This window comes from Notamacropus eugenii, chromosome 5 (genome assembly GCF_028372415.1).
Source record: "Notamacropus eugenii isolate mMacEug1 chromosome 5, mMacEug1.pri_v2, whole genome shotgun sequence".
NCBI classification, from domain to species: domain Eukaryota; kingdom Metazoa; phylum Chordata; class Mammalia; order Diprotodontia; family Macropodidae; genus Notamacropus; species Notamacropus eugenii.
This window is the reverse complement of record NC_092876.1, coordinates 429,047,444-429,191,622: the sequence shown is the minus strand read 5'-3', so window position 1 is coordinate 429,191,622 and position 144,179 is coordinate 429,047,444. Positions and strand designations below refer to the sequence as shown.

The following is a 144,179-nucleotide window of genomic DNA, read 5'->3' as shown; positions in this document are numbered from 1 at the left end:
TGGTAGCAAATGGTAAATATGTTATTTGTTCTTGTTTTAGAAATAATTTGAATTTCCTAATGGGCTCTTGGTGGCCTAATCTTGAAGATCTTTATGAAGCAAATGTCCCAGTATATAGATTCATTCAGCGACCTGGAGATTTGGTCTGGATAAATGCAGGCACTGTCCACTGGGTTCAGGCTATTGGATGGTGCAACAACATTGCTTGGAATGTTGGCCCCCTTACAGGTATTTTAAAGAGTATGCCTAATGTGCTAAAATATTTAAGATAATAACTCACTAAAATTCTTGATATTTTTTTTTACTTGTTTCTTTTCCAGAAAGAATAATCTCTCATAGGCATAGTCCTTGGCCTCTGTTGGAAAATAACTTATTAAAAATCTGTAGAAGAAACTGCCAGCCAGGTTGCTTAAAATCTTAATTTGCAGATTAAGAAATTGGAGTCTAGCTATCCAGTTTTAATTAGACATGGCTAAATTTTAGCAAACCACAAATTTTTTACAGACAGTAAATGATTTTAATTATTAATGTGATTTTTTTTTTTAAAGCTAGTTGAAAGCAAATCTGTTAACTTTTTATAGCCTTCGGAACATACATGATAACCTACTGTGGTCAAATAGAAGCTTGAGTGGTCCCATGCTTCACTGTGAAACATATAAAATAATCTTACAGTGTTCTGTTAGATTATATTATGTTTTTTAAATTAGTGTTTCATATATTAGTAAGGTGGTTATATAGCTTACTCATATTTTTAATGTTGTATTGCTTTAAAACCAGTTACTTATTTGGGGGGTTTTCCTTCACTTTTAGCCTGCCAGTATAAATTGGCAGTGGAACGGTACGAGTGGAACAAATTACAGAGTGTGAAATCAATAGTGCCCATGATTCATCTATCTTGGAATATGGCGCGAAATATCAAGGTTTCCGATCCAAAGCTTTTTGAAATGATCAAGTAAGTGCTTTGTGAAACTATTAAGATTTCTCCTTTGATATGAAAGAGGGGAAGAATATGAAGTTACTTCTTTTTCCTGGGTACAGTGTTAATGTCAAAGGAAGAAATTGGTCTGGACTGAGGAAGCACTGGAAAAGAGCACGAAGTTCATGTTATCCAACTTCTTCATTAGAAGAAAGGATAAGGGACCATTTTGACACAGATAATAAATGAGAGAGCCAGGATTCAAACTCAGTGTCTCTGAATACTCCCAGAACCCAACACTCTCTTTTTCCACTCTACCACATTATCGCTCATATTTTGTTTTTGTTTTTTTAAAGTTCCATCCTTACTTGGCTATATATGCAGAAAATGAAAAAAAATGGTATGGGTAATGCTAAAACTTTCTGATTTACATCCCCCTTTTTCTTTTTCTGTTCCCATCCTTCTCCAAGCTAGAAACAAGGAAGCCTAACTTGAATTGGGTACCCAGCCCAACTTGAGTGTCAGGGCAGTTGTCCTAAATTTGATATAGAGCTAGTAGGTGCAGCCTCAGAACAAATGATCATGTAGATTAGAAATAAAGTAAATAAGCATGTAAATCATTGAGAATTGAGTATATGGCATTGTTTTGTTTTAATTGAACAAAATTTGTGATATTATACAATTTCATGTATATGTAAATTAGAACTATTGACTTTTTAATATTAGTGACATAACTTAAATGTATTTTTATCTACATGCCTTTCACATTTATTAGAAGTTGATTTTGTAAGTGTTTTGTGAGTTAGCTAATGATTTTAAACCAATTTTAAGATAATATTGTTAAATTGAATAAAAATCAAACGTAATCTCCAGTACTTCAGGGAATCTAACTGATGTCTTACAATGTACCACTTTTTAATCAGGTGTTACTTGAAAATGATAATATTTTGTTACTTTGTATAGAAAATAAAAATGCTAGCAAGTAATGTAAATACTTTGTAGTGTGGGGGTTTGTCCTACAAAACAAAATATTTGGTTTTTCTGTTAGGTTTTACCTTTTACTGTGTTCCATTCATTCCAGAGATACTGTATTCCATGTACATAAAATGAAACTACTTATATGAATATATTTCAAAGAGTAGGTACAATCATATGTTAAAAACAAGTTAGGTAGAAAATGCTGATCATTCAACATACTTAATAGGATTCATTAATATTGGTGGAACCAAGAATTTTGATAGATTTTACTTTATAGGGCAGGTGCAAATAGAGGTCCCAGTGTAAAGCATTTATCTTTAGATATTCTTCTGGGTTTCAGTTACTCTTTATAAAAATAAATCATTCATAACAAGAAAAAAATTTTGAGTGTCATAAAATCATAGAACACAGTAGAGATCATCTGGTTGAGCTTCCCACCTAATATAGGAACTCTATCTAAATCATCTTCATCATAATACAGCTTTTCCTTAAAGATTTCTGTGTCCGAATTTCAGTACATCTGAACGAAGCCTATTCCTTTGTTATAAACCTCTTCTAATTGTTAACAGGTTCTTCATTCTTGGATTCATATATGATCTCAGGGCTTTGGATATTAGAATAATAGTAATACCTTAACAGTGTCATTGTAGCTCTTGGTCTGTCCATCTTTTATCTCTCATCCTAGGTATGTGACAAATATATCTCCTCCAGTTATACATGCATCTCTTACTTCTTATATAAGGAAGGCACATGATAGCTTCCTTACTGGGCGGAAATCTACCTCTTGTAACTTCCATTTGGATCCTGTTTTTTGTTTCTTTTGGCATCACAGAAAAAAATTGACTGTCTTTCACTTTAAATATTTGAAATTGCTGTCTTGTCCTCCTTTAGTTGGTCTTCTCTTATATAGACTAAACATGCTTTCTGTGTCTTGATTCAGTTCTTGAAGCCAAATGACAGTAATGTGGTATACCATTAAAGATTTCCTTTCAGTCTGATTCTGATGCTTAGTGAACTCTCTAGATACCATTGTTTAACTATCACAGTATATGGCTTATTAATCTTATCAAGCATGAATAGAAATTTATTATGTTTAAAAATTTGTAGATAAAAGCATGCTTTTATACACTGTGAATAAAATTATCAGTGCTAGAACAAACCAGAATCAGAAAGTTTAGGAACCAATGAGGGCTTATTGAGTTTGCCAGTAAGGGATCCCCACCCATGCAAGCAGAGGTCCCCAAAGGAGCAGGAGGTAAACTGGTTACTGAACACCTCTTGATTGGATAGGGCTAAGGCTCTTCTTTTGATTAGTTGTTTCTTATAACTATAACCCGGTCTTATCCATTAGAGTACTTGATGTTTCAGCAGAAGGGAAGGTTAAAGACAGGGCAGGGGCTGCAGGACTGGGGCAAGGACAAAACAGAGGAACTACAGATCAAGTGGAGTTGCTTTAGTTTTCTTGGCTACTTATGACCAAAGTATTTTAAGCACTATGTTAATATGGGGGGTGGGGGAATACAAAGACAAAAACAATTATCATCTGCTTGGAGGAAACAAGATATAAAAATAAATAAATTTTAAGGGTGGATGTGGGGAATGCATTTCATGACCAGGCTTATTGTTGACTAGTATAGAGATCACCCAGTGTAGGTACTCTTGCAAATTAGCTGTTCATCTGAAACTTAGAATCTTTCAGACTAGTCCACTGAGTAGTAAATGATTATCTTTGGTCACACAGCTGTATCAGACATGAGTCTTGATCTGAGATTTTCTTTGGACTCTTAAGGCCAGCTTTCTGACTTTAGAACACAGTGACTTTCAGTCAGTCCATGTGTTAAGCACCTACTATTTACCAAGCATCATGCTGAGTGCTAGGGCTCCAAAGAAAGGGAAAAGGCAGTCCCTGCTCTCAAAGAACATGCCACCAACCAGGTGCAAGCAAGCTCAGTATGGGATGAACTATCAGAGACGTAAATAAAAGAAATTCACATAGTAAATTGCACAGAGAATTAGTGTCTGTAATCAGCTGATTTCCAGACATGCCTTCTCCTAATTCTACATTTTGTTTTTTATAAAAGTTTAATATTTTTGTTGTAAGATATTAAATATATTATTGCCACGTTTTCTGTTCAATCATTGAGTATTGATTAAATATCAATTATGCTAAGTGCTGGGGATACAAAGGTGAAAATAAGACTGCCCGTTCAAAAAGTTTACACTCTATCAGCGAGGTAATATGAACATAAGTAAGAGTATACTAGAGGATGAGACACTAACATTTGGGAACATATAAAAGGTTTCACATAGGTGATGCTTGATTTTTTTTTCCTCCCATTTAAAAATTCTGAACTTAAACATAAACTAAAACAAGCGTCCATATACACCACAGAACAGTGTTGTACATCATGCTGGGACTCTCCATTAGTACAGCTTACTTTACTTTTAAAATATAAAATTCAGTATGTTGCTTTGAGAGCTTCCCTCTTTGCTGTGTTTTCTTCTGTTTTCTAGAACGTTGTATTTGAGCTGAGTCTTAAAAGGAAATAAGGCATTTTATGAGACAGGAGCAAAATTGGAGTGCTTTCTAGGTATGGTAGAGAACCAGTACAAAGGCACATAGAAAAGAGGGAGAGTGCTACTTGTGAGGAAAAGTGAGAAGGCCAGTTTGGCTGGACTGTGGAGTGCAGAAGGGAGGAGATTGTTGTTAAATGAGGCTAGGTTTCTACAAGATTGCTCAAAAATCATTAATTAAGTAGCTGTTATGCACAATGCATTGTGCTACGCGCTAGAGACACAGATACAAAAATGAAACAAAAGCTCCTGTACCTGAACTTAGATTAATGAAGGTGATGATGATACAAACCAGATTCAAGGTAAATGGTAGCTTGTAGAAAATGGTGCTTGGACTAGCTATGTGTTCGAAGGAAACCAAGGGTTCCAAGAAATAGAAATGAGAGCGGGGAATACATTCCAAGCATGGAGGAAGGTGGTTAATAATGGCTCGATCAAAGAGTGCCTTAGGGGGACAGGTAGGTATGTAGTGTGTCTGAAAAGGGAGGATGAACCCAGATCTTGAAGAGTTTTAAAAGCCATACAGAGGAGTTTATGTTTGCTCTTAAATGTAACGCTGGAGTTTGTTGAAAGCAGTGATAATAGTCAAAGACACTTTGGGAAAATCACTTTAGTTGTATGAAGGATGAATTGGTACTTTAGGAAAATCACTTTAGCTGTATGAAGGATGAATTGGAATGGAGAAAGACAAGCTAGAGAGAACAATTTGGAGATTATTTCAGTAGTCTAAACAGAAGGAGAAATGTGAGGATGAGAGAGAGCGCAGCCCATACACGTCTACGTGGCCTATTTTTGTGCCTTCCTTCCCTTTTAGTCCTCTACATAAGTCTATTCCAACCTCTGAAAGCGGTTTGGGCTTTTCTACTGCTACTCATTGTTCCTTTTCCCTCTATCTAGAGTGATTTTGCTTTTCTTTGACTATTAAAATCTTACCCATCTTTTAAGACCCAGGTTATCTTTTGCTTTTTGCATGATCATTTCAGCTACCCATATCTCTCCAACCTCTGAAATTGTTACAAAATGTTAGAATTTTTATAACATTTAATGCTTTCCACGTGCTGAATTGTATTCTTATTTTTATATGTGTCTTATCTTTTCCACGTACATTGTGAGACCTTTGAGGAACAGGGAACATGTCTTTTATTTCTTTTTAATCTATCATATTCCCCAACAGCACTTAAGGCAATATGCTATCAGAGAAACAATATCGTCAAAAAACTTCTGTTTAAATGAGGATGTTATACTAGATAATCTCATATCCTTTATAAAAATTCATTTACTGATCCACTGGACGTGTTGATTCAATTATTAATCCATCATACAATCATAAATTTAGAGCCCTAAGTGACTTTGAGGTTATCTAGTCTAGTTTCTTTCTTCTGCACATGTAGAAACTGAGACCTAGAGAGGTAATTAAGTGGCTTGCTAGATGTCACACTGCTAATGAGGTTGGAGGCAGAATTTGAACCTAGTTGTCTAAGAACCAATCAAATGCCCTCTCTTTTTTCCCCTTCCTACTTGGTTTGGAGTCCATTCATTTTTACTTCTTATGACCTTCAGTAAGCTAATCAACTTCAACCTTGTGGATGCAGCTGCCTGGTATTTAACCTCATAACTAAATCATAGACAGGTTGCAATCTCATTGATGGGGGAGAGTTCTCATACCAGAAAACTCTAGGGTGGTTAAATCATAGGTTTTCCTTATCTTAGTGTAATTTTTATTTAATTATTTTAATTCTTGATCCGCTAATTGCCAGAAGTGATTTGCTTCCAGATCAGATTGATACAAAGTACTGTGATTTGTTAAATATCTTGAAAGAATATTTTTGAACTTTGAAATTCCTGTTGAAGTAGAATTTTTTTTTTTTAGCCAAGTTTTAAAACTTCGTCATTCCATCATTTTTCTCAAAGGATATCACCCTGCATGCATGGTCTTGTAAGCTTGTTTCAAAACAAAGTTTCTTGATCCTTTTGGTGTCATGGATTTCATTAACAGTCTATTTAAGGCTCTAGACCCCTTTTCACAATGTTTTTTAAAAATTCATATTGGAAATTATGCATTTCACTAAGAGGTTAGTGAAAATAGGTATGTAAGTTTTTCTTCATGGTCATGAACTCTTAAATATTTTTCTAAGTCTCCTTGGCTGTGCATGTAAGAACTGTTGATTTAGAGGGTTCTTTTCATGTATGCTTGGTTCTTTATTCCGTTGATGTATATTTTTGTATAATACAGAAATTTGTGTATTTAATGTTTGTATCAAGGGTGTGTTTCTATAGGTACCTTCTTCTTACATGGGTACACGTAGAATGTCCATCTATTATTTTCCCTCTTGCAGTATCATTGGCCCCATCCCCTTTTCCTGCTCTTTTATCACTTTAAATAGCTATAAATTGGTCTGAACCTGCTTGTTCTTTCTCTCTCTCGATCTCTATCCCTCCCTCCCTTCCTCTCCATACACACACGTGTGTGTATGTGTGTGTATACATATAGATATATGTATATATAATTTATGGTAAAAACTTGCACATGCACATATTGTGTGAGTATATTGGTTTACACTGGTTTTTTCCAATTTTTTGCTTATGTGGTAGAACCTTACTATTTAAGGTCAGATAAGGAGAGGGATAAATTCCAATTTTAAAAAGTCTTATTTATAGAATATTTAAAGAGAAATGTTTTCACTTTGAAATTAAGTAAGGTGGAGAAATAGGAAATAGAATGGCTTTGGCATATATAAGACTTAAATTTATGCCTTTGCAACTGGATTTTAAATGGCATTTAATTTTTTTTTTTTTTTTGGAAGCCTTTTTACCTCCCAACTGGTATACCTTTTGGAAGGTATAAGAAGCATTTCCACCATCTGTCTTCATGAATTCAAACTCTTCAGTAGTCTTTAGAACTCCAAGTCTTCTATAAGGTCTGTTACTTTCTCTGAGCCCAGAAGTTTCCATCTATGCCTCTTAGTTTAATTCATTAATTATTTGCAAGGGATTGGTTCCAATCATCAGGGATTTTAGAATTGTACTAGGAAACTAAGATATTTGTACCTATGCAGAAATCATAATGTTGGGAGATACCCAAGAAGGCCCCAGCATTTTGTGTAGACTTTCTGTGGCAAACTTTGGGAAGCATCATAATAAAAGTTACACAGGAGAGACATGCATAAATGTTTTTATCTGAATCAATAGAGGAAACTCCTTAGAAGGCATAGGAATAAATAGAGCTTTTCTTAAAATTATAGTAGTATCTATCTAAAACCAGGAGGAAGCATTATCTATTATCTTGATAAACTAGAAGCCTTTATGGTAATATCAGGGGATGATTCAAGGAAGTTTGTTATTCCCATTATTATTCCATTTTGTGCTGTAAACGTTAGCTATAGCAATAAGAGCAGGAAAAGAAATTGAAGGAGTAAGCATAGACAGTGAGGAAACAAAACTGTCACTTCTTAGAGATGACATGACAGTGTATTTAGAAAACCAGTCAACATTAAAATAGTTAAAACAATTAACAACTTTAGCAAAGTTGCAGATTATAAAGTAAACCCACACAAATCATTTCTATATATTACTGACAAAACCCAGCAGGAAGAGATAAAAAAAAGAAATTCCATTTAAAACAACAACGATAATATAAAATACTTGGAACTTGCCAAGACACCTAGAGGAATTGTATGTATACAGTTACACAGTACTTCACAGAAATAAAAATAGGTCTAAGTAATTGGGAAAATATTAATTGTGCACGGGTAGTCTTAAGTCAGTGTAATAAAAATGACAGTACTACCTAAGTTTTGATTATATAATATTTAAAAGTTTCTACACAGACAACCCAGTGCAGCCAAAATTAGAAGAAAGAAATGGGGTGGGGATAGGGTGGGAATCTTTCAAGCAAGTTTCTCTGTGAAAGCTCTCATTTCTTAAACATGTAGGAAGCTAATTCCAGTTTATAAGAGTTAAAAGCCTAGTTAATAAATGGTCAAAGGATATGAAAGAGCAGTTTTTAGTGGGGAAAAAAATCAAAGCTATCAATAGCCATATGAAAAAAATGCTTTAAGTCACTAGTAGTTTGCGAAATGCTTATTAAGACTACTTTTGGATACTACCTCACACCCATCTGATTGGCTAAGATGACAGAAAAGGAAAATGATAGATGCTAGAGGGAATGTTGGGAAAAACAGAAACATGCATGCATCATCAGTGGATTTAGGAACTAATACAGCCATTCTTGAAAACAGTTTGGAACTTTTTCAGCAAACCTAGAAAACTATGCATACCCTTTGAACACAACAATACCACTACTGGCAGTTGTAGTTATATTACAGCAATATTGTTTTTGGGTCTGTATCCCAAAGAAATCAGAGAAAAAGGAAAAGAAACCCACATATACAGAAGTGTAGCAACTATTTTTGTGGTGGCAAAAAACTGGAAAATGAGGGGGTGCCCATCAATCGGGGATCAAGTTGTGATGGAATACTCTTGTACTGTAAGCAGTTATGATGAGAGGGATGGTTTCAGGAAAGCATGGGAAGACGACTGGTATGAAATGATAAAGAGTGAGGTGAGCAAAACCAGGATTACAGAATATATAGTAATAACAATATTGTAAAGATAGTAATAATGAAAGATTGGTAACTGACAATTCCAAAATTTCAATGGACTTATGACGAAAAAGGCTATCCACTTCCATATAGAAAATTCATAAACCCAGAGTGCTGACTGAAGCATTTTTTCCCTTGGAAGATGGCTAATGTAGAAATATGTTTTGCATGACTTAATGTATGTGATAGGTATTGTATTTGTTGCCTTTTCAATTGATGGGAGAAGATCAGAGGGAAGGAAGAAAAGGATTTGGAACTAAAAAGTAAAATTGAATTTAAAAAAAAAAAAATGAAACAGGGAAGTCCTGAATCAGTCCTGTAACAGATCCATTTGAATACAAAAATAGCTATAGAATATAGAACAAGATAAATGCCACAACTGAATGACAGTTAAGTCCCTCAGGATTATAAGAGAAGGAAAAATTACATCTAATCTTGGTTCCTAATTGGAAGATTTCAGGGAAGACATGGCATTTGACATGGAACTTGATGAGATGAAGTAGGAAGAAGAAATACTCTAAGGTTTGGGCACGACAGAATTGGTGTGCCTCTCATTTTGATAGGAAAACCTATCTCATAATACAGGAGAGTGGGGGACAGGGGCACAAGCAGGGTGGGGGGGGAGGATGGAGGGGAGGGAATGGGGAGGAGAATGCAATACGAGGTCGACACTCATGGGGAGGGAAAGGACCATAAGAAAATAGAAGTAAAGGGGGACAGGATAGGATGGAGGGAAATATAGTTAGTCCTGTACAACACAACTAGTATGGAAATCATTTGCAAAACTAAACAGATATGGCCTATATTGAATTGCCTGTCTATCAAGGGGAAGGGGTGGAGAGGGAGGGAGCTAAGGAGGTTGGAACTCAAAGTGTTAGGACCAAATGTAATGTTCTAACCACTGGGTTACAAGAAATAACAGGTTAAGGGGTCAAGAAAGCTATCTGGTCCTACAGGACAAAAGAGAAGACGGAGACAAGGGCAGGGAGGGAGGATAGAGGAGAGAGCAGATAGGTCACAGGGGCAATTAGAAAGCTCGGGTTTGGGGGGGGGAGGGGAGAAAAGGGGAGAAAATTTGTAACCCAAAATTGTGTGAAAATAAATGTTAAAAATTAATAAAAAAAAAAAAAAGAATTGGTGTGCCTTTTCTTAAGAGGGAAGGGATTGATTAGGCATTTGAAAATGGCAAAGTAGTGAATGTTTGAGGTGTTCTTGAAAACTGTAGACAACAGTATTGTTTTTGAAGTGTACATAATGGAAAATGTTTTCCAAATACATCTAATGAAAGAAATTTACCAAAGAGAGAGTGAAGATTATTTAAAACTACTACTGCACTAGCTCGCATTGCACAGTGGCTAAGCGTGCCACTGAATTTGGGAAGATCTGAATTCAAATCGTGCATCAGACCCTGACTGCCTGCCTCTGTTTCCTTAACTATGATAGGGATAATTATAACTACTTTGTCATTTTCAAATGACATAATATTTGTGAAACTACTTGGCATGGTGCTTGACAGAAAGGTACACACTTAAGAAAGTCCTTCTTCCTCCCCCTCTTTTTTCCTTCCTTCCTTGTTGAATTGTGGGGGATTTTTTAACTTTTATAAATTTTTTAAATAAAGTGAGTTTGGCCCAATTTGATATCTGCTCTTTCCTCACATGTCAGAGTGAACTCGTAGTCCTCTTCACCTTGATCCTCACCCAGTCAATTATGAATAATAGCTCATTTCCAAAATGTCCCCCAACTTGCTAATCAACCCTCTTTCATCTGTTCAGTTGCTCGTCATCCCCTCTTCTAATAGCTGCCTAACTTAACCATTAGGAACCCCATTATGTGATGGAGTCCTTTATCTCCCTCTTAATCAAACCCAGGTCATAGGCCATTTTTCCTAAGAAGCATTCCTAACTAGTTAAAGATAGCCTGTCTGATTAATCTCTTACATACCATCACTTTTTAACTAGGTTTGAATCATGAACTTAAACTGAACTAGGAAATTGAAAACTAGAATATAAAATTTAACTAGAAACCCTTGAACCAAAATTTAAGCTCCTAAAAGCGAAGAGATTATTTAATTTTCTCTTTGTATTCTCAGTACCTAGCACAGTGGCTGGATACATTGGTACTCAATAAATGGTTGCTAATTGATTAATTTCATACTTTATTTCAGAACAAACATGAAATAGCAGCATTGTTTTCATATATATAAAAAACAGGAAAGAGCACCTCCCAAACAAAAGTTAACATGAGAATATACAAGAGATATTCCATCTTATTGCTGAAGCTAGGCTTATTGATAATTTTGTTTTTCATACTAAGAGAGATTTGACTTGACTATTCAATTTTCTGAAAAGCTCTTGTTTGATAATTATGTCTGTCATTTTTCATTCAGTGAGTGTGATAATTATTACTGGTATTCATAAATTCATTGTTCTTTCTGCTCAACTTAAACAGTACACTGGGGAAAAATGGGGTACTTTTCATTCTTTAATCCTGGACACTGGAGATGTCCATAAAATAACTGCCCGTCCAAGGATCAGGAAAAAAAATGGAATATAGCAAAGAAGGATAAATTGAAGTGAAGAATTAAGCTAATAGGGGTCAGTTGTTATCAGCCAAGTTCCTAGATCCAATATAGTTAATTCTTTGTTTCTGCCATATTTGTTGAAGAGAATTCACCACCATTATTTACAGTATGCTAGGTACTATTTACAAGGCCATACGTGATTGGTGTTCAATAATTTTTTATTTTTTTTTAAAAAGCAGTTGTTTGCTAAGATATTGCTTCTATTTTAAAGTTAATTAAAATGTGTAAAATACAAGCTCTGAATAAATTAGTTCCTCGGCAAATTGCTCTAGACCTGGAAACTTGAGACCCAGGGAAGTTAAATGATTTTCTCTAAGTCATTTAAATGTCAGAGGAAGTATTTTGAACTTGGGTTCTTCTACTCTACATAGTCAGTGTTTTTGCCGCTATCCTCCACCATTAAGGATTATTCTTCCTTCTTTAACTTGGGTATAAACTCAGGACATTAATCAGAGCATTTAGCTTGAGCAGCTCTAGTTAGTGCAGATAGAATGCCAAGCTTGAAGTCAGGAAGACCTGAGTTCAAATCTAGCCTCAGACACTTAGTAGCTATGTGACTCAGGGCAGATCATATATAACCTCTGTTTGTCTTATTTTCCTCAGCTATAAAATGGAAATAATAATGGCACCTATCTCCTAAGATTGTTGTGAGAATCACATGAGATAATACCTGTAAAGTGCTTAGCACAGTGGAAATCACAATTCTAGTTCAAAAACAACATCAAAATTCATTGCAGCTAATGTTGGTGAGATTACTTTGGGAAGCCATACCAATTGCTGAGTACTTGGATCTTTTAGGGACACTCATAAACTGTTACGGCAGGAAGATCTTAGAGATCATTTAATGCAAACCCCTTCTGAACAAAATGAGTCCTTTTGGAAAGACTCACAACAAAGGTTGGGATTATTTACCACAATTTTGAGAAATTAATGTAAACTAAAGGTGTCAAAACATGCAGCCCCCTGTTGCCTTCAACACAGAACCAGAATAAAAGGTAAATGGGAAACACTTATTCAAATAAATTAAAGTAGACAATAGATAGTGTTAGTTTGTGATTTTCTGAGTCAAGATGCAGCCCATGTCCTGTGTTCAGTTGTAGTGGCCCTATTTTTATTTTGAGTTTGACACTGCTGTTGTAAACCCCTACGTGTGTAATAGAAATTATAGGAATGAAGTACTTAATATGCATAGGAAATATAGTGCAGGAAAGGAAAATAGAAAATTGTCATAAATTAAAAGGTTTCATAATATTTTATTTGCTTTCAAAAAAAAAGAAATTTAAGCACTTTTTTTCCCAGTTTTAGAATTAAGTAGTATAACCGGAAATGATAGAGCTTGCTTTTTGCCCTTACAGACCAAAATGAACATCCAGTCTTGTTGATTTTCTTTAACTGAAGAAGAATCCCTACTACAGCCTTCACAAACAAGTAGTGAGTCACCTTTTGCTTGGAGATCTCAAGTAAAGGGGGACCCACTACTCCTCTTGTAGCTTCATCAATTTTTGGAGAACTCTGGTAGGAAGTTCTTTCTCATAGCAAGCCTAAATTTGATTCTTCCCAATTCAGCAAAGTAATAGTCAAGTCTTTTTCCAAAATAAAAGAGAATGAAAGTTAATTTTGGCCAAAAATCAGTGTATTTTTGTGTTCAGACTCATGTGTTGGCAATTTACTGTAGCCTCTTACAATTATATCCCTGTTGTGTGTATTGTACATAAATGATAAAACTTATCAAGTCATAGATGTTGAGTTAGCGAAATCAGAAATATAACCAAAACTTATCTCTGAGTCCTTTAATCTAAGCCTTTTAATGTAAACTAACATTCATCATTACTAAAATACTTTTAATATTCAGTTACTGGTCATGCATTTTATCTTGCTCTGCCCTTTATCCAATAGGTATTGTCTGTTGAGAACTTTGAAGCAGTGTCAGACGCTGAGGGAAGCTCTCCTTGCTGCTGGAAAGGAGATTGTGTGGCATGGACGCTCAAAAGAAGAACCAGCTCATTACTGTAGCATCTGTGAGGTCAGTTCCTATGCTTTCTGTGGCTGGTTGGTTGTTTTGAATTCACCGGTTTTCCACTTTAGTTCTTGAGTAATTGTTTGATTGATTGTTCTATTAGCTCTGCTTGATTTAAAAGGCAAACCAACAAATAATACAAAAATACATTGTGAAATCCACTTTATGATAAATTTGAAAATCATGAAATTTTTAAAGATGGATTACAGAGGATGTTCTTTTCTCTGGTATGAAGAAATAAGTTGTTTTTCCCTGTCTTGGGTTTTTACCCAGGTGACCTGTCTTGAGTCTGAAAACTTTGTGCTAGAGTCTAAAGTGTAAAATCACTAATCTTTTCTAATACATCCCAGACTTTTGAAGTCTTAATTTAAATAGGTAAGTGCCTTAGGAAAGTGTTAACATGTTTAATGCCATGCTTTTCCAGCTACTAGGGATCCTTTAACTATTTCTTCTTCTCGAAGTGATTAGGGAGGATTCAGTCTGTAGGTGCGTTATCTTTAACTAAAGGCAATGCTGATTTGTTTAAATCAGGCCTGCACTAACCTGCAGCCTGTGGGCCGTGAAAAATGTAAAGGATATAAATGCAGGCCTGGCTGTTTGCAGCCTTCGAATGGATTTCAAGCTGCCCACAATAATGGAAAGGATGTAAAACAAACCTGCACAACATACTAGGCAGCCCACAGGTCATATGTCATGCAGGCCTGGTTTAAATGGTTCTAGCAAATAACCTCAAATAAATGGGAGGGAGGACACTTTCCCTTATACAGAACACACTTATCCCTCTTCTGAATGTCTTTCCTCTATTTTCCTGGCTTTGTCCCACTAATGTAGTAGCATCTACAAGTAATTGAGCCAGGGACAAATAATTTTTTATATTTGTTTCATAAAGAAAGTTACCCCCATTTCTTTTTCCCTGTCACTTCTAATTCAGAATAGGAAAAGATGAAACTAGAACAAAACACTTGAATTCTCAGAGATTGTGGCTATTTACTCTATACAGAGAATTACTGGTGCTTGTGCTTAGGTAAATCTTTCTTTTGCACTAGAACAGACCTTTAGGAGGAAATTGAGGACAAGTGGACTAACGCCTTTCAGCCATTTACCCACTTGAAAAATGAGAGATGAACCTTTTCTGCTAGGTTTGGAAAGGCGTCTTCAGTTTTTTTACATCTTCTACTCCCCTGACATCACTCCCAATTACTCTTACAGGATTTTTGCCTCTTTCTAGTCAAATATACAAGAGTTGGGCCTGAAGTTATAATAAAAAATACAATTTTAGGGAATTGTTATGATTGCTTACTTGAAGTGATTCTCCAAAGTCCTAATGCCATTGAATAAGAATACTGATAAGTTGGTTCTTGACGTTTCACAAGGAGTCTTATATGCATGTTTTGATTTTGTTCTTTCATTGAACTTTCTCTTTAAAATATTTTTAGTTACATGGTTTCAGCATTCTCTTGGATGTTTTATATCTTAAATCCTTAACTAAATGTAAAATATTCATCTTAACTGCATGTACACCCCAAATGTCAAATATGGTGTCATTTATCCTCTGGTTGTTGACTACTGGTAGCACAAATATTCTATGCTTTAAAATTAGGAATTACCCTAAATTATAAAAATACTCTTTTTTCTCTTTAATATGCATTGAATGGAACACTCAAATGCCTGGAGAAAATATTTTTTCCACCTTCTTTCAGCTATGGTTGAGCCCTTGCAACCTTAGAAGGAAAGAGTAAAATCAGTTCTAATCAACTCTCACCAGCAGGAAACAGAATATCTATAAATGGTCTAGGCCTGTAAAATGGGATGCTGAAACATATGCCTTACCTTGCCTTATTTTAATTTCCTAAATAATAATGCTCAAGTTTTATTGGCTTACAGTGCTGATGTCCCTTGTAATGACATGTTTGCCTGCACCCTTTTTTGGCCAACTGAGAATTTTCTTATAATTGTATAGCATATAAAATACACAAGAAGCTCTGCACCCAGAGACAGTAGGACACATAATTATTTTCCAGGCTTATGTGCCCTTTTTTGTATGCATTAGAATTTTCATTTTAATCTTGTTTGGTATTAATATATTGCCATTTTTGTATGTGAACTAAGTGTTTCCTCCCCGTTGGTAGAACTCTTATTAGTTGGGAGGAATCAAAAATTTTAAACATTGCCAGTAAGATCTTTGTTAGTGGAGATTGTTTCATTCTCTGTATAGCATCCAGCAACAGTGCCTCACAAATAGTAGTTATTTAATAAATTGATAGTTGATTGATTGATACAGTTTATCCTACCATAGTAGGATATGTTTGTTTGGACAACAAATTACTAGTGGTTGGTACCTGACCAATCAAGCATGATTTAAAGGATGGGTAAAATGCCCGAGTTGACTTACTCTGTTGGCCAAATTTAATGGTTGAATGTTACAAGAACCACAACAATAGACATATAATTCGCAATAAGTGTATGTATTATTTTATGCAGCTACTAATAATTAATATTATTGAATTTGTATCATTATCTTGGTAACTAGAGAGAAAAAGGTTACAATGAGATGAGAGTAGCTCAGGCTGAAGCATGAAGTGGCCAGAGGTGAAGTTAAGAGAGTGTCAGGTATTAATAAAGAAGGCAGAAGCCTGAGAGGAGGAGAGAGGCTAGTGCCAGTCCGCTCTTCTGAGGGGCTGGTACCTTATATCATTTCTCCCTTGGAACAAGCTTCAGTTGGATTCCTCTTTTCCACAATAGCAAATTTAAACTTTGTTAGGGGATGGAAGGTAAAATGTTTGATAACTTTCAATACCTAAGAAAATTTGTGCTCTCTGATCTGAATTCCTGTCTACTTATATTTACATATGCTTATAATCTAATTTATATTTTATTCGCATACATCTCATCTTCTACTAAACTGTAAGCTCTTTAAATGCAAAAGTAGTTTCTTATTTACCTTTGTATATGTTTTCAGTGCTGTTGGTGAATTTATCTTAATCCATCCCCTTCTCTTTTAACAAGCTCCTAAGTGGCATGTTGCACAGGTACTTTAAACCCATTTAAGAGTTAAACCTACAGCCTTAATGCTATTTTAGCACCTGTCCCTAACCATTGCATACTGACCACACATGCCTTGAAAAATAATTTCCTCCTTTTCCATATTTAGCAATTTTTAGTATCTGTACTTTTTTTTTCTGTGAAATAGGTAGAAGTCTTTGACCTGCTTTTCATCACTAATGAGAGCAATTCTCGAAAGACCTACATAGTACATTGCCAAGACTGTGCACGAAAAACAAATGGGAACCTGGAAAATTTTGTGGTGCTAGAACAGTACAGAATGGAGGACTTGATGCAAGTCTATGACCAATTTACATTAGTAAGTGAAATCAACATGTGAGTACATAATTAACTGGGTTAAGAAGCAGCAGAGTTTTTCATTTCCACTCAGTAAATAGGAGGTAATAAAATACTGGTAATTAAATGTTTTCCTTATTTTTCATATTGTCCCTGTGAAACGTGTGTGTGTGTGTGTATGTAAAAGAGAGAGAGAGAATTTTTTTCCACCTTTACTTCTGGGTAAGTACTGCCATAGTTATGATACCACCTAAACCTTACAGCTCTACTTCTGTGGCCTTTTCAAAACACTTGTATTTATTATGCAGTGATCTCCTTTGACAAAATGTGTTATGACCATAGCAGGGAAGAAAAACTGACAGATTCACTTCGTTTTTTTTACTTGCATGCACACACCGCACACAGGAATATAGATAGATTTCTCTAGGTTAATTATATGTGAGGTATTCAACCAAAAGTGTTATCACAGGAAAACATTTGGCAAAGCTAACTTAATAGTGTGATATATGAAATTTGTGAAATTCAAGTGTCTGTTGAAACATAAAATCATTAGTAATATAAATGGAATTGTAAGCAGAAACAAAAAGAATTTTCTAGGATTTTTAATCTTCCCACCTGTCTAGTACATGAGCACACATTAGGCACATGATTTTACTCTAACATACTCAGAGTTTTCACAACTTTGGAAATTTTATTCATTGTGTTTTTATATGAGTGAGGTCTTCACAGATTTCTCTAGATAAAACTTAGGCAATACTTGAAAAAATGCTAGAGAGCATTTTTAGTCAGTGACATGTATATACGCAAAAAGGAATACAGTCACATAGCTGTATCCTAAACTAATAACTGGTGAAGATTTAGTGATATTATCAAATTACTTTCCCTTCTCTCCTATAACACGCTTTGATTTCTAAAAGTATGATCAGCCACAAATTTCTAAAAGTTGTTATCTGGAAATTAGGCCTGTTATGCATCTTTTAAGAGAAAGTAAAATGGACAAGTAGAAGAAAGCGATAATGGTGTGCTCTTAGACAGGCTGGCCATATCTGAGATGCCATTATACTTACTGATGATAGTTATTGAACTTTTCCTGAGATTTATTGCATCCTCTGAAACTTTCTTTAGAAGCTGGCAAGGAAATTAAGATACCACTGTTTATATTTGCTCAAAAGTAATTTACCTTGCGTTTTTTCCCCCCAGGCTCCTCCATTACCATCCTCCTCATCTTGACATTGTTCCATGGACATTAAATGAAAACTTTTCTGATATTCAGGAAGTGACCCAGTTCTGCACCACTGGTTTTTGTAGCTATCCTATAAGGCTGCTGGCTGAAAGCTGTGTCTATGCAACCTTCCAAGTGCGGAGTGTCAACCAACTGGACAGGAGAGAGCACTGCTCCTACTCCAGAACTCAAAATAAAGCTGAACCAGCTATACTTCAAAACAAAAATTTCCACGTTTTGTATATATCTGACAAAACTGGCAACATTATACAGACTACTGACTTGAAGACCACCTCTTTTATATTTCTCTGTTTCTGGGCTGATGACTTGGTTTCATCCATTTCCTTACTCCTTTATCCTTTACCACCTCCAGAATTTTCCCTGGAAAAAGTACTAGCCTAGCTGGTCATTTCTTTGTAAGGTAGTTAGAAATTTTAAGTCTTTCTTTGGGCAACATTTTTTTTTTAATGTGAAAAGTTAGGTGATAAAATTTTTTTTACTTCTTTTATGTTTTTCTGTCTTGTTTTAAAACCATGACGGTTATACTTTTTGTTTCTAAATAAAACTTTAAAAAAATTAACAGCCAAGTCACAAAGATAATGGGTTGCACATAGACTAAGGAATAAACTTCAGATTTGTGATTTTTGTTTCTAATCTTGATGTAAATTTACACTATTTATAAATACATATTTATTGCTTGAAAATATTTGTGAATGGAATGCTGTTATTTTTTCCAGATTACCTGCCATTGAAATTTTAAGGAGTTCTGTCATTTCAAACACTACTCCTATTACATTTTCTATATGTAAATAAAACTGCTTAGCATTGTACAGAAACTTTTATTAAAATTGTTTAATGTTTAAAGAGTTTTTCTATTGTTTGAGTTTTAAAAAAAGCCTTGATGTACAGTGCCCAGTTTCTGTTCATTTTTCAAATCTGATTATATATATTTTATATATACTTCTGTATGTATATATAATATATATAGAAATCTGAATATGAAATATATGTATAAAGATTTAGAACTTAAATTTTTCTCATTTTAAGTTTCACATCTATGGTAGATTTGAGGTGTCTACTGTAAAGTATTGCTTACAAAAGTATGATTATTTTTAAAGAAATATATATGGTATGTATCCTCAAGACTGGTTTATTGTTAAATTGCAATTACTGCAATAACACCAATAAACAATTACTGCCAAAAAAAAGTACAGTAGTAGAAAACAAGTAGTTACTGAACTTAAGATTTTAAAGGGAATGTTCTGTCGGGTTGATTTCTCTTGATTCAGCTGGAGATGGGGGGGAAAAGAAAGATTACCTCTAGATACATAGCCCTGATTTTAGAATGCAGCTTTAAGAGATTTATGTTTAAAAACAGACAGATGTTTGTATGATTTCCTAATAACACTAAAGCCCAAAAAAAGCCATGATTTAGGGATAAAATTTAAGCTTTACTTTAATCAGAATTTTTTTAAAAAAACTTTCACTGGTTAAATTCACTTTGAAAATATTCTTTAGAATGTAATATTTTACTTTTTAAAACTTTTACTTGATGATAGCACTTTATTTTATAGTCATTACCACTTGTATTTGTGTGGCACTTCTAATTTTCCAAAGTACTTCTTCTCATTTTATTGCATCATTCATCTCAAGAAGTTCTGGAAGCATATCAAGTTAGACTTTCAGAAGATGTAATATTCTCCAGTGGAGCCATGCTGGTGGCAGTCATGAAGTGCCTTTTTTCAAACAGCTCTTAAATATCTTATCTGCTCAGAAGATTAAAAAAGCATGGAAGTGTTTTATTAAGTTAGTTAATAAATATTGAGCATTAACTACTGGTAGCAATTGGTACCACTTCATTTATAGTAGCAAAAGGAAACAATTACAGTACTGTCTTAATCTAAGAGGGATAGTGCTTAGCTAAGTGAGTGCTCTTCTGTTAAGCAGTTAGTATTTTTATACATTATTTTTCCCTAATTTCCATGAGTGATAAAAGAATGTAAAACATCCTTTTTTACCTACAAAATCCTAAATGCGATTGGGAAACAAAGATTTAATATCATGAGTGATAGAACGAAGTGATAAAAAATGTATAGTTATTGGAAAAAACCAGAATAATGCTGTCTTCAAATGGCGAAGAATTTTATAAATTGAAATAACCTATGAATTCCCATTTTTCAATTCTTTATACTTTAGCATAAAAGACCTTGTTATTTTATTTCTATTAAATTAGCATACTGATTTACAGTTTCAATCTAAAAATGTTAAGATTCTTGGTGATAAATTCTCAAGTATTTGATCCTCACCATCCTCTACATCTTTTTATAACTTTTGCAGTATGAGATTGAGTACTTTTATAATCATAACGTGGAAACATAAATAATAGATTGTTCACTGGTAATACTTTTACTTTCAAAAGAAAAATACGATTCAACTGAAGATTTCAGGGGAAGAAGGATTTTGGTGTAGCATTGTTCTTTCAGCCCTAACATGCACATATGCTGGATTCCTTATACACAAACTTTTCTCCAAATTTTACATATAGAAAGTGACTCATCCAGTCAAAGTACATGCAGGCATTTTATAAATCTCAACAAAGGTATAAATATGAAAATGGGATTTATTACACTTCAGTTCAACCCAAAGATGAAATATAGATAATGTAAACCTCTAAGGAAATTTATTGCTAGTGTTTTGTTTACCTTTTATCCACCTTTTACTTAGTAAATTTTTAGATGTTAATACTTCGGGACATGCACATTTTCTAATTAATTACTATTCACATTATTACAGAGGACTACCAAAGAAGAAATCTTATAATTAAAGGACAGCAAAAAGTTTTGAAGGAAAACAGTGAGATGGAAAAAGAGAAACATCAGAAGACTTTAAGATCTAAGTGAATAAGGGGAATTAGTAACTAACAGCTAAATTTCAGGAGGAGAAATCAGAGACTACAAAGTCAATTAGGAAACATTGAAAATTTGGAGTTGTAGCTTTATAAAAAGAACACAAGGTAACTTGTAGTTTTTAATGGTTTTCCATGAAAAGGGGAAATAGTCCTAGAATCAGGAATGGAGAAATCTTTGACCTAATTCTCCATAATTCTTTATGATCCTCAGAATGGTATTGCTCTGTCTACTGTACGGTAGAGTTAGATCAAGTAAGTTGTGAGCTTGGGTTAATCAACTAGTTAATCGTAATTACCCCACTTTGTCTTTACTTTTAGCTATGTCTATCTTGTATCTCTATTGTCTTTTCTCCCCCCCCCCCCCCAATCTGTTACCTTTGTCACCATTTCCACCTTTCTTCTCTGCCCTTTGTAGCTCACTTTGCTCTTAAGATCGTTTGAAATATGTATACAGTTTATCTTTAAGCAGATAGACATAGTCTTTCCAAAAATTTAAGTGAATTGTATCTTAAGAGGAGTAACTAATGAAGCAGTTCTTGGAGTACACTAAAAATTAGTCTCACTTTTTTGTCGAATTGAGTATTTCAAAAGGAAATTAAGTTGAGTTTTACTGCCACATCCCAAAATGACACTTAATTAAAATAAATTTCATCAAGGCCATAAAATGTAACCCCCTCATTTTACAGATGAGGAAAATAGGCCCAGTCAGGTTAAGTAACTTTCAGTGTCCAAGGCAGGTTCAAATAGACTTTTCTGACTTGCAAGCCCAGCATATTAGCTGCTGCCTAACTTCCTACTACCCTTTGGGATTTTCTTAGAATCTCAGAAGTGGAAGAGACATCAGAGATGAGTTGTTCCAACTATCACCCAAATAGGAGTCCAAACATCATTCATTACTCTGCTTCCAAGGGTTCAGTCGTATTATATTGCATAACCCCAAATTGCAATCAAGTCATGGTTGTGAGTTAAAAAATATTGAAGTGTTTTTTCAAGTTTATGCTTAAAGACCACTAGTTATCAGTTATTTTGCCTTTCAGCAGTGCTTTACTAGCTTTTCAGATAACAAGTCCCTCCTGCATTAACAGTGAAACTAACTGTTCTGGAACTCTCAGTATCAAGATTTTGTAAACTGAAAAAACTGAAGGAAACAAAAGCACCTTGCCTTTCTGTGCAGTTCCTACTGTCCATATAGCAAGGGTCTGAAGGAATAAGTCAGGATAACTCTCTGGCCAAAGGAATGAAGTATGGTGACCTTCCCAACAATTTGTGAATATATAGATTCAGGAGAGAGATGAATGAAAGGGCCAGCACTATCAGTCTACCTGCTGTAGAGTATGGTAAAAGCATACCATACCTTGAGAAACCTTGCTTCTCAAGGCTGGCTAAGAGATAACAATAGTAAGTTTCAAGACTTGGCCTGTGGATTGCACGAAGATTTTAAAATGACCCCAGAAGTTGAGCCATTTGAGCATAGCAGTGATTATGAAAAATACATTTAAATGTCTGAACAAAGTAAACTTCCAAGGAAAAAGATTCCAGGATAAATATGTTTCCTAAGCCATCTTCCTGAGTGGCATGAAAATCATTCTCAGGGCAAAGTTAACACTCAGACTTCATTACCCAATCCAGATAAACTATTACATTCTATAAATCATGTAAATTTCCCAGGATTACTGACCTCTACTTTGACTGTGAGAGAGCAGACCTGGGGTCATAGATTTAGAGCGAGAAGAAATCTTGGAGATCATCTAGTTTAGGACTTGTTGAGCTTATTTCCACTTGCGGGGTGGTGGCAGAGGTTGCATGGTCTGAGAGCATGGGCAATGTGAAGTGGTCATGCTTTATATCTAAAACCAAGGCTGCAATGAAGTTCCCCAGTGCAGCCTGGGCAAGTGCAAGTGCAGCCAGAAACACCTCTGATTTTGTTACATGTTTGATTTTGGATTGATTTTTGGTTGTTGGGTGTCCAGAAACCTTTTACTTTTGCCAAATCTTTTGTGACCCCATTGGGGGTTTCTAGTCCAACTCTTTAATAGTTTAAAAAAATGGACCTGAATACGTTATGTTTTGCCCAGGAAACCCTAATTTAATTTCCTATTGTGTGCTAGGTACTTGAAGAGAAAAATGCAATCATTAATGTGATACAGGACAGTTTAATGTAGGCATCAGACAAAAATATTTTCTTAAAACCCTGAGGATAGTATTCTTTAAAAAGCCTTTCTGGAAGTAGGAATAGGCAGTAAGGGTTCCCAATGAGAGCATAGTCACATAGCTAAACTGACATGGGCAAAGATCAGGCAGAGCACAGACTAGAGCTTTAAACTACCGGGACAGCTAGTTGGAATTTTGCTGAAAGGCAAAAGAATAAATATATTTGTCTGATTCCTGACAACCTTCATTTTAGTCTTCGAGAAGTGAAGTATTTAAATAGAACTGCTCTTCTGAACCTGCCCAGTCAAGTGAAGCCATGAGAACTTTGGAGTAAAGTTGACATTTAAGATTTAGAGTATAAGATAAAACTAGGAAGGGAAAGTTAGGTGTCATTTCTTGCATACTGGGATTCCAAGGCTGTTAAATATCCTTCATGATGATGGTAAGCACCTTTGATTAGCATGTCTCCTGATTTCATTCCTCAACATGAAAATTTCACCTATCACCAAAAGCATCTCTTAAACTTTTAAAATAATTGTGATGGGAAAATACTGATTCTGTTAAAATCCAAAGGAAGGTAGTACAAAAGTCACTTGCCCTTTTCAGGCTTTTCTACCCAGCCCCTGTAATTTGAATAGACTATGATTGCTTCATGGGAGTGGAAATATAGAAGGCATTTTCTCATTGTAAATCATATAATAATTTAATCTGATTATAAACAGCATTGAGAGAAGAGCAATTTAAAATACATAGCTAAAATTTCCAAGAGCTTCTCTACCTAAACGGGAGTATATTGCAGGCAAGAGAAAAAGTCCTAAAGAAGTGGTAGACCCCTTTCTCCATATAGGGAAGAATCCTCATCGCAGCTGAAGACCAGCAAAGGACAATGGCAATTTAGTGGCGATACCCAGAGAACAGCAGGACATCACCAGGGGACATTGGTGGCTTGGCGGTATCAGGTATGAATTGCCCCTCCATGCATGTACCCAGTGTGTTCCCTTCTCCACTAGTGATAATGTGACGTAGGGTGAATAATTAATTCCCTGTGTGGATGAAGGGGAAGAAGGAGGTTTTCTTGTCACCTCTTGTTCTATTTGGTTCAATGTTTATTGCTTTAAACTAGTTGTCAAAAGCATACTAGTTTTGGAGTCAGAGGATCTGAATCTAGCTCTGTCATTTACTATGTGACATCAGACAAGTCACTAAAACTCTGAGCCTCAGTTTTTTCATCCATTAAAGAAATTTTGAGGATGCATATGTTCACCAAATATCTTTTGGAAATATCTCTTCATTTGGCATGTGTGAGAGACATTCTTCGTGATGGTGGCAAACTAGTTTTATGTCTCCGCACTTGATATCAATAATTCAATGATCAGTTATCTCTGATGGCTTTCAAGAAATTTTGTGTGGGTGAGACTGGTTCTATTGCTGGAAGAAATATTGATCAAAAGGGAAGTAGTACAAATGTCACTAATCCTTTTCAGTCTTTTCCACCGAGCCCCTGTGATTTGAATAGAATTCATTTCATTGCTGGAATGGAATGAAGTTGAAATTAATTTTCTCACTAAGTCATATGAGCTTACTTTGAAAGGCAACAAGCATCACTGAGAAAGCAGTTCATAATGCACAGGTGAAAATACCTAAGGCAGAGTGTTCTTAACCTGGATTTCTTGAACTTATTTTTAAATATTTTGAAAATTTCAGTATAATTGGTTTCCTTTATAATCCTGTACATTTTATTTTTAGCATTTTAAAATATTCTGAGAATAGGATCCACAGGTTTTACCAAACTATCAAAGGAGTCCACAACACAAAGAAAAGTTAACAGCCTCTAGCTTAAGGAATTCTCTAGCTGGTTAGATTGGGTTTTTATCCCCAAAAAGAAAGTAGTGCCTAGGGCTATAAGCTAAAGAACTCATTTTTGTGGTTGTTCAGTCAGCCATATCTGACTCTTCGTGACCCTGTGAACCATAACATGCCAGGTCCTTCTAGCCTCCATGACTTCTCCAAGTTTATGTTTGTTTGTTTTTTTGTGACACTATCCATCATCTTATCCTCTGCCATCCCCTTTCCTGTTTGCCTTCAATCTTTCCCAACATCACGATCTTTTCCAATGAGACCCATCCTCTCGTGTAGTCAGAGTATTTAGACTTCAGCTTCGGTATTTGGCCTGGCAGTGAATAACCTGAATTAATTCCTTTAAGTGTTAACTGATTTGATTTCCTTTCTGTCCAAGGGATTCTCAAAAGTTTTCTCCAGCGGCACAATTCAAGTGTCAGTTCTGCAGTGCTTAACTGATAGCCATACATTGCTGTTGGAAAAACCATATTTTTGACCATACAGACCTTTATTGGCAAGATGATGTCTGTTTTTTAGTATGTTGTCCAGATTTGCCATAGCTTTCCTGCCAAGGAGCAAGCATCTTAATTTCATGGCTCCAGGAGCCATCTGCAGTGAGCTTTCAGCCTAATATAAAATCTGACACTGCGTCTATTTCTCCTCCCTGTCAGGAAGTGAAGGGATATTAGTTGTTTGGTTTGGTTTTGATGTTAAGTTTCAAGTTAGTTTTTTACACTCTCTTTCACCCTCATCAAAAGGCTTCTTAATTCCTCTTATCTGCATATCTGAGACTGAGAGCAAAAAAATGAAATGCTTTTCTGATGATGCCTTACAAATAGCTGAGGAGATAAGGAAAGATATCCAACTGAATACAGAATTCCAGAAAATGGCAAGGAGAGATACGAAGTTTTATTAAATGAGCAATGCAAGGAAACAGAGGACAACAATAGACTTTTAAAGACAAAGAAAAGTATTCAAGGAAATAAGAAATACTGAGAGAAAGTTTCAGGCAAAAATGGGCATGATAAAAGAACTGGTAGATAGTATGTATGAGATAACCTTTAAAATCATGTCTAGCTCTAAATCTGCAATCCTATACTCTATCTAATGGTTCATCTAGCAACAGAATTTACATGGATAAGAGTTCCTATGCTATAGTCTGGAGTAGTGGCTATTCAGCCACAGAGTAAAACACACCTAGGACAACTTGGGGTACTCACATGTGAGGAGCCCTGGGTGCTATATCTGTGGGGCCTCAGTTGGAATCTGTTTTTGGATGCCCTAATGTTACAACAATGTGTTGAGGATTTTTATAAACACACACAGGGTGTGTGTGTATGTGTGAGTGTATTTTTTCCCTAGGCATAATTTCACACCATAGTTTTGCAGTAAGACTTTTATTGACCAAGTGAGTTATTATACAATTATTCATAGTGTTGTCTGTCAAGATGCCATTGACATTATTTATGAACAGTTTTTGCTATTTTATCAATGATTGAGTTGTAGAGTAACTACCATTTCTATTCAGCTTTTGGAAAATCCCTCCATGACAGTGTGTCATTGAATCCTCACCGAATACTGTTGATTCTGGAGATATTCAGAAATGATGAGTATACTATTATTATTCAGGCAGTAAGCCATACTATGGATAGTTTGAGAGAAATTTCTAAATGGACCTGTGATCTTTAAAGATCATACTATTTGAAAAATTAGTAAAAGATGACATACTTATCATAGCTATAAGCAGGAGAATACTCTTAATATAGTTCCAATTGCTCTCCCAAATGGTTGAATCAGTTTACAACTCCAAAAACAGTACATCAGTGTCTCAGTTTTCCCACATCCTTTTCAATATTTATCATTTTCCTTTTTTGTTGTATTAGTCAATGTGATAGATGTGAGATGGTGCCTTGAGTTGTTATAATTTGTATTTTTCTAATCAATGGTGATTTAGAGCATTTTTTCATATGACTATATAGCTTTGATTTCTTTGTCTAGAAATTACCTGTTCATATCCTTTGGCCATTTATGAATTGGGAAATGACTTGTATTTTTATAAATTTGACTCGGTTCTCTATATATTTGAGATATGAGGCGTTTTTCAGAGATATTTGTTGCAAATTTTTTCCCCCATTTTCTGCTTTCCTTTTAATTTTGGTTCCATTGATTTTATTTGTGCAAAAACTTAAATTTTATATAAAATTTACATTTTATAATGCTCTATATTTTCTTTTTTCTTATATTCTTCCATTATCCATAGACCTGACAAATAAATGCTCTCCTAATTTGCTTATTGTGTCACTCTTTATGTGTAAATCATGTACCCATTTTGACCTTATCTTGATATAAAATGTAAAATACTAGTTTATACCTAGTTTCTGCCATTCTGTTTTCCAGTTTTCCCAGCAGTTTTTTGTCAAATAATGACTTTTTGTTCCAAAAGCTTGGATCTTTGAATTCATCATATACAAAATTACTTTGGACGCTTACTAAAATGTAATTTGTACTTTATCTATTCTACTTATTCACCATTCTGTTTCTTAGCTGGTACCAGATTATTTTGATAATTGCTGCTTTGTAATAGAGTTTGAGATCTGTTATGACTAGACCACCTTCCTTCACATTTTTTCATTGATTCCCTTGATATCCTTGACTTTTTGTTAGGAGATATAGTCTTAATCAGATAAAGCACATAAGCAAAACAAATGATAAAATAGAAAATTTTGATTACATGAAACTAAAAAAATTCTGCAAAATAAATTAACACACCTTGGAAAAGAAAGGAAGAAATGGAATAAAGAGATATCTTTTTATCAAATTTTCCTGATATCCAAGTATCCAAGATATATAAACACTTCAAATATGTGTGTGTGTGTGTGTGTATACATATATATATATATATATATATGTATATATATATATATGCCATTCTCCAATAGCTAGGGGCTCAAATGAAACAAGCAATTCTCAAAAGAAGAATTACAAAGCATTAACAACCACATGAAAGTGCTCCAAATCACTAATAATAGAACAACCCTGTGGTTTCACCTTATATTCTGCAAATTGGCAAAGATGATGAAAGATGGCTGTCAGTGTTGAAAGAACTTTGGGAAGATATGCACACTGATTCCTTTTTGGTGGTGCTATGAAACAATACAACCGTTTTAGAAAACAATTTGTAGTTATGCAAATAAAGGGACTAAAATGCCCATACTCTGACCCAGATATTTAATCACTGGGTTTTGCTCCAAGAAGCCATTGATAAGATCTGTGTGTACATGTATGTATTATATATTTGCATATATACTAAAATATTTATAGCAGCACTTACTGTGATAACAAAGAATTGGAAACAAAACAGATACCCATTCTTGGGAAATGGCAAAGCAAACTGGCATGTCAATGAAGTGGAATATTACTGTGCTGTAAGAAATGATGGATGTGATATGGACCGAGAAACATGGAAAGATCTACATGAACTGATACAAAGCAAAGTAAGCAGAGTCAAAAAAAAAAAAATAATAATGTGACTGCAACAGTGTAAATGGTAAAAACAATCTTCCAAAAAAATGAAAAGTAAATATTGCCAAATTATATCATGATTGGTGACAACATCGATCAGAGTATCAAAGTTTTTCATAATTGTTATTGTGGACATCATGTAAATTGTTCTTTTGGTTCTTATTATTCCATTCCTTATTGGGCCATACAGATATTCTGAGGATACTTTAATATTTGTGTGTATGTATACATACACACATATACACACATTTTCTAAATATTGTATGGCTGAAGAGGAGTGTGATCAGTGCTAAAGGTCGCTGAGTGGAGTGGCTTACTTGTTTTTTCTCATTTCTAATCTCTTTTTTCTCCTCAGATACTGATGACTGGTTCTTATCTTTTTTTAATTTTCCCATCATGATCCATCCTCTAAAATTAAAGTTTGTCACTATTGTGGGAGGATGGGTCAAGGGAGAGAGTGGAATAAATGGAGAGCAGGACAGGACAGAGGGAGATGTGGTCAGTCTTTCACAACATGATGGCTATGGAAGTGCTTTGCACTGTTACACATGTATGACCTATACTGAATTGCTTGTTTTCTCAATGAGGGTAGGTGGGGAAGGGGGAGGAAAGAGAATGTGGAACTCAAGGCTTTAATAATGAGTGTTAAAAGTTGTTTTTGCTTGCAACTGGGAAATAAGATGTACAGGCAGTGGGGTACAGAAATCTATTTTGCCCTACAGGAAGATAGAGGGGAGAGGGGTGGTAAAGGGGGGCTTAATAGAAGGGAGGACAGACTGCAGGAAGAGGTGGATGGGGTGCATGCTGTCCTGGGGTGGGGAGTGGGGAGAGATGGAGAAAATTTTGAATTCGAATTCTTGTGCAAGTGAATGTTGAAAACTGAAAAATAAATTATGTATTTTAAAAAATAAATAAATTAGAGTTTATTTTACTAGTGGCTATTCCTCCCATGATACTGTTCTTCCTCTTAAATTCCCTGTCTCTATCTATATTCCTGTTGAATGTATTTTTATGCCAAATTCAGTATGTCAAGTGTGAAGGTTGTGTATGTTCAACCCTTCTCTTCCTAACCCATATAAAAGCAAGAATCAAGTGGTATCTACTTCCCCAATTCTTTTGTCTTCTTATTTCACACTGCACCCAATTAGGAGAACCAGTAAGTTCCTACCCCTTTTGCTTTCTTCCCTAATATATTTCTTTTCCCCTCTCTTTTCTTTCCTCTTATGACCATCAAAACAGAATAGATCCACCTCCTTGTCTTATCTTATTTTACTCCCTCTATGACCCTTGAAAGCATTAGTATTCTGATGAGACACTTTATTCTTCTCTTACTAAAATATAAGCCCTTCAATACTGTATAGCTTTTTCCATTTCCTATAATGTATTTATCTTTCTAGGTTTCCTGTGTTTGATTTTAAAATTTTAAAACTCAGCTCTGATCTTTTCATCAGGAATGCTTGAAAGCTGTCTGTTTTACTAAAGGTTCATTTTCCTCTGGTAGGGTTAGTATTCAGTTTTGCAAGTTATTCTTTGTATTTGTGGTAAGCTTTTATTTTTTGCCTTTTGCTATACTGTCTTCCAAGATCTCTCCTTTAGAGTAGTAGCTGCCAAGTCATATTAAACTGACTAATTCATTGGAATTTGAACTCTTATTCTGTCTACTTATAGAATTTTTTTCCCACTCTGAAAATTCTGGATTTTGCCTTATTAGTGAGTTTTCATTTTGGGGTTTCAGGAAGTGATTGGTGGATTCTATTCCCTCTGGTGCTAGTAAATTGAGTTGTTTTTACTTATGATTTCTTGAAACACATTATATTGGTGGACTGTAGGGCTTTCTTTTGTTTTTGTCGTGGTTTTCAGTTTTTTAATGATTTTCATATTATTTCTCCTCAACTTTTTTTCCAGCTCATTTGTTTTAATAGTTTTACATATATTCCTCTATCCTTTCGATCTTTTAATTTTGTTCTAATTTTCTCATCTCGTGGAGGCATTGGAATCTGTTTGGTCCATTCTGATTTTCAAGGAGTCTTGATAAATGTTTGTAATTGCTACACTAAGCTGCTCATTCTCCTTTTGCTTCTTTCCTCCATGGCTTTCCTTTAATTTATAATCGCTTGCCTCATTACTTCTAGGTATTCTTGGAGTCCTTGGGGCTAAGCAGTTTTCTGAAACTTTGAGTATAGTTGTGGTGTTCTTTTCTACTGGATTTTCCTCTTGGACTATTTTTTTTTTTTTAACATTTATGTACTTTGGGGGGGAGTTCTACACTTACATTCTTATTAAACTCATTTTCACATTAGTCATGTTGCATAGAAGAATTAAACCAAATGGGAGAAACCATGAGAAAAAACAAATCAAACCAAAACATAATACAAGAGAAAATATTCTGCTTCTTTCTGCGTTATGATTCCGTAGTTCTTTCTCTGGATGTGGATGGCATTTTCCCTCAAGAGTCCTTTGGGAGTGTTTTAGGTCCTTGCATTGCTGTGAAGGGCTCAGTCTACCAGAAAAATGCCTCACACACTGTGGCTGTTACTGTGCACAATGTTCTCCTCGTTCTGCTCACTTCACTCAGCATCAGTTCATGGAAGTCTTTCCAGGGTTTTTCTGAAGTCTTCCTGTTCATCATTTCTTACAGCACAGTAGTGTTCCATTACATTCATATATTTGTTCAGACATTCCCCAATGGATGGGGATGTTGACATGCAAGAGAAATCCTTTGTTGAATGACGGTGCCTTAAGGCAGCATTTTGCTCTACTGAATCAAAGGATACTTGATAGTTGACAGACAATAAGCACAATGAAATCTTACATTCTCTTCATTTTTCAGTCAACTATGTATCTAAAAATAACGTCTGCTCTAGCAGATCATTGGTGAAGGCCTGTCTGCTCCTCTCTCAAAGCTTCGTCAGGAATGCCTTTGATGCCTGTCCAAATTGTCCTTATAAAGATTTTGCAGAGATGAGAAATGTTGGTCAGTAGTTGCTAATATTTTCTTTATTGCCTTTGGCATTAATAAATGTTTTATATTTTCCCCCTTCAGATATTTTGAGAATTTATTCCTTGAGAACTGATGTTCAAAATTGTTTTGCTTCCAACACAGATGTCCCCTGTGTATACTTGGTCTAGTTCAGCTCCTCTTCCCATCGTTGTTTTCCTAAAACCATTCTTCTTTCCTGCAGCAGATTTGGGGCCGTGATTTTAGACTCTGTTTGGGGTGGCTCCTCTGTCACTGATAAAGATTGTGTCGTAGAAATCTTGACACATCTTTTCAATTTTTTTTAGGCCATTTGTTATATTTCTTCCAGCTTCGTCTTAAAAGCCCTCAAGCTGACTTTGCTTAGTTGGATCTCTTGCCAAGCTTTTTGTAGGCTTGATCTTTCTATTTTGTAAATATATTCTGCTTAAAATCTCCTACCTTCCAGGAAAAGTATGATGTAATGCAGAGGTGTCAAATCTGAGGTCTGAAATCCCAAATTCACTGGAGTCAGATTTAAAATGCAATTGGGAAATGTTTGACAAAATATATTAAAAATACAACAATATAGATGATGATAATTTGTGGTTTTCTGAGTCAGCATACAGTGGCAGGGATCTATTTCTATTTGATATTGATACTGCTGGTATGGGTGGAACAAGTTTTGGGCTTGGAGTGCAGAAGAACAGTTTAAATCCCAGTTCAGAACCTTGCAAGTTCTGTGACTCTGGGCAGGTCACTTAAGCTTTCTGAGCTTTAGTGTCATTATCTGTAAAATATACCTACCTCCCAGCATTATTGTGAAACAAAGCTGGTATAACATAACATAAAGTAAACCTTAAAGGGCTACAGAATGGCAATTAACATTACTCTTCTCTTTGAAATTTAAAAATTAGTTTTCCACTGGCTGCCAGACCAAGTATTTACAGATTGAGGTGGGTTCTAGGCTCTTTTGTTTTCCTTCTTGTGGCAACTTATTGATATTGATGAAATTTCCTTAGGAAATGGTGATATTCTCTCTTGATGGCTCTTATCTATTTCCTATTTTTTGTTTTGAAGTCAACAAGCACTTATTTAATTGCCTAATATATATATTTGCTAATCATTAGGAATCGTGCTCGTCCTTCGTTGCCGAAGAAGACCGTGCCATCAGAGAAATGATGACATGACTTGCACTTGACTTTGTTTTGAGTGAAGGAGGGCTATGCAGGTCACCAGCCTCACTTCTCCTCCAGAGTCATCTGAATCCAGTGACCAGATATTCATCAGGATGACTGGAGATGACCCAGGATGCACTGGGAGACCTTCGGCCCTTTAGGCCAAGGTCTTTGCAGGTACTCACTTAGGGTGAGGCAACGCCCATTCATTGAATAGGCCTGTTTAAGAAACATCCAGGGTATGGCCCCTTTAATGTGGTCAAGAAAAACACATCAGGCTGGGTGGGATACAGATACAAACAAAGAAAGGAAGTCCCTGTACTCAAGGAGCTTATTTTCTAATGGGGAAAGATACCACATTAAAGGAAACCAAAAAGGGAAAGTTGGGTGGGGGAGAAAGTGCCCACTTGGGAACATGGTAGAGAAAACACAGAGAGTGAGGACTGGAGCCTGGAGGGGAATCAATGAACTTGTTTGAATAGGCCTAGTTGGAGTTGTCTCATCTCAATACTATGTTTTCTCATTTTTATCTTTTCTTCTAATTTGAGTTTAATATTCTAACAAGTCAGTGTACACAGTTCATTTGAAAATTATTTTCACATTGGTAATCACTCATTAAAATATAATAATCTGTTAAATTTTAATCAATTTTATTTTTTTGTGATATGTTTGGTACATATTTTTTGCCTATCCAGCAAGCCCTCTTAAAGAAAGTATTCATCATGATGATGGCTCTCTCTCTCTCTCTCTCTCTCTCTCTCTCTCTCTCTCTCTCTCTCTCTGTATGTATGTATATATCTGTCTCTATACCTAACTGTCCATATAAATATGGCTTTAGTATGGTCTACACACCTTTGACTATTATTTATAACCTGATGTTTTTTCACGATTATCCTTTGTGTGTACCATTAAAATCATTGAAGTAGATGTTGATGTAGTTCAGAGGTCTCATACAAGTTCTTCATATAATTGTTGTCATCTCATCATCTGCAATATTTGTTGGCACATAGCTGTAACTCCTGGTTTTCTTTTTGCAGATGCTTATTGTGCAAACACCAGAATAGCAGATGACCAGGTGTGCCATGAAAGGATGTTTCTTGTGGTCTTTGGAAACTGGATAAATCAATTCTATCCCCTGCTTCATTTGCCTTAGCAGTATCTTCATTTTATCTCCTTTCATTTGTCATGAGAACACCAAGATTGATATGATTTATTTTCTCTAATAGTATGTCTCCTTGTTAGTCACTAGACAAGGATTAGTTGTACGCCTGTGAAACTTGGACAATCTATCAGCACCATGTTAGAATACTGAAACCACTTCTGCTCGGATTGTCTCAGAAAGATCCTAAGATTATTTGGCAAGATAAGCTACCAGACACTGAGGTCCTCTCTAGAGCTAAATTGCCAAGCGTTCAAAATCTGTTGCAGAGATTGCAACTCCAATGGCCTGGCCCCATAGTTCAAGTGTCAAACGCATGCTTACTGAAAAGACTTTTACCAAAAACCCTCACAAAGTAAGCACTCACACAGTGGTCAGAAGAAGTGGTATAGAGATCCTCTTAAGTATCTCTGAAGAACTTTAGTGTTGATTATGAGACATGGAAAACATTGGCACTATGTGCATTTGTGAGTGCATGTGTATTACATGTGTAGAACATACATTGTGTGCTTATGTAAAGGTATATACACACATGGCTGGATTTTTTTTCTCTCCCACTGTGCAGGTGGAGAAAAGAAAATATATTTTTGTTAAATTAAGTTTTAAAAAAATATGAATGGAGTAGAAGTAGAACAATACTGAAAGGGGGAAGTATAAAATTAGAGAACTGATGAGGGAATGATTATTGACACAGTGACCAAGGTATGATTAGAACATTTCAAGTTGAGCAGGTTGTTTCCATTGTCCTGCCTAGATCAGGACAATGTATCTTGTCCCATTCTTTCCCATTGGAATAAATTTCCCCCAAAGTTTCTTCATGATCACAATAATAACAATGCTATTTGCAGACCTTTGTGTGATATTGATCTGTCTAGAGGTAGTATTCTGGACCTTTATGGCAGTCTGGTGAAACCTATGCCTTCGTAGAATAACATCCTTAAAGAAAAAAGGAGGGAGGGAACAGAGAAGGAATGAAGGGGGGAAGAAGAAAACAAGCATTTACTAAGTGCCTTTGATGTTCCAGGCAATATTCTCTCATTTGATCCTCCCAACAATGCTGGGAGTAGGGGCTGTTATTATCTGCATTTTATAATTGAAAAAACTAAGGCAGGCAAAGGTGAAGTGACTTACCCAGGGTCACACAGCTAGTCAGTGCTTGTGGCCAAATTTAAACTTAGGTCTTCTTGGCTCTAGTCCCAGCACTTTATCCATTATACCACCTAGCTACATTCAAGGAACCCATCATACTGAATTACAGTTATCAAAGTATTTTTAAGGGCAAAATACAACCCAGGCTAAGAACCCCTACTCTAAGGCACAAAGTCCTGACTCCACAGTTGTACAGGTATTATTCATATTTTACAGATGTTTTCGCCACATGGGTTCCCTGTACATCTACATTATTCTTGAGCATTTCCTACCCATGAATATTTTCTGGCCATGTGAATTCTTTATGGGCAGTCCCACTGGTATATTCAACATCTGTGGGAGAGTATACGCCTGCATGTATCGGGGAAATTGTATCATTTAGTTTGCTATACTGTTTAATTTTGAACTGATATATCTTTTGGTTGGTCTGGTAAAAGAAACAGTAGAGGGGGCTTTTAAGTTCTGATTTTGACTACATACTGACCCAAAGAGCACCCTGAATCTGGAGTAGTGTTCAAGAAACTCAAAGTTAGGGGAAGAAACTGAACATGGTGAATGGGGAGGAAGCATTGAAAAGTGCTTATTGTGAAATATGAATGATACATGTATAAACATCATTATTGAAGCTCTCCATAAGGTATAAGGCCCAACTAACTTTTTCTTGGTGGGGGGTTTGGAGGGAAGTGGGGGGTTCTACAGTTGTCTTAACCCTCCCTTCCCTTCCTGTACCAAATCCAGGAAAATTTCCTGACTGGATTTCCTAGGTAGTTGGGACTAACTCCCAGTGGCAAATACAGTTGTCCCTGGTCTATCAAAAGAAAAGGTTATTAAAAGAGTCATGTGCCAGGCCTAGAGGCCTGTGGGCTACCCAAGTCTTCTTACCTCACCTCCCGAGGTCTTCGGCTGGCCAAGCCGGATGCTCGTATGAGAGAAAGGACGTTCCAGAGTTGAACAAGGGTTGAGCTTTATTCAGGGTTCTGGTTACAAGTGCAGGGGAATTCTTCCTTAGGAGGGAGCGAAGAATCTCCCAAGGAGGCAAAGATCTTACAATAAGAGATTGGAAGTAGAAGTGTAAGTGGGGAGAGAGGGGGAGGGGAGAGAGGAGAGAGGAAAAGCGGAGCCTTCTGTCCTCACACGTGGCCCCTCTGCCCAAGAGAGCTTTCAGGCTTTCCTGACCCTACTTAAGCTCTCCCGTCGCGTAGTTTGCACGTCAATACCGAGCCTGTTAGGTAACAACAGGTGTGCTCTAATCCGGAGCAATCTCGAGGGCGGGGAGAGCTCTCTTCCATCACGTTTCTCACGGGAAGAGGTGGAAATACACGAGATAGCTCGGTTCACCTCGATTCCCAGTCGTTTCCTGGGGGGCCTCGTGAGAACTCTAAGATTTAGAAGTTCCCACCTTTACCCGCCCGAGACCGCCCACACGGAATTGAGCTTCTGATCCCAGCAGTCATGAACGTTGTGAAGCCTTAGCATTCTGCATTTTCCCACCCCACCCCCAACTCGGTATTTGCACTGATGACTTGGGCCCCTTCACCAGGGGAAGAGGTGTGTGTTGTTGTTCAGTCATGTTAGACTCTTCATGACCCCAAGGACCACAGCACACCGGTGTTGTCTATGGGGTTTTCTTGGCCAAGATACCAGAGTGGTTTGCCATTTCCTTTCTTAGTGGATTAAGGCAAATAGAAATTAAGTGATTTGCCCAGGGTCACACAGCTAGTAAGTGTCTGAAGTCAAATTTGAACTCAGGTCTTCCTAACTCCCAGCCCAACACTCCAGATCACCTAACTGCCTCCATCCCTGTGGATACTACTCTTAAAACTACATCTCATGAGCCCTTTTCAGTATTTCTCCATAACAGTCTTCCAGTAGACATAATTAACTCTTAGCAAAGGCATTTACTAAAATGGCATAATAAAAATAGTTGCTACAAAATATTCTCTTCCGTAAACCTAGGTGCATCCTACACAGTCTGTGGAAAGTCCATGTCTCATTACCTGGAAAATATGTCTCTGATCCTTCAGCAACTCTAAACTTTCTGGAAATGGCTCTCCAACTGCTGAATGGAATATATTCCTTCTGGATAAATATCTCCCATTTTAAGTAACATGTTGGATCAGGGTAGAAAGGAGGAAGAAATTCTCTTTCCTTCCCTTCATAGTTTATACTCCACAAAGCCCTATAACCCCTATTCCCCAGACTCCAGGCTTAATTATTTAAAGCCCTGCAAGGGGGTGGATGTATTTTTAGCCAGCCAGTTTACGAAGATCATCCCTTCCCAAGTCACTTATATCCCACAAAGTCCTACACTGAGTTTTACCCAGTGTCATTTATAGAACCAGTGTAAGGAATTTTTTCATACTGATTGTCCAGCTCCCTTCCATTGTTAAGAGCTATAGTTACTTGGTCCTCCCTATTCTTCGTAACCGTCACTGTTGTGTTGACTTCTGTTGCCCTCTTTGACGATGGCCCCTCCTCTCTTTTGTTCTTTCTACTTTCTTCAACTATGTAACTGCCTGCTATTTCCAGTTGCCTTTCAGCAAGTTAATATCTCTTCCCTTGTTTCTCCCTCTTTCTCTCCCTCTATCTGTCTCTGACTCTTTCTCCCTTCTTTATCACATCTGTGTGTCTGTCCGTCTGTCGCTGTCTCTTCTCTGTGCCTCTGTCACTGTCTCTCTGTCTGTCTTTCTATCTCTGTCTCTTGTGTGGAATTTCATCTATCCCTGGTAGAGTTCATAGGCCTAGTACAGGGTGCAGAATTCCCTCTTGTCAAGGATTAGCAAGTCCCTAAAAGGACTCATCCAAACATAGAAACCTATTTCTATTGGATCTTCACTCCAGAGAACAGTTCACTACCACTACCAGTTTGACTAACATAGCATTTAGAGAACGTAGCATTTTAAGGTTTGAATTGCCCTTTACACGTGTTGCCTCATCTGATCTTCACAACAGTCCTGTGGGGTAGATGTTATTATCATCCCCATGTTACAGATGGAGAAACTACGGTTGAGAAGTTAAGTAACTTACACAGGCTCATACAGCTAAGAAGTGTGCCTTCTACTTAGCTGCCCAGCCAAGTGGATACATGGGATGTCGAAAAGAAAGGGACCTTAAATATGAACTAACTCGAATCTCTTCTTTTCCATATGAGAAAGCTAGAATTATCAGTTACAGCTAAGGCAGTTTAATCTATTTCTTAAGCCATCTTCTATTGATGACACAGGTAATAATTAGAAGAGGCAAGATTTGGATTCAGATCTTCATGAAACTCCCTGGAAAAAACTCCATGTTAAGGTACGACAGCCAAAACTTTAATCCACCTTATGTTCATCAGTACTAGGGTCAGACATCTCTTGCCCAAGGGAATAGTTTCAACTAGTCCAGGAGCTAATTACACACCCCAGTTCACTCTACGCACCCAAGATACTCCATTCCTCCGCTTTTGTTCCAGCTCTTTATTTCTTTCATTTGATAGTCTTTCTTCCTTTGAGGTAGGCTTAATAAAAAAATTGCCCCCATTCCAAATTATGTTTGCTGTACTATAGTGATCTCCATGTCATTATCTATCCTTTTCAAAGAAGTTTCACGCCTGGCTTGCCATCTGCCTCCTCTTCCCAACCTCTGTTCTTATAATAGGGTAATTTAATATCTGTTTAGATGCTTCCCCAGTCTGCCTTACTTCCTAGTTCCTCAGCCTCCTTAAATCCCATGAGCTGTTTCTTCATTTTACTTGACCCACACATAGATCTCACCCATTGGATTTCACCATTATCTACAAGGGTTGGCAGCCCTCCCATAATGATTTTCCTTTCTCTGACCCATAACATCCTATACTGCCTCTCTATAGACCTAACCTCTTTTTAACCTACATTGTGCCCTTAAGAAGACCGCCCTTCAATCCTTCTGCCCTTCGACCCTTTCTCAGGCCATTACTTCTGATCTGACTTCCTTTTCTGATCTTGACTTATTCTGTTTTCTGCTCTTGAATTCCTTGCCCTCGTGTTCTGTTGCCACTCGTCTCTTGCCAAATCTCCATCCTCATTACTCTTCATGTTTTGTCTCCTCCAATACTATTTAGGAGAAGCTGAACCCAGATGGGGGAAATCTCACAACAGCAACGATTGGATAAATTGCAAATTCAGTGCTTTTATTCCTTGCTAATTGATGCCCTGTCTTGTTCACCACAGAAGCTGTTTTAGACCATCTCTTTCTTCTTCAGCCCTCCCATAGTGTCCCCTTAACCCTGTCTTCTGCTCTGTCTTCTTTGACGAAAAAATCGAGCTCATTAAATATGAATTTTTTCTTTCCCCAATCTCTCTTTTTTGTTCTATTGATATATTTTATTTTATGTTATATTTGTTTTATTTTCTACTATATTTACTTATTCTACTTCATGAGAAGTCTCTTGTAAGAATGTAAAAACAATAAGTTAAAACTAATAATAGAGTGAATGCATCTGAAAGGGTGTGCAACATTTCATGTCTTGTTGCATCCACCATCTCTCTATTAAAAAAAAAAATTATTTTCTCTCCTTCCACCCTATATCCTATTAGAAAAAGAAAAAAAAAGAAAAAGAAATTTCTTGTAATAAATATGCATAATGAAGCAAAATAAAACACTTCAATTGTCATATATAAGATTTTATATACATTTATATGTGTATGTATATAATTATATAGATATGTACATATGTGTATGTATACTTATGTGTAATTATGTGTGCACTTATGGATATATGTCACAATGGACATGAAACCAAGAAGTCCTTGATTGAAATCCTGCCTCACATAGCTGTGTGACCCTTGGTAAATTGCTTAAATATTCTCTGAACCTCAGTTTCATCTTTTGTAGATTAGGGATGATAATAACATTTATGTCACAGGTTGTATGTGAATCAGCTGGGTGGGGCAGTGAATGGAGCATCATGCCTGAAGTCGGGAAGACCCACCTTCCTGAGTTCAATTCCAACTTCAGACACTTACTAGCTGTATGACTCTGGGCAGATCACTCAACCATCTTTGCCTCAGTTTCCTCATCTATAGGATGAGCTGAAGAGGGAAATGGTAAACCACTCCAGGGTCTTTGCCAAATGGGGTCATAAAGAGTCAGACCTGACTTAACAACAACATAGAAAACACTGAGCTAGGTTTGCAAAACTCTGTTTTGCATCCAAGCCTCCCAGGTACCCTGTGAAATGGGTACTACATATACTGTTATCATCCTGTTTCGTAGATGAAGAAACTGAGACTGAAAGGTTAACTAGACTTTCACTGCTATTAAGTGTCTGAGGCAGGATTTGAACCTAGGCCTGGTCTTCCTGACTCCAAGTCCAACACTCTATGGAGCACACCTTGGGTAACAATTTCAATCCACTGGGAGGGAATGAGGGAATCGACTGTTAGGTTTCCTGTAGTTCATCTGCAGGCTCTTTCTCTTCAAAGGTAGCAGTCCCTGGCATGGATTCCTCCCTTCAGATGGTGGGAATTATATAATCTGTATTTTTATTTACGTCTGATGCTTTCCCAAGAGACAAATACTGAAGAAATGCGAGGGGGCCAGGAAGCAAAGACAGCATACTGAGAAACTGATGTGAAGTCGTGGCTCAAGAAAGGCAGAGGAAGGAAGACAGCTGCAAAACGTTGACCCTTTGGGAAGCCCAGGCTTTTCAGTCACTAAGACTGCAGCCAAGTGGCCTGTCTTTGTTATCTCTACACTGGGAGTTGTACCATGTTTGGATAAGGCACAGTCTATTGAACTGAATTCTGAGGCTCCTTCCAGAAGAGCAGCAGGGAGATTCCAGAACAGACTATGGGGGTCCCAGGCTTCAGAAATGGGTCATTATAAACAACTTTTAGGCAGAGTGGGGGCTTTTCCTTATTAAATTATTTTTTAAAAGCAACTTTTTGCCAGTTACAGATTGGTCTCATAACCTTTTGGCAACTGACTCAGGAATACCACAGACCAGTGGTGACGGCTTAGACAAGGAGTGAGAGTAGGCATTTGTCCCAAGATTCATTGCCAAGAAGAAGGAAAACTGGCAACTTCAAAAACAAACAAACAAACGAAAAACAAAGAAGTAGCACTTGGAGATGAGAGATTGAGTTAAGGACAAGCATTGCTCCCCAAGCCACAAATGAACTTTGTGCTTGCCACAACATCTTTTTGTTCTCAGAGGAGTTAGAATTTTGGAATCTCTCTAAACCACAGTTAAAGAAAAACTTACTCTGAAGATCCCTGGCCTCCCCATATTCTTTTCATCCTTGTTCTTTCACTTTTGTTCCTCCTTTTGTCCTCTTTCTTTGACTTCTGATTTTTTCTCCTCCCTCTCTCTTTTCCAGTCCCTATTTCTCTTTCTCCTCCACTGTCTTCCTTCTCTATTTTTTTTTTGTATCTTTCTTCTCCCTTCTTTGGCATAAGTTGATTTTTTTGAACGTTAACTTAGATTGAACCAACCAAAGACAGATTTCCAGGTGCTATTCCTCTCCCCTTTCTATCTTAACTTGAAATTATCCTTAATTCCTATTCTGAAAGTGTTTGATTTCTACTGTCCAACACAATTCATTGTTATTCTGGCTCTCGTTTTCTTTGTAGATTTCATTCAATCATTTGTAAGCTGTGGCCCACTCAAATAGGTTACATTTTGGATTGACCCCTAAAATTATATCTCTTTGCTCAAATCCAGAATTTCCTCTTTGAATCTCACGTCTAGGTCTTCCAATGATATATGGGTAAAAGAGATCTAGCTCCAGTACAAGTCCCCAACCTAACAATGCGTACTGATTATAGGACAGCCTTCATTCCCACAGAAAATACAGAAAAGGCATCTCTGGGAATGGATGGCATTTTTCATCATAAGTCCTTCAGAGTTGTATTGATCATTGTATTGCTGAGAATAGCTAAGTCATTTACAGCTGATTATCTCACAATATTGCTGTTACTTTGTGCACAGTACATTTCACTTTGCATCAGCCCATTCAAGTCTTTAAGGTTTTTCTGAGAGCATCCTGCACATCATTTCTTATAGTACAATAATATGGAATTGCCTTTTAAAAGAATGAACTTGAGGTTGATAGACAACCTCTGACGTGTTGGTGAGTCCCTTCCTCACTCCAGGACTCATAAAGATCACTGGCCTCATGGCATTTCCCTAAGGGTTTGTCATCCTCCTGAAAGGAAGTAAACTTGGAGCTGATAAAGAAGCAATCTCCTTTATTCTGAATCTGCATTATATGAAGCAAAAGGCAAAGTCCAACTTGGATTTTTCCTTCTTCTGTATTGTGGCTTAATCCCTTATTTCTTCTTTTGTTCTGGGGCCTTATACTAGGCAGCCAATGCAGAAACTCTTGAGACCCTTTCAAAAGACTGGGGTTCAAGAACCTCAGTCCCTCAGCAACTTGATTCTCCTTTCCATGGCTGCCATCTGTCAAGTTGAAGGTTATACCTCTGCTTCTCTAAAGTTGAATCAAAGAACTTCTCTCCGACTTCTGATGCCATGTTGGCAAGAAAAGATGAAATTGGAATGTGCCTTAACTCCCACAAATGGCATTAGGGACTCCCAAAGGGAAGGGGGAGGGCAGTTGCAAAGTTTCATAGGCTTCTTAATCACGGGAACCTCGGCCCATTTTTAGGTCTCTGAATTCTATTCTTTGTCTAGCAGCTCTCCAAAAAGAGATAATATACAAAAGGAAGCTGAAAGGGGAAGGGAACTCACCTGTAATGATGTTCCTGGGGCCAAAACTAAACAGAGCTGCTTGGCTGGCTCCCTCTTATAAGCCAAACACAGAGGGGTAGCTCTGACCCACAATAGTTCAATCCAACCAATTTATCCCTAAAAGTTATCACTTAATCACTTGTCTTCAATAAGGTGTTAATGAGCATATCTCCAAGCTTCTCAATTAAGTTGTGAATTGGCATGTCCACACCCTCTATAGGCTGACACAGTTTTAAGGATGGGGGTCCTTTGAGTCTGAAGTTCATTCCAACCATAACTGAAGTAACTAACCAGGTATTCTGAGCTGATCAATATCTTTATCAGATGAGAATACTCATTTTGTAATTATAATTAATTTTGTAATTAAAAACAGAGTGAAAAAAGTTCTTGAACAATTTGGAAATATAAGTCATTGGAAGAAATGGAATGACACTGCATGAGCATATTGGTATTGGCTGGAGATAATCATGTCCTATAGATTTTGGATAAAATAGCTAATCAGTTCTGAGCTCAGCATCCCAGTGCCTGGCTAGCAGAGAGGAGAAAGCTAAGCCCCAGAGAGGGAATTACTTAAGGGGAAAGGGGAGAGATGGAGAAAAACTTCTGACTTTTTCTACTCCCTTCTTCCCCTCTCTACCCTGTTGCCTCCACCTTGTCCAGAGGACTTACTTGTGGAGTAGTGTGTTCCTGGCTTTGGAGGATTTTATAAAATCAACTGTTCTTGCTGTGCTCTCATAGTAAATACTCATTTCTAAAAGCTTATGACGTCTGACTGTCCAGTTGTTGTCAACTGATAATTAATGGGAATACACACTGGTAGGGGCTCATGAGCAATACCCCAACCTCTCAGAGTTCCTCCTAGAATTCTAAGGAGAGAAGTAGCAGCTGTTTCTTGGAAACCCAACCTGCTGGTACTAGTTGGGGTTGGGGGAGTGAGCCTCAAAGTAAACAACAATTTGTCTACTTAGAACCACATGAAAGTTAATCAGGTTCCCCAGATCGAATCATACATATTCACTCCACAAAAGTTCAATAAATATTTATTGAGCAATTTATTCTTTGTGACACAGAACAGACCTCCAGCCTCACCTTTGCTTCTAGGCCTGGAAGTATTTATTTTGTAGTTCTCCTCCTTAGTTTTCTGTCTTTTCCATGATAGTAAGATTCCTCTACTATCACCCTATTAAAGAATATCCTGAGTGCTTCCTCCTGCCATAAGTGGTCAGCCAATGCCCCCCTTGCATTGTTATCTCTCTGCTGGGGTGGCATCCAAGAATAACTTACCCAGGGAATGAAAAAAAAATGGACATTTGACAAACTGGAAGACTCACATATTTGTAATAAAAAGGCCACAACTCAATGGAAAATTTGATATAAAAAACACAGAAGAAATATAAGGAAAACAGTAAGGACTGAAATTATAAAATACTCATTTAGGTAAAATGGTTTACTTATTACATATATGAAAATATTAGTATTCTTAAAACTCATTACTAATGTAGTTTGAGAAAAAAAGTGGGGCTAAGTTGTACATAGTGGAATGATTCTGAAAAAATGGGGTAAGAAAAGCAAAAGGAAGCAATTGTATTATAAAAATGGGGCGTGAAAGAAAGAACTAATACAGAGGAAGTGGGTGAGGTGTAGGGCTGTTAATGTTGGAAACAACATGTACATCTGGAGGGGCATACACGTCTTCTGAACATGCAGAGACGTGAGAAAACCAAGGGACAAGGTGAGGGAGGGACTTTTAGAGAGGTGAGTGAATTGGGAGGATGGGGGGCACTTTGGGAGAGGTGTGTGGATTGAGATTAGGGGGGTGGGAGGGATTGGGGAAAACTCTTGGAGAGGTAGAAGAAGTGGGCATGGGAGAGTGGAAAGATTAGGTAATAGTGATAGAATAAAAAGAAGCGGCAAAAGAAAACAGTAAAAATAAGAGGGAGGGAAATTCACAAGTAGTAACTATTACTTTGAATGTAAATGGGATGTTTATGGCAGCTCCTTTTGTGGTGGCAAAGAACTGAAAATTGCAGGAATCTCCATCCATCAGGGAATGCCTGAACAAGTTGTAGTATATGGTTGTGATGGAATACTACAATACTATAAGAAATGATGAGCTCATTGAAGAACGAGGTCACCAGAATCAAAAGAGCATCGTGTACAGTGGCAGCAATACTGCTTTAAGAACAAGGTTGAGCACCTAAGTCATTTTGTCTACTGTAAACATACAAATTTTAAAAAAGGACGTATGAAGAAAGATACTGTCTGCATCCAGAGAAAAGAATGACAAAGAGAAATATGTATAGAATGGTTTTAATTATACATACATAGATTATATATAATTTCATGCTATATATAATCTATGTATATGTGTATGTATACACACACACACACACACACACTTATTTGTATCTAATGGTAGCCATGTCTAGGGTGGAAAGGAGAAAAAAAGAAATGTACATGTAACTGTTGAATATTTAGAGGGAATAGCAAATAGTATATGGTAGATTTATAGTTTCATATACAGTCATCTTTTTTTAATGTACTATGTTATGGAAATGCTTTTTTTCCCTACAAATTGAAAATTTTAAAAAAACAAATAATTTTTAAAGGTTAAAAAAAAGAAAAGAAAAAAAGATGAAGAAACAGGATACTTTTTTCTGGTCTTTCTAATGTGTTTATTGATTGGTTTCCCGAATGGAAAGTCCTGTGTAGTAGGGACAGAGCTATGACAAAAGCACCAATGTTGCAAAATTTAGTGGGAAGAAATAATTATGATTTCCTCTAGATTCTTAATATAGCCACAGTAGTAATATAGAACTATTCATATTTGTTATCATTTTCCATTTGTAATATTACAAATGCATTTTCTCTAATACTATAAATGTTTCTATATGAAAAATCAACTCAACTTCCCCAGAAATTGAGACAGGAGTGGAATTAGCTGATTTATCAAGCCTGTCACATCAGCTCTACCCCTCTTCTTGGTCCCCAAATCCTGTTTGCTGTAGAAATGTTTCACAGAATCATAAAATTTTAGGGCTTGAAGGGACTTTGGTAGCAATTTAGTACAATACATACTTGAAAAAGAATCCCCTCAATAACACACCTTACAAGTGGTTATCATGATGACTTGGTAATTTGTTATTGTTGTTCAGTCATGTCCAACTCTTCATGACTCCATTTGGGTCCTTTCTTGGTAAAGATACTAGAGTGGTTTGCCATTTCCTTCTCGATCCCATTTTAGAGATGAGAAAACAGAGACAAAGAGGGTTAAGTGACTTGTCCAGGGTCACACAGCTAGTAAATGTCTGAGGCCAGATTTGAACTCAGGAAGATAAGACTTCCGAACTGCAGGTCCCACATGTTATCCACTGCAACACCTATTAAATAAATGGGTGTTGATGAGATCACCAAGTGAAGTAGTACAGAGGAAGAAGAGAGAGGGTCCAGGACAGAATCCTGTGGGACACCTATGGTTAGAGGAAGAGGAACTAGAAGAGATTGAGGAAGACTGATCTGATAGGTTCGAGGAGAACTAGGATAGAGTGGTGTTCCCAAAATTTAAGGAGAATATCAAGGAGAAGAGGGCAATCAACAGTGTCAGAAGCTGCAGAGAGGATAAGGAGAATGAAGATAAAGAAAAGCCATTGGATTTGGCAATTAAAAAAATCATTGTAACTTTGGAGAAGGACGTGTCGGTGGAACGAGGAGGTCAGAAACCATAGTGTAGCAACAGGTCAGGGAGAAAGTGGAGGCACCTGGTAAAGATGACTTTTTCAAGGATTTTAGCCACAAAGGAAAGAAGAGATACAGGATCATAGTGGAGATGGAAGGAGCAAGTGAAGGGTGGGTTTTTTGCTTTGGGTGGTTTGTTTCTTCTTTTCAGATGAGGGAGATCTAGGCATGCTGTTGGCAGAAGGGAAGGAGTCAGTAGACAAAGAGAGATTGAAGAAAAAATGATAGAGTAGGAATAGCAGAGGGGACAATCTGTTGGAGGAGATGGAATGAGATGAGACTGCTTGTGCAAAGAGAGGAGTCAGCCTTGGCAAGGAGGAGTTTTTTCATGAGACTGGGATGAAGGAGTTAGTGGCAGGTTTCTTAGGGATATAAGATGAGGAAGAGGAAAAGGTGATGAGTATCAGCTGAGAGAGCATGTATAGGGGAGCCATGGGAGGGATTAGAAAGTTTTTAAAGCTCCTGGGGAGAGTGGGAGAGTGAGGTGATAAGGGAGGGATAGTAGGATTGTCTATCACCGTGAGGGTCCAGTTGAAATTGTAACATATTTGCAGCGGAACCAATCAGAACGGCTGTGTGATTTTCTTCCCCTTTGTTGATGTTTGTTTGCACATGTGTAGAAGCCAAAATAGTGTGTGGTGGGAGTGAGCAAAGGCTGAGGTTTAACAATTAAAAATTAATGCAAGATATCATAAAGACTGAGGACTCAAGAGATGAGGGTAGTGTAGTGTTGGACTGGTTCATGAAGGGGTCATGGTAAAGAGGAGAGGAGAGAGTGGCTAGTGCAGGATGGATGACCTAGGAGAGAACTGAAGGGTCTAGGAATTGGAGGTCAGGGCAGAGTAGGGTTTGGTAAGGATAATTTTGGTTTTGTAATGGTTATTTGTTAATGATTCTACCTTTCATATCTATATAATCTACACATTTGAAGTTTTTCTTGATATATAGTGATGTGTTAGTCTAAACCCAATTCCTTCCAGACTGTAACCAGTTTTCCCAACAGTTATTTGTCAGTGAGTCCTTACCACAGTTCTTGGGGTCTTTGATTATACAATTCTGGCTATGAAATTTATTTTGCTTCTTTATACTCTGTAGTTCTCCCTTTCCAGAGGGTCATCTCGTACAAAAAATGTTTTTTTTAAAAAAAAAAGATGATGAGAAAATTGGAAAAATCTGATCAATACATCAAAAAAGTCTGAAAGATATATAGACCTCCCAGTTCTGCAAAGGTGTGAGCTGGAGGTGTCTTCTCATTTATCTGTTCTTTAAAATTTTGCCATATTCTCTTTGGATGATTTTTGTGGTGGTTCTTTCCATTTGCTTTGTGTGTACTGTTCTCTTGGCTCTGTTTGCTTCACTTCATCAGATTTTCCTGTATTTATCATATGCATTATTTCTTATGACAAAATGATATTCAATTAATTTCATGCAGCATACTTTGTCTAGCTATTCTCCAACTGATGTGTCTACTCTGCTTCCAATTCTTTGCTGCCACAAAAATTCTCACCATAAAAATTTTGGAGGAGCTTTCTTATCAGTGACTTTCTTGGGTTATAAGCCTAGCAATGGAATCTCTAGGTCAAAGAGTTTGAACATTTTAGTTATTTTATTTGCATAATTCCAAATTGCTTTCCAAAATGGTTGTACAAACTCACAACTCCACTAACAATGCATTAATAAGCCTATCTTCCCACAGCCCCTCCAACATTGACTAGTTGAATCTTTTGTAATCTTTGCCAATTTGCTTTATGTGAGGTAAAACCTCAAGGTTGTTTTGATTTGTATTTCTCTGTTGTTAGTCATTTGGAGCATTCTTTCATATGGCTGTTAACAGCTAGCAATTCCTTTTTTGAAAATTGTTTTCTCATAATCTTTAACCAATTAACTATTGGGGAATTGCTTTTTTATGTATGAACATCTGTTAAAAATTCAACACTAAGATTTGTTTCCAATTCTATCACTTCTCTTTTTATCCCAGATGCATTAATTTTGCCTACATAGGAACTTTTCAACTTTATGTAATCAGAGTTATATATTTTATCTTTTGTAATTATATCTATTCCTTGTTTCATTAAGAATTCATCATGGATTCATAGCTATTAAAAGTGCAATATCTTTTTTCTGAATTTATGGCATGATTTTTAATGTTAAGATTGCATGTCTATTTTAAATGTTTGTGGAATTTGGAGTATAATATGTATATTACTCCATACTCCAACAAATGATTTTGATGACTACTGCTTTATAACAGGCTGAAGTCTAGAAGTTTTATTCCTCCTTCATCCTGATCATTTTTCATTATTTCCCTTAATATTCTAAATTGTGTCTGCTAATAAATTTTGTTGCTATGTTATCCAGTTCTATAATGCCATCCCTTTGATAGTCTAATAGGTAAAGCATTAAAACTGCAAACTTTGGTAGTATTTTTATTGTATTGGCTTGCCTCGACCATAAGCAATGACCATTACTCCAACTATTTTAATTTTTCATTATTACGTTAAGGACCACTTTGTGATTTAATATAGATAAATATTTTGTGTTTTAGTAGATGGTCCCCAAAAACTTTTTGTATTTTGTAGGAATTTTGAATGAGATTTCCCTTTTTATAATTGCCCCTTGGATGTTATTATCATTATGCCTTGAATTTCTTTGTCTTTCTTATTCCTATTGCTAGCATTTTCTTGAACAATATCAAATAATAATGAGGAGAGTAAGCATCCTTTATTGGCTTATTTCTTTATTGATCGGGAGAGCATTCTGATTTCTTTGTTTGCTTTTGGTTTTAGATAGATACTTTTATGACATTAAAAGAGGTCCTATTATACTCATATTTTGCAGGACAGGGGTTATTTTATTTTTTATTTTTTGCAAAATGAGTATTGTACTTTGTGAAAGACTTTCTGTAAGATAATCATGATTTTGGATGTTTTTGTTTTTAACATATTTATTTTAGTTTTAGTGTTTTAACATTTAATAACTTAATATATTTAAAAGCATTTGATAATGCATAATATTTAATAATTTAGAAATTTTAATACATTTGTTTTAATCACATTGATTGTTTTCTTAATGTTGAAGCCTCCTTGTATTCCTGGTATAAATTGAACTTAGTCATAATGAATAATTTCTTGAATGAATTGTTGTAGCCTGTTTGATTTAATATTATATAAATATTTTGAATCAATACTCATTAACTGTATTCATCTAAAATTCTCCTTTGCTTTATCCTTCCTTGGTTTAGGTATTAATTATATTTGTCTCAGAAAAGTTTGGTAGCATAATTTTTTCTCAGTTATTCTCAAGAATTGAGAAAATACTTTACCAAACTTTTGAGAACAATTTGAATAGTACTGGATAGTACTGATCTCTAAAAGTTTGATAGGATTTTCCTGTAAAATCCATCAAGACTAGGACGTTTTTGTCCCTCTTTGGTATTTCCTTTCCAGTTAATTCTATTTCTTTTTTTGGGGATTCAGTTATTTAAAATCTCTTCTGTCTTCTGTTAGTTTGTATATCTTATATTTTTTGACATATTCCTCTATTTCTTTTGTGCTCTTAGTTTTGTTAGCATATAATTATGAATATTCTGACTTTATTGTGATTTCACTTGTTCATTTTCTATTTGATTGGTTTGATTTTCTGTCCTCTTTTTTTTTGATCAGGTTGGCCAATGGTTTAACAATTGTGTTAATCTTTCAAAAAAGAACCAGTTTTTCATTTGGTTTCTCATTTCTATAGTATTTTAGGTTTATAGTTTATTTCTAATCTAATCTTTAATACCTCCTCTTTTGTTATTATTTTGGTTTTGCTTATATATTGACTTTCTGGTTTTAAAAAATGCATATTCAATTCAATAACATTCTCCTTTTTGTATTTTGTTAACATGTGTTTCTAAGGACATAATTTTTCCTCTATGGATTGCTTTAGCTGCATAACAGAAGTGTTGGCGTGTTAGATTTTTTTCAGCAACAGCAATCTAAGATTTCATTGCTAAGTCCCCATTTGGAACTGTCTTTTGTCTGCTCCTCGTTAACTGATTACTTATTGTTTTTACTACTCCTGCCTTTTAACATTCATTTTCAACATCTTTGTACCCTATGATCAGTCTTTGTAGAAGTTCCACATGTTGCTAAGGATTGCATCCATTCTTTGTCAGCTCCATTTAGAAGGTTCACCATTTAGAAAACATGTCTTTTAACTCTAGATTCTCCAGCAATTTGTGGAGTTTTTTGTTTCCCTGATTGTTTATCTTTCTGTTAGACTTGCCCTAAACTGAGAAACATTAAAGTCTCCTGCTATGATTGTTATTACTACTTTTTATTATTTTAATTTTATTATAATATTATACATTAATATATCATATATGATAATATATGATATATTAACGTATTGTATAATATATTATCACTTTTTGTGATTCTTGTAATTTTGTTTTAGTAATTTTATAGTAAGGCATTTGTAGCATATAAATTAATATTAAGATTAGATTCCTGTTTATGGTTCCTTTCAGCATGATGTAGTTTCCTGATTTATCTCTTTTTATGTTGTGAATTTTTGCTTTTGCTCTGTCTGATAGTAGGATTGCCACTCTTGCTTTAAAACAACTTTTTTAACCTAATATATAGCAAACTTTGTTCCAGCTCCTCCTTTTTATTCTGTGTATGTCCCTGCTTTATAAGTGTATTTCTAGCAAGCAACATATTGTGGAGTTTTGCTTTCTTATTCAATCTGTCACTCTCACTTTATTAGATTTTTAAAATGCTTTGATATTTAAAGTTATGAGACTTAAAGTGATATTTTACTTGGTTTGGCCGTAATTTTTTTCTCAATTAGAATTTATTCCACTGTTCCTCTTTAAAGACGGCACTTTGTTTCTTTAGTAGTTTTTGCTTACCTGCTTTAAGGTAACCCTGTTCTGCAAGGCTCTTATCCTCTCCCTCTTAACCCCCTTCTCCCCATTTGTTATCTCTTTCCTTAATTTTGGAATATTAATTATTAATTCCTTTTACTTAGTTTTCTAATTATTCCTCCCCCCTTTCCCTCTCTCAAGTAGCCAATTTCTTCTGTTTTTTCCTTTTTTATTTTCTTTATCTTTTTTTAAATTATTTTTATTACCTTTACTGTTTTTCTAAAAAAGGATTTCTTTCCCTTGTTCTCAAGATTGATTCTTTTCCCTTCCTGTGTATTTTAGCCTTTAATTCTTTGACTTATGGTCCTTATAATTATTTATTCCTCCTTTAGTCTCTGCATCTCCTTAATGGAATTAAAGCTCCTGAAGTATCTATTTGGAGTTTTCTCTACTAATCAGATTCTTTGTTGCTGTCTTGAGATTCTTACTACATCTGTCCGCATCTTAAGGCTCAAAGAAATTATGTAGTAATTCTCCTTCTCACGACACAGAAGTCCTTTGCCAATCCTTTGTTGTTGCTGAGTTGTTTTTTCAGTCTGTCTGACTCTTTGTGACCCCAGGTGGGGTATTCTTGGCAATGGAATGGTTTTCCATTTCCTTCCCCGGCTCATTTTATAGATGAGGAAACTGAGGCAGAGTTAAGTGACTTGCCCAGGATCCCACAGATAGTAAGCTTCTGAGGCCAGTCTTGAACTCATGAAGATGGGTCTTCCTGACTCCAGGCTCAGCACTCTGTTCACTTCATCACATATAGACCCCTTCATATGCACATTGTCTGCTCTAAATCTAGTAACTTCTGAAAAGTCTCAAAGCCAGAAAGCCCACTCTTATATTTCATTGTTTCCATCTGCTGTCCCTTATAGGTTGTAACTTCATCTAGATTAGGAGGACTCAGTTTATCAGAGATTCTCTAATCAACCTCCTGAAACACGAAAAAGGAAAAGAAAAAAAAATAGTTCAGAAAAATTATTTAATCCCTCAATCTAGTCTGACAATAAATTCAGTGTTCCACATCAATAATCCCACACCTCTACAAAGAAGGGATATCTCTCTTTTCCAGAATCAAACTTGGTCATTATAATTACACTTCCACCTTGACAGTTGTCTCTCCTGAAAACCAGATAATGCTAGCCTAGGACCTTGAATCTAAGAACCTTGAAAATAGCTGTACCCTTTACACTACTGGTCCTGATTCCAACCTGAGCCCTACCACCATCATTGAATGGAGAAGTCTCTGTGGAATAGTCCTGGTTATCACCAACTGCCACTGTCAAGTAGATGATGCCAAGATTCCTGAGGCTAGCAATACCCTTAGACTCCCAGCTTCCAGTCACTGTCATGGGAAGCAACCCCCAAGTACTGCAACCCCCCTCCAGAAAACCGAGAAATGAAAGTCCTCGGAACTGTCAAATGGTTCAACGTCAAAGGCATATAATTTTATCAGTGGTTATGATGTTAAAAGACGATGCACTGCCATCTGCTTTGCTACTATAGGGCCAAGGACCACATGATCCTTCCATCTGACTTGTAGCTAAAACCTTTTCTATATGGTGTCTCCTCTATTAGAATGTGACCTTCTGGAGGTCAGGGACTGTTTTCCTTACTGTCTTAACTATTTTTATCCCCACTGCTTGACACAGGGCTTTCCACAGAGTAACCACTTAATAAATGCCTTTTCATTTATTCATTCACAACAATATTTTGTGATTTGTTATTGTTGTTCCTTCAATTTAAATTATTGTTAAGTATTGTGTAGTTTCCCTGGTTTTGCTTACATCGCTTGGCATCAGTTGCTGTATTACACTGTGCCTCTGTTTTCCCTATTTATTATTTCTTTTGATGCAGCAATATTTCATCACATTTCTGGATGTGCCAAATGTGTTGTCATTCACTGATCAGTAGCCTTCTACTTTGTTTCTATATTTTTGCTAGTATAAAAAGTATACTTTCACATGTTATCAGATGAACACAGTATGCTGCTTTTGAAAGGGCACAGTGCAGTGTTAGTCAGAAGGCCGGGGTTCAGATTCTGTCGTTTACTACCTGTGTCACCTTGGCCTCATTTTTCTCATCTGCAGTATGGGAGAGTTGGACTAGTTTAGTTGTTCTACTTTGAAGATCTCTTCTTCCACTTATCAATACAAGGTCGTATCATCAGGATTGTATTAACTTTTGATTCTGTGGGGAGTGGCAGGAACTAAGTGCCGCATAAGGAAAATAAGGCAGCAAATCTGGGGTTGTAACAAATAAATGAGGCAGTAGATTGAGAGACAATTTCCATTATGCCCTCCCATTCACAGTCTTGGAAGTTTTCTTTCTAGTGTAACTTGTCTTTTAGGCTGATGGAAGCTTGACTATGAAGTGGAGAGGAGTCAGTGGAGTATGAGGGAGAGAGGAAACCTGTCCTGCTGTATGGACAGTCTTTCCTAGGTTCCCAAAGGCTTTAGATTTGATCTGGGACAAACTACATAAAGTGGAGCAGCTAGGTGACACAGAAGATAGAGCACCAGGTCTGGAGTCAGGAAGACCTGAGTTCAAATCTGGTCTCAGATACTTACTAGCTGTGGAATCCTGGGCAAGTTTCTTAACCCTGTTTGACTCAGTTTCCTCATCTATAAAATGAGCTGGAGAAGAAAATGGCAAATCACTCTAGTATCTTTGCCAAGAAAACCCCAAATTGGGTGATAAAAAGTCAGACACAACTGAAATGATTGAACAAAAACACAGAGTATCCTGGATCTTGAACTTGGAGGGACTTATTGGGGGAAGGAGGAGGAGGAAGTCACAACAAGGAAGAAAGCATTACCAGTCAGCAGGAGGAGGAAGCATCCAGGTTCTAGAGGCTCCTGCCTGCAAATAGTGCCAGTCTGGAGCCTAGGACAATGTGGATGGTCTGAGATTGAATCCCAGAAAGCAAGTATTATTCAATGATCACATATGAGCCGGAAGGAGAGAGAGTGAAGGCCTCTTCCTCTCCTCTGTCTCTCTCCAGTGCACAACAATACTCCATGACAATCATATACCACAGCTTGCTTAGTCATTCCCCAATGGAGGGGTATCTTTTCAATTTCCACTTCATTATTTTTCTCCAGATTTATTAATTTATTTGTTTTTAGTTTTCAACATTAACTTCCATAAGTTTTAAATTTTCTCCCTCTCCCTCTCCCTTCCCTCCCCAAGACAGCATGCAATCATATATGGACTCTAAACATACATTCCCATTAAACATATTTTCACATTAGTCATGTTCAATTTCCACTTCTTAGATACCACAAAAAGCACTGCTATAGATATTTTTGTACAAATAGGTCTTTTTCCCTTTTTTGGATATTTTTGGGATATAGACCTAGCAGTGGTATTGCTGGATCAAAGGGTATGCACTGTTTGGTTGCCCTTTTGGGCATAGTTCCAAATTGTTTTCCTGAATGGTTGGATCAGTTCACAACTCCACCAACAGTGCATTAGTATCCTAGTTTTCCCACATTCCCTCCAACATCCAGCATTTTCCTTTTCTGTCATATTAACCACTGATAGATTTTGCCCTCTAGAGGGTTTTCCTTCTACAGTTATAGGGGACAAAGGCAAGAGAGTCATATTTTTCTAGGGACTTTCCCTCTAAAAAGGAGTAAATGTTACAACAAAGCAAGACATCCTTTTGCAGTGGGGGATTCTCCTTTCCTCCAATGAGCTCTTTACAATAGTAGAACTTCCCTCCAATCATTTAGCTCCCACCTCAATAGCAACTCTCTTTGTCAGTCGTGCTCCAGGTCTCAGTTCCTAGGTCTCCCAGATCCACAGGCCAAAGTGTTCTATCTTCTGATGTCTGGGCTTCTCTAAGCAGCATTTCTCATCTCTCTCTTGTGTTCTTTGGTTACTGACTCCTGATCAGTTCTGTTCTTCTATTTACTGTTTCAAAGAAGAGACTCCCAGTTTGGAGTGACCCTTCTCTATCCCACAACCACAGTTCTATCAGGCAGAATACATATTGTTATTATACACCAGTCCTCAAACTATTCTCTGATACAGAGCTTCCCATCAATAAATTAGGAAGTCCTGAAAAGAGTCACATTAAAATTAGTTGTTGGGAAGCAATGTACTACAGCCATCTTTACTTCAGTCAGTGCTCTTGCTTCTGAGCTATTTGCAAAGAAGTCTTTTCCGTGCATTTATTTGAGGGGCTGCTTTCCTCTCAGGTCCTCAGAATAGTCTCAAGTTGCTTTTTTCATACAAATGCCCATTGAATACCCTTTTCAGTAAATAAAGCATCCAGATAAGAACACAGGAATACCTTTCAGACACATTCAAACTGCCAGAGAGGCTATGGCAGAAAAGGTAAGGATCTGCTGATTGTCACATAAGGTATAAAACAGGACAACCCTCTGACCTAAGGTATTTGCCAGTGTCATAGAGGATATCTTGTGGAAAGTCAAATCAAAAGGTTCTCCAAACATTCTCATTCACAAATAACCTCACTTTCAGCTTCTGTGGGAGAAGGTTTTGAGAATGGGAGAAAGAGAAATGATGTCAAAGAGCCGGGAGAAAGAAATTGAATAGATTATTTGGAGGGGTTTTAGACCTGTGAAAATGGCAAGAGATTGAATGTGGTAGAAACTTTGGAGAAATTGAGGGATATTCAAAGGAAATAAGCCTACAGATTCTCCTTCAGGCTTTTGTGAGAGAAATGTGAAAAAGAAAGAGGGGTTCAGGAGGATTCAGGAGCAGGGACCAGAAGAAAAGGATCAAAGAAGAAATGAAAGGGAAGATGGCAGTCAAGTCAAGACTAATACAACAAGTATGCTTGGACTCATGAGCCCAGAGTCAGGCTGACCACTTCCTCAGCACTTCAAGGGCACCCTAGGAGTTTGAGGGTTGTCTTCTCTAATGTCATCCGTTTAAGCCTCTACTTGTTGTGTTTCTCCCCTTCCCATGAACTATCAGTGAGTAACTAGCTCCCCAGTTCCATTTAACCATTTAACATCAATTAACTGTTACAAAGGGATATTTACTGCAAAGATAAACAGGAATAACAAAATTATAAACATGCCCCAGCACCTTGGATGCACATTCTTCCCAGCTCACCTTGGTTTCTGGGAGTATCGAGCTCCCCCTCAACAGTCTCTACATAGCATTAGTTCCACAAAAGTTCATATCTAGTAAGGTCATGTCTAGATGCAATGTCCTTGATGGATGAGTCCTCAAGGTCAGTCCTTGCTCCTCAGGCATTGACACTGAGTTGGCTACAAAATTCAGATGCCCAAAAACTTGTTGTCCTGACCTGTCATAACCCACAAGGTCATAGGTGCCAATCTCTTCTTCTTAGAAAACAAACGTAGTGTGGTCCCATCTTGTGGGACCACATATGAATCTTAGTAGGGACAGCTCACAGCTTCTCCCCTTGCAGCTGAATATTATCACTGAAAGAGTCCAACTAAGAGTAACTGAAAGTAATGGCTGAGGGTTGATCACTAGTGCTCCTTGAAGGCACTTTTGTTCTAACTAAACAGTCCAAAAGTCTTCTCTTAATGGTGTGGTTAGTAGGCAGGAATCTGTGATAGAATATCTCCCCATGCTTGTCTGTCCAAGGCCAAAGGTAAAAGTGAGGTTCTAGTGGAAAGAAATGGATTTGAAGTTGAGGAGGGGAAACGCAAGAAGAAGAAAGGAGAGGAAAGAACATACATACACTTGGAATAAAAAACCAAATTTGAGGCTCTTCTGGAGGGCTGGCAGCTGTGTGCTCCAAGGAGAAAGCAGCTGCTTGTCCTCCAAATACTGATATGGTAGAACCACAGAAACAAGTAGTCTGTAAACATTTATTGGTTGTTGTTGTTTGTGCTTGGAGAGGCCCAAAGTGATAGCAGTGTGTCAAGGTAAAGGTATAGCCTATCCAACTACGACTATTAGACCAATGAGATCTTGGAAGGCTCTGCCACAGATCAGGCACAAATAGTCCATGGGAACATTTGGAGTGGAAATGTCTCTAAATTTGTGCATTGAAAATTGTACATTTGAGATGCTAGCATTCTGGTTTGCTCATGGAGCATAGTACCTACTTTGATGTAGGCATGCCATGCTGAGCAGTCCTCTGCCAGTGTCTCTCACATCTCATAATTCCAGAGTTCTTCAGAGAGACCTTCAGAGTATTCTTGTATTGCTTTTTTCCTGACCTCCGTGTGAATGTTTGACTTGTGTGAATTTTCTGTAAAATAGTCTTTTAGGCAAATGGTACTGGAGAAGACTTCTGAGAGTCCCTTGGATGACAAGGAGATCAAATTAGTCAATACTTTAAAAAGCTGAATTTAGGTTATTTATTTGAAGGTAAAATACTGAAGCTAAAGCTTAAATACTTTGGCCATATAATGAAAAGATGATACTCACTGGAAAAGACCCTGATGTTTAGAAAGACTGAAGGTAAAAGGAAAAGGGAATGGCAGAGGGTGAGATGGATAAATAGTGACACAGAAACAATGAAAATGAACTTGGACGGATTTTGAGAGATAGCTGAAGATAGAAGGTCCTGGTGTTCTATGGTCTATAGGGTCATGAAGAGCTGGATACAACTCAATGACTGAACAACAAAACATTTGACATTCAAACAACATGGCCAGCCCGTGGACTTGTCTTCTCTGCAGTACAGTTTGAATGTTTTAGTTGGAGAAAGGACCTCAGTGTCTGATACTTTATCTTGCCAGGTGATCTTCAGAATCTTCCTAAGACAATTCAAATGAAAGTGATTGAGTTTCCTGGCCTGGTGTTGGTACAATGAGGTCAATACAACAGCTCTGTGGACCTTCAGTATTGTAGGCAGCCTAATACTTCTCTCCCATACTTCCTTTGGAGCCTCCCAAACATTGAGCTAGCTCTGGCAATGTGTACATCAACCTCATCATCTATGTAGACATCCCTGGAAAGTATACTGCCAAATGAACTCATCCACAGCATTCAAAATTTCTCCATTTGCTATAACCAATGGTTCCACATATAGATGGTGTGGTGCCAGCTGGAGGAGAGCCTCTGTTTTCTTGATCTTAATTGTCAGGCCAAAATTAGCATAAGCTACAGAGAATCTGTCCATACTCTGTTGCATCTCAGCTTCAGAGGCTGCACTGAGTACACAATCATCTATGAACAAAAAGTTGCACACCAACTCTCTTTCCACTTCAGTCTTGGCTTGTAGCCTTTTCAAATTAAATAATTTACTGTTAGCATGATAGCTGACCTTGATGCCATTTTTGTTCTTGTTGAAGACAATATTGCTGAAAACATCATACTAAGAGGTATGTTAGCAAGCACAGAAATACCCTGCTTCACTCCATTGGTGACTGGGAAATCATGAGAGCATCATCTATTATCCAGAACCCATGCAAGCTTGCCATTATGGAACTGATGTACAATACTGATAAACTTCTCCAGGCCTGTTGTGTGCTAGGTTCTGTGCTAAATGCTGCAGATAAAAAAACATTCCCTGACCTCAAGGAGTTTACAGTCAAAGACAACACACAAAGGAACCTGAAAAGTGGAGAAGGGGAGTTAGGGGGTGGGGAATGGTAAAGTCAGAGTAAGAAATGAGGAGCTGTGTGAACTGAGCTCCCTGCTTAAATGGAGGTTTTAGAGTTCATCTCCCCACCTTCTGAGGGAAATTATTGTCAAATAATCAAATATTGGAGAAAGCTAGGGTTTTTCCCCTTAATTAGTATATCTGGTCAAAGCTTAGTTCTCTGAAGGGCAAGGCAGATAATGAGATGAAATTTTGGAGTTGTTGCCACCTCCCTCCCGCACCCCCAACTAGAGAATCTTACAAAGAATTTAATGTGGGGGCGGAGCCAAGATGGCGGAGTAGAAACACACAAATACGCTAGCTCTGAACCAACAGCCCATGAAATATCTGTAGTAAAGAGCTGCCAATAAATTCAGGAGCAGGAGAAGCCACATAACAGCGGAGCAGATAAGATTTCTGTTCTAGAGAGCCTGAAAACCTCTCGCAAAAGGTTCTTCGCGCAGCAGACTGGGAGCCGAGAACAGCCCTGCCGCGGCCGCCCAGGGCCAAGAGGAGCAGATCCGAGTGGGGAGCAGATCCGAGCAGGCTTCAGGGACAGAATCTCCAGCAGCCGCGTGGGTCCCTCCACCCACAGGTGACAAGGGTCTGTGAGAGGGTCTCTTCGGCGGGTCGAGAGGGGAGTGGGGAGCCCCCATGACTCAGGCCCCCTCAGGAGGCACCAGCGGAGGTGGGAGCAGACCGGGGCTCCCCAAGCAGGCAGGAGCCCGAATCCATTGTTGAAGGTCTCTGCATAAACCCCCTGAGGGAACTGAGCCTGTGAGGCTGCCCTGCCCCCACCTGAGCACCTGAACTTAATCTCACACTGAATAGCAGCCTTGCCCCCGCCCAAAGCCCTGAGGCTGGGAAGCAGCATTTGAGTCTCAGACCCCAAGCACTGGCTGGGAGGATCCGGAGGTGAGGTGGGTGTGAGGAGAATATTCAGAGGTCAAGTCACTGGCTGGGAAAATGCCCAGAAAAGGGAAAAAAACCAAGACTATAGAGGGTTACTTTCTTAGTGAGCAGGTTTCTCCTCCCCTCCTTTCTGATGAGGAAGAGCGGTGCTCACCATCAGGGTAAGACACAGAAGTCAGTGCTTCTACATCCCAGCCCACTCAGTGGGATCAGACCTGGGAAAAGCTCATGAAGAGCTCAAAAAATTTTCAAAATTATGTTAGAGAGGTGGAGGAAAAACTGGGAAGAGCAATAAAAGACTTGCAAGCAAAGTATGAACAACAGATCAGCACCCTGCTAAAGGAGACCCAAAAAAATGCTGAAGAAAATAACACCCTGAAAAATAGGCTAACTCAATTGGCAAAGGAGGTTCAAGAAGCCAATGAGGAGAAGAATGCTTTCAAAAGCAGAATTAGCCAAATGGAAAAGGAGGTTCAAAAGCTCACTGAAGAAAATAGTTCTTTCAAAATTAGAATGGAACAGATGGAGGCAAATGACTTTATGAGAAACCAAGAAATCACAAAACAAAACCAAAAGAATGAAAAAATGGAAGATAATGTGAAATATCTCATTGGAAAAACAACTGACCTGGAAAATAGATCCAGGAGAGACAATTTAAAAATTATGGGACTACCTGAAAGCCATGATCAAAAAAAGAGCCTAGACATCATCTTTCATGAAATTATCAAGGAAAACTGCCCTGAGATTCTAGAACCAGAGGGCAAAATAAATATTGAAAGAATCCACCGATCACCACCTGAAAAAGATCCAAAAAGAGAAACTCCTAGGAATATTGTGGCCAAATTCCAGAATTCCCAGGTCAAGGAGAAAATATTGCTAGCAGCTAGAAAGAAACAATTCAAGTACTCTAGAAATACAATCAGGATAACACAAGATCTAGCAGCTTCTACATTAAGGGATCGAAGGGCATGGAATAGGATATTCCAGAAGTCAAAGGAACTAGGACTAAAACCAAGAATCAGCAAAACTGAGTATAATACTTCAGGGGAAAAATTGGTCTTTCAATGAAATAGAGGACTTTCAAGCATTCTTGATGAAAAGACCAGAGCTAAAAAGAAAATTTGACTTTCAAACACAAGAATGAAGAGAAGCATGAAAAGGTAAACAGCAAAGAGAAGTCATAAGGGACTTATAAAAGTTGAACTGTTTGCATCCCTACATGGAAAGACAATATTAGTAACTCTTGAAACTATTCAGTATCTGGGTACTTGGTGGGATTACACACACACACATGCACACGCACACACTCATAGAGACAGAGTGCGCAGAGTGAATTGAATAGGATGATATCATATCTTAAAAAAAAATGAAATCAAGCAGTGAGAGAGAAATATATGGGAGGAGGAAGGGAGAAATGGAATGGGGCAAATTATCTCTCATAAAAGAGGCAATCAAAAGATTTTTTTAGTTTGGGGAAAAAGAGGGGAGGTGAGAGAAAAACATGAAGTTTACTCTCATCACATTCCACTAAAGGAAGGAATAAAAAGCACACTCATTTTGGTATGAAAACCTATCTTACAATACAGGAAGGTGGGGGACAAGGGGATAAACAGGGTGGGGGGGACGAGGGAAGGGAGGGCATGGGGAGGAGGGTACAATTTGAGGTCAACACTCAAAAGAGAGAATAGAAGTAATTGGAGGCAGGATAGGATGGAGGGAAATATAGTTAGTCTTATACAACACGACTATTATGGAAGTCATTTGCAAAACTACACAGATTTAGCCTATATTGAATTGCTTGCCTTCCAAAGGGAGGGGGTAGGGAGGGAGGGAGGAAAAGAAGTTGGAACTCAAAGTTTTAGGAATAACTGTCAAGTACTGTTCTTGCCGCTAGGAAATAAGAAATACAGGTAAAGGGGTATAGAAAGTTATTTGGCCCAACAGGACAGAGGAGAGGATGGAGACAAGGGCAGAGAGGAATGATGGAGGAGAGAGCGGAGTGGTGATGGGGGCAATTGGAATGCTCGGTGTTTTGGGGTGGGGGGAGGGTACAAGGGGGGAGAAAATTTGGAGCCCAAAAATTCTGTGAAAATGAATGTTAAAAGTGAAATAAATAAATTAATTAAAATTTAAAAAAAAAAATAAGAATTTAATGTAAGGTGAATTCCAGTCCATCGTGTTCCTCTGAGCAGAGTCTAGATTGCCCTAGGCTGGGTAGTCTAGATTAGACATAAATCTCTTTGTCCAAGACTGAGTGATCAGATTCAAGGCCCTCATTAAACTAAGCCCACCTCCTATTATAATGTACATTCTTCTCATTAATTGTTAACCAATAACAGTTGATTACCACCTCAGGAACACCCACTCTTCCAAGGACATGGGTTCCGTAAGGAGTCTTGAGCATTCTAGAGTGCCACTGACCCTTTTATTAATTATTGTTAGCATGATTAATTAAATGATTAATTACCCAGAAATTATGTCTCTCCAACCTTTTATATGTTACACCTCCAAACAGAAGGGTAGAGGGTAATGATTAGGTAGAGTATCAAGGCTGATGGGATCCTGCTTGAAAATGAAATTTTTTCCCATAAAGTTTCTTGAGACATTGTGGGGAAATCAGAACTATGCCAGAGTACTGCGGCCAGATGAGAAATGAGCAAGGTCATCCAGTAAGGGTCAGAGAAAGAAGAGTGGTGTAGCAAAGAGGTAGCTGGTGAGGCCCTGGTCCAATGTCCCGCACTTCTCTAAGTGAATGAGAAAGTAAGGGGTGGGACACAATGAAGAAGAAGAGGCCACACCTCCAGGTGACCTTTCAAAGGGAGCTCACTGGAAACCAGATGACACACTCTAAGCAGTTTGGAGAAACTCAGCTCCTGAGATGTGTAGAAGATTCCTTAGAACTCATGTGAAGTAGGTATAGGCAGAGGCAGTTACCTAAAAGAAAGGGGCCAGGATTCGGGGAACTACATTGCTTGAGCAGATCCAATAGGAGAGATAGTAAGATGGAAGTTGTAGTCTTGAAAATTCCCCAACTACAGACCCCAAGATAGTAATCCTGTATTTCCTCTCTTCCCTTGGGAAGCCTAAAGCATGAGAAAGTCTGTTTACTCTTTTTGGTTTTAAATGTTTACTTTCTTTTTTATACATAGTGTTAATCATGAGCCTTTGCTAGTTTTGAGTATGTTTACTGGAAAAAAGAGGCAACTGAAGGGAAAACATCTCCAAAGAAAAAGGAGAAAAAGTTTTAGTGTTGGGATGTGTTGTCCAGGTATTTCTGAGAGGGGTGATGGGAGGAAAGAGGGTCTTGGAGTGACAGGGTAATATAGAGTTACTGATCACTTGAGAAAGCTTCCCATAGGAGATAAGGAGCATTTATACCACTGAATTCAGTTGGGTAATGAGAAGATAGCAACGGGTCAAATAAGAGTGGTTAAACCAACCCTGTTCACCAACCCATCCCATCCCCCTATAAACCCTGCCTGTATATATAAAGGCAACTAACAATGCAAAGCAGAAAGTAAGTACTCAAGGAGTCCTGAACTTAGCATCCAAAGAGACCTGAGTTTAAATCCACCTTTTGATATTCCTTAGTCACATGACCACCTTCAAGGTCCTTAATCTCTCTATGCCTTAGTTATTATAGCTGTAAAAGGGAAAATTAATAATACCTGACTCATGAGGTTGTTGTGAGAATCAAATGAGAGAATATATGTATGTAAAGCATTTTATATTTAAAAGTTGTCTATAAATGATAGTTAATAGTAGTAAAAATAAAATTTATTAGTAAAATTATTAGTAAAAATAATAAGTGTTTAGGAGCTCAGAGGATAGAGAAGCTATTATAGATTGAGATACATAGGCATTTGTAAAATCGGAGTGGATGGGGAGTCAAATTAGATGACCTCAATGGTCCTTTGCAGCTTTAAATCTATGATCCTATCATCTTCAGCTCTGGTGATCCAGAACGTTCATAAATCCTAGAATATGTGGCAGCTTAAACCTGATATTCCTAGTCTTTAAGGAGGTAGGATGCCTTCAATGGGGATAGAATTTGGATAAAACCCCTTTGAGCTTTAACATCCTCTGATTCTATGAAGAAAGACTGGCAGTGAGGAAGAGGAGGAAGTGGGAGGGAGAAGGGAGAGGAAGAGGAAAAGAAGGGGGAGAGAGATTAAGGGAGGAATGAGGAGGAGAAAAGACCAAAAGCACAGCAGTGGAAGATTGGGAGAAGAGAGAGCCAGCAACATGTTACTGTTTGCCTTTGCCTGCTACCTGAACTGGGAAAAGGAATTCTCCGATGACTTGCAAGTGAATTGGATTGAAGTGAGGGAGGGCTGTGCAAAGTCACCAGCCTCACTTTCTTCTCTGGAGCCACCTGGGTCCAGTGGCCAGATATAGAACTGAGGTAGCATATTGTACAGGAAAGTGTGCTCGATTTGGACTCAGATGGCAGGGGTTGAATATCGACTTTACCATTTAATAATAATAATGATAATAGCTAGCATTTATAGAGGGCTTAGGTTTAATAAGCACTTGGAAAACATAATCTCATTTGCCAATGGGAGGTAGGTGCTATCACTTGTTGTGAAGTTGTTTTCAGTCATGTCTGACTCTTCATGACTCCATTTGGGGTTTTCTTGGCAAAGACACGAGAGTAGTTTGCCATTTCCTCCCCCAGTTCGCTTTATAGATGAGAAAACTGAGACAAAGATGGTTAAGTGACTTGCCCAGGGTCATGCAGCTAGTCAGTGTCTGAGATTTGAGTTCAGTAAGATGTATTCCTGACTCCAGCACCAGCGTTCTATCCATTATGCTGCTTAGCTGCCCAGGTGCTATTATTATCCTCATTTTATAAATCAGAAAACTGAGGCAGACAGAAGGTAAGTGACTTGCTCAGGGCCACATAGTAAATGTCTGAGATCACTCTGTCCACTCACCACCTGGGTTTTTCACATAGTGGAAGCGTGGTTCAGTGAACTTACTGCCGATAAGTCATAGTATAAGTGAGACTCACCTCTTTGGGCTTCAGTTTCCTCATCTGTAAAATTGGAGTGGATGAGGAATCAAATTAGATGACCTCAAAGGTCCTTTGCAGTTTTAAATCTATGATCCCATCATCTTCAGTTCTGGTAATCTAGAACTTTCCTAAGTCCTAGAAAATGTAGCACCTTAAACCTGATATTTCCAGTGTTTAAAATTAAATATCAATCATCACCCACTTAGAGAGACAGAAGAACAAGAAGGTTTCACTGCTGTTATGCTCCTTAAGTATTTAAACCCTGGTGAGGCACCCAGACCTTTATTAAGCACTTCTACCACATTCCTTTTTGAGCAAGCAGGCGCCAGGTTCCTGCATCTTCCTTGGTGAGACCACATGTTTTCAGTACCTATCACTGTATTTGCAGTCTGGGTAGCGGTAAGCAAAATGAGGGTCACAGGTTCTCAGTGCTTTCAAGACGCCCTTCAGCCTGCCAGCGGCGCTGATGACCTCCTGGTCTGAGAGCAAGGGGTTCCCGCAAACAGTCAGAGCAGAGTCTATCTCTTCTTGTTTGGGCTGGGGAAATTTCCCTGTGAGAAGCCGGGGCAGGAGCTGCTGACAGACCATTACCAGGCTCTGTTTCTCCTTGACTGCACTGCAAGAAGGAAATGGAGATCGACAGTCTAAAAGCAGGCAGCTAAATATGTCTTTGTATTCTTGTTGGCTGTCTAGAGTCAGACTACCTGAAAGATGAAGGAACAAAAATATAGATTTTATTCAAGTGCCATGGAAAGTTAGCTCAAGTTTATTTAACAGAGAATTTTTTTTTTCCTAGAGATTTTCTATCTTTGTATTGGCTTCCAGGACAACTTGTTTGTCTTCTGAGGTGGGCAGGAGATTGACTCAAAAGAAACGAAAGCAGAAATCTCATTTATTCAGCATAGGAAATAGGGCTGAAAAGAGATTAACAAAATCCACAATAAAAGTAGCCAAAGCCCTGGGATTGTAATCCTACAACTCATGCATAAAGACTGGAGGAATTCTTAGTAGGTTACCAGAAAGACAGTAACTTTCTTTCCTCTTAAAAAGAGGCCTAGGAATATAACTCCTAGGACAGGGGCCACCAGGACTGTACCATGGGGCAGGAAATTTAGAGGGTGCAATAACATTTGCACTTTGCTTCCTCCCCTAGCTTCAGCTAAGGATGCTATCTCCCTTCCCCCACCTACTTCATTGACACTTGCCTGGATTAGCTAGTTATAACTCTGGAAATAACCCAACATGTGAGTCAGATGGTCAACTGGGAAAATGATGGAAAGACGCCCAGCCCTAGGTAGCTACCTTGTCAATTTAAACAATTTATGATTCACTCATATACCTCATTCATTTCCATGCTTTTTAATTTTGAAACTTTATAAAAAGCAAATGTGTCAAAATGGATTACAAAACATACCAATGAATCAGCTAGACATTTAAAATTTAGATAAGCAATAAAAGTATCTGCGATGAGAGTTTTTTTCCCCCATCATACCAATCTTGGAAAGGAAAATGAGGATTTAAATGTTGAGAAGGAAAGAAAGGAGCAGGGTTGACATGAATATATCAGGACAGAAACATGGAATGTTCCACCAGAACGTAGCTCCCTTGGGATGTGCTTTGGGTAAAGCATGTGTCCATGTTTCAGCCAACACACCATTTAAATCCGAAGCCCTAGAGATTCCAACAATTGACTGGGACTAGAGCGAGTTATATTTTTTGCTGATTCCTGAACTTTGAATGATCTCCCCCTCTGACAAACCAAAGATGTTTGTGCTAAAAAATGAAATAATATGAAAGATGGGCAGGTGAATCTCAGCCTCCCACCTTGCCCCCCTGCTTCACCTCCTCTGACAGCTGCTCTTTAGAGTACACGCTGAGTACCTTGCTGCCTGTCAATGACGCCCACTGTGCTGGCATCTCGGATGAACAGATGCCCATTGTCAAAAATGCCAAACGTGCCAGCATCAATGCGGGTGAAGTAAAAGAAATAGTTCAAGTCATTGTTCCTCAGGGAATCCATGATGCCAAGGAGCTGGTATGCCAAGTCAGCTGCCTGGTCTGCAGGTGAGCTATAGAACTGCTCCAAGGGCTGCGTGCTGGTGCTGACCAGGAATCGGCCACAGGAGCCTAGGTATCTGGGCAAGGGCCACCCCTCTGCTCCTGGGAAAATCTAGAATAGAAGAAAGAGAAAAAAGATAATTTAAAATAATGACCATTTCTATCTTTCTGTTTCTTTCTTTCCCCTCTTTCCTTACCTCTCTTTGCATAATGACAAATGAAGATTGACTTTAAAAACTGCCCTGCCCTTCAAATCTGTCAGCAAAATCCCCTGAAACCAATGACAGTGATGCTATGTCCGCTAATGGGATATTTAAGTAAAATGAGGCAGGTCAGTGTACACTACTCCCTTCTTCCCCCACTCCTACTTGGTTTCATTATAATTACATTAATTAAACCTATTATTTGCCCGTAGCCTGGTTTCATCTAGGCCCTGGGCCAGTGATTTAACTAAATGTTCACAGATATATGAGGGGTACACACACAAACACACACACATACACACTTTTTTTAATCTCTGTGTGTATATATGTATATATACAGATATGTATATACATATATACATACGCAAAGATATATACACACTATATATTGTATATAGTACATGTGTTTATGTATATGTGTACATATATGTGTGTGTGTGTGTGTGTGTGTGTGTGTGTGTATCCAGAAATGGAACCACCTCTACAGAGTAGGAAAAGTAAATTGCCATGATGTTATATAATGAAACAAATTAATCAGGTCAATAAATCCTTTTGAGTCCCCACCCCCAATTTAGTAAAAAGAAAATGTTTTTGGGCCTGGATTTGAAAGCATGTTCTATTTATTACCTGGGTGACCTCGGACAAGGTCCTTCCTAACTCTAAGTCTCTGATTCTTTAAGGCATTAGATTAGTTCTTCTGCCAGGCTTGGAACAATGGGGCAGTTTAATGTTTCAGAATGTAAAATAATTAGAAATTGGATCTCCTATTTTCACTGTTACTGGTGACCAGTAATTCTTGCCTCACCCCACAAAACTCTGAGTCATGCAAACCAGGTCCAATCTTGAAGGCCTCGCTAAAAAAAAGGTCATTTTCTCCTTTTGACCTTTTATACATCCTCCCAGAGTTTACTTTGAGAAAATGTCCAAATAGTATGTCTGTTTCCCCAAATGTGGATAACAGATAAAAGCTCAAATTAATAAAAGCCTAGGGGTAGAAGTGTTTCTTATCACCCACCCAACCCAAACAGCAACATAAAAGTAACTTAAAAGATTCACAATAGTTCCCCTTGGAAGGAACTTGCTGCTGTTAGGGTTGCCACCAGGGTAACCCCTTGATATTCTCCCAGATCTCTTATTCTCCCACAGGATCTTTCATAGTCCTTCCTTGTCATTGGAATCTCCCCAGAAAACAAGAACACTTTGGGGACGCCAAACAAGCCAAACCCCAGACAGTCATAACCTGGTCCTGTTTCACATTTCCACTTTTCATACCCTTCAATCCCTTGTTTCCATCTCTTCAGTACACTCTTACTGGTCTCCTTATTGTTCCTCCAAAAAGACACTCCATATCCTGACTTCAGGCGTTTTCTCTGGCTTTCCCCTATGCCTGGGATCTCACATTCTCACCTTTGGACTTCCCTAAAGTCCCATCTAAAATCCCACCTTCTACAGGAAACCTTTCCTGATCCTTCTGAATTCCCTCTGTTGGTCATTAACAAGTTACCCTGAATCTAGCTGGATTGTATATAGTTGTCTGCTGAGGGGTGTTGTCTGCTGGGGACTGTTGTCTCCCCCATTAGACTGTGAACTCCTTAAGAGATGGAAAGCTAGTTGACTGACTATGGTACTTGCACTTCTTGAGAAGGGAAGTACTTTTTTCAAAATGGTGGATGGCAATTTCCTTTCACATGGGACTTATACTGTCCAAATAATTTTCTTTAATAATGAGGATAGTTGGGTGGGGGGGATGGTGTTGGCAAAGTCAAGTGCTTAATCCCTTAGGATATGATGTACTTTTTCATCTTCTGAGATTACTTGGGTGGGTGGGCTTCTTCTTTCTCCAAAAAGGATGCCACTCAGGAACTCTTTTTTTTTCAGGTCAGATATCTGAACTCTTGAAGTCAGTCTGTCAAAAAACATTGTGTGCCAGGCACTGGGCTGAATATTGGAAATGCAAAGAAAGGCAAAAGACAATCCCTTTTCTCAAGGAGCTCGAAGTCTAATGCGGGAGATAACATGCAAACAACTATGCACAAACAAGTGATATGCAAGATAAACTGTAGATAATCCTTAGCATGAAGATGCTAGCAATATAGGAAAAGGCTTCTCTCAAGAAGATGAGATTTTACCTGGAATTTGAAGGAAGCCAGGAGGCAGAGATGAGGAGGAAGAATATTGCATATTTGGGGAACAGCCACTGAAAATATCTGGATTCTGGAGATGGAGTAAACCAGTGTCACTGATGGAAAGTAAGGTGGGAGAAGACTGGAAAGGTAAGGCAGGGCCAGATTATGAAGGACTTTGGATGCTTAACAGAAGATTTTCTATTTGATCTCAGAGAGAGAGAGTCACGGGAGTTTATTGACTCTGTGATCAGTCTAATTATTTAGATAGATTCCTTTGACATTTCAGTGGAAGGTGGTCTGAGTTGGGGAGAGACTGAAGACAGAGAGACCAACCAGCATACTGTTGCAACAGTTCAGGTGGGAGGGGTGGTGGCAATGTCAGAGGAAAGAAGAAGGCTTTTTTGAGAGACTCTGTGATGATAAAATAAGCAGGATTTTGCATGATGGGATATAAGAGGTGAGAGTGAGGAGTCAAGAATGATATGCAGGTTGTGAGCCTGTGAGAATGGTGACTGCCTTGAGAGTAAAAGAGAAATTCAGAAGCAAGAGAAAAGATAAAGTTCAGTTTTGGACATGTTGAGCTTAAGAGATGTATGGGCTATTGGAGATGCAAGTCTGGAGGTTAGGAGATAGGTTAGGGCTAGATCTGAGAATGACCAGCAAAAGAAATGATCATTAAATCCACGGGAGTTGATGAGATCCACAAGTGAAGAAGTATAAAGGGAGGAGAGAAGAGGGTCCAGAACAAAGCCCTGGATGGTACCCAATGTTAGTGGACTTGATATGGATGAAAATCCAGGAAAGGAGACTTGAGGCGGTATAGTCACACAGGCAAGAAGACAGTGAGGATAAAGCAGAGTTGTAGAAACATAGAGAGGAGAATATCCAGAAGAAAAGGTTAACTAACAATGTTATAGCTCCAGAGAGATCAAAAATAAAAAGTGAAGGTTTGAAAAAGACCATTAGATTTGTCAGTGAAGAGATCATTGATAACTTTAGTAAGGGCAGTTTCAGTTGAATGAGGAGGTTGGAAGCCAGACGAAGCATTGATTAGAGCCTGCCTTCTCAAAGGGTTCAGCTTACTTAAGACAACCCCCAATGCTAGTGCTATCCAGGAATCCTTTCTTCTTTGGCTGGACTCCAGGATCTTCCTATCTTGGAATTCAAAATATCTCTTCCTCTTTATAGGAGTTTGAGGTGTTAGGAGTATTGTCCATCAACTCCACACTCCTCCTGTGTAAGCAAACATATGTCTGCTTCTTCTATGTGTTTTTTTAGGAATTCAATAATTGCCCGAGCTGTTGCCATTTCTTGGTCTAGAATGTCCATTCTCAAGAACATTCCTCTCAAGCCACATGGGCAAGCATATGTCTACCTCCACCATGTAATTCTGTCACAAGTCACTATCAACTACCCTGGGATAGATGGAGAAATCCCTTCCTCCATTCTGTAGATATGTGAAAGGCAAAAATGAAAGCATCTTTCCCCACCCCTCCAATAATATTTTATTTTTTCCAATTACATGAGAGATAGATTTCAAAATTCACTTTTAAAAGATTTTGAGTTCCAAATTTTTTTCTCCTTTCCTCCATATTTCCCATTCCCCAAGATGACAAGCAATCTGATATAGGATATACATGTACAATTATATTAAACATATTTCCACATTAGTCATGTTCTGAAAGAAGAATCAGAACAAAAGGGGAAAACTTGGAGGAAAAAAAAGAGAGAAAGTAGATCTTGATCTGCCTTCAGACTCCATAGTTCTTTTTCTGCGTGTGGAGAGCATTTTCCATCATGAGTCTTTTAGAACTTAGATCACACATGCTGAGGAGAGCTAAGTCTATCAGAGTTGATCGTTGCAGTGTTGTTACCGCATCCAATATTCTTCTGGTACTGTTCACTTCACTCAGCATCAGTTCATGTGAGTCTTTCCAGGTTTTTCTGAAATCATCCTGCTTGTCATTTCTTGTAGCACAATAACATTCCATCACAATCATATACCACAGCTTGCTCAGTCTTTCTCCAGTTGATGGGTATCTCTTCTATTTCCAATTCTTAGCCACCACAAAAGAAACAGCTGTAAATATTTTTGTACAAATAGGTCCTTTCCCCTTTTTTGCATGTCTTTGGGATACAGACCTAGCAGTGGTATTGCTGGATCAAAGTATATGCACAGTTTTATAGCCTTTTGGGCATAGTTCCAAATTGTTCTCCAGAATCATTGGATTATTTCCCAATCCACCAACAATGCAATAGGGTCCCAGTTTTCTCCACATATTTCCCAACATTTGTCATTTTACTTTTTTGTCATGTTAGCCAATCTGATAGGTATGAGGTGGTACCTCAGAGTTGTTTTCATTTGCATTTCTCTAATCAACAGTGATTTAGAGCATTTTTTTTATATGACTATAGGTTAGCTTCGATTTCTTTATCTGAAACCTGCCTGTTCATATCTTTTGGTCATCTATCAATCCCCAGTGATGGGTACCAAGAATTCTAGCAATATCCATAAGGCAGTTTGTAGGCACCTTCCAAAAAACTTTAGTGAGGACCCAGAACTCCCATCGGTGACAGGTCTGGAATTTATATTTACCCTTAAATTGTACAAATTCAATAAAGTTTTACAAAGTTTCTATAGGCTCATATCTGCCTAGGTACTCATGAGGGCCTGTTGCAACCCCCAAATTACTGGAGAAAATAATTTTTAACAAAACAAACAACTGAGAAAAGGAAAAGGCAAAATAGGTAATGGAAAAAGAAAAAATACTCTTTCATTTCCTAGAGAGGAAAGCACCTGGATGAACTCCAAAGATGTATTTATACAGTGTAATCTCTATGAATCTCTTCTGAGTTGTCCTGACCTAATACAGTAGGACAGCCCATCCAAGCTTTCTTAAAAAACAAATAAATAAAACCATCCTAGATGAGCTAGGCTAACTTTTCCTTTGTTGGGTTGAGTAGGCTGGTTTAAAAAAAAAAATCAAACATCATGATCATCATAGATATGTAGGATTCCCCCCCCAAAAAATTCAACACTTAAGGTTAATTGGAAGTCAAGCTTCACATTCTGGATGAGGTCACAAGATATAGCCCAAGACTAGGGGTTCACACTGCCTGCTTCCTATCCTGGGTGCTGACCCAAGGCAGACACATTTCTTTTTGGCTCATTATTCCCCATCTGGAGTTTACTTTAGGAAAATCTCCAAATAAAGTTTGTCCTTATACTTCCACAGATGTGGGTAAAAGGGGTCCTCAGCTTCCATACATAGCCCCCTGTTTTGGGAGGCTCAAATTTCCAGTGTGTACAACAGCAGATGTTTTGGGGAAAACTCTAGAGGCCTTGCATTTATATCCATAACCATGATTGCTTTGTCAATATTTCTAGGAAGGAGAAAGAAGACAGAGGACAGAGAAACCCAGAATTCAAAGGCTAGACAATATTTAATCTTGAGATGGAGGTGTGGGCTGTACCACTAACCCTAACATTTCCCCAGTGCCTGCAACAGAGGACTTGGGATACTCTGTGACTACAGTCATATGGTAGCGAAAACTATATACAATATGGTGAGGTAACCATTCATAGACACTACTGGATAACATCACCATCTCTGAATTGAGGGGAAAGTACTGATTTTTTGGCTTCCTTCTGTATTCCAATAGGAACTCCCCTGCTGCTCTTTTTCAGAAAGCTCCATATGTTTCAATGTCTGAGCTGATCAGTAGAGGGTCTAAGGTGTCAGAGAGATAATTAGTCCTCCTCAAGAGCTAGGCCTGGTGGCTGAGCCTGTGCCCACTATTTCTCACTGTGTTCTGAGCATTCTGAACCAGCCTAGAATAAAAAGAGAAAGGTAAACAAAGGCCAGAGAAAGTGTTTATGATCAAACCCAAACTCACTTCTAGACAGAACAGGAGCCCAGTAACTAGAGTGAAAAGAGGGATACAGCAGAGGTATCGTGCTACATGAGCTTTCTAAGTTCTAATAACTTCTTAGAGTTATTAATTCGCAAGAGCTCTAAGATCTAATAATTTCTTTATTAGTTCATAAGAGTTCTAAGTTCTTATAATGTCTAAGAGGTATTAGTTCATAAGAGTTCTAAGTTCTAGTAATTTCTGAGTAATCGGTTTATAAGAATTCAAAGTTCTGATAACTATTAGCTCATAAGAGTTTTAATTAATTCTAAGAGTTATTAGTTTATAAGACTTCTAAGTTCTAATAACTTGTTTATTAGTTCATAAGATTTTTGTTCTAATAACATAGTTATTAGTTCAAAAGACTTCTAAGTTAAAATAACTCCTTTTTTTCTTCCCCTCCCCTAATTTATTAATTTATTTGTTTTCAGTTTTCAGCAATCACTTCCATAAGTTTTAAATTTTCTCCCCTTCCCTTTCCCCTTCCTTCCCAAGATGGCATGCAATCCTACGTGGGCTCTACACATATATTCACATCTAATAACTTCTAAGAGTTAGTAGATTATAAGAGTTCAAAGTTCTAGTAATGTTTAAGAGTTCCCTCTTAGAAGAATGGAGCTGGACCTGGGACTCTCAGCTCTCATCTTGGGACTCAGACAGCACCTTCCTATTCTGAAGGATCTCTGGTTCTCCACAGGGACCTTCACAGTCGTTCCTTTACTTCCTATACCAATATATGCTGCCAATGTTGCTGAAGAACCAGGAACCATGGTTTTATTAATGGAAATGACACTAACAAAGATACATTACCATCTGCTTGCAGCTGCAACCTCAGGACCAATAGGCATCTCAATGTAATGTGCACCTGAAAACTGCTGTGTGTATGTGTGTGTGTGTGTGTGTGTGTGTGTGTGTGTGTGTGTGTGTGTGTGTATATGTTGTGTTCTCCATTAGAACAGGAGCTCAGTGAAAGCAGGGACTGTATTAATTTTCTCTTTCTATCCACAGGGCTTACCACAGCACGTTGCATGTAGTAAGCACTCAGAAAAAGCTGGAGTCAGAAAGACCTGGGCTTAAATCTGACCTCAAACATTAGTTGTATGACCCTGGGCAAGTCACTTAATCTGTGCCTAACAGCACCTATGTCCTAGGGTTTTGTGAGGATCAAATAAAATAATGTTTGTAACCATTTAGCACAGTGCCTGGCACATAGTAGGTGCTGTATAAATGGTTATTACCCGCCATGTAACAAGTACTTTTTCAGTCATTCAAGTACTTGTAGTGCCACACTTTTTCTCCACAAGGCATGCACATGCTGGGACTATGGAACAAGAAACACCCTGACATTCTGGTGAGTTCTTTTTAACCTTCAGAGACCTTATGATGGAGGTAGTTAGGAGACGTAGTGGATAGCACCCTGGGTCTGGTGTCAGGAAGAGCTGAGTTCAGATCCAGTCTCAGAATCTTACTAGCTGCATGACCTCAGTATGTCACTTTAACTTCTGTCTACCTCAGTTTCCTCATAAATAAAATGGTAAATACTGCCCATAAAATAGGAATAATAATAATAGCACCTACCTCACAAGATTGTTGTGAGGATCATGTGCTTAGCCCAGTATCTGGAATATAGTAGGAACTTAATAAATGCTTCTTACTTTTCCCTCCCAGAGAGACTTTCATTGTTACGATATTACACTAAGGGCTTACACTGTTGCAGAAGAGAATGCTTTTCTTGGAGAGTTGCTGGATAGCAACACTCTTTCTCATTGCTGGATCTGCAACATGACAGGATGAAAGGTCCTAATCCCCCATCCATGAAACATCTTGAATCCTTTCTGCTTTTCTTGCTGCAGAGACCACATGGGTGAACCTTTTTTTTCTCCCGGAGAGTTAGTTGCTTGTCCAGAATGCTCTTTCTTTCTAGAAGATTGGTCAGACTCTCAAACACAGGGTTATCCATAATGCAATTCTCAAAGCTGGTACTGCTCAGAAGACCTCCCTTCCCTGCTTGGAAGATTAGATTCCAGCATCATGTTGCCAAAGAAATCAAAGCCTCCCCTCTTCCACCAGTAGGCTGTAAATCCATGAACTAGCTTCTTGCCCTTTGTGGCAAGCACATGTCTACCTCTTCTGTGTATTTTTCTCACAAATTACCATCAACTGCTCTTGGGTTGGGGGTGGGGATGAGAGGTAGGAGAAATCTCTTCCCCCAACCCATGGCACTGCAGAAAAAAAAAGCATAAGGCAAAAATTATAAAGGAGGAAAGCTGAACAAAATATAAAGGAAAAGGGCAAAAAGACAAACACGTCTGAGAGCAGCCTGCCTCTTTCTCTTTTGTGTTGCTATGGTTCAGTCATTTCAGTTGTGTCTGACTCTTTGTGACCCCATTTGGACTTTTTTTGGCAAAGATATTGAAGGAGTTTGTCATTTCCTTCTCCAGCTCATTTTATAGATGAGGAACTGAGGCAAACAGGGTGAAGTGACTTGCCCAGGGTCACACAGCTAGTGTCTGAGGCAAGCTTTGAACTCAGGAAGAGGAGTCTTCCTGCCCTTGGCTGTGGTACTGTGTCCACTGTGCCCTATAGCACCATGCTGACACCTTCTCTTTTATAGTTCCTCACAAAAGAGTAGTTTCTTTGACTACAGTTCCTCCTCTTACCATTGAATCATCTTGGGGGTAGCTTGAAACCCAATCAGAAGCTTTACCCAGCCCTTTCAAGGTATACATGGGTATATTCACTCTAGTGGAAGAATAATCATCAAATTGATGGGAGCAAACACCCTTGATTGGTGGCAGTCCCTTCCTCCAGCCCTAGGGAACAGGAAAGGACAAAAAGGTAAAACATCAGAAGAATTAAAAAATGCTCATCTGCTCTCATTTATAGGCAAACAAGCCGGACAACATCCTCTTGAGATCCAGACTGATCATTTCGAGGCAGTCCTTTTTACTAAAAATGAATCCAGAATTGTGCGTCTTCTCAGCAGGACATTCCTGGGCATGCCTATGTGCTTGAGGACATGTTTTCATGGCTCCAGACGAAGGATCATGCTCTATAAAGTCATCAAAGTGATTGACGAGCTCATCAAATTGATCAAGAGAATAAATTCTTCCCCCCTTATCCTATCATTTAAAATGCCCATAATGACTTCTCTTTTCTTTTACACCTGGTCTGTACGCTATTTTAAAATCCTACGCCACTGTGTGGTGTTTGGCAAGGCTGGTATCTACAAATGCCTGCTTTTTGTGTTTACATCTTGAATAGTTCATTCCTCTAGAAATTTTCCAGAGAGCACCAAGATTCCCAGATTCAGACTTCCAGGGCCTTTTCTAGTTGTAATTTTTAAATCTTAATGAAAAAATTGACTTTAAAAAAAATAAGTACACTGCTTGAGGAACTTCAGGGGAAAAAATTTAAGCCAACTAATGAAGTTGGTATTAAGAGTTTACTAGAACCGACTTACATAGACTCCAGAAAAGTTATCTAACTTTGCTAATATACTGTCATTTTGATTTATTAGTGAATGAATACTGTGTGAAAGATTATATTTTTTTCTCTTTCAGTTATATATGACTATCCTTTAAGTGAGAAGGGATAAAAATCAGAGTCGGTTGAACAAGAAAATGAGCAATTTGAGCAGAGATCTCTTCTTTTTCCTGTTAGAGTTAATTGGGGAATAAGGAGAGATCATGAAAATTATTATGGAAATAAAACTAAGTTAGAAAAAAGACTCTATTTTTGAGACTTGTGGAAAAGAGACCAAATTTATGGCCTTTCAGGAGAAAATACATGAATCAAATCAGGCATGAGTTTGTGAAATGAACTTAAAAACTATAACAGAAATAAAACCGAATTTATCTTGAATTTCATGGTGAAGTTTCTCTGAATTTACTAGGAATTGAAATTTAGCAACAACATTTATGTAGTGCCTTAAGGTTTGCAAAGTGCTTCACAAATTTATTTCATTATCTTCCCAACAACCTGAGAGATAGGTATGTTTTGTAGATGAGGAAACTAAGGTATAAGGTGCCCAGAGCCACCCAGCTAGTCTGAAGCTGTGTTAGAATGCGTGTCTTTCTGAATTCAGCACCCTTAAAATATTTTGACTAGCCATGTTCTTTTATTTTCTTTCTCATGGACACTGTGGAATACAGGAATTCCTCCAAACCCTGTATTGACTGTATTTCCTATGGGATTGAAGCACTTTGTGTGTGTACTTGGCTCCAGAATGGAAAGGATGTTTTATTGTTTTCCTTCTCTCAAAGCAAACTGTATCTGAGAAACTTTATTACTAATAGTTGGTTAAATTATCCCCTTTCCTCCAGTAGCTATTGCTTTTCATTTTTCTTCTCCAATTGAAAGCAAACATATTTTGGGACATCAATTCTTTATTTTATGGTGAGGAGGCGTTTCAATGGCTCATGGGAACAAGCCTAAATAAATGATTTAGTTGAATTCAATTTTTAGCAAATTGAAGGAATTATATACAAATTACATGTACAGAGGATTAGGTTTTAAAATAATGAAAGGGAGAGTAGCCTGAGCACTGGAATCTTTAAATATGAGGAAAAGCTCTTAAAAAATAATTAATTAGTCCAAATACCCAGAAAGTGCACTCATTTGCAAGAGTCAGAAACAATAAGAAAGGAAAGTAAAACCAGTATACAATTTAAAAATAGGAAACATTTTGGAAACAGAAATTTAAGGGTAAAAATTAAGAGTAGTAAAAAGGAAAGTGGAACATTATAGATAGACAGAAATGTGGTAACTTGCAATAGTCTAAATTAGAAGGTATGTGCAGGGGAAAAAACGATATTCAAAAGAAGGATGTCTCCTTGTTAGAAACTATTTGGAACAAGAGATTGTTTTAAAGAAGAAATTTATCTTCAGGGGTTTCACAAGATTTCTAATTAGCTTCAGACTTAATTTCAGAGATATTAGTATCCTGTTGTGGATTTGGAAAAGGAAGATGAATCATGCCTTAGAAGTAGGCAATTCAGGTTCATATTTATATGGAGTCTGGCAGATCTGTTGGGGACAACTATAATCTGTGGCATCGTGGATTTCGGTTGTGGATAGTAACTGATGGACAATGCCTTTGCAGTTGTAATGTTTAAGACTAGAAACTCTACCTTGGTTGTTAGAAGATCTGAATGAAATAAGTATAATGAAATATACTCTATGATAAACTGCCACGATGCTCCAACTTCCCATCTGATGGAAACAGAAGAACAGGACTTGAAGAGCTTTAGGTATTTTGTATGTTTGCATTGAAAAGCTTATGTCTAGATAATATATAAATTTATTGGATCCATGTCAACTTTTATTTGTAGTTAATATGAAACTTAAAAGTCCAAACCCGATTTTCTAATAACTACGTTCAAAAGACTGTAGATTGGATGAGGATACATGTCTATCAGTTCTATATAAGATGGTCTATAAATGCACATATGGACATTATGCTATGGTCTTCTGAACATGGTAATTAGAAAATTGGATTTCATCTTTAAAGTTTCATATTAGCTATGACTAGATGGCAAGTTGAATTTTTTTAACAATTGTGTTTGGATGTGCATATGTCTATATTTGTATACATACATACATACATATGTATATATATATATAGAGAGAGAGAGACAGAGAGAGACACACACACACAGAGAGAGAGAGAGAGAGACAGAGAGAGAGAGAGAGAGAGATACTCTTCATGACCCCATTTGGGGTTTTCTTGGCCAAGACGCTGGAGTGGTTTGCCATTTCCATCTCTAGTTCATTTTACAGATGCCAAACAATATTTTTAGTTATTCAGTCATTTTCAGTCATGTCCCACTCTTTGTGATCCCATTTGGGGTTTCTTGACCAAGATACTGGAAAGATTTGCCATTTCCTTGTCCAATTCATTTTATATCTGAGGAAACTGAGGCAAAAAGGGTTAAGTGACTTGCCCAGAGTCACACAGCTAATAAGTATCTGAGGCAAGATTTGAACTCAGATCTTTCTGACTCTAGGCCCAGAGCTCTATCTACTGTGACACCTAGCTGCATAGATATATACATACATACATACATACATACATATATATATATATATATATATATATATATATATATATATATATATACATATATGGATAGGTAGATATATCCAAATACATAAATTATATGTACACACATTTAATTTACACGTATGTGAATATATGTGTATATAACATACATGTGTGTATATACATTTATTTATTTGAAATGAGCTTGTTTATTCAAAACACCCAAAGGTATTTGAGTTATCTTCCTGTTCCTACCTTCCCACCAGATGGGAAGGTGGTGCTTCATAGCAATTTATGGAATAATTTGTTTGATATACAATTCATTCACATCCTCTAACAGCTTCTTTATCTAGGTGTAGAGAGTGCCACTTTAAGAATACAAAGATACAATGTAGTTCACAATAATTAGGAATATTTGGAAATAGGCTGGAGCACTTCATTTGCATAATGAATTTGTGAAATCTGAACCATAATGTTTGTCAAGTATTTTGTTATAACTCTAAACAAATCCCAATACCTGCTGATATTGATGGCAACTGTAAAGATAATTGCATCTTCTTTATCATAAACATTAGAACTGATGTGTGTGGTAATCTCTTGGATCTGTAAATATGACTTGTTTATCATTTGTTATCTCAGCTTGATCCTGGTAAAAGCGTTTATGTTGATAAATCAGCACTCCACCATCCAGGGGCAAAATGCCAATGTATGCCAACTGGAAAGTTCTAAATGGTGCAGCCATATTTAAAGTAGTTCCAGGTGGGATGTGGATCGCTAGGAAGGTTGGAGAGGCAGTCCTTGGAAGGTAGTGATAGGATCTTCTTAACTCATTTCCCCTAATTCTACTTCTTTCCTTTGAATGGAAGCTTTCCCACTTATCAGATCACAAATTTGGCTATTCTACTCCTTGAATAAATGTGGTTCTGAGTCATAAATCAGTTTCAAAAATATTTCTGACCTTTCTCCAAACAAAGTTGAGATAGTCTTATCCTTAAATACTTAAGAAAGGATAGTCTGTGACTTCTAGACTGAGATTTGATAGAAGCTTGGTTGTAACAGCCATAGCCTTCTCCTTCCCCTCTAATAATCAAATTAAAAATCAATAAATTCTGTGTGATTGTGCATACCTGATTCCATAGTGTTGGGGATACAGGCTGTACCTTTGTTTGTTGGTCTCTGTAAGGACTAGTCTGCTCTAAGTGGAGGTTGTGTAGTTCTTCCAAGACCAGTCCCTAGAAACTGAGAAATATACTTGGAGATGGGCAGAGAATCTTTTGCACCATTGGCATTTATGCCACATGGCTGTGCCCCAAGGCCTTATTCCCATACCTTGCTCACAAGCACCAAGCCTCAACATACGTAAACAAAACTGCTGCTGCTGTCTGCCCTTTGTTCTCAAAGAGGACCATGACATCAGGGAGGTGATGCCATGACATACAAGTGAACTGGATTTAAGGGAGGCAGGGCTGTGCAGTCACCATCCTTACTTTCTCCTCCGGAGCCATCTGGGTCCAGTAGCCAGATATAGATCAGGACAACAAGAGATGGCCCTGAATGCAGTGGGAGACCTTGGCCTTTTCAAGCGAAGGTCTTTAACAAATCTCAGTTGGTCTGAGGCAACTCCTATTCAGTGATTAAAACTTAACGTAAACTAAACAGGAGTGAGGAGAAAGGCAAGGGATACAGGGATGGAGAAGGGGTTGAAAGCATGGGAATGATTGAAATAGAAAAAAAGTTGCCTTCAAATATTTCCTTTGTTGTCAAATAAAGCTGCATGAGCATTTGGATTCAGAAATCCATAATGTGGGCAGCTAAGTGGTTCAGTGAATGAAGCACTGAGCCTGGAGTCAGGAAGATGTAAGTTCAAATCTGGTCTCAGAAATTTATTAGCTTGAGTGATCCTGGGCAAGTCACTTAACCCCGTTTGCCTCAGTTTACTCATCTGTAAAATGAGCTGGAAAAGGAAATGGCAAACCTCTCCAGTATATTTGCCAAAAAAAACCAAACCAAACCCAAATGAAGTCATGAAGAGTCAGACATGACTGAAAATGACTGAACAACTGAAAACAATTATTGGCAGGCACTCTTACAGAGGAAGGAAAATAATCTCTAGTCTGAGGCATCCTGTGTAATGGATAAATCACTAGAAGCAGTATTTCATGTTCAGTTCTACAATAAATTTGCTGTGTGACCTTTGTTAAGTCCCCCTACCTTTCTGGCTATCAATTTCCTTGTGTTTCAAATAAGTAGGGTGAACTGGGCAATCTCTAAAGGTCCTTCTAGTTTCAACAGTTTATAGTTCTCAGCTCTTGTTTCACCATAGTTCTCAAGTAATAAGACAGCTTTTTTGACATCTTTAACAATGATTCCTGTGATAGTGATAGGGATGGTGATTCATTAGGGCTAATCAAGAATGTAATGAGAAATAGACAGAGGTGGAGTGAGGTATGATGGTCTGAAGCAAAGTACTCTCCATAGATTAAGTGTGTGGTGTAGGCGTGGGATTTCTAATATAGGTTACTCTTTGGGGCAAATGTATCTAAACTGGTAACCTTAAGATAGCTTTGGAGGTCAATGGAAAGGGATTTCTATATTGTTATTCCTGGACCTCCACACTTGTCCTATAGACATGACTTTGAATTTGAATTCTGGCAAGATCAACTGTGAACATTTCCAGCCTTGTACTTTCTGGAGTCATGTGGCTTAAGGACTGCTTTTCACAGACTACAGCCTTTTCTTTTTTCTTTTCTTTTCTTTTCTTTTTTTTCTCTCTTCCTTTCTTTTCTTTTTTTTTATCACTTATCTAAAGTGCAAGTTGAAAATTTCGGCTTAAAACAGTATACCATCTCTTCCTTTCTAGCCATGGACTCCTCTGGGTTTTGTACCGCCTACACTATCATATTCGGTTCTCAAGTATGGAAATGAATATTTCCCCAAATGGACCAAGACTTCACTACGTTGAGGGTCAGCATCCATGATGAAAGTCTGAGAAGCAAAGAAGCAGTCTTTCTAGGGCAGACCACAAGGGGTTACAGATTTAGAGCTGATAGACTTTTGGAGCTATCTATTCCAACGACCTCATTTTATAGATGATGAACATAGGACCATGAATTGAAGTGATTTGTCCAAAGTCACGCAGGAAGTAAGTGGCAGAGCTGAGATTTGAACCAAATATTTTGACTTTAAATCCAGAATTTTTTCCACGGTACCATGCCGTTTCTTTTCTTCGTGTTTACACAATTACTGAAAAATGTGGAGAATACAAGATCCTGGTATGTTTGTGAATTGTTCTTCAGTCTTTTCAGTTGTATCTGACTCTTTGTGATGTCATTTGGGGTTGTCTTAGCAAAGATACTGGAGTGGTTTGCCATTTTCTTCTCCAGCTATTTTACAGATAAAGAAACTGAGGCAAACAGGGTTAAGTGACTTACATAGGGTCACATAGCTAGTGTCTGAGGCCAGATTTAAACTCAGGAAAATGAGTCTTCCTGACTTCAGGCCTGGCACTCTATTCATTATACCACCTAGTTGCCTTTGTTTGTTGGAAAGAGAAAGGAAGAAAGAAAGGAAGGAAGGAAGGAAGGAAGGAAGGAAGGAAGGAAGGAAGGAAGGAAGGAAGGAAGGAAGGAAGGAAGGAAGGAAGGAAGGAGAAAAAAGAAAAACATTTGAGATGACAAAGAAAAATACAACTTACAAAGGTTTTCTTCCAGGCATTTGTTAAGAATGCACAAGATTTCTTGATTTGTGCAACTAGGAGATCTGTTCAGTGATATGCCAATTGTTAAATTTTATTGTGAGCATTTATGTAGTATCTTGGAAAATTTCAAACACTACAGAATTGAGGCTTGATTTATCATTTTGTTGATTGCCTAGATTTAATATTAGTTGAACTGAGTTCTTTACCCCATAAAATATAAGCATTTTGGGCCTTGCGGCTGCAGAAGAACTTACCTGTAACAAGATGGGATGGGCATTGATGGAAAGGGTATAGAGAAGACGCAGCTTGTCCCGGTCAGTAAAGTGATCCATGAAGACACTGCCAGCATCCGCCACTTCAGCATATCTCCGGACAATGCGGTCTAAGAGCCTCTGCGAGGGACATCGAAGCATTGGACTAGGTAGACCCTGTAAATGGAAACATCCATGGAGGTGATTGTGAGAGTTTTTTTCAACAAAGTCCAAATGGTTTTGATGATTTTTTCATCATATTTTACAGTATAGTTTGAGTTCTGGAAGTGTGATTTCATTTCCATTTTTTTCATTGTTTCCCATGATTTCCTAGACATTTTGTTCCTCCAGATCAATTTTGTTATTATTTTGTCTAGCTTTGTTTAGCATAGCCTCTATACATTAACTTTGGTTATATTGGCAAGACCGAGTCATGTCCACTGAATATTTCTGCAACTATTTGAGTTGTTTCTTACTTCTTCAAGGAGCTTTATTTTTATTGTATCTCTAAAAGTCTTTAATGTGCTTTGGTAGAATGACTCCCAAATATTTTATGCATTTATAGTTATTTTGAATCCTTTCCTATTATTGTTCATATATGTGCATGTGTGTACATATGTATGTGTGTATGTATATGTATATATCCATGTATGTGTGCAGTCCAGTCATTTTCAGTCATATCCAATTATGCATTACTCCATTTAGGGTTTTCTTGGCAGAGATGCTGGAGTGGTTTGCCATTTTCTTCTCCAGCTCATTTTACATATGAGGAAACTGAGGCAAATAGGGTTAAGTAACTTAGCCAAGATCACACAGCTGGTAAGTGTCTGAGGCCAGACTTGAACTCAGGAACGCTTCTGACTCTAGGACTGGTACTCTAGTCATTGTATCACTCAGTTGACACACACACACATATACACATACACACACAGACACATGTGTGTGTTTATATATACATATGCGCATATATGTGTGTGTGTCTGCATATATATACACACCCTATAACAATTCTATTTAATTTTTGTGATTTTATTTTGCAGCCTTCAACTTTACTGAAGCTATTAATTTTTCCATTACTGACTTTTTTTTTAGGATTTCCTAAACATTTTCATCTGTTTGCAGATCAATATCATAGCTGTAAAACACTCCCAAAATCTATGGATTTCTCTAAATTCTCTCTAGTGGCAGGATGGCCTTGTGGTTCATCTCAGAACAAGGAACATCTGCGTTTTGCACTCACACCTGACAATATCTGTATCACCTCAGGCCAGTTACTGAATCTCTTTGTGCTCTAGGCCATGGTGTCAAACTCAAAAAGGAAAGCATCCCCGGGGCCACATATTGACTTAGAAAACCACAAACTATCATTGTCTAGATGTGTTATCTTTTATTTATTGTGCCAAACATTTTCCAATTCCATTGTAACCCGGTTCTGGCTGCCCCAGGGAGTCAGTCATGCAGGTCCTCAGGCTGTATGTTTGACAATTGTCCCCTAGGTAGGTCCATTGCAGAGAAAGTTTTAAGGGGTTTCCTCACCTGGGAGACCCCTTGTACTAATGATATCATAGGTCCATTTCTAATGCTTCTTTTTTTGTAGGTAATTCTATATTTCTTTTAATATCCTGGTTTTGTTGACAAATACTTGGCATAGTAGATCCTGATCATTAGTTTTTGATTTCTTCTGAATTTGTTGTGATCTAATCTTTTAACTGATTTCTCTATTGGAATCATGTTGACTAAAGTTTTATCAATTTTTAAAAGTTTTTCAAAGAACCTATTTTTGGTTGTATCATTTCTGTAGGTCTTTTGGTTTTCCAATCCATTTTGCAACTTTATGGGTAAATTTAGCCCAAATCATTTAAGGTTTTAATCGTTATGTTTGCTTTGTTTTTGAGACAGGTAAGGCTGTGGACAGAGCCTGGAGTCAGGAAGACCTGAGTTCAAATCCAGCCTTAGACACTTGCTACTTGTATGACCCTGGGAAAGTCACTTAACCTTTGTTTGCCTCAGTTTCCTCAACTTCAAGAAAGGGATAATAACAGCATGAGGATCAGATGAGATCCAAGTGAGATAATTTGCAAGTTATATTTGTAAAACACTTAGCACAATGCCTGGCACATAATTGGTACTATAGAAATACTTATTCCCTTCCCTTTTTTTTCATCATATCTTATTCTTAGGAAAAAAAATGGTGTCATCTTACTGCTGCAGGGAACTCCTAATGAGGAACGTTGCCCAGTTCCCTCTGTGCAGACTGGCCATCGCTTCGTAATTTCTAGTTTTAGAGAGTTGCTTTTAGGCATTTGGAGGTGAGATGCTTTGCCAAGGATAACACCATCAGTGGTAGGGCTTAAACACAAGTCTGCTGATTCTGATAGCAGGCTTCAATGGATTGCACCATGTTGTCTCTATGGTTTTCCATTATCCTAAATTTTGCCTGTGAAACTTTAACTTTGTAAATGTAATTTGCACTTATGGTAGTGATGGCATTAGAGTGTATTAAACCTTCTGCAAGCAGCACGGTGATTCATCAATAATGCTAGGGGAGCTAAGTGGTGCGGTGGAAGAATATTGGGCTGGAGTCATAAAGACTGAGGTTAAATTTGGCCTCAGACACTTACTACCTGTGTGACCCTGAACAAGTCACTTAACTCTGCGTGCTTCAGTTTCCTTATCTGTAAAAGTGAACTGAAGAAGGAAATGGTAAGCCACTCCAAAATCTTTGCCAAGAAAACCCCAAATGGGGTCATAAAGAGTCAGAAATGACTGAAAACAACAGAAAAAGAATAAAACAAGATTTCGAGAGTGCTGAGTAGATGTTATATGGAGAATGTATAGGGTCATAAAAAATCAGACGTAACCGAAAAGTGACTGAACAACCACAGTAGAGTTGAACCTTTGATCCTTTGCAAGCCTATGACTTTTCCTATTTCAAATATTAACTCACTCATCTCTCTGTGTACATGTGCTGGTTTGGTGATCCATTGAACGCTGGGTTTCTTCTTTAAGAGTAATCTTAAAGATTAACTTCAAAGAATTTTTAAGTTGCATCTTCACTCATACACTAGATCCAATGGCTTCCCAGTGGTATCTAGCACATTCTTCAGATACATACTGAAGGCCTCATGGCAAATTCTACCTGACTGAAAATGAAGTTTATCATAGGTTGAAGCTTTTTTTTGAAATATGAGCACAAGATATCCAGAGCTTGTTTTGCTTGGAACAATCTGATCCCCATCTCCACATGCATACCCACATGCCGTATTCCCCTTTGTCTAGTCCAGACCCAGAACTCTGGATTCTACTTTTACTAATGTAAATTTTGTAATGCTTCCTTTGCTAAACTCTGCAAAAAGAGTGGTTCAGGAGTTTGTCTCTTCAGTTCCTCCCACCTTTTTGTATGACCTTTATCTGACACAGTCTGATTCCAAATATCGTCACTTCTTTTTCCTCCTCTTTCCTTTGTCTCTCTAGTATGTTTCTTTCTAATCTTCCCCTACAGCCTGTAGATGTTCTTTCTTTTCAAAAATCAATAAATCAACAGCCATTTATTAGGTGTAAAATAAAGTATTGAGGATATAAAGACAAAAGTGAAACCAATCTCACCTCTTACACAAATAATTCTAATAACTGAAGGAAACAATATACATATATAGGTATATACAAGTAAGGACAGGGATTGAATTTGTGATTTTATTTGTATAAGGGATTCCCACATGAGGAAACTCCTTCCACCAATGCAGGTTAGCACCTTCTCTGAAACTCATAGTTTTAGAGTCGCCTAAAGCAGTAGCTTCCAAATTATTATGTATTATGTATGCTATGTTGTATATTATGTATGTACATTATTGTGTATACTATTAGAATAAGGTTTTTCCCTTTACTATTTCCTCATTCAGAAATCAGTCCCTGTGGGTATTCAGCCAGCCTTTGAAGTGCAGGACTGATAATGAGATGAAATCTTGGGCAAAACTTACTCAACTAGGAAAACTGAGATCTGATCAACTGGTAAAGCAATTCTAGCCTAGGTGAATTAGTCAATTCCAGCTCCTTGTGTCTTAGTCAAGCAGGTCTGAGTGGAAGTGGATTCCCCCTTTTGTCTATATTGCTCTAGATTGGGGTGGTCTGGGAAGGAATAAGTGTCTGTGTCAAGGACTGAGTGGTCAGAATAAAGTCCCCTAGCTCCTCATTAAAATAAACTCACCTCTCATCATAGTATTTGTTCTTTCATTAATTGTTAACCAATCAGATTCAATTGCAGCTTGTTGGGAATACCCACTTTTCCAAGGGCATAAAAGCATTGAAGAACCTGTTATGTTTTGTCTTTGGTTTACAAGAGATGGCCAAATAACTATCTTTTTATTAATTATTCACTAACTATAATTAATAAAATACTCAGAAATTGTGTCTCTGACTTTTTACACATCCCACGATAAAAATTATACCAAAACAGAACATTTTAAAAGGTGACCTACAGATAAAATAATATTTGATCCTAGACTTGATTGGGAGTTCTGGAATTTGTTGAATAAGGAGGTAGTGTGGTTGGACACACTGCTTTCCTTTTCGGAAAGTCACTTTGGCAGCTTATATTTGGGATGGATTGAAGGAGAAAGAGACCTGATTTGTCATGAAGGCTAGTGTAGTAGTCTAAGTGAGAGCTACTAAGAGCCTGAACCAGGGTGGCATGTATTTGAGTAGAAAGAGACAGATATGATAACTGTTGTGGAGCCAGAAATGGCACAATTTGGTAACTACTTAGATATGTGAGATAAGGGAAAGTAAGAAATCAAAGGTCACTCCAAATTTCCAAGTCTGAGTGACTGGATGGATGGTGGTACCTTTGGCAGAAAAAGGGCAGTTTGGAAGACAGGTACATATGGGCAAGAGGTAATAAGTTCACTTTTGAACATATTGACTTTGAGATGCTTATGGAACATCAAATCTGAAATGTGTAATAGGCAATTTGGTGAAGTATGCCTAGATTCAGGAGAGAGATGCATAGTTAGGTGCATAGCTTGAACCCTTGGGAGCTGAAGTAGTTACCAAATGAGTCATGGAAAATACAGAGTACCCAGGATAGTCCCTTAGGGAATATTCAGGGTTGAGGGTGGGATATCCATGGTAATATAGTGAAAGAGATTAAGCAGGAAAGGTCAAATAGCTAAGAGAACCAAATGAATGTCAGAACGACCCAAAGAGGAGAATAAGTATTGAGAACAAAAGATTATCAGTAGAATCCAATAGGCAGAGAAATTCGGAAGGATTGAGAAAAGGACATTAGACCTGTCAATTAGAATATCTTTAGTTACTGGGGAGAGAGTGGTTTCTATTGACTGAAAGGTTGGGGACAATAGGGAGGATAAGAATTTGGGAGACTAAAAGGTTAGTAGAGAATTTAGAAGAAGAGTTTAAACAAGGTCTCAGACACTTACCAGCTGTGTAACCCTGGACAAGTCACTTAATCCCAATTACATGAAATGAGAGAGAGAGAGAAGAGAGACGAGAGACGAGAGGAGAGAGAGAGAGAGAGAGAGAAAGAGAGAGAGAGAGAGAGAGAGAGAGAGAGAGGTTTGAAAAGGTATGGAATGGGATGGGAAGCATAATGTAAAAATAACTCAGTTTCTTCCAAACAAAAAGTAGAAAGCATTTTTGTTGTAGTAGAGGCTCAGCTTACCAGCATCTGTTCCAGAGACCAGAATGCAGGCCTAGGGAATCCAAAGGGTGGTCTGGGGGATTTTGAATGGGTCTGTGGGAAGGGCATGCAGGAAAATTTGCTTACATAGCTGCTGTGGGTACCTGGGTAAGTGCAGTTCCATTGGAGACAAGTGCAGAATTGGCTAGGAGAGGGTAGATTTTGACCCATCTTTCTACTCTCTAATGATCAGATACCTACTGGGGCCAAGATATGGGTCCCCTTGTTACCATTTCACAGACACCACCCCCATCCCCACAGGGCTCTGGGTCCCATTTTGGAAACCACTGGCCTAGAAATACTAAGAGCATAAGAGATTTGCCCAAGGGGACACAACCAGTATGTGTCAGAGATAAAGACTTAAACCTAAGTCTTCCTGACTCTAATGCTGGCTCTATATGCACTAAGTAAGGCTACCTTTCTTCTCTTTTTATATGTAGTTGTTCAGTCGTGTCCAAATCCTCATGGTTCTACTGGAGGTTTTCTTGGCAGAGACACTGCAGTGGATTTGCCATTTCCTTCTCCAGTTCATTTACAGAGGAGGAAACTGAGGCACACAGGGTTAAGTGACTTGCCCAGGGTCACACAACTAGTAAGTGTCTGAGGATGGATTTGAATTTCTGAAGATGAGTCTTCCTGATTCCAAGGCTGGTGCTCTATCTACTGTCCCCTTTTTTATAAAATTCTTCAGTTGTATCGCTAGATTTCCCAACAATTCTGGAGGTTCTTGTCACATTTTCACTTCTGGGGAGCAAGCTGTTATTGCCTCATCATTCCCTTGTGTTGAATAGTTCTCCTTGGCAAGGGCATTTATTTACTAGCTCACTTTCTTTGTATGTAAAATGAGAGGGTTAGACTCTGTAATCCCAAGGAAATGGCCTCTGAGATACATTCCAGTTCTAGATTTCTATAACTCTCTATGACAGGGGTTGCCAGAGTGCGGGAAATAAGATGATCCATTAATGTACAGGAGCAAAATATTAGGACTTCAAATTATATTTAATCTTTAAAAATGAAAATAATTAAGCTTTATTATATTTAATATACGGTTTGACACAGCAGCCTTCACTCTGTATATCAAGTGGTCATTTATCATGTAAAAATCTGACAGAAGAGTAAGAGTTCTATAATGGAGAGAAGCTGACTGGCACCCTCTCATTCATTTGCTTTCAACATATTGAGATGCATGGAGATTAATGTGTGCCTGGTTAAGTAAAGTTATAGATTTTATCATCTAATTTTAGCTAAATTCACCTTCATAAAATAGACAAGTGGCTTAAAATATTCCTGCAAAGAATGAAGATAATACTAATTACACAAAAAGACAAGCACACAACCAGAAAACAAGCTGACAGTGTTTTCTTTTCCTAGTATGAACTCATCAGCTGTATTATGAGGTAAAAATACGGAAGATCTAACAAAACCTGACACATCACTCAAAAATTCAAAATTATCAGGAAGATAATTTGAAATATGCACTTAACATAACATTTAGTCACTTGCCCTAAATATACACTGTGCGTTGAGATATAAGTCAAGGAGTATGAAATTATTGGGCAGTTAAGTGGTCCCATGTATAGAGTGCTGGATCTGGATTCAGGACGACTCATCCTCTTGAGTTCAAAACTGGCCGCAGATACTTACTAACAGTTTGACTCTGGGCAAGTCTCTTAAGTATGTTTCCTCATCTTGAAAATGAGCTGGAGAAGGAAATGATAAACCTCTCAAGATTCTTTGTCAAGGAGACCCCAAATGGGTTGGACATAGCTGAACAACAAATATGAAATTGCTACCATTAACAAAGCATTTTAAAACTAAACTTTTGTTGTTGAAAATTAAGTAAGCTTATCACCTATAAAAAGTCTCATATTTGCACATTTAAAATCTTGGAATTAAAATTTTCTGACTTGTTAAAAAAAAAATCTTGCAAATGAAGTTACAGTGAGTTTTTAACCCATTGTTAAAAATAAAAAAAAAATGCAGCACTTTTCAGTTAGTTTGAGAGAAGAGCTGCTTAACATCAGGGAATGCAGAAATTTAATGTCTGTTTTTTTTTTAAGCCTTTACATAATTGGTGGATAGGATTTTCATAACTTACTAAGTACAGTTAACAACACACTTCTTCCATTTGGCTTTTTGCCCCTTTGGAATGTATCTCGTCCAGCTATGATAGGCATTAAAGACTAGGTTTGGAATAAACTGAACTTAAAACCTTTGAATTTCTGGTTAAACTGGTAAAATGGTAAGCTAAGATTTTTAAAAAATAATCACCACATTGCTCTCCCTGAAGAAAATTTGCTAATAATTATAAGTCTACCTTGTTACTTAATTTGCTGTACTGTTTGATTATATCTTTTACTGCTACTAATTTTATTCGTAAGAGCATAAAAGTTTTTATATTGTAATAAGGGTGCGGGGGGGGGGGGGGGGGTAGGAGTACAAGCAGTCCACAGTGTCTCTTTAAAAGGATACAGCCTTCTAATAGATATGGTCCCTGGAGAGTTCTTATAGGTAGAAGGGAGCTGTAGCATGTAAGAGTAATATTTGAGACTAAGAGAATTAAGGATGAGGAGTGGTTCCCAGGTAAGGCTGTCTCTTAACTTCCTGCCCCTACTCCAGGTGAAACTAGTCTTGCCCAAGTTCACTTTTGCCTCAACAGCTTATCTTAAGTCTATTGACATTTATCCACCCATCTATTTGTCTATGTATCTATCCATCCATCCATCCATCCATTCCTCTGTCTATCCATCTATTTTATCTATCCATCCATCTACCTATCTATCATCTATCTGTCTCTCTCTGTCTACCTATCCATCCATCCATCCATTCATCCATCCATCAATTCACCTATCTATCCATCCATTTACCTATCATCTATCTAACTCTCTCTTGTCTACCTATTCATCCATCCATCTATCTATCTACCTACCTATATATTACTTATCTATCTACTTAGGCATCGATATAGATTATAATATCTATATACAGATACATAAAGAGTCCAAGGGAAAATGGGCTCAAGCTTAGGGCAAAGGATAACACAGATACTGACTGTTGGAAGTTATTTTTCCCCATTTGTGTGGTCCTCAAGAAGCTGTCCTTAAACATGATGCATCCTTGTCCATCAGCTATTCATGCAGACTTCATTGGTGAGCTTATCTGGAGATACTGCTAGTACACTGATGGAAAGATGGAAAGGCTAAGATCGTCTGGACCCTTTGAAGTCCATGAGGTCCTTTCTGCCCTTGAGAGGGAAAGCAAGAAGACCTGACCAAGGCCAAAGCCAAGGTCTCTTATTCCCTGCCAAAAGTTTCCTCTTCAGGAATGTTCTGGGAAGTAATGCTCCCTCCACTTTTTAGTACTTTCTGATTTCAGGGAACTCATTCTTTTTATAAAGTCCCACAGAGTGCGACAGAATTCTCAGCCAAATGGAACAGACCATTCTGGTGTCCTTTCATTCAGCAAACGACTTTCAAAGACTTTTCCCACTTATTCTAGGGTCTACGAGTCAGAATGACTGAGTGGATATCTTGTCACTTTAATTCTTTTTTATTCCTTCAAGTGTTACAGAATTGAGTAAACCAATCCCTTTCCCTTTAATTATTCTGTTAATTCCTCTTGGTTGTTCTTGCCATCTTTGTGGAGTTGTGAGTGTGTAAGTGTGTGTGTGCACACACGTGGAGTATTTCTATAACTGTTTAAAGCACTTAGGAAGGGCTAGCATGTTGGAGACTCCACTCCACTCCACTGTCAGTGACAGAGAAGGTTATTAGAGGGATCTTTACAGACCTTTGCCATATTTCATCCATTTGTGGTTCAGTTGCAACCTTAAAAGCTTTCAGAATGACTTGACTTAATTAATCTTGAACCAAATGTTGAACCAAGCTTTCCATAAATGTTTTCTTGCTACTACTTTTTGCTTTTTTATGAGATGCTCACAGCAAGCATGTTTGTAATTTTCTGACATTTTATATTATGATATTTTACACACAAGCTGGTATTGTAAAATGGCATTTCTCTTGATGGCTACATTTCTCCCCTTGGCAAGAAGATCAAATCTTTGCATATGAAGGCCATTACTGGGCTCCTTTGTTCTTTTTACTGTGACAATTCATATTATTTAAATTTCTTTAGGAAATTGTGAGAGTCTGAGTTAATATGTACATTTATCCATTTCCCATATTTTGACATCAACAACTTGTTTGAATAAGTCAGGCTAGAAGTCCTTCGGTGAAGGGAAGGGGAAAGGAAAGGAAAACGTATTTATATAGTTCTTGCTATGTTCGAGGTACTGTGCCTTTTAAAAAATATTACCATATTTGATCCTTACAACAACTGTGTTGGGCAGGTCCTATTATTAACTCCATTTTACAAGTGAGGAAACTGAGGCAGACAGGTTGACTTGCCCGAAGTCAAAGGGCTAGGTAAGTGCCTGAGGCTGAATTTAAACTCAGGTCTTCTTAACTTCAGGCCTCTCCCCTTTATCCTCAGTGCTGACTACCTGCTGTTGCATGCTATATGATCTGCTCATTTTAATTCTTCTAATTTGTACTTGCTCTTGATCTTTGCTTTAAAAACAGTGATGGCTTAACAGCTGATTAGCATGTGAGTTCGATATTGGTAGCCAATCATTTCCTCTCTGTTCATTTTCTATGATGATACACAGATATGTCAATTATTTGGGACAGGCAACAATTTTGCTGATTGGTTGGTTGGTTGTAGTCCTTTTCTCTCAAAGAGGACCAAAATGACATCACCATGATAAAGTGAAATTCCAGGGTGTCCAACTGTGACTGATCAGGCCAATATGAGCTCAGAATGCTCTACCACAGGTTGGGCACAGATAGTCCATGTGAATATTTGAGGTGGATACTCCAAATTTGCTCATCCTACTTTAACTTTGTGATGTCTCAATTCTGCTTTGCTTATAGAGCACAGCACCCTTTCTGATGTTGGCATGCCATGCTGAGCAGTCCTGTGCCAGTGCCTCCCATGTTGCACTGTCAAATCCAAAGTTCTTGCAAGAGACCTTGAGAGTGTCCTTGTATAGCTTCTTCTTACCTCCATGTGATCACCTGCCCTATATGAGTTCTCCATAAAATAGTCTTTTTGGCAAGTGTACGTTTTGCATTCGAACAACGTGGCCAGCTCATTGGAGTTGCACTCTCTGAAGCATAGTTTGAATGCTTGGCAGTTTAGCTTAAGCAAGGACTTCAGTGTCTGGTACCTTATCCTGCCAGGTGATCCTCAGAATCTTCCTAAGATAGTTTAAATGGAAGACATTCAGTTTCCTGGCATGGTGCTGGTAGAATGTCCATGTTTCACAGGTATACAACACTGAGGTCAGTATAATGGCTCTGTAGACCTTCTGTTTGGTAGTCAGTCTAATACCTCTTCTCTCCCAAACTTTTCTTTGGAACCTCCCAAACACTGTGTTTGCTCTGGCAATGCATGTGTCAGCCTCATTGTCAGTGTGTACATCCCTAGAAAGTATACTACCAAGGTAAGTGAACTTATCCACGGCATTCAAAACTTCTCCATTTGTTGTAACTGGTGGTTCCATGTATGTATGGTGTGATGGTGGCTGATGGAGTACCTGTGTTTTCTTGGTGTTAATTATTAGGCCAAAATTAGCACAGGCAGCAGAGAATTGATCCATACTTTGTTGCATCTCAGCTTCAGAGGCTTCACTGAGTGCACAGTCATCTGCAAACAGAAAATCATGCACCAACACTCCCTCCACTTTGGTCTTGGCTTGTAGCCTTTTCAAATTGAAGAACTTGCCATCAGTATGGTAGTTGACCTTGATGCCATGTTCATTCTCATTGAAAGCTTTTGACAACATGACTGAAAACATCATGCTAAAAAGCATGGGAGTAAGCACACAGTCCTGTTTCACTCCATTGGTGACTGGGAAGGCACGAGAGCATTGTCTACTATCCAGAACCCGGGAAAACATGCCATCATGAAATTGATGTACAATATTGATGAACTTCTCTGGGCAACCAAATTTTGACATAATTTTCCATAAGCCCTCATGACCATCTTCCAGGTTGAAGGATCAGCCTATTAAGGAGGACTCTAGCAAGAATCTTGCCAGCAATGACTAAGAGAGAGATCCCCGCCCCCCCCCGTGATTGTCACAGGACAATCTATTTCCTTTACCCTTATAGAGATGAACAGTAGAGGTACCCTTGAACTCCTGGCGGACAACCTCCTCTTGCTATATAACCTGGAAAATTTCAGTCAGCTTTTGTATGAGCAATGGTCCCCCTACCTTGTAAATCTCAGCTGGAATAGAATCAGCACCAGGTGCTTTGCCACATGAAAGGAGCCTAATGGTCCTCAAAACCTCTTCTTCAGTTGGAAGTTCAGGTAAGGAGGAATTGACTTCAACCTGAGGTAAACGGTCAATGGCCTCAGCATCGATTGATGATGGTCTGTTGAGAACACCATGGAAGTGTTCAGCTCATCTCTCTAGAATCCTGTCCTTATCACTAATCAATGTGACTCCATCAGCACTGAGTAGTTGTGATGCACCATAGGTTTTTGGTCGATAAATAACTTTCAGGGAATCAAAAAAGTATTCTGGATTGTTACCATCAGCATAAAACTGAATTCATCTGCCTTCTTACTGAGCCAGGAATCTGTATCTCTCTAAGATTTGCTTATACTTTGCTTTTGATGGAATTAAATGCTGCCTTTTTAGAGGTGGATGAACTATCCTGCTGGCATATCCTGTGGAGTTCTTCTTTTTCATTTAGCAGTTTCTGAATTTCCCCATCATTTTCATCAAACCAGTCCTGATGTTTGTGAGTGTTCTGACCCAGATGAGCAAATGCAGTGTTGCACAGCAAATCTCTGAAAGATGCCCACTCCTTTTTTGCTTCATTGTTGCCAAGTACATGTTGGCTTAACTCTCCCTCCAAGTTAGCAACAAACAGTTCATGCTCAGGGAAGAGCTCTAATTTGTTGCTGTTAATTCTTCTGCTCATTATGCTTTGGGGGTGGCACTTTTGATACGTGCGAATATTTATGTTGGAAAGGATAAGTCTATGATCAGTCCAGCACTCAGCACCACACATTGCCTTTGTCACTCTCACATCTTGTCTGTCTCTTCTCCTTACAATCACAGTCTATTAGATGCCAATGTTTGCTGCAAGGGTACATCCATGGAGTTTTATTGCATTTAGGTAAACAGAAAATAGTGCTGGTGATGAGAAGTCATGCGATGCACATATCTTCAGCAGTAAGTGACCATTGCTGTTGCTGTTTCTAACTCCATTCCTCCCTAGGACTCCCTGTCAAGCTAGAGTAGTCTGAGCCTACTCTAGCATTAAAGTTGCCCGGAATTATAAGCTTGTCCTCTTTTGGCACATTGGCAATAAGGGTCTCTAGGTCTTCAAAAAATTTTTCTTTGACTTCATCAGGGTTTGTCATGGTAGGAGCAAAGGCACTGATGATGGTGGCATGGTGTTTTCCTGTGAGTGGCAATCACATTGTCATGAGCCTGTCATTCACTCCTTTTGGCAGGCATACCAGCTTGCTGGTTAGATTAGCTTTGATTGCAAAATCCACGCCAGCTTCACAGCTCTTCCCTTCATTGCGCCCACCCCAGAAAAATGTGTATCCAGCTCCAACTTCAGTAAGCTGGCCTTCATTTGCCAACCTTGTTTCACTCAGGGCTACTATTTGGATGCGATACCTGTTGAGTTCTCTTGCAACAAGAGCAGTTCTTTCAGATCTACTGGATTTTATGTTGTCCATTAGTGTGTGCACATCCCATGTGCCAATGGTAAGTGGAATCATCTTTGCAGTTGTTTTTGTACATTTTGTACATTTTTTTGTGTTTCAACCTCATAGTGGGATTCCCTGCCTGCCACAGTAATCAGGCCAGGGTTGGGTAAGCAGACAATGTTTAGGGCACCTTTTCTAACCCCCTTCCTAACACCAGGAGGTAAGCAATCCTTAAAATACTGCTCAGGCACCCAGGGGACTGCTGAGTCCTACTATTGCTTCCAGTGAGAAATGACTCTACGGCCTGGCCGCTTGTCTGCAGGGTTATAACTACAGTTCCCAGTGTATCTGCACCTGCTACTTCATCACTTGCCTGTTGACACAGGACTTGGAGGCATAATAGTGAAATAGGTATGGGTGATGCCTTTTGATTCATGTGTAAATTGGATTTAAGTGAGGCAAAGTTGCACTAAGTTGTCAGTCTCACTCTCTCCTCCACAGCCATTATAGTCCAGTGGCAGGACAAAGTCAAGATGGCTGGTGATGGCTCAGGATGCAGTGGATGACCTTGGCATCTTCAGTGTCTAACCAAGCTCTAAGTGTTCCACATTGCCTGCTTCATCTGCCTTCATGGCCACTGGAACAAATTGTTCTCATCTGCCCATTCCACCAGAGGAAGTTTTCATATGCTTGGGGTAGACACCCCTCTAACTCACCAGTGGGTTTGAGAACCTTTGGCTACTCTCAATCTGGTTTGGCCCATCTGCCAAGATGGTTTGCGAGGGTGTGGTCGCTGCGCATGCTGCAGCTTCTTGGAGCCACAGGTGAGAGTTGGGTGGAACAGGTGGACACCAAAGGCGGAAAGAGCCCTGAAAAGGGCTCAGCAGCCATCATACCAAAGGTACTGGTCTTCCCTGAACACACCCTATACCCCTAAAATTTTGCTGTGGTTTCATTTTATGTTAGGTACCAGACTAACTCAGAGTGACCTTGATTAGATGGACCAGATTGAACTGATTTCCCTACCTTTAATTAATTCTCTATCAGCTAGCTTACTGCTGAATTTCATACTACATAAAGAAAAGAATTTCATTGATCTCATTTGTTATGCTTTTAATATCAGATAATACTCTAAGAAAACACCCCAAAGCTGTAGTTCTTAAAGAGCATATTACAAGGACTGTTACAGATATTGCAACAGCTCTTAGTGTGAGGAAGTCAAACGTTTCAAGAATTTCAAACCCACAAAGAAACTGAATTAGTTGCTTCAAAATATAAAGACCAATGAGGTGAAAGACTGGAAACAACATTGAGAAATGCTATGAAACAACCTAACTAGTCTTTAGAAAAGGAGAGAAGACCTTCAGAGGGGCCTGGAAGCTGAGGAGTTTGTTACTGATTCTCCTAGAGTGTGGCCAAGGCTCTCTGAAGCTGGAAATTTAAAAAAAACTAGTGATAACAGGATGGGCCCTTAGGTGGCACAGTGGAAAGAGTGCCTGACCTGAAGTCAGGAAGACTCATCTTTCTGAGTTCAAACTGAGCTCAGACACTTACTGGCTGCATGACACTGAGCTGTCTGCCTCAGTTTCTTCATCTGTAAAATAAAGTGGCGAAGGAAATGGCAAACCTCTCCAGTATCTCTCCTGAGAAAACCCCAATGGTTCCAGCTGAAAATGATTGAATAATAACAGTGACAACTGATAACAGGAGATCTGAAGACAAAAATATTTGCCATGGACCAGACAACACAAATGCTGGAATACGGGCACACTTTGTTTTATTGTGCTTTGTGGACAATACTGCTTTTTTTTGCAGATTGAAGGTTTGTGGCAACCCTGTGTTGAGCAAGTATATTGGCACCATTTTTCCAGCAGTACGTGCTCACATTGTGTCTCTGTGTCATATTTTGGAAATTCTCACAATATTTTGCATTTTTTCATTATTTTTTGTATCTGTTGTGGTGATCTGTGATATTACTATTATAATCATTTTGGGGTTCTCTGAATCATGTTGTGAGTGTTCTGACTGCTCCATGACCTGCTGTCCCCCATCTCCCTCCCTCTCCTCAGGCCTCCCTATTCCCTGAGACACAACAATACTGAAATTAGGCCAATTCATAATCCTCCAATGCCCTTTAAGTGTTGAAGTGAAAGGAAGAGTCCATCTATGTGACAAACTTCATTGTTGTCTTATTTGAAGAAATTGCCACAGCCACCCCAACCTTCAGCCCCAAGCTACCGCCACCCTGATCAGTCAGCAGCCATCAACAGGGAGGCAAGACCCTCCACCAACCAAAAATTATGCTTCACTGAAGACTCAGATGATGGTTAGAATTTTTTAACAATAAAGTATTTTTTAGTATATACATTTTTTAGACATAATGCAATTTCACACTTAATAGACTATAGTATAGTGTAAACGTAACTTTTGTATGCATTGGGAAACTAAAAAATTCGTTTGTCTTGCTTTATTGTAATATCCACTTTACTGTGGTAGTCTGGAATTGAACTCACAATATCTGTCAGGTATGCCTGTACTAAAGATTTGAAAAAGGTGACTTTACAGAAGAAACTCACTTTGTCATTCAAGATTATACCCAAATATTTGTTGGAAGTACTCCCGGGAAGCCTCTAAGATCTGAGCATCTTACTCAGACTGTAAAACATCTACTCTCTTCTCTGCCCCCCTCCCAATCCATATTTTGGTTTTTTCTATTTCCAGAGGGACTGGAAGTCTTTTCCCCAATGAGAGAAGGATGAACTCCAAGAAAAATATTGCTATACCAAGACATAGACTTGTTCTGAAATCACAGAAATACCCAAATGGAGATGTAATACTGCAAAGATTAACTCTTGAAACTTAAGAAATGTATCTAAGAAAAAGAAGTCACAATGTTCAGTAGTTTAGGTACTGCCTTGTTTTATTTTAAAATTAACTTTAATTTTTTAATAAATAAGGTTGATTTTCCCTCTCACCTTCATTCCTTCACTATTAAAAAAGAGAAGAAAAACAAAATCTATGAAACAAATACATTTAGTCAAACATAACAAATCCCCACATTGGGATGTACCAAAAAAAAAAAAAAAGTCTCTTTCTGAATACTGAATCCATCACGTCTTTGTCAGAGGATGGGTAGCTTGCTTTATCCTTGGTCCCTTGAAAACATAGCTCTGTGTTTCTCTAGTCTCCTTTGTCTGCACCTCAAAGATTCTATCTAGCACTAGTTTTCTTAATGAGTGTTTGGAAGTTCTCTCTTCTATTAAAGGATTATTTCCCTATGTAGGATTTTATTGTATGTAGTATTTTAAAATTCTGTCTTTTTGTCACAATGAATTTAACAAACATTTCTCTATACAAAGATGAGATATTTTGCAAACATTTCTCAATACAAAAGAAAAGAAAAATATTTGCATATGAAGGCTTAAATTTCTAGTTCCTAAAACTGGTAGTTTTTTGTATAGCTCAAATTTAACACTATACTTCAAGCACTGCCCTGAATGTATTCCTTCAGAACCTCCTGTTGTTCCTTTTGTTTTTTTAAATGATAGATTGACATACTTTTGGTCATTAATCCATTTCTTTCCTCTCCACCTCACCAAAGGAAAGTTCTCCTTTGTAAGAAACAAGTATATTATCAACACGTTGGCCAGGTCTAAAATGGCAGCCTTCTACTTGACCTTTATTCCATCACCTCTTTGCTAAGAGAAGCATGATTAGTCATCAGTTTTCTGGAGATGAGATTTGATCAGAGTTCCTAAGTCTATCACAATTACTTCCCTTAACAATGTAGTATTCATATAAAATGTTCTCCTGGTCCTGTGGAGTCAGTTAAAACAATCATTTATTAAGAGCTTAAGACAGTGTTTAGCAAAGAGTATATAAAGAATTCCCATTCTAATCAGAAGGAGAGGGGAGATAAGATGGAAATAATTATGTACACACAAAATAAATGCAGTGCAAATGGAAGATAATCTCAGAGAAAAGGTACTAAAGATCAGGGTGACTGGGAAAGATCTCCTGAAGAAGACAGGGTTTGATCTGAGCCCCAAAGGAAACCAAAGAAACTTGGAGTCCAAGGAGAAGAGAGCGATCCAGTATACCCTCAGAATTATTTTAATGGCCATTTCTCTTATTAGTGATTCACAGCATTTTGATATGGTCCTTTTGAAAACTGCTTTTCATAACTTTGATCATTAGGGAATGGCTCTTGTTCTTATGTATTTTTATCAATTCCATAAAGCATGTATGTGTATGTGTGTGTGCTTGCATGTGTGTTTATCAGATCTCTTTAAGTGAAATTAGCTACAAATATTCATTTCTTGTTAACTGTTTCCCTTCTCATTTTAACTACTTAATTTTATTCACAAAAATCTTTTCTAATTTATGTAATTGATATTGTCCATTTTATCTTCAACGATTTTCTGTATGTTATTTGGTAAAGAACTCTTTCCCAAACCAAAGTTATGGGAGGTGCCTCTTTCTGTACTTTTCTAATCTCTAATTTAAAAAAAATTTTTTTTTTTAAATCTTTTATGTCTTGGTCATGTATTCATTTGGAGCTTAATGTGGTATGTGGTATGAGATAATATTCAAATGTATACTTTAGGGTTAAACTTCATTTTTATCTCCCTACTTTCTACTTGTCACCACAGTGATATTCTGGGTGCCTACTTCAATAACTGAAGTCCTTGGGTTTACTGAATACCACCCTACCATGTTGGATTGCTTCTCAGGAGTGGGGACCTAATTTCTTCCATTGGCCAACTTTCTTTTTTTTTTTAACCAGTTTTGATGATTACCCCTTTGTGTTAAAGTTTGAAATCGGGTACTGTTAGTCTGCTTTCCTACTTCTTTTCATTTTTTCCCCCTTGAGATTCTTGACCTTTTGTTTCTCCTGATGAATTTTTCTATTATTTTGTACAATTCTATAAGGCAATCCTTTGGTCATTGATTGGTACAGCACCAAACCTATACATTAATTTAGGAAGGTTCTTTTTTTCATTTTAAGAACCATTGGTATGATCCATGTATCAATAACTGATCTCTTTTTAATTACTTAGATCCATCTTTATGTCTGAAAAGAGCGTTTTGTAATTGTATTTCATTCTTGTGTATGTCTTGATAGACCGACTCCAGGATATTTTATACATTTTGTACTTATTTTGAAAGGAATTTTTCTTTCCATCTTTTCCTGCTGAGTTTTATTGGTAATATACTGAAAGGCTGATTGTTTTCTTTTTCTTGAAGGAGTATATATGTTATTTTATATCCTACTTCTGTACTGGAGTTGTTAATTGCTTCTGTTTTTTAAGCCGAATTCCTAAGGGTTTATACAGGGCAGCTAGGTGGTGCAGTGGATGGAACAGTGGATAATGGACTTGGAATCAGGAAGACTCATTCTCAAGAGTTCAAATCGAGCCTCAAAGACTTCCTACCTATGTGACCCTGGGCAAGTCACTTAGTCCTGTTTGCCTCAGTTTCCTCATCCATAAAATGGAGAAGGAAATGGCAAATCACTGTAGCATCTTTGCCAAGAAAGCCCCAAATGGGGTCCAGATGAGTCTGAAACTACTCAAGAACAACTAAAGGGTTTGCAGTGGTGTCAAACTCTAATAGAAAGTATGAAAAATAATTTTAAATCTTAGTACTCAGTGTCTTGGAGACTGTTTTCCCCCAGACCCCTCCCCCCTTACAAATTCAGTCTCTCCTTTAGAAGGACCTTACTGGTGATGAGTTTGTATTGAATCCTCTTATCTTGGTTCAAACCCCAGCCCAGGAGTTGAATTGATTTAATCTGCTCAGGTTTAGGTGGAGACAAATTCTTTTGCCTAGATAGCCCAAGACATGAGAGTGGGCTGGCATGATGCAGGGCTGGTGTTATAAAACAAGTATTTCTTCTGAAGATAGAATGATGGCTAGTGATATCAGCCCTGGGTGAAAAGTTATTAAGTGACCTAAGTCGGTACTCAAGACCTCATTTTAATACAGCCCACCCCCCAGTGTTATAACCAATCAGATGTTGATTGGCATCCCTTGGGAACACCTACTCTTAAAGGATCATATAACCCTGTACCCCCAAATCCCAAAATGAACCAGTTCTGAATTGGCCCCCTTAGCAGGGTCCAGGTGGGGCTGAACTCCCAGGCCATGCATGTCAAGCCAGCTTGAGAGAAGTTAAACCATGCACACATGCACCCTAATTTCGTTTGTCTCTTTTTTAGAAGAGACTCTGTAATATATTGGGGTTTGACAAAATTGATCCCTGTTTGCTTCATATTGATTTAGAAAAAGACAAATTAGCATGACTTATGTTGTATTTTATTTATTTTGTCAAACATCTGCCAGTTCCCTTTTAATCTGGTTCTGGTCGCAGGGGGGATTTGCAGCCCCTTGCAGCATGTCCGCCAGTTTCCCACCTCTGCTGGTCTAAGTCATCATGCTTCTGCAAGAAAGCACAATTCTCTTCCCTCTTTGCTATGCTGATTCTCTCAATTTTTTTTTTTTTTGTCATATTACTGTTGCTAGTATTTCTAGAACTGCATGAATTAGTGGTAGTAATGAATTAAAAAGTATCCGTTAAGTGCTCACTAAATGCATGCAAAGCGCTGTGATAAGCTTTGGGGATAAACACTGCAGACGAAAGGCAATCGTTGCTCTCTGTGAGGTCACATTTTTTTTTTTTTTAAAACATTTTCTTTTTTTAAGGAGGCAATTGGGATTAGGTGACTTGCCCAGGGTCACACAGCTAGTAGGTGGCTGAGGCAGGATTTGAACTCCAGGGCTGGTGCTCTGCTCTGTCCATGGTGCCACTAGCTGCCCCACATTCTAATGGAGACAGCACATAGAGGAAAGCTGAACTGTGAGTCAAAAAGACTCAATGGCAGAGGCAACATAGATGATAATAGCTCTTTTTAATTACCATTTCCACTGATAAAACCAAATCTGTTTCTGATTTTGGACCATTTGACAGTGCCAAGGTCTTTGTTGGCAAAAAAATTTTTTCTGAGTCTTTATCATCTTAGTGCTAGACACTTAACAGACATTCCATAAATACTTGTTGATCAAATGATTAAAAAGCAACAAGCCTCCTTTGCTTCAATGAACTGTTGTGGTTAATAAAACAGTTGAATGCAACAACAAATCTGTTGAATAATTGAAAACCAGTGCTCCCTACATGATAGGAAAGTACTTGTCCTAAGCATGTTTTGGAGCCTACTTTCCCTAATCTAATCCACTATAATCTGGAGGTCTTTTGGGAGAGCTGGGGGCGAGGGGGGTGTGCTTGGCCATATTGCACTGCATTATGAGAGGAGATAGAAGGAAGGAGAGAGCAAGGGAGAAAAAGAGAAAGGGAGGAGGCAACACACTGAGAGATGCAGACAGAAAGAGACAGAGAGGGAGCGGGGAAAGGGGGGGGAGAGAGAGAGAGAGAAGGAGAAGGAGAAGGAGAAGGAGAAAGGGGGGAAAGTGAGGGGCGAGGAGAGACGGACTCAGAGACAAAAACAGAGGGAAGGAAGGAGGGAAGATGGGAAGAGAGAGAAAGAACGGTAGAGAGAAAGAGGGAAGGAGGGAGGGATAAAGAGAAGGAAGGAGAGAGGGAGGGAAGATGGAGGAGAGAGAGAGAGAAGACAGTTTCTGGCTGTCTCTAGGGTTGACTAGGCTTTACTGCAGAGTCATTTGTAGGATGTGATAAAGCTTTCCCTGTGGCAGATGAAATAATCGCTGTGGCAGGCAGTTCAGTCAGGGCAGCCACGAAAAGTGAAAAACATTATTTCATGGTCTGTCACTTTGATTTAAGTATGCTAAAGTTGGTCATAATTCTCCACTGTGTTTGTTTTTTTTTTTTTTAAGAAGGAATGGAGGGCAGTGGCTGCTGTCAGACCTGCTGAGTTTTTCAAGTTATAACTTCAGCTTGGACTCCAGCTCACTGCTCTCTCCTGAACAAGGAAATCCTTCTGTCAGGTGGCACAAATGGAATTCTAAACATTGTCCCTTCCTTACTCCTCCTCACATTTCCTCCCAGGTCACCTGAGGCAAAAGTTTGAAGTCTGAAGCCTGGAGGAGGTGACTGAGAATTTGGAAGGCAATCAAGGGTCTCTCTTGAGCTCTTTCTCACTCAGTCTGGGGGCTTCTTTTAGTTTCCTTCTATCACTGTGGCCCTCCCAAACAGACATATGGAGGAACCTACATCACTGGTGTGTGTGAGCACATGTGAATGTGAGGGCTCCTGCCATGGAGGGGACAGAGGGATGTAGGAGAAATAGGCTATGGATCAGAGTAGGGGTACAGGTAGGGAGAGTTTTAAATCACACTCCACTAATCTGAAATGGTGGAAAGGACCCCAGATATAGACCTTTCTGGGTCTTAGGGTTATCAAGTCCTGAAGTAAATCAAAGCCATGAGTTGAGGAACAAACTATCTTTAATTGAGGTTAACAGTGTAGCAAACCCACCACCCTGGGGGATGTCCCATGAATGCAGAGCACAATGTATTTCCCAGTTCCAAGATCCAGGCAAAAGCTTCTTATACCTTTAGGAGAATAGGGGCAGGAAGTCCCATAAGGTAACAAAGCCCAGATATGAGACCCCCTGAGTGGCCCTTGGCAATCTGGGCAAGGAAATCCACTTCATTCTGGCTGTCTTGCCCTTCATGCCATGAATCCCAGTGGAAGGGGGCAAGGACACTAGAGGCTGAGATCCAGCTTGAGCTAGGCATCCCTACAAGGCAAAATAGCTGGGGAGGGGCCTTGCATTCAGCTCAACCTAATCAAGGGTAAATATCTTAAGAGGTGGAATATGAAGACATTACTGAAGTTCTGGCATTATAAGGTTCATTTCAGGGAGTGGCAAATAACATTTGATAATACTTGGTATTAACAATTTTCTGTCATTCTATTAGCGATTTTCTGTCAGGGTATACCCAAATTTCATGATGGCCTCCTGGAAAGTTGAATCCTCTTCATATCAAGAACTTGCTTATATCAACTGAATTGGACTCTACTCTCACATTCCATCCACATTTCTATCCACGCATTCCATCTCCTTGTCATTTGTCCTCCAGACAGGAAGCCCTGATCTCCCTCCAGACCACTGAACCTCCTGACAATCTTTTCAACTTTGCAAGCACCTCTAGGACCATTCACCAAAGCACAAGCACCATCGTCCCATTGTTCCTGACTCCAAATTCCAGCCTCATTTTCACATCCCATATATCCACTGAAGTCATCTCTTTGACACCTGTATGTCAACCCATTCCTCCTCTTTTCTGCCTCTTGGTCTCGAAATTAAATCCATGCCACCATGTTTCTGTGAAGGGCATGACAGTCAACCTTTCTATGACTCCACTTACCATTCCTGTGACTTCCTAATCCAAACCACCTCTCGCTGGTCACCGCTCTCATTTGTTTTGTCACCTTACTAGAGTATCCCAGGCATGAACACATCACTTGGAACACAGTAAGCATTTATCAAGTGCTTTTTATTCACTTGAATCCCAATGTGTTCTGTACAGACAATGCAGGTATGGGACTGTATAGTACCATAGGTGTTTCTATGGATATAGATCTTTCTGAGAACAGGATCAGGGAATGTGAAAAAAGTTTGCCCATCAGGGGACAGATCTGGGAATGAAGGAAAAAAGGGTGCTAAACAATTGGTTTAGGCACAGGGCCTAAGTAGAAAAAATATATGTTATATACAGGTGACCATCTCCAGTTGTCCTGATTCATATCTAACCAGTGGACCCTGAGGGCTCCTGAAGAGAAAGTGAGGCTGATGACTTGGCACAGCCCTGCCTCACTTAAATCCAATTCACTTGCAAGTCATGGCATCATCTTCCTGATGTCATGGCCCTCTTTGAGAAAGGACAAACAGCAATAAGCTATATACCTGCTGGGTGATGGCTGAGGTATCAATGTGTAATTCCTAGGAAGGCATAAAACCTTGATGCCCATTTGGCAACAACTTTGACATATAGCTGGGAAAGGAAATCTAGGACCTGAAAGACCAAATCTAATTAACTCTATGAACATCTCCATTTTACTAAGTGAAGTATAACTTTTATGTTATAGAACCCATGATGTTCTACACTGGTAGAGGAAATTCTTCACAGGGAATCCCCTATTCCAGTGAATTCGCTTTTGGTCCAAAAAACTCCCTAATTCTTGGATACTTTGTTGGATCTTTCATTAATTTATGTCTTCTCATCCTACATGACTCTTGTCATGTAAGTGATGCAGTAGCTAGAATACTAGACCTGTATTCAACTTTGACCTTAGTCACTAACTCTGTGACCTGTGGCAATGTGTTTAACCTCTGTCTCAGTTTTCTTATCTGTAAAATGGGGATCATACCTCTCTGGGTTGTTGTAAGAATCAAATGAGATGAGATGTAAAAGGATCTTGCAAAAGATTAGGTACCATGTAAATGGTAGCTATTATCATGTGCTTCTATAAATCTCTAAATAGTCCACCCAACCTTCCTCTAGATTTATTGACACTGCCTGGATACCAAGTTAGTATAATGCCTATTCACTATATGAATGATCGAATGAGCAGGATCCTGAATGAATCAGGAGGAGTAGGGGAGAGCAAGAATGTCTTTGGGGGAATTGCACAGTTTTATTAATCATGCCAACCTTCTCCCTGAAACAAAGACCTGTCTTCCCAGTACATAGAGCTCTGGGCCTGGAGTCAGGAAGACCTGAGTTCAAATCTAGCCTCAGATATTTCCTAGCTGTGTGACCCTGGTTAAATCACTTAAACTGTTTGCCTCAGTTGCTTCATCTGTAAAATGGAGATAATAGTACTACCCAGTACTATTATAGTACCTCCCAGTATTGTTGTGAGGATCAAATGAGATAATAGTTGTAAAGTATTTAGTACAATGCCTGGAACATAGAAGGTAGTATATAAATGTTAGATATGGTGATGATGTTTATGTTGAGGATGTTATGATGTGGCAATGGATAAGGAAATATCATAGTAATTAAAAATTAAAGAAGAGGCTCACCTAAGGGCAATAGGAAGGTGCATAGTGGACATTAGTAGCCTACAACAAGGTTTCTTAAATGTTTTTCACTCGCTGCCCTTTTTTGCTTGAGAAAAGCCATGACACTGGGTATATAGGTTTATAAAATGGTATACAAATCAAGCATTTATGATAACATAATATGAAATAATTAGTGATAATAATATGAAAATGTAATAACAATAATTTATGATAATAAATCATAAAGAAATATATTTTAAAACAATTCTTTGATATACACATAATTTTGCTATGAAAATTATGAAGCCAATTTGCATACTAATGAGATAGATTATTTATTTTTACATAAAGAATTAAATTTTGGCAGAATATTTGATACTGCAGGACATAGAGCATCTTCAATATTTTTCAGAGTTGATCAATATTTTGATTTTATAACCATCAGTGCTGAGAATGCCGCTTTGCAAAAATATGTAGTACAAAATGGCAGAAGTACGTTTAGGGCTATTTCAGAAACTGTTGGAAATTGTGTCCTAATCCCAAGACAAAATTCATTTAACAATTTTGTATGTACAGTTAAAACACTGCAATTCATGACATATAATAGTTTTGAATCTGAACTGAGGTGTTTCTGGCAGCATTGATTGGCATTTCATGGCCTGAGGGCATGAGAGAAAAGTGCGCGTGTTGTGTGTTCAGAACCGAGGCTACAGTGACGTTGCATGATGTAATATGGGCAAGCACTGCCAGAAATGCCTCCAATTCATTACGTGTTGGATTTTGAATTAATTTTTGATCATTGTTCATTCAGAAACCTTTTTCTGTTGCCAAACTTTTTGCAACCCCCACATTCAGTTATGTGACCCCATATAAATCTGAATATCCTCAGAGATACAAGAACGGATTATCACCACTGCTACTAACGACTATTTTGCTCCTGTCCAGTCATGTCCAACTCTTTGTGACCCCATAGTGGGTTTTCTTGTCAGAGGTACAGGAGTATACCATTACCTTCTCCAGCTCACTTCAGAGATGAGGAAACTGAGGCAAACAGGTTTAAGTGACTTGCCCAGGGTCACACAGCTAGTAAGTGATTGAGACCAAATTTGAACTCAGGAAGTGGAGGGTGAGTCTTCCTGACTCCAGTCCAGGTACTCTATCCACTGCACCACTTAGCTGCCCAGCTACAGCTAACACCTATACAACACTTTAAGGTTTATGAAACACTTTATAACCATTATTTATTTGACCCTTCTAACAACTCTGAGGAAAATAATATAAATGATATTTTACAGTTGAGGAAACTGAGGTTGAGAGAAGCTAACTGACTTTAACCAAGGTCACACAGTTGGAGAATGCCAGTCAGGACCTGAATTCAGATCCTCTTTCCATGATGCTGCAGTCTCCCTTAAACTATTACTCACCTAAGTATCTGTGTATTTGTTTTATCCCCTCTGGCATTCCTCCTTTCCAATCAAAGCAAGTCAACAAGCACCTACTTGCGTACCAGACAAGGTGCTAAAGAAAGGCAGAAAGACAATCCTTGTTCCCAGGAGCTCCCAGTGGGAGAGGAGAGGCAACATTCAAACAAGCTACATACAGGACAAACTGCAGTTAATGAACAAAGGGAAGGCACTAGCATTGAGGGGAATCTGAAAAGCTTTCTTCTAGAAGGTGGGATCCTTGTTGGGATGTGAAGAAAGCTGGTCAATTACCTCTATCTCTTAGAATCTTTGAGTTTTCTTCAAAGCCCAGCTTGTGTCCCATTTCTTGAAGGTCCCAGTTATTAACTTTCTTTCCCTCATCAAATTCCTTTTTAAGTATACCCCTTGTGTATCCCCAGTAAAAACTAAATTCTTTGAAGACAAGTTTTGCTTTTGTCTTTCAATCTCAACGATCTGGCACAATACTACACTGAACAAAAATTGATTGAGCTGAATTGAATACATCTGGAAAAGGTCACAGGAAGAGAATATCATATGGGTATTATTAAAGAAAGTCTAATTAGGAAGTTCCATTTATTTAAGGAAAAAAAAGACAACTGACTATTCTCAAAAAGAACTTTGAAAAGTTTGGGTGGGGTTGAGGTGAGGGGAAAAAATCGAGGATGCAAAAAGTTGTTTCTGAGAAATTAATGCTGTTTGGCAGGATAAGGAAAGGAAATAGATATGCGCCAAGTCATCCCACTTCCTGGATAGCGGTTGGGTTCCATTTTACTACATAAAAGATGGGGAAATGTTAGTGAGGGTGTGGATAATACAATGTTGGTGGCTTTCTCATGGAGCCAGGACGCTTATCCACAGGGAGGAAAAGAGAATAAGTAATTGTGGATAGACCTCAGGAAAATGAACACAGACCAAATTCGGTCCCCTGAGTTGAATGGATAAAAGAAAAAAATAAGAATAAGTCCCGTGAGAAGCGAAGGAACAGACCAACCCAAAGCGAGAGCCACAGAGCATCCAATTCAGAACATATGGATTGTACCCTAGGGAGATTACAGTGAGCTACTAATAATGAATATCCAAAAAATGAAACAGCTTGAAATTCTGTATCTACCTAGCAGCTAGTCTAACAAGTCATATAGTTTCCCTATCCAGAATAATAAACACAGTGAAATGAGAAGACAAAATAAAAAACATGGGGCTGCTATATGTACATTTTGTAGACTGCACCATTCTTAAGACTGAGCAGGAAGAAACATTTTGCTGGCTGTTGGAAAAAAAAATAATCATTTAACAGACTGAGAATTTTTTCCATGTGCCACTCCCTCAAAGTTGTAAAAAAAACTCCACCTTCAACAAAAAAGTCAGTCTTTATCCAGATCTGAAACATCCTGGAAATTCACCCTCCACCATCATTTTTGTGCCTGAATGTGCCTTAATGGATTGTCTGTATGTCTTAACCATCCACCTGGGCTATAATCTTGATTCTGCTACTTCCTGCTTTCCCTTATTGGGTCTCAGTTCCCTCTGTTGTAAAATAAAGGGGTCAGAGCAGATAGAAGAGATTGATATAGTCTCTTATAACTGCAGATCCTATAATTCCTTTGGGATGATGCCTTAGTTGTCTTGGTGCCATACTCAGCTAAGGAATTAACTTTGATTTGAAATGCATGAGATTTGAAAACCACAAAGTCCAGAAAAATGTCCAAATTCTGGAGGCAAGTATTTGACATTTACTGATATAAGGTAATTATATAAGGCAAGCCCTAAGAGGAGTGTGGGGAAAAGGACTGGGAAAAAATTATTAAAAAGTTAATCTGGGGAGTCTTTGCCCCTTTTTGTGTTTTACTTTCACCATTTAGAAAGTAGCTAGGTGGCACATATGGGATAGAACTCTGGGTCTAGAGTCAGGATGACTGGAGTTCAAATTCAGCCTCAGATACTTACTAGCTGTGTGACCCTGGGCAAGTCACTGTCTGTGACTCATGAACCTCTTAGGATTGTTGTGAGGATAAAGAGAGAAAATATTTGTAAAACACTTTGCAAATCTTAAAAGGCTGTAAAAATGCTAGTTCATTATTAGTAGTGTTGTAGATACCCTTCTTACATGATCTCTTATGTTTATCATGATTTCCCTGGACTTCACACTTTGGTACCCAATTCAGGTCTAATCTCACTAGACAGCAACCCATGTTCTAGATTTCACCTAGAAAAGGCTTCTTTCAAGGTTTTACTTCTTCATGACCCCCATCTCTTTTATAACAGTGATGTTTTCAGGGATTTTCAGTCATGTCGGACTCTTCATGACCCCATCTGAGTTTTCTTGGCAAAGATTCTGCAGTGGTTTGTCATTTCCTTTTCCAGCTCATTTTAGAGAGGAGGAAACTGAGGCAAACTGAGTTAAGTGGCTTGACCAGGATCACACAGCTAGTAAGTGTCTGAGGCCAGATATGAACTCAGGAAGATGAGTCTTCCCGAGTCCAAGGCTGATACTCTATCCACTGAACCATGTAGCTATCCCATATAACGGTAATAACAGTTCACATTTATTTAGTGCTATTAGAGCTGTAAAGCGTATTAATTATATACATCGTCTCATTTGATCTTGACAATGACCCTGTGTGGTAGGTGCTATTATCCCCATATTACAGAAGAGGGAATTGAGTCTCTGAAGCTGGATTGGAACCTTAGACCTTCCCAATTGTCTAGTCCGATGCTCTAGCTGCTGCTACTTCACAGCTGCCCCTTTTATCTAATAAGGATAGTTGTTGCTAAGTAACCTGGGAAACTCATCTCCGTTGAATAGTGATAGTAATAATAACTTGTATTTTTTCAGTGTTTTAAGGCTTATAAAGTATAATACCCCTTTGAGGTTAGTAAGGTTAATGACTCAATTGCAGTAGTCTACACCTGGTAGCTACTGGAATGCCAACAATGTATTTATATACCTAACGCCTAGCCCAGTCCCTGACATGTAGTAGGTTCTTAAAAAATGCTTGTTGATTGATTCTGGAGGTGATGCCTTAATGCAAGGGAGTTACCTGAATGGTGGAAATGTTCAATTTTTTAACAGGCTTTCTGGGAGAGATATAGAATTAAGAGGACTAGGGAAAGGCTTCTTGTAGAAGGTGGAGTTTTCATTGGGACTTGAAGGAAGTCAGAGAAGGCTGCGGAACTGAGGAGAAAGAGCATTCCAAGCATGGAGTGTAGCCAGACAAAATACATAGAGCCAAGAGATGAAGTGTCTATATCTCAGAATATCTAGGGCACCAATGTCATCAATCAAAGAGTATGAGGTGGGGGTACAGGTATAAAGGGTAAGAAGACTTTACAAGCAAGTTGGGGTGCAGGTTGTAAAAGGACTGGAACATTTAAGTCACTTTCTTAACATAATTCTACGTTGTTTTCCATAGTCTTGGACCATTTCACAACTCTTGAAAATGTATGAATGTCCGAGGCAGCTGGTGGCATAATGTGCTGGGCCTGCGGTCAGAGAGACCTGAGTTCATATACTTACTAGCTGTGTGACTCTGGGCAAATCGCTTCAGTTGTGTTTAAAATGGTGTTAAGTTCAAAGTGAGTGTAAATAGCAATTGTTTCTGTTTTGGCCAGAAACCCTGAGGATCTTCCCTTCCCAGACTGAGTTTTTTTTTGTCTAGGTACAAGCAGTCTTTCTTTGCCTCTTACTTAGCCCTAATCACCGAATGGGCATTGCCTCAGATGAATTGATACTTGGGAAAGATTTTACCTTAAAAAGGCTGTGGTCTCCCACTCTGAGACCATCTCCAGATATCCAGAGCTATATTTTCCCTGAATCCAGATGATTCCAAAGGAGAGAGTGAGGCTAGCAACTTTGCACAGCCCTCCCTCACTTAAATCCAATTCATTTGCCAGTCATGACATCATCTTCCCTGATGCCATGATCTTCTTTGAGAATGCAGGACTAACGTGAAGAAGACAGGCCATTCAGGATCATTGACATCACTTGGGTGTTTTCTGAAATAGTCATATAATCCAAATATGGTCTGGTGGATAGAGTGGCCATGACCTTAAACAGGTAACTTTCATTCAATCCACAATCTCTTTGTGCCTGTTGACTTATTTATAGAATAAGCAATGGAAAGTTTTAGTCTCGCAGAGTTACCTGAGAGATCAGAAAGGTTGTGATTTGCCTATGGTCTCACAGTGAATGTCAGAGATGATATATGAACCCAGTTCTTCCTGCCTTCAAATCTAGCACTCTACCCACTATTTCAGACTGGGATAAATGGATTGACTTGCTGGTTATTCCAAAGGAAAATTTAAATAACCAAATAGCGTGTAAAGCATTTTGAGAGAAGAGGTAACTGTACAGGAAGGGTCGTTATTGTAGGGTGGGAGAACACTGGCCTGGGAGACAAGAGACTTGAGGTGTTAATTACGAGTAAGTCATTTAAACCTCTCTTAATTTCATTTTTTTCACCAAATGGGAAGAATCTTTGTACTGTCTACAAGAGTTGTTGCATGGAAAGTGCTTTGTACATCATAAAGCTCTCTATCGATATAAGCAGTTGTTATCATGAAGGAAATAACAGACAGTGGTATGTCTTATTTTGTCTTCCTTTCAGATTTCTCTTTACCTCTCCTCCCCCTACCTGTCCACTTCAAATTCTCAAAGCCTTTCATTGTCTTCTTTCTTTTTTTTTAAAGCTCTATCAAGTATAATTTAGGCATCAGTGCTGGGAGCTAGATGAGCTCTAATATCTATGATTTTGTGGCCTGAAAGACAAAACAAATGGGCAATACTTTGACCCCTTTAGAGAAACCTCTTTCAATGAATACTGACCAAGGGAAGGCTGTCAACAGTTTCAGCTCTAAAAAAATATGCTGGGATTTCAAGTAGAAACTAAGTTGGAGTTGTGTGTGTGAGATGTGACATAAAAGCTAATTCTACAAGCCTCATGTGAAAAACCTGTAGCATCACTTTACAGTCACACCCTCACAGAATTCTCATCCTCCCTCCCTTTCATGTGCATTGTTTCTGCCTAGAAGAAATGATTTGATCGAGACAGAGTTTTGCCAAACATGATTTCTGTAACAATGTTTTGGCTGTTTCCACTATTCCTTTCCATGGACATGGCCATTTCATCTTCATGTGAGAGGGGTTTGAAAAATGAGGGGAAAAAAACCCTCTAAGATACTCCCCCACTTTTTTGTTAAAGGATAAATTTTAAAATGCCTGATATTTTAAAATGGGACTCTCAGTTCCTTTGTAATTGCTACAGAGTCTTAGAAAATGCCTGGGGACCCCGAGTATTAAATGACATCCTTCATCAATGAGCTAACAAGTACTAGAAGCAGGGTTTAAATCCAGGTCTTCCTGAATATAAGGCTGGATCTCTATCCATTAGATGCTGCTATGTGTCAAAGTCATTATTTTCTGAAAAACAAGCTCTGAAATTGGGGAGAAATAAAATGAATGACAGAGGGGTGGAGAGATGATCGCCCTTGAACTTAACAAGACCTGGGTCGGAAAACTAACTAGCTCTGTATCCTAAGGTGAGTCACTTAACATCTCAGTGCCCCAGGCAGCTCTCTAAGACTATCAGTTGCTGGATGAGTCACAGATCTTCAAATAACAGAAAATTTCTAAGGGAGTCCCTTTCAACCATAAAACACAGGGACCTCCCTGCCCAACCCCATTCTCTACTCCTTTCTCCCCCTCCCAATGAATGAAGAGTAGTTTGTTTACCAGTTACATCTAAACGCCATAATATTTGCTCGTAAAGTCATATCTGAATTAAACAACTGATGTACTTTTTGGTTAATTTCATTATTTTCCATATTCCATTCACTTAAAAAAAAAGAAACATGACGTGGGAAACACAAATGTTGGCATCGCTGGTGTCAAGCTTGAAAAACTCCATACTGCCATCTTGAGGGGGCAGAGGCTCTGATGGCCGAGGAGCTGTCAGTCCTGGAGGGAAGACACGATTCTCTGTGTAAGACGTCATGTAGTTTAGGGGAAGGCAGGGGAAAACATGAGAAAGAAATATTTCTTCCCCTGCCTGATCGTTGGTAGATGGGATCAAGGTCCCTCTGCAGTAGGGATCACTGGAGAGGAAGTCTTTTTTTTTAAAAATGATTTTGTAAGAAGACACATCTCGTGAGTTGGACTAAGCTGTGGTTGTGGGTGTTGGTTAGCATTTCTTTCTCCAGGATATTCAGACATAGCCCTTTTAGAGGGAATAGTGGTGGTGATGAGGGAGAGGAGGAGCGAAGCTTACCACACTTAAAGCTTCAGGTCGTTTGTTTGTTTTTCTCCCATCCTTGATTTTAGTTTCTGGTGCCCTCCTCTCCTTGGCAGTCACCCTGGCTGTATTTTGCTTCTGGCTCTGGAGGTGGGCACATGTCCCATTCACTTGAAAGAAAGCCATCCTTGGATTAGGAACAAAACCGTATTCTATCCCTCCTGGAAAGGGTGAAAAGGCAGTCTCCCCAATTCAGACTAGGCAAAGATGGAAGCTTTTTTCCAAGTTAGCTTTATTTCTTTATAAGTAGAACTGCCAGTCATGGTCCTGTCTGCCTGTTTCAGGGGCTGCACAGTTATGTCCTCTCCCTCCTCCCGTCATCTTCCTGTCATTTTCTTATTTTTTCTTCTCTCTCCTCTGCCTGGGGACACTTTCTAGTTCTCTAGAGATAGAATACTGAGCAAAGCTCAGTATACTGGATCCTTGCGTACCCTGGCCAAAAGGCTCGGACCTGAGGGCCAGCACATTTCTGGGGAGCTAAAAGAATGTGGCTCTGGAAGACATAAGGCAGAACAACCTTGGAATCTCCCAGGAGCTTGCTGGGGAGGATCCCTAGGGCCCCATGCTAGCAGCCAGCTATGTGGTATGACTTGGGGGAAGGGCTCACTTGTCTCAAGATACTTCCCTAACTTTCAAAATTCCCACCCAAATTTATTCCTTTAATTTAGGGTAGCAGTTTGCAAAATGTGATCCAGGGATACCCAGGAGTCCTTGAGATCTTTTCATGGGATCAAAACTATTTTCATTATACTATCAAAGCATTTTAGTTTCTAATATGGTAAATATCGACAGATATAATCACATAAACAAGAGCTCTTTGGGGAGGGGGATCCTCAATTTTCAGGAGTACAAAGGGGTTCTAAACCTATAAAATTTGAGAACTACTGATTTGGAGTATATACTAAAGGACCGTATATGTGTGTGTGAGTGTGTGTGTAGACACATACCTACTGTGCGTTTATATCTAGGCATATCTCTATATAGATATTCACATATAGATATATCTACATCTACCTAGATATATCTATGAATCTTTAGATATATACATACATATATCTATCTACCTACAACTCTTTCTTTCTCTGTTTCCCTGTCTCTGTCTCTGTCTCTCTCTCTTAGGAGTGGCAGCTAAATAATCCCCAGTCATAGTATGAATTCGCTTTTCACTTGAGCCAATAGTGCCCTAGACAATGGAATAGAACAGGTAAGTTTTCATGAGGAGAGAAGCTCCAGTGCTGTGTTTGGAAACCTTTCCACTCAGGACTATTGGGTTGAGTTAAAGCAGCACCCAGAGCTGTATTCGGCAATTCTGATGCCCAAGGAGGCAACCTAAGAAGTTTATCTTCCTAACGAATTTGAAATTCATGATGCAAAAATAATACGGACTGAGCCTCTAATGTCACAGGTAGAGGAAATTACTAGAGGAGGAAGCTCCTTCTTTCAGGGCAGTTCTGTGACTTCTCTGACCAGCTGGGGTCACATGGCCAGTATGTGTCAAAAGGCAGAATTTGAATGGAGGTCTTCCTGTCTCTCCATCCTATCACCGGTGTTCTGAGGCCTCTCAACCACTATGATGATACTCCTGACTCCTCCCATTCAACTAAATTCATCTTACTTGTATTTCTTTAAAAAAATTATTAAATCAAATTTAACTGAGTGGAAAGGGAAGTGAGTAGGATGTAGAACTCTAAACACTGGTCAGCCATGGAAGTAGTAAATCTTGAAATTCGGGGGTGAAGGGTGAATGGCAGGGGACAGAGAGGGACCTTTGGACACTTTGAGAATGCCATTGGAGAGTCTTAGAGGTGGGAGTGAATGAACAGGGGGTCCAGGGCTGCAGAAACTCAGTCAGGCCATCTGTAGTTTTCTAGCTTAATTATTCTTGTTAACTAGGTGTTAAATTCAGTTGTTTCTGCGGATGAAAGAGTGAAAAGTGTTGACTAAATGTGAATATAACAAGTTAAAAATGTAAAAACATGCTGGCTACATGTAAATATAGCAAGTTAAAAACCATTTAAAATTTTTTTTATTTAAATTTTTTCAATCTTCTCTGAATGTTGATGCCTTGGAGAAAAGTTCCAGGTACTCCACCTTAATAAATGTTGGAGATGGTGGGATCTTCTCACCCTTTCATTGGTTGGTCACTCTCCCTCTTTTGGGATCTTTTTATCATTCCCAATTTAGTGACCTCTGCCTTAGATACACAGAATAAAAATGAAGATGGTAGCTAGCTTTTATATAATCAATCACTTGCTGTGTGCCAGGTGCTGTGCTAAGTGCTCCTTATAAATATGATCTCATTGGATCCTTACAACAACCCTGGAAGGTCGGTGCTATTATCATCTCCATTTTAAAGTTGAGGAAACTGAGGAAAACTGAGGTTAAGTGGTTTGCCCAACATCACACAGCTATTAAGTGTCTGAGGTAGGGTTTGAACTCAGATCTTCCTGATTCTAGGTAGAGCACTTCATTGTATCACTTAAGGGGCTAATCTGCCAATGATGGTAGAAGTAAGAGCAGAATCCAAGTCTTTTGTGTTAGGAGGGAGAGAGAGAAGGAGAGAGAGAGAGAGAGAGAGAGAGAGAGAGAGAGAGAGAGAGAGAGAGAGAGAGAGAGAAGGAGAAAGAGAGAGAGAGGAGAAAGAGAGAGAGAGAGGGAGAGAGGAAAAAGAGAGAGAGAGGAGAAAGAGAGAGAGAGGAGAAAGAGAGAGAGAGAGGGAGAGAGAGAAGGAGAAAGAGAGAGAGACAGATAGAGAGAGAGAGAGAGAGAGGAGAAAGAGAGAGAGAGGAGAAAGAGAGAGAGAGGGAGAGAGAGAAGGAGAAAGAGAGAGAGAAAGGGAGAGAGAGAGAGAGAAGGAGAAAGAGAGAGAGAAGAAGGAGAAAGAGAGAGAAGAAGGAGAAAGAGAGAGAGAAGGAGAAAGAGAGAGAAAGAGGGACAGAGGGAGGCAGAGAGGGAGAGAGAAAGAGGGAGATAGAGAGACAGAGAAACAGAGAGAGAGAGAGACAGAGAGAGAGACACACACACACAGAGAACATGCATGTTCATGTGTTTTGGATGACATGAGAGGTTCAATGTGCTTTATATAGATGAATGCACCCACTCTACTCCAGGTATTTTCTGTATCTCCCATCCCTAGAAAACTTGCCCTTTTCATCACTACCTCTTGTCTTCAAGTCTGAGATATTCCCTAGCCCTCTTAGTTCCGGGGCTTTCCCTCTGAGGTTACTTCCAATTTATCCTGTATGCAGTTTGTCTGTACATAGTTGTTCGAATGTTGTCCTCCTCATTAAATTGTGAGCTCCTTGAGGGTAGAGGCTGTCTTTTAGCCTTTTTTGTATCCCCAGCAATTAGCACAGTGCATCTAGTAAGTGCTTAATAAATACTCACTGGATGATTCAGATGGACAACGTTTCTGACACAAAACCTTCACAGACACATGCCTGGACTGTGGCATGAGACAGCCTCATGGACATCATACAGAGAGGATGCCCTTAGCTTTTACCATGGGCAGTTGAATGCATGTGTTTCCGCATGCTTATCTCTTACCTCTACCAGGTCTGGAGTGAGGCGCTTGGCCTTCAGCCACTTTTGGACTCTCTCTGTTTTCCTCAGGACTCTCTCAATGCTACAGTTCTTTGAACTGGAAACTGATGCGCAGATTCTCCTATCCGAAATTTCATTTTGGTATTTACTTATTAGCCTGGAAATCTCCACTGGGCGCCAGCTTTTGCTGTCATCTGAGTAGTTTGCAGGGTAAGTAGAATAGTAGTCAGGAGGGAGTTTGAGGTGAGAAGCAAGCCAGTTGTCAAACCTGCAAAAAAAGAAATTCCTTTTTAGGATTGGCCAATTGAACAAAAAGCAGCACATGCATGTTTGGGGGGTGGAGGATGGAGGGAAGGGAAAGAGGGAGAGCATCATTATCCCTTCAGAAAGTTTTAGAATGAGAGAGCTAGAAGGGACCCTAGGGAATAGCCAATTGAGTCCCCTCTCCTCCCCTGCTTTAGCTTTACAGATGGAGATGAAGAGGTTTGTCCACCATCACATTGGCTTGGAATTTGGATGCTATAAGAGGTAGGATTAATCCTAGATTAAACTAAGCCTGCCCCAAACCAAATAAACTGAAAGAGGAAGAGGAGAGAGGGTAGAATGAAACTTTACCTGGTCTCCTCTGAATCTGAAGCTAGCCGGGCTGGCCTGAATCCTGACTCGGCCGCTCACCAGCTGTGAAACCTTGGACAAATAACTGTACCTCTCATGACCCCAGCTTCCTTTTCCGTAAGATGGCCCAGAAAATTGTTAAGGTCTCTAACCAATAAGATTCTTCAGCTCTAGAGTCCCTAAGACCTTTGTGAAGAAGGGTTACTTTTCATTTCCTTGGAATCTTGAGCTTTTTGAAGGGGAGGCTGGGAAGGATAGAGATGTCTCTATTTACAGGTAAGTCCCTAAATAGGGCATCAGGAAAGGAAAGAGAGTGATAAGAAATAAAAATTACCCTATCTTGAACAGATTTTAGGACAGTGGTCACAGAATCCTAGAATGTTAAAATGTCAAACCGAACTGGAGGGGATAGAGATTCTCAAAGTGTGGTTTATAGACCCCTGGGGGTCTCAGAGACCCTTTGGGGGTGTCTGTGAGGTCAAAACTATTATCACTATTTTATATTAAGACATAATACTTTTCTGACTCTGTGAAGCCAAAACAAACCAAAATAACATATTACAACAGATTGAATGTAGAAACAGATATAGGAATCCAGATATCTTATATTAAGTTAGAAATTAGAGATTTGCAAAAATAGATAAAAATATATTATATAAATATGTAAAATATGTAAAAAAAAACCCCATTCTCATTAACTTTTTATTTTGGAAAATGTTGTTATTTTTCAAAAATGTTATTTATATGAACATGTCAATTACTTTTATTTGTAAATAAATTATTAAATATTTTAAAATTTATCAGTTTTAATTTCTAATACAGTAAAGGTCAATAGATATAAGTCATATAAACAAAAGTTCTTGGGGTTAACAATGTAAAGGGATCCCGAGACCCAAAGGTTTGACAACTGTTGATCTAATCCAATCTTCCTTATTTTATAGATGAGGAAGGTAAGACCCAAAGAGATGAAGTGATTTGCTCCAGGTCATACCTCTGATCGCAAACAGATCCAGGATCAGAAAGTGCAGAAGGATGCAGTGTCCTATAGTGGGACTAGGACTGGATTGGAGTCAGAGGACATGAGTTCAAACACTCACTGCACAACTAACTACCTGTGTAACCCTGAACATGAAACAAACTGGGTTCATCTGTATTTAAAAAAAAAGAGAGATTTGACAAGATGATATCTAAGGTCCTTTTCAGCTCTGGATTCTAGGAAATATTTTGGTCACTTCAGAAAGAGAATTGATGAATTCTGAATGCATACTGAAGCATACATTTATTTATTTTTTTATCTTTTTTTTTTGCTTATGCTTTCTCTTGCATCATGGCTAATATGGCAGTATATTTGGTATGATTCATATGTACCATTGGAATCAAAGTGCTTGCCTTCTCAAGGAAGGGAGAGGAACAGAATTTGAAATTGAAATTTTTTAAAAATGACTGTTAAAAGTTCTTTTACATGTAATTGGGAAATATTTAATAAAATTTGAAAAATAAAATATTTTAAAAAGAGAATATTTTGGTAAACAACCTATCCTGACTCCACTGAGGGCACTTCATAGCAAGTCTCTCTTTGGCAGATGAACAAACAGAAACTGAGAAATGTTGTTTTTACGCCCTTGTCTCTGTGGAGGGTAACCTTGTGGTGGAGTTGAAGCTGGGAGGCATGAAGATAATGTTATGTTAGGATCATAGGCTTAGAGCTGTAGGGGCCTTGGAGGCTTGTCTAGTCTGACTCTCTCATATCACAAATGAGGAAACTAAAGTCTAGAGAGAAGAGAGGAGGTGTGGTCCAGTGCAAAGAGTATTGTATTTGGAGCTAAGAAAACCTTAGCTTGAATTCTGGTTTTCCCTTTTATTCCCTCTGAGTCACTGATCAAATCAATCACTTATCCTTTCTAGAACCAATATGATTCAATATTGCTTTAGATCATTTAAAATAACTAGACAGTATAAAATATCTGAGAGTATACCTGCCAAAACAGGCACAGGAATTACATGAACATAAATATAAAACATTATACAAATAAAGTCAGATTTAAATAATTGGAGAAATATTCATTGTTCATGGGTAGGCAAAGTCAATATAATAAAAATGACAATTTAACCTAGCTAATCTATTTATTCAATGCCATGCCAATTAAATTACTAAAAATCTATATTACTGAGTTAGAAAGAAATCATAAAATCCATCTGGAAGAACAAAAGGTCAAAAATTTCAAACAAAATAAGAAAAAAATGTAAAGGAAAAAGATCCAGCAGTACTAGACTTTATACTGTAAGGTAGTAAATCTGAAAACTACCTAGTACTGGCTAAGAAACAGAAAGGTAGATCAGTGGAACAAGGACATGCAATCAATACATAGTAGTAAAGGACTATAGTAACATTGTGGTTGACCAATGTAAAGATTTAAGTTTTTGGGGTAAGAATTCAGTAAAAATTGTTGGGAAAGCTGGAATGTTGTCTGACAGAACTTGGGCATAGACCAATATATTAAACCATGTACCAAGATAAGGTCTAAAGGATACATGACCTAAATATAAAGAGAGATTTCACAAGAAAATTAGAAGAACATGGATATATTGCTTATCAGACTCATGGATAGGAATATAATATACATAGAAACAAAAGACAGAGAGCATTGCTAGGTATTAAAATAGATAATTTTGATTTTGTTAAATTAAAAAGTTTTCGTATGTAAATAAAACTAATGCAGCCAAAATTAGAAAAAAGAAAAATGGAGGAAAATATTTTATAGGTAGTCTCTCAGACAAAGATCTCATTTCTCAAGTATATAAAGAACTTCATCAAATTGATTAGAATTGATAAATGGTCAAGGAATACGAAAAGGCAGTTTTTCGAAGCTATCAAGACTAGATATAATCATATGAAAAATGCTCTAAATCATTATCGGTTAGAGAAATGCAAATGAAAACAACTTTGACATATCATCTTACACCTATCAGGTTGGTTAAAATGATAGATACCCTTCAATTTAGAAATAGTTAAACAAGCTGTGGTAAATGATTGTGATGGGATGCTACTGTGATATAAGAAATGATGAGCTGATTGATTTAGAAAAACATGAAAATACTTGGACCTATGAAGGAAGATGCTATCAACCCTCAGAGAATGAACTGACCAATCAAAATATGAGTAGTATGGTTTTAAATATATGTATTTGTGTATATATATAATATGTATGTATATATGTGTGTATATATATATGTATATTAGTGTTTAATTGGAGGCATGTAGGGGAGGGAGAAATAAAATAAAATAAAAAGTGAACAGCAGAGAACAAAAGAAAACCTAGAAGGAAGCACAGAAATGCTGGGTAGCTTTGAAAACATGTAGGTTTTATTACATAGGTTTTTTTTTTAAGTAAACAGTTTAAAATAGAAATGTATTGTTTTATATTGAATCCTCTCATGTTCTGCTGTGGACATAAAAATGTTCGTTTTTTCTTTTCTAATTTTGTAATTAAGTTTAAAATGAATAAAAATATTTTTTTAAAAAGAGATCCTCAGTGTGTCTTGGCAAAAAGAGTTCACACTCCAAGGTAGCGTGGGAGAGACTGAGAGTGAGGGAGAGGGAACAATGTCTCACCTCTGCCACAGATGTGGTTAAGACGTTTATTCCGAACTCAGTGGAATGTAGTTTAAGATGCTTCTACACAGTAAGAGATGAGAAGGTTAAAGGGATGTAGGTATGGAAGTCAATGCCAAGGGATAATTCAGTGCTTGGTCTCAAGGTCAGGAATATAAAGTAGCAATAAAACTAACTCCTTTTCTCCCAAGTACACCTATTTATGGGTGTACCAGAGCCAGCCTGAACTAGCTAAGGAGGAGTCTATTGTTAAATTTTGCAGAGTGAGTAAGCACTTACAAGTCAGAAATCAGCAAATGCTACAACTTGATCTGCAGCATTGATTTCTTATTTTATTGATGATCGGACTATTGATTGATTTCCTAGATTCAAGAAAGTGATGGAGAAAATGATAGTAATCTAGATAAACTGAAAAGCTTCTTTGTGCACCTCCCAGCCCAATGTTAAACATTTCCCAGAATGCCTCTGTCTCTTATATATGCATATTATACATATCTGTCAAATTTAGGTAGACTGTTAGCCTCTGGGAACACTTTAGATGAGACAGAATCACAGAAGGTCAGATCTAGAAGAGACCTTAGAGCTCTCATTTTCGAGATGAGGAAATCCAGAGGAGGAAAGCTAGAATAAGAATCTTCTATTTAACTACTCTGTACGTGTGTATGTGTATGTATACGTTTATATGTATTGACTTTTTATTTATGCTACATGTATTCTATATCCATTAGGGAAAAGCCTTCCTAATCTTGTTAGACATGGACCACAGTTAGAGGACTGTGTGGTAATCTATCTCTGTACATTGTTTACCACAGGCAGTGTGGAAACTGATTGTTTTGGGGCAACTTAAATCTCCTCAAAAGGGAAACCCAGGCTACAGGTCCGTATTTTTGTCCAGCACCAACTAGAGGAAGCCAACCTTAATTGTAGGAAAAAGACAGAAGAAAGGAGAGAATTTTCACTCAGGAGTTTTTAAAGACTTTAGGTCATTTATCTGGGGAAGAAATTGAACCTTAGGAAAGCATTTCAGTCCACCTGTTTCTAGCAAGTGAGTGCCCTGTGTATAAGAAACTTTGCGTTGCCTGGGTCTTCTCATTGTTCTGGGCCACATTTTGGAAGGGGAAACTTGCTGGCATTAGAAAGTAATTCTGCTGTGAGCTCATCTACTGGGTTATGGCTCTGTACAAAGTAGGGTTATAGCTGTTCAAGGCAGGCCTATTTATAGAAAGGAAATGGTTAAATCTCAGCTTAAACTTCCCCCCTACCCCCAACTTTAAATATCATATTGAAGACTGGAATCTGGCTCAGTTCCCCCTATTTTCCAAACCATTGCTAGGATGATTAAAAGGGATTAAGACAACTCTAGCCCATAAATTCCATACTGCTTTGTCTCTAGCAATGGTGCTGGGAATAGAGGGGTTTTTTTCCTTTCGGAATCATTTGACTGAGTTTCTGACCTGATTTCTTCTTTAAAGAACTTCTTACATATGGATGTCCCGATACAGGCGTTGCATTTGTCAAGTCCCAGGAAAGTCCGGCCAAAACTGTAGCTAGATTTGACCCGGGGCACCAGCGACGGAGCAGTGAGAGCTTCGGAGGAAGATATGCAGCTCAGGGTCCCAAACTGCAGCAGGGTCAACAAACCTAGACAGGGAGAGCCCAAGAGACAGCTAATCAAAGGCTCCATCTACTGGGACCCGGCGTCCTGCCTTCAGGCTGGCTGCTGCTGCCCCAGCTTTGGGCTGGCTGAACCTTAGGGCAGAACGGTGAACCGACCCCAAATCACTTGAATGAAGGGATCAGATGCCATCCCAATCCTGCCGATGAGTTTCTAAGTTTGGGGGTTTGGGTGGGAAGGAGCTTGGCTCTCCAGGGGCTGGGCTGGAGGACTGGGGAGGAGGTGAGGAAATACATGGAGGATGCTGATAACACAGGTTTCCATAGTTACTTTTTCCTCTGCTTGGTGCAGCTGCTTTGACTTCTGCTGACCCTCCCCTCCACAGACTTCGGAAACACAATGGTCAGGGCTCATCCACAGAGCCTGAAGTCAAATTGCAGGAAATCCTGACGGAGCAGGAAGAATGAGTACAGGGCTTGTGACCCTCTGAGCTCTCCAGCACACACAAGCCCCTTGATTTTCCGGAGGATATTTCAAAATGATTTAAAGAGTCAAGCTCTGGATTTTCACCATGGAATTGTTATTATATATTCAAGGGATATGGAAAGGCAATTTTTCCAAGAAGGATTTTGAAAAAAGAAAAAAAAAAAGATTACATTCCATGTAATAGTTCAGCATATACCTGGTCTTGAAGTCAGGAAGATAAGGGTTCGCATCCCACCTAAGACATTTACTAGCTGTGTAACCTCGGGCAATCCACTCAACCTGTCTGAAAGTCGTAGGGGTCCTTACTTGTAAAATATGATACTAACGGCACCCATCTCAGAGGACTGTTGCCAGTCTCGAATGCGATCAATCATATAAAATGCTTTGCAAATTTTAAGGCAAGAAATGAGAGCTATTTATTATGATTATTGTAATATTATAATGTAGTTTATTGAAAAATTATTCCTCTCCTTATTTGGTGAAGTTCAAGTAAAAATTATTCTGGGACAAGTTGAAATTTTGCCTTTATTTGTTGACCTATTGCATGGGTGAATAAAATAGCTATTTTTTTTAGAGTTTTAGTAAAGCATCAGGAGAGCCCTGTGCCTGGAGTAAGGAAGACGAGTTCAAATCCAGCCTCAGACACTTACTAGCTGTGTGACCCTGAGCAAATCACTTAATCTCTGTTTGCCTTAGTTCACTGGAGAAAGAGATGGCAAACCATTCCAGTTATCTTTTGCCAAGAAAACCCCATGGAAATTATTGTCCATGGGGTCATAAAGAGTAGACACCACTGACCAACAACAAAGCATCAGGAGAGAGATTCTTCTTCCGTAGACTCACTAAAATTGTCCTGAGTACAACTCCTTTAGGAGATGGATGACAGGGATGGTATGTATTTCATCCTGTTTCATATGATTTTGATGACCATATGTTAATATTTTGAAAGCTTTCATTTCCATGCAGCTTAGAGACTGTGATTTGGTAGGGCAACATCTCTTTAAAATGTTGTCTTTTTGCTAGAGAAAATAGAATTCTAAGCCCTCTGAATGGAGCCATAAAAGAACATACATATTTCATGACAGCACATGGACATTTGCAAAAAATTGCAAATGTATTAGAAGACAGAGAAAATGCAAATAATATAAAAAGGTGAAAAATACTAAACACGTCCTTTTCAGGTCATAACACAATTAAGAAATAATTTTTAAAAGACATAAGATTTAAATGGATTGATGAGATAATATTTGTACAAAGCACTTAGTACTGTGCTTGGCACAGAATAAGCCCTCTATAAAGCATATATTTTTTCTCCTTTCATCTTTACTCTCTCACTATAAAAAACCTACCAAAATAAACCCTTGTAAAAAATATGTATATTTAAGGGGAAAAAAATCCTATTTTGGTCATGTCCAAAAATCCATGTCTCCTTCCACATATTAGTTTATCACATATCTGTCTGACAATGACTAGTATTTTTTGTCATTAGTTCTCTGCAATCATGGTTAATGGTGGCATTGACTGGAGTTCTAAGGCATTCAAAATAGCTGATTTTGTGTAGTGTTATTGTTATAAATTATTTTCTCAATTGTGCTTCATCAGATTATGTCTTCCCAGGTTTCTTTTGAATTGTTTCATCGTTTCTTAAAGCAAACTATTCCTTTGCATTCACATACCATAATTTGTTCAGTCATTTCCCAAATGATGCATGCCCCCTCAGTTCAAGGTCCTTTGCCCCTACAAAAACAACTGCTATGAGTATTTGTGTACATACAGGACATTTTCCTCTTTCTGTAATCTCTTTTGAGCACACTAGGGAGTTAATGGTTTCCCTTCTAATCTTGGGTTACTAGGTTAATTTGCTTCTGTATTTTGTGTACCTAATCTAATACACTGATTAACCTTTGTTTTTTAACCAGTACTAAGTTGATCTGATGATTACTGCTTGTTAGTATAATTTCAAATCTGGTTCTGCTAGTTTCCCTTTCTGTCTCCTTTGTTTTCATAATTTCCCTTGATGTCTTTGGCGTTTTGTTCCTTCAGATAAATTTCATTATTCTTTCTAGCTCTATAAAGTAATTCTTTGGTAGTTTGATTGGTATGATGTTGAATAGGTAAAGGAATTTAGGTACCATTGTAGTTTTTGTCATATTAGGTTGGTCTACTTATGAATAACAATTTCTCAATTATTTGGATTTGTCTATATTTCTGTAAACAGTGTCTTGTAATTGTGTCATTTATGCGGATTTATTGTATATCCTGCAACTTTGCTGAAGTTATTGTTGAGTTAATTTTATTTGGCTCTTTAGGGTCCTCTAATATACACCATCATATAGCCTTAAAAAAATCTAAAAACATGTTCCAAATCACTAATAATGTAAGAAACAACTCTGAGGTTTCATCTCACATCCTGCAAACTGACAAAGACAACAAAAATTGGAATATTAAATATCGGAGGGTGTGAAAAGTTAGAATAGTAAATATTGGATGTAAATATGGGTACACTGATGGTGGAGCTGGGAATCAGTTCAATCATTTTGGAAAGAAATGTGGAATTATGCAAATTAAGTGACTAAAATGTACATACCTTTTGTCCCAGAGGTTCTAGTCCTGGGTTTATACCTCAAGTAGACTATGGATAAGAAGAAAGTCTCTGCATGTGGTGAAATAGCAACAGTCTTTGTGATGGTTAAGAACTGGAAACAAAGTAGAGGCCCATTGACTGAGGAATGGATAGACCAATTGTGGTGTCTGGGTGTAGTTAGAGATTACTGTGCTGCAAGAAAGCATCAATGTGATGATTACAAAAAACCATGGAAAGATCTATGTGAACTGACATAGTGAGGAAAGCATAGTCAAGAGAATCAAATACAAAATAACTGAAATATTAGGAATGGAAAGAACAACAAAAAAACCAAAAATTAATGTTGTCAAATTAGAAATAATGAGCATGACTCAAAAGAAGAGATAAGAGAAGACTCTACTCTCCCACCCTGCCAGGCCTAGAGGCCTGAGGGCTACCCGAGTCTTCGCTTACCTCTATCGGAGGTCTTCGGTTGGCCAAACCGGATGCTCGTATGAGAGAAAGGACGTTCCAGAGTCGAACAAGGGTTGAGTTTTATTTCAGGGTCTAGTTACAAGTGCAGGGGGATTCTTCCTTAGGAGGGAGCGAAGAATCTCCCAAGGAGGCAAAGATCTTACAATAAGAGATTGGAAGTAGAAATATAAGCGGGGAGAGAGGGGGAGGGGAGAGAGGAGAGAGGAAAAGCAGAGCCTTGTTGTCCTGTCCGCTCCGCGCCCCTCCGCCCAAGAGAGCTTTCAGGCTTTCCTGATCCTACTTAAACTCTCCAGCAGCATAGTTTGCATCTGAATACCGTGCTGTTAGATAACAATAGTGTGCCCAGATCCGGGACAATCTCGAGGGCGGGGAGAGCTCTCTCCCATCACGTTTCTCACGGGAAGAGGCGGAAATACACGAGATAGCTCGGTTCACCTCGATTCCCAGCCGTTTCCTGGGGGGGGCCTCGTGAGAACTCTAAGATTTAGAAGTTCCCACCTTTACCCGCCCGAGACTGTCCACCTGGAATTGAGCTTCCAACCCTAGCCCCACCCCACTTCTTTGCAGAGATGAGAGACCTACAAGGATGATACATATTTTCAGGCTTTTTCAAAATATTAATGAATTTTGCTAAATTTTTCCTTTCCCATTTTTTTTTCTTTAAAGGCATTTTTTAAAATATAGAATGTCTCTGGAAGGAGAAGAATCATTGGAGAAAATTTTGGTGACCAAAAAAAGACAATGAAAATTTATTTTAAAAGAGATTTACAATTTTTCTCTTCTTTGCTTATCTCTATCTCCTCAGTTTCATTATGATTGCCATAGCTAACATTGCTGACCCAGTATCAAATAGTGGTGGTGACAATGGACAACCTTGCTTTCCCCCAATTTTATCAAAAAGGACTCTAATTTATCCCCAGTACATAATGGCTCTTTGTTTTGTATAAATACTATTTATATCATGTATATATGTATACCATGTATACATACTATTTATATCATGTATATATGTATACCATGTATACTATGCTATAAATACTTTGTATATATACCATTTACATATATTATATATAAAGATTTATATATTTATTGTGTTACAGAAAAATCCATTTATTTCTGTTCTCTACTGCTTTTAGGAGAAATTAATTTGTATTTGTCAAAAACTTTTTCTGCATCCACTGATACAACATAATTTTTGATCCTCCTGTTATTAATATGGCTAATTCTGTTTATAGAGGCAGATGGGTGGCAGAATGGATAGAATATTGGATCTGGAGTCAGGAAGACCTGAATTCAAATCTGACTTCAGATGTCTAACCATGGGCAAGTCACTTAACTGTCGTCTGTTTTACTTTCTTCATCTGTAAAATGGAGATAATACTAGCATCTACATTCCAGGGATATTGTGAAAATCAAATGAAGTGATATTTGTAAAGCCATTTGCAAACTTTAAGTCACCATGTAAATGCTATGACCTCCTCATTTTTCCCATTGTTAAACCAACTCTGCATTCTAATTATTAATTCAGCTGGGTTGTAGTGTTACATATCTTCATGATATATTGTTATAGCCTTTGATGATATTTTATTTAAAGTTTTTCATCAGAAATGTTAGTCTAAAGTTTTTCATTAGGAATATTAGTCTATAGTTTTCTTTCTCTATTTTGACTCTCTTATTTAAGTTTTAAGAGTGTATCTGTATCATGGAAGGAATTTGTTAGAATTCCTTCATTTACTGTTTTTACAAACAATTTGTGTAAAGTAGGAATTAATTATCTTTGAATTTGTTTTATAGAATTCAGTTTCAAATCCATTTAGTCTTAGTTTTTTTCCTTTGGGAGTTCACTTTTGCTTGCTCAACTTCTTTTTTAAAAATTTGTTATATTTCTCTATTTCTTGTACATTAATCTGAGCTTTTTAATTTTTGTAAATATTCATATATTTCATTTAATTTGTTGATTTTATTGACATAATTAAGCAAAGTAATTTCTAATAATACATTTTCTTTGATGATTTTTCCCCATTTTTCATTCTATTACTTTGTTTCCTTTTTTAAAAAGCAAATTATCTAATTATTTTATTTCCTCCAATAATTTAGCTCTTAGTTTTACTTATTAATTTTTTTTGCTTTCAATTTTGTTAGTTTCTTTTTTATTGTTAAGGATTTTTATTTTGATATCAAATTGAGACTTTAAATTTGTTGATCCCCTATTTTTTTAGTTGCTTGTCTAATCCATTAACCTAATCTTTCTCTTTTTTTATGGATAAAAGTACTTAGAGACATATGTATTTCCCTATGAACTGTTTTGGCTTCATCATTTTTTTTTGTAGACTGTCTTATTTTTGTCATTATCTTTAATACAATTATCAATTATTTCTATGATTCTTTAAATTTGATCTACCAATTCTTTAAAGTTATTTGGTTATCAGTTCGTTTTTAATCCTTTCTTCAGTGACCCTTTATTTAATAAAATTTTTATTGAATTGTGGTCAGTAAAAGGCCTACTCTTCTGCATTTGATTATCAAGTTATTATGTGCTCAAATATGGTCAATTTTGTAATGGAACCACACACTGCTGAGATATATGTATATTCCTTTCTATTACCATTCAACAATCACCAGAGATCTCTCAGCTAAATTTTCTAAAATTCTATTCAGGTATGTTTTATTATTTAATCATATTTAAGATTAGACTTATCGAACTTTTAAAGTGGTAAGTTGAGGTCTCCCACTATGATAGTTTTACTGTTTTCCTCTATAATTTATGTTTTCCTTTAAGTACTCAAATACTTGGCCTTTTGGTGCATTTATGTTAAGCACTAAAGTTAATTCATTAGCTGGAGTATCTTTGAGTAAAATGTAGTTTCACTGTTTATCTCTCTCAATTAAATCTATTTTTGGTGATGTCTTGCCTGAGGTCATGATTACTATACCTGTTTATTTGAGTTCAGTTGAGGCATAATAGATTTTGCTCTAACCCCTTATTTCAACTCTGTTATAAGCAACATACTGTTAGATTCTGCTTTCAAATCTGTTTTGCTGTTCTCTTATGTTTTTTTGGATGCATTTATCTCATTCATATTCCTAGGCATGATCATTAATTATATATTTCTCTACATCCTATTCTCTTATCTTTTTTTTCCCTTTACTTCTTGCTTCCTCTTTTCCTGTGTTCATAATCATTCTTTCTTTCCTTTTAAAGTCCTCTTCACAATCACTTGTCCTAGTTTAGGGTGTCTTTTGCTTATGACTAATACTTCCCTGAATCTAAACTTGCGCTTATTGCCCCCTTTCTTTTCCCTATTCACTCCTGTTTCCCTGTTTATGCATTTCCCCGAATGCATTTCTTCACCAAAATCTGTGTGCATATGTGCATGTGAATATTCTATCTTCCTTTGACCAATTCAAGTGAAAGTAAATTTCATATGTTGCTTACTCCCACAATCACTTTCTCATTTATATTGACTTTTGTTTGGGTATCACAAGTACATGAAATAACTTCCCTCAACTATTCCTCTATATTTTCTCTAAATTATCCCTTTCCCTTCCCTTTGTTTTCTTTTTTCTGTTTTTTTGACATTTTTAAAAATTTATTTTCAGTGTTCTACAATCATTATCATAAAGCTTAGATTTTTCCTCCTCCCTCCCCCCTTCCTTCCTGAGAGAGCATACAATTTTATATAGGTTCTACACAGACATTCCTATTAAATACATTTTCACCATAGTCATGTTGTGTATAAGAATTAAAATGAATGGGAGAAATCATATAACAAACCAAAATGTAATACAAAAGAAAATGATCTGCTACATTCTACTATTGAATTCCATAGTTCTTTCTCTGGATGTGGAAGGCATTTTGCCTTAAAAAACCACTGGGAATTTTTTAAGTCCTTGCATTGCAATGAAGTTCGAAGACTACCAGGAAAAACTCTCTCTCATTGTGGTCGTTGCTGTGCACAAAGTTCTCCTGGTCCTTTGTTTCATTTTTTAAAGATCATCACAACATAACAAAACTATTCTCAATCCCTCTGTCTCCTCAATCCTTCTCCCTCATTTGATTCCCTATATCACCCATGATGACATGTGGGTTCTGAAGGAACAATTGTATTATCTCCTTCTCCTTCCATTTATCTTTACAAAGTCAATTCTGATTGCTCACTTGTATCTCTCTTTTTATATTTCTTTTGATCTATATTTGTATTTCAGTTTCTGCTCTGCTCTGGTCTTTTCACTAGGAATGCTGGAAAGTACCCTATTTCTTTGAAGAGCCATTTCCCCCCCTACCCCATTAGTATTTCATATATATATATGTTTAATTAAATTATTTTGTTTTCAGTGTTCAACAATCACTTCCATATATCTTAGACTTTTTTTCCCCTTCCTCCCTCACATTCCTCCATTCCTCCCCACTCCCTCCCTGAGATGGTGCACAATCTTATATAGGTTCTACACCTACTTTCCTATTAAATACATGTTGCATACAAGAATTAAAATGAATGGGAGAAACCATAAAATAAAATAAAACAAAACATAATACAAAAGAAAATAATACAAAAGTCTGTTTCTATCTGCCATCCAATTCCATAGTTCTTTCTCTGGATGTGGAAGGCATTTTGCATCAAGGGTCCACTGGAAATTTTTTAAGTCCATGTATTTCAATGAAGTACTAAGTCTACCAGAAAAATTCCTCGTACACCGTGGTTGTTGCTGTGTACAAGGTTCTGCTCCTTTCAGTCAGCATCAGTTCATGTAAGTCTTTCTAGGCTTCTCTGAAGTCTTCCTGTTCATTGTTTCTCACAGCACAATAGTATTCCATTACATTCATATACCACAACTTGCTCAGCCATTCCTCAGTTGATGGGCATCCCCTTGATTTCCAGTTTTTGGCCACCACAAAGAGAGCTACTATAAATATTTTTGTACATGTGAAACCCTTTCCCATTTTTATGGTCTCTTGGGGATACAGTCCTAGAAGCAGTATTTCTGGGTCAAAGGTTATGCACATTTTTGCAGCCCTTTGGGCATAGTTCCAAATTGGTCTCCAGAACTGTTGGATCAACTCACAGCTCCACCAACAATGAATTAGTGTTCCAACTCTCCCACATCTTCTCCAACATTTATCATTTTCCTGTTCTGTCATGTTAGTAAATCTGATAACTGTGATGTGGTACCTCAGAGTTGTTTTGATTTGCATCTCTCTAATCAATAGTGATTTAGAGCATTTTTTCATATGATTATAGATAGCTTTAATTTCTTCTTCTGAAAATTCCCTGTTCATATTCTTTTACTATTTATCAATTGAGGAATGGCTTGTATTCTTGTACATTTGACTCAGTTCTCCCTATATTTTAGAAATGAGGCCTTTATCACAGACACTAGTTGCAAAAATTCTTTCCCAGTTTTCTGCTTCCCTCCTAATCTTGGTTACATTGGGTTTGTTTGTGTAAAAACTTTTCTATTTAATGTGATCAAAATTATCCATTTTGCATTTTATAATGTTCTCTATCTCTTGTTGGGTCATAAATTTCTCCATTCTCCATAAATCTGACAAATACACTATTCCTTGCTCCCCTAATTTGTTTATAGCATCAATCTTTATACCTAGATCATGTCCATTTGGACTTTATTCTTGTGTGTGGTGTCAGACATTGGTCAATGCCCAGTTTCCACCACACTGTTATCCAGTTTTCCCAGCAATTTTTGTCAAACAGTGACTTCTTATCCCAGAAGCTGGGGTCCTTGGGTTTATCAAACAGTAGATGACTATATTCATTAACTACTGTGTCTTGAGTACCTAAGCAATCCCATTGGTCTATCCCTCTATTTCTTAGCCAGTACCAAGTAGTTTTGATGATTGCTGCTTTATAACATAATTTGAGATCTGGTAGGGCTAGGGCACCTTCCCTAGCATTTCTTTCCATTAGTTCCCTTGATATTCTGGACCTTTTGTTCTTCCAGATGAATTTTGATATTATTTTTTCTAGCTCTAGAAAATAACTATCTGGTAGTTTGGTATGGCACTGAATAAGTAAATTAATTTAGGTAGAATTGTCATTTTTATTATACTGGCTTGGCCTACGCAGGGGCAACTGATGTTTTTCCACTTACTTAGGTCTGACTTTACTTATATGAAAAGTGTTTTGTAATTGTTTTCATATAGTCCCTGGGTTTGTTTTGGCAGATAGATTTCCAGATATTTCATAGTGTCTATTGTAACTTTAAGTAAAATTTCTCTTTCTATCTCTTGCTATTGGGCTTTATTAGTAATATATAGAAATGCAGATGATTTATCTGAGTTTATTTTGTAACCTGCAACTTTGCCAAAGTTGTTTATTATTGCAAGTAGTTTTTCACTTGATTCTCTAAGTATATCATCATATCTTCTGCAAAGAGTGATAACTTAGTTTCTTCTTTGCCTATTCTAATTCCTTCAATTTCCTTTTCTTCTCATTACTACAGTTAGCATTTCTAATACTATATTGAATAACAATGGTGATAATGGACATCCTTGTTTCACCCTTGATCTTATTGGAAATGCATCTAGCTTGTCCCCATTGCATATAATCCTTGCTTATGGTTTTAGGTAGATATTGGTTATTATTTTATGGAAAGTTCCATTTATTTGTATGCTTTCTAGTGTTTTCAATAGGAATGGGTGCTGTATTTTGTCAAAAGCTTTTTCTACATCTATTGAGATAATCATGTAGTTTCTGTTAATTTTGTGGTTGATATGATCAATAATGCTAAAAATTTTTCTAATATTGAACCAGCCCTGCATTCCTGGTATAAATCCTACCTGGTCATAATGTATTATTCTCATGATAAGTTACTGTATTCTTTTTGCCAATATCTTATTTAAAATTTTTGCATCAATATTCATTAGAGAAATCAGTCTATAATTTTCTTTCTCTGTTTTGGCTCTTCCTGGTTTGGATATCAAAACCATATTTGTATCCTGAAAAGAATTTGGGAGGACTCCTTCTTTGGCAATTTTCCCAAATAGTCTGTGTAGTATTGGAATTAACTGTTTTTTAAATGTTTGTTAGAATTCATTTGTAAATTCATCTGGCCCTGAAGATTTTTTCCTAGGAGTTCATTGATAACTTGTTCAATTTATTCTTCTGAGATGGGGTTATTTAAGCATTCAACTTCCTCTTCTGTTAATCTGGGCAATTTATATTTTTAAAAATAATCATCCATCTCAATTAGATTGTCAAATTTATGGGCATACAGTTGGTCAAAATAATTTCTAATTATTGTTTAATTTCCTCCTCACTGGAGTTAGTTCACCGTTTTCATTTTTGATATCGGTAATTTGATTTTCTTCTTTCTCTTTTTTAATCAAATTGACCAAAGGTTTACCAATTTTATTATTTTTTTCATAAAACCAACTCTTAGTTTTATTGATTAATTCAATAGTTTTCTTAATTTCAACTTTATTAATCTATCCTTTGGTTTTCAGTATTTTTACTTTGATATTTACTTGGGGATTTTCAGTTTGTTCTTTTTGTAACTTTTTCAGCTGCATGCCCCATTCATTTGTCTCCTCTTTCTCTATTTTATTCATGCAGGTATTCAAAGATATAAAAGTAGCCTAAGAACTGCTTTTGCAGCATTTCATAAGATTTGGTAGGTTTTCTCATTACTATCATTCTCTTGAATGATTGATTATTTCTGTAAATGTTGTTTAACCCACTCATTCTTCAGGATTAGATTGCTTAGTTTCCAATTAATTTTGGTTTATATTTCCATGACCTTTGATTACAGATAATTTTTATTGCATTATGATCTGAGAAGGTTGCATTGACTATCTCTGCCTTTCTGCACTGGACTGTGAGGTTTTTATGTCCTAGTGCATGGTCAATTTTTGTATATGTGCCATGCACCACTGAGAAAAAGGTATATTCCTTTCTATTCCATTCAATTTTCTCTGGAGGTCTATCATAGCTTATCCAGAGTTTTATTCACCTCTTTAACTTCTTTCTTGTTTATTTTGAGGTTAGATTTATCAAGTTCAGAGAGGGGGAGGTTGAGGTTCCCCACTAGTATAGTTTTGCTATCTATTTCTTCCTGTAACTTCCTTGACTTCTCCTCTAAGAATTCAGACGCTATACCACTTGGAGCACATATGTTTAGTAATGAAATTGCTTCGTTGTGTATGGTGCCTTTTAGCAGGATATGATTTCCTTCCTTATCTCTTTTAATTAGATGTATTTCTGCTTTTGCTTTGTCTGAGATTAGGATTGTTATCCTTGCTTTTTTTATATCAGCTCAAGCACAATATATTGTGCTCCAACTTTTTACCTTTACCCTGTCTGTATGCCTCTGTTTCAAATGTGTTTCTTGTAAACAACATATTGTTGGATTATTATTATTTTCCCATAGTATTATGTTACGTTTTGCTAGAGAAGTCATTCTTGGTTGTAGAGTAGGCTTTTATCTTTAGTCTTTTGAACTATGGTGCTCTATACTTCCCACTTCTTTATTGTAGTAGCTTCTTAATCTTGTATAATCCTCACTGTGATTCCTTGGTACTTGAACTCTTTCTTTCTGATTGCTTATAATTTTTTTTTAAGACCTGGAAGTATTGAATTCTTTCTATAATATTCCTAGGAGTTTTCTTTTTTTAAAAGTGATCAGTGGATTCTTTGTATTTTTATTTTGGCTTTTTGTTCTAATATTTCTAGGAAGTTTTCTTTTGTGATTTCTAGAAATATGACATCCAGATTCTTTATTCATTTTCGTCATAGATTTCAGGTGTTTCATTGATACTTAAATGGTCTCTCTTTAATCTGATTTCTAGGCCAGTTATTTTTTAAAATGAGATACCTTAAATTTTCCTTTTAAAAAAAAGTCTTTTGTTTTTATTTTCTTTTGTTATCTCATGAAGTCATTATTTATTTGGTCCTAATGTAAATTTCAGGAATATTTTACTTATGTTTCATTTTCATTTTAATTACAATATAATTTAAGTTCTTGCTTTACTTCTTTTAGAAATTATAATTGGTCTTTTGTTCAAGTTATGATTTTCTTTGAGTCTTTGCTTGTAAGTATTTTGTAATTATTGTCCTCTTCTGGACTTGTGAATTGGATTTAAATGAGGCAAGTTGCACAAAGTCATCAGCCTCACTCTTTCTACCAGAACCATCTAAATCCTGTGGCAAAACAAAAGTCAGGACAACTGCTGATGGCCTGGGATAAAGTGTATGACCCAGGTGTCTTTGATGTCCGATAAGGCTCTAAGTGCTCCACAGCACCTGCTTTAGCTGCCTTCATGGCTGTTGGAACAAATTTTTCTCATCTGCCTATTCACCAAAGGAAGACTTCACATACTTGGGGTAGACATTCTCCCTAACCCAACAAGTTAGGGTTTCAGGTCTGTCTGTTACCCTCCACCTGGTTTAACTGTCTGCTGAGATGGTTTTACTGGGATGTGGCTGCTGGGCATACTACAGCTTCTTGGAACCACAGGTGATAGATGGAAACCACAGGCAGATGAGCAGTCCTGAAAAGGGCTTGACCAGCCCTCACACTGGAGGTGTGAGCATCCCATATATGCCATTATTTACTGAATAAACAAAGGAGATTTACTTACCCATAGAAGAATATTCAACAAGGATAAACATGAAAACACTTTGGATTAATACAGCTAGGCAAAGCTCCCTTGCTTGAGTTGTTCATCATTTTTTAAAAAATTGGTTTTTTCAATAAGCAAAAGTCCACCTTTTCTCCTTTCCACTTCTCTCTCCACCAGTTGAAAAAGAAAGAAACAAGCTAAGCACCCGATACAATGATGTATAGTCAATCAAAACTAATTTCTTCATCAGTCAAGTCCAAAACAATAGGTGTCTATACATAGGTGTATACATGTACACACATATCTCACTATGCTCTCTGAACCTCTCTATCAAGGAAATATCTTCTTTCATTGGTCCTCTGGATTGTGGTTGGCCATTACATTAATCAGAGTTCCCAATTCTTTCAAAAATTGTCTTTACAATGTCATTATGATTGTATAAATTATTTCCTGGTTCTGTTAACTTCATCATGCATAAGTTCATGAAAATCTTCCCAGGTTTCTCTGAAATCATCTCTTCCATCATTTCTCATTGTGCAATAGTATTTCTTGACATTATCTTTTAAAATCCAATTATTTAATTTTTAATTCCTATTTCTTTTTTTTCTCCTACCTCCCTCTCTCCCATACACTGAGAAAGCAAGAAAAAGAAAACCTGTTACAAATATGTCTAGTCAAGCAAAACATATTACCAAATGAGCCATATTCAAAAAGGAAGAAAAGAAAAAAATATGCTTTGATTTTCACTCTGAGTTCCTCAGCTTTCTATCAGGAGATAAGTAGTATATTTCATCATGAATCCTTTGAATTTGGGGAGGGGGTTTGTGTTGATCAAAATTCCCAAGTCTTTCAAAGCTTTTTTTTAATCATCATAATATTAACATTATTGTGTATATTGTTTTTCTGGTTCTGCTCGCTTCACTTTGTGTCAGTTCATATATCTTCCCCAAGTTTTTCTGAAATCATTTCTTGCAGCTCAGTAGTATTTTATCACATTTATATCAATCAATTATAAAATATTTATTAATCCTCACTATGTGCCAGGCACTGTATTAAGTACTGTTAAATGCCATAACTTGTTCAGCCATTTCCTAATTGAAGGTACTTGCCCTCAGATGCCAATTCTTTACCTCAAAAAGTTCTATAAAATTTTTTGTACATCCTTTGTCTCCATTGTCTACAGACTAGTTGGTCTCTCTATGATGATCTGGGTGAGGAAAGTGATTCACTTTGATATTTATTTCCCCCATTCTTTTCTTCCCATCATCTCCTATTCTCCGACTGAGTTAAATGTATTTCTTCACCCAGTTGAGGACATATTTGCATGCGCATGTGCATATGTGTGTGTGCATGTGTTTATATAGTCTACCCTCTTTTGACTTGGTTGTTTGAAGTAAGATTTCTCATTCCCAACCCCTTCTTCTTTTTCCTATGTGCATCCTCTCTGATTATGTAAGACACGATTCCCAAACTCTGCCACTATCTTTCTTCACTAGTGGATTTCTTGTTCTCTACCTTTTTTCCCCTTTCTTTTATAGTTACCAAAATGTTATTGTGTTTTTCATTAAAGGTTCATTTTCAGCCTCTCTCCCCCACAGGATTATCCTTAGTTTTTCTGGGTAAGTTATATTTGGTTTTAAGTCTATATCTTTTGCCTTTTAGAACATCATATTCTAAATTCTCTGCTCCTTTAGAATTGTGGCTGTTAAATCTTGTGTGATCCTGGCTGAGTTTCCTTAAGCTCTTTTTTTCCCCTGACTGCTTGCAGCATTTGTTTGTGTGTGTGTGTGCGTGCGTGTGTGTGTGTGTGTGTGTGTGTGTGTGTGTGTGTGTGTGACCCAGAAGTTCTGCATTTTGGCTATTACATTTCTGGAAGTTATAATTTTGAGCTTCCCTTTTGGGGGTGAATATTAAATTCTTTCCATTTTCATTTTGCTGTGTGGTTCCAAGACATCTAGGTGGTTTTCTTTGATGATTTTTTGTAGTATGCTGGTCAGGCTCTTTTTTTTTTTCTTTTTTTAAATCACAACTCTCAAGTAGCTCAATGATTCTCAAACGATTTTTCCTTGATCTGTTTTCTATATCAATTTTTTAAAAAATATGGGATATTATATTTTCTACTTTTTCAGTATTTTGACTTTGTTTTTAATTTTAAAAAGTTGTCGTGAATTCATTAAATTTTCAAAATTTTCGAAGTATGTTACTTAAGTATGTTTTTGTACATCTTGTATTATCCCTCTAAAACTTTCCTTCAAGGCTCTCATTTCTTATCCAATTCACTTGCATTTCATTTATAAAATAATTTTTAACTTTAAAAAACTTTATGTCTTCCAGAAATTCTATTTTACCTTGTATTTAAGCTGTGTTTTTCCTCTGAGTCTTTATTTATAGATGTTTGGAGTTATTCTGTTCCTCTGGGTTTGTGTCTTACTCATTTTTCTAATCTTAATTCCCATATTGGAGCTTTGATTTAGTGCCTGGATCTGTATAGTTCTGGTCAGAATGTGGGGCCTTGTTTGGTCCTGATTAAGATTCTCTGGGGTCTTGTTGCTGCTACCTCTGAGTATCGAGCATTGTCTTCCAGGATCTCAGGGCCAGTTTAGACTGGACACCTATTTCTGCAAAGAATATTTTGTAGTTATATGCACAAAGTTCCTTTGTGTGCCTTGGTTAGTGGACTTTTCAATATTTTATATATTCTACAGGTATTTTCAGTAGAATTTTTTCTAGCTCTGCCTGCTAAATTTTTATTTATAACACAAAGAAAGGCTGATAATTTCTGGGTATTTATTTTACATCCTGCTATTTTGGTAAAGTTAACAATTTAAATTGCTTTTAATTGAACCGTTAAAGCTTTGTAAGCAAACCATCATATTATTTGCAAAAAACATTTTTCTTCTTTGTCTATGCTTATTCCTTCAATTTCTAGAACTATGTAAAATGATAGTTTTGACAATTCCTGTTTTCTTTCTCATATTACTGGAAAGTCTGTTAGGCTCCTTCCATTATAGATGAGGGCTCTTTCTAGATGCTGCTTGCTATATTTACAAATAATAAGCTTTCTCATGCTTTAACTTTTAAAAAATATAAATTGTTATATTTTGTCAAACTGGCTAAAATTAATTATTTTTCTAAACCTATATAATGATTTTTTTTTATTACTATTATATACTTCTGTTTATAGTACATCTGAGATTTAACCAACTCTGCCTTCCTGGCATAATCTAGTCACAAACATAATTAATCTACAATTGTCTTTTTTTGCTTCACATCTCATGACCTAAGTATCAGGATCATTTTTGATTCCTAGGAGTTTGGTCGGATTCCCCCTATCTTTTTCTGCAAATAATTTAGGTGATATTGGGGTTTGTTTGGAGAATGACAGAACTCACTTATAAATTCATCTGATCCTGAAATGTGTGTGTGTGTGTGTGTGTGTGCGTGTGTGCGTGCGTGTGTGTGTGTATAGTATGCTATCTTGGATGCTTTTAGGCGTAATGTCATTTCCTTGCTATTACTTTTAGTTTCTTTTTTTAACTATTGTAATATCTGAGATTATGATTGCTATTCCCTGCTTTTAAAGTCTGGCTGAAGCATAATAATTTCTACTCTAGCTCCTCATTTTGACTCCATGTCAATTTTTATGCTTCAATTGTCATTATAAACAATGTTCTCTTGAATTTTGTTTTCTGCTACATTCTACTGCTTTTGGTAATTTTATGGGTGACATTCTCATTCTCATTAATATTTATGATTGTGACTTGTTTTCCCTTCCATTATATCTTCATAATTTTTTATTTCTTTTATTCTATCCCCTCTTTAAAAAGAAGTAAGTGGGAGAAAAGTAGAGGAATAGACATTTGTTAGTTTGTGATAATAATGTGTAATTAATGTACTCCATTCCTACACCACTGACCTTCCTTTCTTTGAACCTAGCCTAGATCCAAACACTTTGTCTTACACTTTTCCTTTCTTTTTACTCTTCCCTTTGTGATTACCCTTCCAAAATTTGTTTCTTTTTCTTCTCACTGTCCCTCTCCTCTCCTCTCCTTTTCCCACTTCAGTAAGTCAGATTCATGAGTTAATCAGTCCACTCTTCATATTCTTCTTTTGGTCCATCTCAATTTTAAATGTAGCTCCTTATGAGCAAGAGGGCTAATGGAAAATATAGTTTTACCAGCTGGAAAAAAGGCTTCAAGGACCATGAAGACAGACATTCCTGAATGACCCCACAAGAGAAGGTAGAGAACTTCCATTTAAGCTAACTATATACAATATAAAATACTCAGGAGTTTACCTACCAAGACATACATAAGAACTATATGAACACAATTATAAAATATTACTCATACAAATAAAGATAGATCTAAATAATTGGAGAAATGTTAAATATTCATAGGTAGCCTAAGCCAATATAATAAAAATGACAATACTGCCTAATATTTTTTTATTTATGCAGTGCCATACTAACAAACTACCAAAGAATTACTTTATAGAGCTAGAAAAAATGATAATAAATTTCAACTGGAGGAACAAAAGGTAAAACATATCAAAGGAATCAGTGAAAAAATATGAAGGAATGGGGTCTAAAGTAGGGTTTAAAATGGGGCCTAAAAGTAAATACTGAAGTACTTTAAAGTACTAATATACTTTACTCTAAAAGTATGAGATCTGTAAAAGTACTAGAGCTATACTACAAAGCTATAAAAAATCAAAAGAATTTGATACTGGATAAGAAACATATTGGTTGATCAGTTGAACAGATTAGGTTCACAATTTATAGAAACAAATGAGCCCAGTAACCTAGCATTTGATAAAGGCAAAGATCTCAGCTACAGGGGCAAGAACTCACTGTTTGACAAAAACTGCTAGAAAATATAAAACATAGTCTGTCAGAAACTAGGCATAGAGTAACATCTCACACCATATACCAAGATAAAATCAAAATGGGTACATGACTTAGATTTAACAGGTGATTTAATAAGCTCATTAGTGTAGTATGGAAGAATTTACCTGTCAGATCTATGGATAGAGGAAGAGTTCATGACCAAACAAGAGATAAAGAGGACCACAAAAAGTATGGATAATTTTGATTATATAAAATTAAACAAAACCACTGTAGCTATAATCAGAAGAAATGCAGGAAATTGAGGAAAAATTCTTTTCAGCAAGTTTTTCTGTTTAAGGGCATATCTCAACTATGTAGGGAACTGAATCAAATTTATTAAGAAAAATAACCATTCTCCAATTGATAAATGGTCAAAGGAACTGAACAGGTAGTATTCAGAGGAATAAATCAAAGCTCTCAACAGCCATAAGGAAAAAAGTGTTCTGAATCATTAATTATGGAAATGCAAATTAAAACAACTCTAAGGAACCACTTAATACCCATCAGATTGGCTAAGATGACAAAAAAAGAAAATGAATAATGCTTGAGGGAATATGTATAAACAGGTATATTACTGCACCATTGGTAGAACTATGAACCACTTCTGAAACCAACCATTCTGGAAAACAGTTTGAAACTCTGTTCAAAAGGCTACTAAACTGTGTATACTCTTTAACTCAGTAATACTATTATTAGGTCTATAGGCCAAAAGGAACAAAGAAAAAGGAAAAGGACCCTCATACACAAAAATATTTATAGCAGTTCTTTTTGTGGAGGAAAAGAATTGTAAATGGAGGGGATACCATCAATTGGGGAAAGATGGAACAAATTATGGCATAGAAATGTGATGGAATACTATTGTGTTGTAAGAAATGATGAAGGGGATTATTTCAGAATAACCTGTTGAGACTTATATGAACTGATATAAAGTTAAAGGAGCAGGGGACAGAGCCAAGATGGCAGAGTAAAAGCAGGGACTTGCCTGAACTCTTCCGTATATGCCTCCAAATACTGGTAAAAATGACTAAACAAATTCTAGAAAAGCAGAACCCACAGAAAGACATAGGGAAATAAATTTCCAGCCAAGGCCATGGTAGATGGGAAAGATCTGTTGCACTGTGCTGTGAGAGGAGTGCAGTTCAGCATGGGCCATGTAGGCATAGACTGAGCCCAGAGCAGACCTCAATAAACTGAATCAGTTCAAGACTTCTCAACCCATAAATGCCAAAGACAACTTAGAAGGCCAGTAGGAAAGGTCTATTGGATCTGGGTGAAAGAGGAGTGTGATCTGGTCCCAGCCACAAGACAGTGGAGGTGGCTGCAGCTGCAGCGGCTGCTTCAAGAGCTCTTGGTCCACAGATGGTGGGGGGATTGAGAGGCTGATTAAAGGGGGAATGCAGGGATATCTTTACTGGCACTGAGGAAGAATCC

The 144,179-nt window shown here is 37.7% G+C and overlaps 2 protein-coding genes across 9 annotated transcripts in view; one reads left to right on the top strand and one right to left on the bottom strand.

Moving 5' to 3' along the window:
* KDM6A (lysine demethylase 6A) overlaps nt 1–19,095 on the top strand; it is a 251,094-nt gene extending 231,999 nt beyond the window's left edge. For all 7 annotated transcript variants that reach the window (XM_072615112.1, XM_072615110.1, XM_072615111.1 and 4 more), the window contains 5 exons: nt 41–228; nt 811–952; nt 13,550–13,676; nt 16,861–17,031; nt 18,210–19,095. In XM_072615112.1, the coding sequence (XP_072471213.1) occupies nt 41–228; nt 811–952; nt 13,550–13,676; nt 16,861–17,031; nt 18,210–18,239 (658 nt within the window). In that variant the 3' untranslated portion in view covers nt 18,240–19,095. The remainder of the gene's footprint in view (nt 1–40; nt 229–810; nt 953–13,549; nt 13,677–16,860; nt 17,032–18,209) is intronic.
* Nucleotides 19,096–50,997: 31,902 nt separating this feature from the next.
* Nucleotides 50,998–124,979, bottom strand: DIPK2B (divergent protein kinase domain 2B). 2 transcript variants are annotated; one of them, XR_011968207.1, is made up of 6 exons: nt 124,579–124,979; nt 118,900–119,164; nt 83,205–83,378; nt 66,793–67,081; nt 64,909–65,615; nt 50,998–52,370 (listed from the first exon to the last, which is right to left on the bottom strand). XR_011968207.1 is itself a non-coding variant. In XM_072615107.1 (5 exons), exons 1-5 carry the CDS (start codon nt 124,806–124,808, stop codon nt 65,275–65,277), a joined length of 1,299 nt encoding a protein of 432 aa, XP_072471208.1. In that variant the 5' UTR covers nt 124,809–124,979; the 3' UTR covers nt 54,527–65,274. The 2 variants fall into 2 exon arrangements, 1 of the variants encoding a protein (XP_072471208.1); XM_072615107.1 differs by lacking the exon at nt 50,998–52,370 and having other exon boundaries at nt 54,527–65,615.
* Between the last annotated feature and the right edge of the window lie 19,200 nt (nt 124,980–144,179).

Coding starts and splice junctions, on each gene's coding strand:
- DIPK2B (XM_072615107.1), bottom strand. CDS start 124,808: ATGGAGCCTTTGATTAGCTGTCTCTTGGGCTCTCCCTGTCTAGGTTTG. Junction 83,379..118,899: donor TCACTCCAGACCTGGTAGAG/GTAAGAGATAAG, acceptor TTCCATTTACAG/GGTCTACCTAGTCCAATGCT. Junction 67,082..83,204: donor CCCATCCCATCTTGTTACAG/GTAAGTTCTTCT, acceptor CTTCTATTCTAG/ATTTTCCCAGGAGCAGAGGG.